We start from the raw sequence: 144,179 nt of genomic DNA on the forward strand, positions 1-144,179 counted from the left end.
TGGTTTACTTCAAATTAAAATAAGAACAATAGTAATTTTTAAAAATACTTTAAAAAATCTTCCTAAAGATTAGAGGACAAATACTGGTCACGTACCTAATGACCCCTCAGTTAACTTGTTTAGTCATTTCAGTTCTGTCTGACTCTTCCTGACCCATTTGAGGTTTTCTTGGGAAAGATACTGGAATAGTTTGCCATTTCTTTCTCCAGATCATTTAATTGATGAAGAACTGAGGCAAACAGAGTTAAGTGACTTCTTCAGGGTCGCACAGCTAGTGTCTGAGGCCACATTTGAACTCAGGAAGGTGAGTCTTCCTGACTTTAGGACCAGCACTCTATCCACTGCATCCATCACCTAACTGCCTCTCTGTTAACTCTGAGTGCCATCCTAAACATAAAGATCTCCTCAGGGCATACAACAGACTCTTACTGCCACATCTTCTAGTATGGGTCAGTAGGCCAACTGGGCCCTGCCAGCATCTGTGTAGGAATGTGTGGGCTGACCTGCCATAACTCCTCAGTAGTATCAGTTAGAAGTACACAGATTGACACAGTGAAAAAGAGAACCAGTCCCAGAATCAGGAAGACCTGCATTTAAACACCTGTCTCTGACCAAGATAACCTGAGTGTGTTTGGATTAGTCAAGTCATTCTCTCAACAGCCCAGGAAACTCCCTAAAACCATAAGTTATAGACAAGGTAGATCTGGTCAATGGGTAGGAAAAATTACCATGTGATAAAATCAGTTTGCTTGTTTGCCACTTATTCTGACAGTCAATTATACTTAAATATCTCCATACACTTTAGAACTACTACTTCTTCACTTGTTGGAGATGTAGAACAGAAATTCTAAACTTTTATCTGTCATGAACCTCTTCGAGAGTGTGGTAAAGTGGATGGACCTCTCCTCAGAATAATGTTTTGAATGCATAAAAGAAAATATGTAGATTATAAAGGAAATTAATTATATTAAAGTCTTTATTAAGGGGACAGGTAGGTGGCACAGTGGATAAAGCACCAACCAGCCCTGGATTCAGGAGGAACTGAGTTCAAATGTGGCCTTAGCCACTTGACGCTAGCTGTGTGACCCTGGGCAAGTCACTTAACCCTCATTGCCGAGAAAAAAAAAATTAAATTAAATTTTAAAAATTAAAAATAAAAATACCTGCATCTACTGTTAGTACAAAAAAAAAAGTCTGTATTAAAATATTTCACAGACCACAGGTTAAAGACTTTTGATGTAAAAGCAATTCTTAGATACTAGTTGAACAAAATGGCTTTTAGTGTCCCTTCCAGGAAACTAAATTTTGTGATATCTTGCGAAATGCCCTCACTATCTTCAGAGATGAATAGATGCTTCAGTTAACAGAAGAAAAATACTCTGAGACAAGTGATATGGTCAGTTTTCTGTCCTTTTTCCAGAGGGATATGGGCCAATAAGTGATACTTCCTCAAAAATTATTAAATAGAAATCTATTTTATAGTAGATATGGTTAATTTTGGGGGGGTCAGGGCATTGAGGGTTAAGTGACTTGCCCAGGGTCACACAGCTAGTAAGTGTCAAGTGTCTGAGGCCGGATTTGAACTCTGGTCCTCCTGAATCCAGGGCCGATGCTTTATCCACTGCGCCACCTAACTGCCCCCCAATATGGTTAATTTTGATGTGAGAAAATCATTTCAACTATATAATGGACAAGTTTTCTAATCTACAAAATGAGGCAGAGATGAGTTTGGATTAAATGGTCTCTTAGGTGTTCTATAGTTCTAACATTCTATAATTCTCTGAATGTAAAAAGGTCAAGATGGACCTTCAGATTTTTTCTTTCTTTGCCTTGAAATCTGACAGGAAACATATTGAAAAATCATTTTTAAAGTCCTATACAGAAGCAAAGTTGTCACTATAGTACAAAAGTTGCAGTGAGTGGGGACTTGGCATAGTATAGTTGGGAGAAATCCACAAATCTTCCTGAATTTGGAATGAGATCTGGGGTTTTGCCACTTACTACCTATGTACCCTTAGGTAAAGCATTTAACATTTTGGGGCCTCAGTTTCCTCATCTGTAATATGATATTAAATTTGATCAACGGCTCCCAAAGTATGGCCTAGGGAACTTTCAGGGGGCCCACAAGGCCAGATCTTTCTTCATAATACCCCTAAAATATTTTAATTCTTCATGAAGTATATTAATAGATGTGATTGATGCATATAAAAAGTCTTTGGATGCCACAATAGTTTTTTAGTGTATAAAGAAATCCTGAGAACAGAAAGTTTGAGAATCATCGGACCTTATTAAATTGACGTCCAGTTCTAAAATCCTGTGCCCTAGCTCCCTGAATAGGAAATTTAGGTATTAAATGTATCTTCAATTAAGATAATTACTACTCCCAACCAACCAAACATTGATGACTTTAAGCCCTTTGTTTTTTTGTTGTTAAATGTGATACTTTCTCACTCTGAAAAACCCAAGTATTGTCCTGTTTTAAGCAACAGCAGTAGCTTACTCACTTTTTTTAAAAACCAAGATATCTGTAATCCTTGAAGATATTGCCCCCTGCTGTAAAAAAAGCATAGTTGCAATAAGATTTACTTTTTCCTGCTAAAAAGATGAGAATAAAAATATATACAACCATTGAAGTGATCAAAGATTGGATTTTTTTTATTTTTAATGTTACAAACATAAATGCACCTCTAAGGTATCTATGATTTGGATGCTTCTGTAAATAATATCCTATGTAATTGATTGTAATATGTAATTAAGATGGGGGTCTTCTGAGGAAAAGGAAATTAGTCATACCAATAAGCATCATTATAAACTGTCAGAGAATAGTTACCATTTAGAAAAAAAGTGAGAAACATATTAAGGGTTTAGCAAATCCCAAATCTGCCAACAGCAATTAACACATTTCACAAGTTCTCTTGGATCCACAGTATACCTTGAAATATAGACACAGATGTTCTTAGAACTGACAACATATGCTATACATGAATATCTTAAATTCACACTGCAATACCTTAAAAAAAAAGCTCAAGGCCCATCTATAAAGAGTTGTAAAGTGGGTGATTCGGTACCACATACAACACTCCCCCATATCTACAGATCAAGGGCAGATCATTGACTAGAAGAACTTTGACCAGACTAGGGCTATGAAGTTGAGGAGTGCCAAACAGAAAACAATTAATGAGCAAGACAACAAAGCAAACAATATGTCCCCTTACATCACTGGGCAGGGGATAATACACAGAGGCTAGAAATAAATGACAGCTATAAATTTTTTTTGGAGATGCTTGTTTAATAAGCACTTTGTATCCTTCAACCCCTTCCCCACTATCAGAAAACATCATCATTGCACGCCACCAGAAAGCTGAATAAAAAGGGTCCGAGAAAGAATCCATACATGTTCTTTATTTAAAGTTGTTTCATTTCAGTATTAAAAGTGAAAGGTGGGGAAAAAAGAGATAAAGACTTGGCCTTCCGAGGTCAAACATGGCATTTCCTCTATTTTTAGATCTGAATAGGTGCTTAATACAATTTTTAAAAGATGAAAGCAAAGACTGAGAAAGAAAAAGGGGAAAGAGAAACAGAAATAACAATTTCTCAACTTATTCCAAGTTGTTTTTTCTTTTTTATTTTTCCAAATGCCCAAATTCCATTTTACAGTAGAAATGCAGACCACTTTGGAAGATAGCAATGGCTCAGAATTATCTAGTGCTTTCTCATTAAGACATCATCATCTTTTTACATTCTACTGAACAGAAAAGCATCGCTTCTACTGGGATAAATTTCTGACCAATCAGACATTTGCTGCAACAGGAACAGAGAAAGCACTCTTCAGTGGCATGCCAATTAAAATTGTTGTAAGTTACTCGCTGCACTTCTGGATCAATCGCATTATGACATCCTTGACAAATCTGTTGAACAGAAAGAAGGGAAAAAAGATTCAAACCAAATAATACCATAGTATCTTAACCAAATGTTTTTGACTCAAATTTTAGAAGAGATGCATTAAATATGTCTTCTTTAGATGCAGAAGGTAACCCAACTATAGGAGACCTAACTGTAAAGGCTTGAGCAGAAACAATGGCCTTGAAATCCCATGAGCTTTTGCAAAGTGAGGAGATATCCACCGATCAAGGAATGGCTGAACAAACTGTGGTATATGACTGTGATGGAATACTATTGTGCTCTAAGAAATGATGAAGGAGATGGTTTCAGAAAAAAATGTGGGAAGACTATTATGAGCTGATACAAAGTAAAGTGAGCAGAACTGGGAGAACACTGTACACAGTAATAGTAATATTGTAATGATGATCAACTGTGAAAGACTTGACTACTCTGATCAATATAGTGATCCACAAAAATCCCAAAGGACTCATAATGAAAACTGCTCTCCACTTGCAGGTAAAGAAATGATGAACTATAAGTATAGAATGAAGAATGTATTTTTGTCATTTTATTTTTCTTGCTTTTTTGCCCCACAACATGGCTAATGTGGAAATGTTTTGTATGTCTTTGTGTGCATAGTCAATCACATTTTTTGCCTTCTCAATGACTTATAGATAGGGAAGGAGCAGAAGAAAGGACTGTGAAATAAAAAGAAAAATAATTTTTAAAATAAGAAAAAAATGAGCTTTGACCATTGTGAAAAATATAAGAAAAAGCCTTTCTCCTTCTTCTAAGGAAAATATTCCCTAGGTGCCCTGAGTAGACCAGTCCTCTATTGACTGAATTATATTGGGTTTAGTTCTATTATATGCAATCAAGATGCATAGTAGTTCATTGTAAACCGAAGTACCTGTCTACAAAGGATTTTCATGGCTCATTAGAACTATAATTAGGTAGATCTTACCTGTTTTATACAGAATACTTATTAAAAGCTATAGTTCTTATAGACAATGTTGAATGGCGATGTTAAAGGTGATTAAAGATTTTGTTTAAAAGGACAGGCAATATTTGAGAATAGTTATCTTTGCAGAAGTTATATAACGATATATAAAACATAATAAATTACATACCTATTTGGAGATGAGTATTATTTTTAAAACTACTGATTTCATAGGGAAAATTTGGTGAGCTGCTTTTAAGTGAAAGGGGAGTCATTCAGAGCCAGGAAGATCTGACTTAAGATACTGAGAGGTAGAGAAGACAGGCTAAGGCTGGTGTATTGAGGAGTTTGAAGAACCTAACAGAGAAGGAAGGAAATAACAGGGGGCAAAAACAATTTGTCAGAATTGCTTTAAGAGACCAGCGGCAGGAGCTGCTGCAGACAAAAAGGTTTGACTGCTAGTTCCCGATTGGCTGAATAAAGACTGCAGGTGTAGCTAATGCCTTTTAGCATCACCTAGTGCTTAAAGAGAGGTGAAACCTCCTAAAAAGCTTGTGGTCCCTTTTCTGCTCGTGAGAAGAAAGACTAGTATTGTAGCTGCTTCACTAAAGATTCTGCAATATAAAAGAAAAACTGGATAGGCTGATTTTCCTTGCTCAGTGTCAACCAAAGCTCTTTGTTGTGAGCTGTGTTCAGATTGGACAACATAGTATCCTAGGGAGAGAATGACTGCCTGGGATAGTTGGTATAGCCCTTAGATTGCCAGCCTGATAGATTTTTTTCAATTTTCTTACTTAAATGGAACTAATATTTAAAGTAGGAGGTAATACTGTCTAAATATCATTTTAAGAGAGATTTTTCCATTGAAATACCTTGTAAATGCTGTGTTTCCAGTACAGAAGAGAATGTGCCCAAATGGAGAGCAGTGAGGAGCAAGAGACAAGAAGTTTACGGAGAAATGGAGTCATGTGATGGATGTGTTTCTGAATGGACCAATGACATCAAAGAATGCAGTCCAGATTTGTGAGTTATTCATATGGGTTTTCCTTCTTCCTGTGCTTTTCTGCCAGGTTCATGTAAGTGCATGCCTACTCTTCCCCCTCAGGTACTTGGTGCAGTAGTACAATGTGTGGGGTAGGGGTGAGATGGAGCCAAAGACGATGTATATGACCTCAGATACAAGAGAAGAGGTTAGGATGGAATAGAGTAATATCAACAAGATGCTGAACTCCTTGAAGAAGGAGGGAGCATGAGCTGGGGACTGGTTAACAACTATCACAGAGCTATGAATAGGATCCTCAAAGGAGGAGAGATTTGCTGAGGTGTGGTAGTTCTGTGTTTGCTCAACCTTTGTGAATCTTCCATAGGGCCCCACCTGACAGGCTTGGGGTATGAATGTGTGTGTTGTGTCTATATATCTTAATACAGCATAGATACCAATGGAACAAGTAGACTGGCCTTCAGTTATTCCTTGCTCTTGCTTATTGTTTGTTCTGGTCCTGCATCTTTCTGAGTCAAGCCTCTAAGATGCTTGTCCTCTACAATTTTCATAATCTGTTGCATCCTGCAAATGCCTTCCATATGCCTCTAAAGTCCCCCTTGGGTGACCTTCAACTTTAATTCTTCAGAGACTGGGTTTCATGTAAGTTGCAGCCACATGGCATCACTCATGTTAAAAGATAGGTCTTTGTTTTGGCTTGCCATCAAAGCACTAGATAGCATTTCCTCCTCCTATTCAATTCTGGGATCTCTTCATTGTCTATGTGCAACATCTGTCCAAGACACATATCCTTATAGAGTAGTTTAGTGGTCTATTTATGCATCACATCATCTGAACACTAGGCATTCTTTAGCGGGCAAGATTTTTCCTGGATGGATAGTTGGGCCAAACTTCTTTGAGCAATTAAGGATCGCATTTGGTTGGCACTTCAGTGTCCTGGGGCTTGATACAATTGGCATAATGTTATTCACAATCAGAAACATCTGGAAGACTTTGCCATATCTATGGAATCCTGCCTTTCTTCAGACTCTGTCCTGGACCTTTTCCACGACAGTAGCAAACACCTTTGGTGAGCAAATCTCCCTGTTTTATGTCTCTCTTGATATGAATTATCAGAAGGTTGTTAAACAGAGTTCTTTCTAATAGAACATCTACCAAGAATCCTTGTATGATTTTGATATATGCATGGGAGACATTTCATTGGAAGCCTGTTGCTCTACTGAATCATGAAGACTGATGATTAATGTGGTCTAATGTTTAATACAGCAAAAGGCTACTGGCTTCCTATAATATCTTTCATTTATGATGTCCCAGATGTAAGTGTAGAGTATTCTGAGGAAAATTTTGTAGAGATAAGAAAACAGGCTTAGGCGTTACCCATAGTCTGCTGCCTTAAAAAAAAATAGAGAGAGAGAGAGAGAGAGAGAGAGAGAGAGAGAGAGATGTGTGTATGTATGTATATATACATATATATATATATGTATGTATGTATGTATATGTATGTATATATATGTGTATATGTGTGTATATATGTATATATCTATATGTATATATATGTTCTGCGGAGTTTTTTGCCAAGTCTTTAGTGTCTTCATCACCAGGAAAATGTTAAAAAGATAAAAGCTTTTATCTCAAAGAGAAACTAGGGGCTGTTGAAAATGCTGTGTAGCCAGGATTGGTGGCACATACCTATAATCCCTGCTCCTGAGGGTGGCTTAGGCCAGTGGATTCAAGAGCTCCAATAGGCTAAAGCTCATTGTATATCTCCATTAAGTCTGACAAAAATATGGTGAACGTCTGGGCCTGGAGGACCACTAGACTTTCCTAAGATGGGGCAAACCAGTCCAGGTCTGAAAAAGTAAACTAGATTAATACTTTTGTGCCAACCAGTGTTGGGATCCAACTGTAAATGGTCACTTGCTTGCAGGCTGGGCAAGATAAGAAGGATGTAAAAAAAAAAAAAAAAAAAGGAAGGAAGAAAGAAAGAAAGGGGCAGCTAGGTGGTACAGTGGATAGAGTACCGGCCCTGGATTCAGGAAGACCTGAGTTCAAATCCAGCCTCAGACACTTGACACTTACTAGCTATGTGACGCTGGGCAAGTCACTTAACCCTCAATGCCCCCCCCCCACAAAAAAAAAGATAAGAAGGATGTAGTCTCCAAAAAAAATTGTGCAATTATGTAGGCCAGGCTTTTGCCCCTCAGTTATTTTGTACTGAGTTCACAGTCAATCTGTAAGGTCTGTCCTGTAACGATTGGAATAACGCCACCTGCTGGATACTTACTGTAGAGGAGTTCTGCCCATGAAGGGAAGGTCTTTGAGGGCAAGACCAGGAGTCAGGAAGTGACGCGGGCTAGTGGGAGGAGGAAGGAAGAGACTGGCGCTCGGTCTCGCTCTCTCTTTCCTCTGGACTCTGGTGGAGAGCGGAGCTAGAAATGTGCTCTCCCTTTAATAGATAGGAATCTAGGCCTTTTTCTCTCTCTTTACCAAATTCTTATTCTCCTTAATAAATGCTTAAAAGTCTAACTCTTGCTAAAGTTTATAATTTATTGGCGACCACTCATTAGATATTTTAGACAGACAAGCTAGAATTTTAACCCTTAACAGATGGCTGACCACGAAGAGGAAAGCTAACCCTCAGTCTTCTTCTGATCTGCTGGTTGGGTAAGAAATTTCCCCTCCCTCTCCCTTTAACTGCTAAGTACTGGTGTACTGGCTGTGTTTTTCCTTTGAATTTTTTCGAATGGACCTTTTAAACTCCCTAATTATCCTATTTTTGATTTTGGTCTGTTTAACCAGACAAATGGGAGATAAGATCATGTTAATGCTTTGTTTTTGTGGATTTTCTATTTTTCTTTTTATTTTTGTTAAAAGAGCCAGCAACTTACTCACACAAGGAAATATCTCTCCCTCTCCCAACCATGCTTTTTCAGAGAAACCTGAAGAGATTCCCGCAGCTTTTCCCAGTTCTAACACTAATTGTTGCTCTAATTTTGCATGCCTGGAGGCAATGACCCACCCTCTAGAAGCTTTTAATCCCCTAGCACCTGGAGGCAAGGTGGGGGAAGAGGAATCCAGGCCTGAGTTCAAAATCAAGTCTGATTCAAATTGCGCTGGTCCCTCCCCCCCTCTCCAGACTCCACCCTCTACTCCTCCCATGGCCAAGCCCATTGCTTCCCCGGCCTGGGAAGTCCAGAGATCTAATGCTCATGCGCAACTTTCTCTAACTACATTTGCAGCTTCAGGCTCAGCCCTTCCCCGGCCTGGCTGTGCTTCTGAGACAACCTTAGAAAACCCTTTAAATTCCAGATATGCTCGTTTTGTTCTTAATTTTGCTAACCTGCTTTTGTCTTTAATTAGTAATCTTATAAAGCATTTGTATGGTGAAAAGGCTGACAGACAATATAGAGGGGTTAAAGAAGAAAAACTTAAGCTGAATAAGAATGACAATCATCACCATAGTTCAAGACTCCGCTTCTTTTGCCATGGAAGGGTACATATTTTACAGAAATGTAGAAGTAAGCAGCAAGGTATTGATATGAGTATTGGGGATTTTAGATATCGGAATCAAAAGTGTTCTGAATTCACTCAGAGTAATAGTATCAGTTCAGAGGTTGCATAGGATTTCTATGCTATTACATATGCATTTTGAAATTAATGGTATAGGTTTATTTTCATAGAGATTTTAATGCTTTTGAGATTGTGTCTTATACTTAGTTTCTAAAACAAGGAGAATATTTGTAAAAGCTTTTTATAGTCATGTGATCAAGTTTATATTTTGTAATACTCTTATTAATATTAAGTTCATATTCATTTAGATTTCCTTAGTTTGAATTTCACTGTATTTTATTGTTCCATGTGTATTTTCTTCTATTCATTTGTCTATCTAATTTTGAAACATTGCAAGATGGGTTTGATTTTATTATACAATGTTAATTCTAGGAGTATTGTGCTCCCATATTCTGAGTTGTTTGTTTTTGTTATTTTTTTTTCTCAACTGATTATTTGATCAAACTCTTTAAAGCATTTCCCTGGCAAATTGTTTGCCATGGCAAGTGTAAATTGATTCTAGAAGTATTATTTTTGATAAGTATATTCCAAAAAAAAAAAAAGAGGGGAACATTTGTAAAAGTTTTCTTTTTTAAAAAAAAAAGTTTTCTTTGAGATTCTGTTGTGCTTTAACTTGTATTTAAGTATGTTCTGATTTTTCACAAAAGTAATTGTATACTAAGTAAAAAAAGGGTATTATTTGAAATTGTTGCATAATTATATATTATATTTTGAGTCAAGATGTATTCACATTTTTTGCAATCATTTATTATCCTCAATTTTTAAATCCATATGAGACTTGGATTATGGGAACTTATCATTTAAGACATTAATTGCCTTTATTCTGAGTTATCAGATGCCAGTTGGCCAAGATGCCATCCAATCACAAGAGGAATACATGCAAGAGCAGACACTGAACTGTCACATGAGGGGAGACATGCATGAAGTCAAGGTATGGCCGAGGGAACGGCTTTTGACAAATGTTGAGGTTGGATTCTCTTGGTTTAATATTTTATTTTATTTTTCCCCACAATATTGTACAGATGGCTGGAAGTATTGATCCCACCCATCTCACTTCTACACCTGGCTTCTATGCTCCCTCCTATATGCCTGATGCCATGGACCATCTCAATCCCATGCATCTGATTAAGTCTGACTCAGTTTCCTCCAATATGTTCGGTGGCATGGACATATATTCCATCCACCTATTTTAAGCCTGGCATACTGTATGGGCAGTACATATTGCTCAAGTGTGGGAATGCTCATATCCCATCATTTCTCTGTTCTTTTATGGTAACCCCCATAATTATCTCAGGTGTCATGATAAATACAGTGTTGAATTTGGCCTTGACACCTGTTACCAATTATATTAGATTTTTTAATTTCTCATAATGGCATGAGGATAATTAGGCAGATGATGCAAAAAGTGATGAAACAAAGATAAAAAATTATTTTTAATAATTAATATCGCAGCAATTGTCTTCTCAATTACCCTCCATAAGGGGGGACTATAGTAATATTATAATTTTAAAGAATGTTTCAATTTTTGTTTTATTATATGTTTCATGTGTAACAACTAAGATTCTGAATTCCCTTAGACATGTTTTTGAGAACTTTCATTGTTTGATTTGATTATTGACAAAGCTATTTTAAAGTTGTGTTAAGCTCAATTTTGTAGGAAATTTTCCTGGCTGATTACCAGCATCCACACATCAACCCCTGAAAAGACTTCCATTCCACGACTACACCTAGAGGACATCTGAGAAAAGACTTTCAGAGACTTTAAATGAACAGTTTTGATTTGTTCTTTTTGTTGGTTTTTTTCTCTTTCTGTTATAATATACACCATCTGTAACATGTATTCTCTGCAGAGGCCCTCCCTTTGTAAGACTAATGTCAAAGCGTCGGTTCATGAGGACAAAAAAAATCGCCCCTCTGGACAAAACTTTCCTCTCTTCCTTTTCTATATTGTTGTTCACATATTATTAGTTAGCAATAGTTATCATATTGTTTTTACTGTTCCGTCAATGAAACATTTTGTTTCTTGAGGAACAACAGCGGGGACTGTAACGATTGGAATAACGCCACCTGCTGGATACTTACTGTAGAGGAGTTCTGCCCATGAAGGGAAGGTCTTTGAGGGCAAGACCAGGAGTCAGGAAGTGACGCGGGCTAGTGGGAGGAGGAAGGAAGAGACTGGCGCTCGGTCTCGCTCTCTCTTTCCTCTGGACTCTGGTGGAGAGCGGAGCTAGAAATGTGCTCTCCCTTTAATAGATAGGAATCTAGGCCTTTTTCTCTCTCTTTACCAAATTCTTATTCTCCTTAATAAATGCTTAAAAGTCTAACTCTTGCTAAAGTTTATAATTTATTGGCGACCACTCATTAGATATTTTAGACAGACAAGCTAGAATTTTAACCCTTAACAGTCCAAGATCAATTTCGTTATGCAACTTATAAAAGATGGGATGTCCACCAAACCTCATTTCATAACCTTAGAGAAGTGTTCTTCATCAGGGCAGCTAGGTGGCACAGTGAATAAAGCACCAGCCCTGGATTCAGGAGAACCTGAATTCAAATCCGGCCTCAGACACTTGACACGTACTAGCTGTGTGACCCCTGGGCAAGTCACTTAACCCCCACTGCCTCACCAAAAATTTTATTTTTTCCTGTATAGATTGTCAGGCTGACTTCTTGTACGGCTATACTCACTGAAGAAGGCCCATGTTATTTGGGAGCTTGATACAACAACCATGTTGTCACTTGCAAACAGGAACACCTAGAGTATTTTGTCGTCTCTTAATGAATCCTTTCTCCATTTCTGGATTTATCTTTTACTTGATATTGATTAGAGAGTCACTTAGAAAAAAGGAATCCCATATAATCTTAATATGTTCATGAAAGGCATCTTATTAGGGAAGAGCTTTTAATGCTCTATTTTGCTCTGAGGCATATACTATTTTGTAATAAATTTAAAATAAGCATAGAAGGATTCTGTACTCTACTTTTTAATCAACTATGTGACTGTGAAGATAATTTCTATTAGGGACTATAATCTGTGAAAGCTTTCCCTAATCTCTTCCATTTTCAGGAGCTCTGTTGACATATGTATAGACTGTCTAGATCTGCCTTGCACATAATAGATGCTTAATAAATGTTTCCTGGATTGAATAAAAGATTTCATTTTTTAAATGGTCAAGCAGGCATGATTAGTACAAGTTTGGGGTAATAATTTAATCAGTAAGTTTTCTCTCATTCTTTTGGGTAAGCTTGAAAATCCAGTGCCTAAATTAAGAAATTAAGTTTATATGGGCTTTTTCTTATGCTTTCTTAAGCAAAGAAATTTTAAAAAACACGATTTTCCCTTTGTTCTACAACAGAAAGCAGTAAATTGCCAAAATATAGACCTCTCATGCATTTAAGGGCCTGAATGCCCTCATGTGATGAAAGGAATGTGGATCCTTTTTGTGTCACTTAAAAAGCAAACAAAAGCTGAGAGCAATAATGAGGACAAGGACTATGAGGACCGGCCTTTGGAAAACTCTTGACATCAAAAAAATAAATAAATAAAATGGTGAGTTAGCTAGGTGGCACAGTGAATAGAGCAGCAGCCTTGGATTCAGGAGGACCTGAGTTCAAATCCAGCCACAGACACTTGACACTTACTAGCTGTGTGACCCTGGGCAAGTCACTTAACCCTCATTGCCCCACCCAAAAAACCACCAAAAACCAAAAAAAACCACAAATTCCCTGTGGTGGTCCTAACAAAGAGGTGATAGGCTCATGGTGTTGAGATTGAGACATCTATGTATTATTTTTGCATAATTATTCATATTTATTACAAGAGTGGGGGTTTTCATCACGGGGAAAAGGTCAGAGAAAGGGAAAAGAAATGTTTGTTAATTGAAAAATAATACACTTAATTTAAAAAAGAAATGAACATCTCAGATGGTACAGATATAGTACGAGATAGGAGTCCATAAGCAAAAATTCATTTATAACAACAAAAAAGGTAATCAGACTCTTTGAGGTCAATAGAGTAGGTTCTGACTTATATGTATATGAATGAATTAGTTGTAAATGGGTTCCAAAGGTAGAATTCGAGTCTTTGCCTAAAGCCTTACTTAGACTCTAGTGTGGTAAGGGCACTGAGTAGAACTCTATATTGGTTCCAGTTCAACAAATCCCTTTCTGTTTTAAGTTCCTTAGTGGGGAATTGAAGGGAGGGGTATCTGTCCTTTGTTCTCAAAGAAGACCATGACATCAAGAAGTTCCTTGGAAACAACACTTAAGACCTGCTAGAGAAGCCATGTACTTCTTGTTCAGTAGAGCCTTTTGCTTTCCGTTCCTAAGTTTATAGATGTATGTAAATACTTTATTATGCTATAGGATAATAGGGGTAATTCTGTCTCCAAAAGATCTCTCACCACAGCATGGTTCTTCACGTAGCAAGGCTTGCATATGGGCTTGTTATTGACCATAACATAGATTTCCCCAGCAAGAACGGTGTCACAGTCAAAGCAGCAGAAATGTTTCAGATGCCAGCTTTGATTCTCTGCCTGGGTATATTCATTGCTGAATATCAACTAGAAAGATGACAAAAAAAGAAAGAAAAAGTCATTTTTTTCCTTCTAGTCCTGTTTAGCTCAAAAAACCCATTTGGAAAAATCATTTATAATTAGATTCACTGACCCAATAAAGCATTTAGATACAATAAATTTGAGAGGCAGTATCAGAGGGGTTAACCATGAAAGTCAGTTCAAGTGCTATCCCTGACCTGTTCTGTGTGACCACAGGTGAGTTGATTAAATTCTTGGAGATTACCAACTTTCCAAGATTATAAATTGCCAGTATGTGACAGGTACCATACCAGGAATTCCCCACAGGTCTGTGGTATCCCTTATGTTTCAAGCTTTGAAAAAGAAAATCTAAGGTCTGACCAGTCATCTCAGTACATAAGACAGACTTCTTAACATTTTCTACTAGTAAACATCCATCATGAGCTCTCCTACTGATGTGCCTGGGGCACTCAGAATGAATTAGAAGCCATTAAGTACCAATTCTTTGAGAAAGAAATAAAACACATTTCAACTTGAACACATTCTAATTGCCTTCTCTTTATGGTTATGTCACTGAGGACGACAACCTGGGACTAGAGTGGACATTGCCTGTGGGCACAGGCCATCCCAGGAATCTCTTACCTCATCACACCCAGCACACCGAGGTTTCTCACTGTCACAGTAATGCCTGCCACAATACAGCTTCCCATTCTTCCAAAAATAGATCATGTCCACCAGAAGCTCATTGCAGGTGCTACAAACGAAGCAGGCCGGGTGCCAAAATTTATCATATCCAGCTCTCTCAGCATAAACTGCGGGATCGCCTTCTTTCATGCTCTGCTTGCAGCAATAGCAGGACTGAAATGGATACCCCGTGGAAAAATTGAGTCACAATACTGACAATGCTAATGAATGCATCTGATTCACTAGAAATGCACATCATTCATTCATACATGCATCCAGGGCTGTTGTCACTTGATAAGATGAGGACAAAGAGTCATTTAATGCCCCTGATACTCCATGTCTTTCTCTTTTCATCTCTGTCCAAACAACTGGACCACTACTTCTTCTAACTAATATAATTACAAAAAAAAAAAAATACTGACCTACCAAAGCTAGTAGTATGGACCAGTGACTCATTCATGACAGACAAAAAAAAAGTACTTAATTAATTTATGAAACCAAGCAATCCCATCTCATTCACATTTCACATCACCTCTCTGCTGTGAAAACAACAACTTAGATTTATATTAGGGGTTCTTAACTTGGAAGTCTGTGAATTTCTTTATATGTGCTTTTATTTCTCCAGATACAAAGCCCTGTCTTTCCTTCTCTATGTCACTACAACTTTGTGAGGAAAGAAATCAGACGGCATTTCTGAAAGTACTCTGAAGCCTTTCAAAGAAAAGTTACATGAAATGAAGGGGTCATTGTTATGAAGTCAAAGAAATAACACTGTTTTCCTGTAGGATTTGACAATACTTTCAAAGTTCCCCACATTATTAGGAGTATGTTAAGAGGATTTCACCATAGACTATTTTTTATATTTTTTTAGGTCAATTCAACTAAACATTTACAATGATTCAGGAATTGTCCCCCACCCCCATCCTTTGTTTTTCCAGATTAAGGAAATGAATCATACTTAATAGTTGTTTTTAAAGAACTGAGTTATTATATAAAGTTGCAGGAAGGAATCCTAATTATTTGAGGATTATAGACTTACAAGCTAGAAAGGACTTTAGAGGCCATTAATTCCAAGACCCTTATTTTATAGATAAGGACACTGAGGCCTAGAGAGGTTAAGTGATTTGGGGGTGGGTGGGGTGAGTTCAAACTCCAATTTTCTTGACTCTAGGCCTAGAACTCTATCTACTCTACCAGAGGTGTCAAACATATGACTACATGCATCGCACTCTGCATGAAGAACCAGATTAAAATGTAATTGGGGGCATCTAGGTGGTGCAGTGGATAAAGCACCAGTCCTGGATTCAGGAGGACCTGAGTTCAGGTCCAGCCTCAGACACTTGACACTTACTAGTTGTGTGACTCTGGGTAAGTTGCTTAACCCTCAATGCCCAGCCAAAAAAAAAAAAAAGTAATTGGGAAATATTTAAAGAAATTTTTAAAAAGAGTAAAACATAGATGAGATCACATTTTAAAACAATGTCAATAAGCAACCTGCAGGGATCATTATGGACAGATAATTAATGGTCCCCATTTCCTTTGAGTTTGATACCACTGATTCATAATTTTAATGCACCTGCATTCACTTCTGCCAAAAAAAAAAGGGGGGGGGATTGGAGTTGGAGAGAACCGAAAGACATCAAATGGTCTATTAACAATTAAAAACAATTAGACAATTTTTTAAAACAGCCCAAGACCAACAGTTTCCAATCATTTCTTAAATAAATATTTTCTTGAGGGCAGCTAGGTGGTGCAGTGGATAAAGCACTGGCCCTGGATTCAGGAGAACCTGAGTTCAAATCTGGTCTCAGACACTAGGCATGTACTAGTTGTGTGACCCTGGGCAAGTCACTTAACCCTCATTGCCTGCCCCCCCCCCCCAAAAAAAATCTTCTTGGATGTAGCTGCAACTACCCCTATCTCATAGCCCATTTCAAAATTCTTTTATTAAGTTCTTATTCAGACATTTGTAGGCACAGACTGATAAAATAGATGCTTCTTAAAATAACAAAAAAACTGAAGCAATTAAGTGGTATCATGTCTTAGCTTTTTCTTCTCCAGACCAGCCAAATAAACTCAGCTCCTCTTAAAACTTAAGTCAGGACTTGAAATCCATTCTTTCTGATTTCAAGGCAAGTTTTATAAACACCAGACCATGCTGCCTCTAGTGGAGCGTGTGGCTATAGCTCATAAATATATAATTACTGTGTAGTTGATAGCAGCATAAACAGAAATGCTCAAATTTTTGTCTAACTTTCACAGTTAGGAAAGCAATTGAACCAATATACAAACTGGCATGTAGACATTTTGATAACAAAAGAATACCATTATGCTTCCTATTGTAATCTATTATAATAACATTATAAATGCTACATATTTTCTATATTTTTCTGTAACTGAATATTTCTATAATTAAAATTACATTTAGGAAAAAAAGCTAAGAGGCAAGATCCGCTGTTGTCCTTCCATTAATTTCTCAATTCTTTAGTGTAACTGTGGGATGCTCATAGATGAAAACCTAACCTTAATAATTTCAATGTCACTTCTCATTTAATTCAGTTCTCATTTAATTCAAATTCTGGTTCCTTTGGTTTCCTCTGCCCACTCTTCTCCTAGAGAAGTATGAGGAAGTAGAAAAATAGGGACACTAAGTAAAAACAAAGATGTGGCTCATGGCCTCAGAATAACAAGGACAAGTCTTATCGATCTCTTTGAAACTTACATAGTCCTCTTTTTGATCTGTTGATTTATCCTCCATTGCTCCCACCACAGCCGTAGTGCCTCTGTACCCACCATCGAGTATATTTCTGTCAAAAGCTTTTATCTCCATCTCACTGGGAAGTTTGACATCTCCAACACCCAGAGCTTCATTCTTGTATTTCTTCACAAACTGTTCCATCTGCTTCACCTCATTGGGAGTCAGCTCATGACACTTAGAAGGATCCTGGTCATGAGCAGGGAGCTGCTTAGCTAATTGCTTCTTCCGATACTGGGCCCCCTCAGAGCCAGCCACAGGTTGTTTGTCCCTGGGAAGCAGCTGCATGTATCGCCTAGCCTAGAGTTAAACACAAAGAACCAGGGCCATAAGAGAATTCAACACTTTAAAGCAAAACATCAGAGCCAAGTTTTCCATCTCACTTAGGCAAACTTTCATTTTTATCTAAAACAAAAGTAAGGGTTCCCAATATAAATAAATCATGGGACTTTTTTAAAGGGGAAATTTTGAGAATAGTATTAAGTATAACAGACTGAGCTCTATAAAGTTTTAAACTAAATAGATCCTCTTTTCAAGGTTCAGCCTATTTTCCCCCAACTTTCTGATCAGTTTTTAAATAATGAGTCCATATAACATTTTCCTTTACATTTTTATACAAATGCAGTTGTCATAAGGCAACACAAATATTAAAGAACTGTGAAGTATTCATGTTTTTTCTTGTGTTTTCTTTTCCACTGTCACACACAAAAAAATGACATTAATTCATGATGTCTTCACGATGTTGCCTCCACTGTGTTCTAAATTTCTGAGCAAAGAAACTCTCCTAAAAGACTTCTCAGATGTCCAATTTGGCTGTAGTTCTAAGAAAAGTGGAGCACTCTCTGAACAGTACACTCACTTTTTTGGCCTTATACAGTAACAGAAGGGCTCCAGTGAATTCTTCCCTTAGCATCACTGACATAAATTATATTCTTTACGATTACAGAAGTCATACTTTATGGCCTTTTAATAAATGGGAAAGTTTCAAGATTTGCAAGCTTGATAATAGAGTATGCACAAATGCACAAGGTATATACTCTTCTGTCCTTATTAACAAAGGTGTAGAATATACCCTAAAGGAATTAAAAACACTGACTCAGAAATCCTTGAAATAGTCCCTAACATGAAATTCACATATGGCATAGTTGTAACAGAAAGAATTATGAGTTCAAGCAGTGGAACTCTTTAAAAGAGTTTATTTTATAAGAATAACAGAACCGAGGACATTAAGCTACTAATAACATGAATGAAAATGTGAAAAGCACATTAGAACATGATTGCTATCAATTTCATTATAACTCTGTCAAAAAGGCCAAAAAAGAAAAACCCCCAACCCATAAAAACCCTGATTGGAACAAGGTCTCTTACACTCTCCATATATAGAGCTTTCATCTCTCTCTCTCTCTCTCTCTCTCTCTCTCTCTCTCTCTCTCTCTCTCTCTCTCTCTCTCTCTCTCTCATATTCTTTCTTGTACACACACATGTTCATACATATATACAAGCAATCACTCATTTTTTTACTTACCAGTGCTTGATTCTGGACAGGAGGAGCCCATTCATAGGTAACTGTATTGATGGCAATATTCTTCTTGGCAGGCACAGGATTGGTCAAGATCATCACATTGCGTTTATACATGGGAATCCCATCTGTTTTCAGCTTTGCAATTAAAGTAGTATATTTGGTATCTTCAAAAAGTTTTCCCACTTTCCGATCTTCCTCATTGCTCATGAAAACATCATGTTCCTCCTGACCACACTTGCAGTTGCGGCATATTTTCCTATAATTTTGGAGAAAAGTAGGCAATGTTAAGCATTCTATTTACATAGTGTGGGATAACCCTGTTTTTGTTTTTAAGAAAAATATATACACACTCACAATGGAGGCAAAAAACACACTGTATAATCCAATTAATAGCTTCATTATAAAATAGATTCTGGCTAACATGTCCTTTCCCCAGCTTCCTAAACCAAAAGTTATTCTAGTCCTTTCTCTATGGTCAGGTAAGCACTCTGTTGCCACCACGTGTCCTTTTTTCTGAGCTTATTTCCCTGACAGAGCTTTTAAAATATTAGCTGTGTCTCATTAAAAGAAGGAGGTCTTCCTGGTCCTGTAAGTAGGAGAGAAGTGAAAGTTCTCTTGGGTCCCCAGTGAAAACTAGTGACAGTAAAGAGGAAAAGGAACATATGCTTTGGAGATGGGCTCTGGAGTTTGGCAACATGAGTTATTCTGGGACTCCTAGAGACATTTCTTCATAGTCCCTCCTTTATAGTGAAAATACTAAGATTCTACATTTTTTTAATCACACATATCCAAAATAGAACTCATTATCTTTCCTCCTGAAACTGCTCCTCCTCTAAACTCCCCTATTTCTGCTGCAGGCACAACCAAGCAGGTTTGTGGCATGTTTGACCCATCCCGCTCCATACTACATATCAAATCAATCGCTCATTCTTGTTGATTCTACTTCTACACATCTCTTATGTTCATCATTCTCTTTCCACTCATGACCATTATCTTAGGTTCAGGTCCTCACTGTTTCCCATCTGGTTTATTACAATATTCTCCTAGTTAGTTTCCCTGCTTCCAATATCCCTCTTTTCTAATTCATCCTCCACAAAGCTGGCAAAATAATATTCCTAAGGGGCAGCTAGGTGGCGCAGTGGATAGAGCACTGGCCCTGGATTCAGAAGGACCTGAGTTCAAACCTGGCCTCAGACACTTAACACTTAACTAGCTGTGAGACCCTGGGCAAGCAGCAGAGTAAAGCTTGGAATGCAGGCACTCTGGCTCCAAATTTAGTATTTTTTCCAAATACACCCATATGTGTGTGAAAAGGGAAAGGGAAAAGGATTAGGGGAGAAGTAAGAGAGGAAAATGGATGGCCACTTCCTGAAGAGGTGAGGAAGGGAGCAAGAAGATCTATCTGGGAATGAGTCATCAACCTGAAAATATGGCAAAGTGGGCAGGTCTCTTGGCTAGGCATATATAATGTAAATCTGTTTGACTCATACAACACATGGTAGGTATTTGTACTGTTCACCTCATTGCAGAAGTGGTACAAAGAGGTTTATTAGTACCTTATCATCCCAGTCCCTTTTTTTTTTGGCAGGAGGAGAGACAAAGTATAAAGAGGAAAGTCATGGGAGTAGGAGTCATGGGGCCACAGAAGTAAAGTGGGAAGGTCCTGCAGAAGCCATCTAGTCTGGCCCCCTCATTTTCTGTCCCTTCTCTCCTCTGACGCTGCCACCTCCCTGGTGCAGGCTCTTATCACCTCATACCCAGACTGTCCTAACAACCTGCGGATGGGTCTGTCTGCATTAAGTCTCTCCCCACTCCAGTTCATCCTCCTTTCAGCCACCAAAGTGACCGACCTGAAGCTCAGGGCTGACTCTATCACCCTTACTCAAGAAACTCTAGTGGGTTCCCTATCACTTCGAGGAGGAAATACACAATCCTTTGTTCTGCATCCAAAGCCTCTTATAGCCTAGCCCTGAATGGGTAGGACCTATTCAGGCTTCTTACACCCCACTCCACCCACCAGGTACTCTTTGATCCAGGGGCACTGAATCATTGGCTGTCCCATCTCTCAGCTCCAGGGGTTTTCTCTGGCTGTCCCCATGCCTGGAATGCTCTTCCCCCTCATCTCTGTCTCCTGGATTCCTTTAAGTCCCAACTAAAATCTCTGCCTCTATAGGAATCCTTTGTCAACCCTTCTTAATTTGAGTGCGCTCCCTTGTTTAATTATTTTCTTTTTTTATCCTATATGTAGCTTGTTTTGTACATATTTATGACTTGTTTCCCTCTTTCAAGTGTTAACTCTTTGAGGACAGGAACTATCTTTTGCCTCTTTTTGTACACCCAGTGCTTAGCAGAATGTCTGACGTATTGTTGTTCAGTCATTTTCAGTCATGTCTGACTCTTTGTGACCCCATTTTCTTGTCAGAGATACTGGAGCAGTTTGCCATTTCCTTTTCCAGCTCATTTTACAGATGAGTAAACTGAGGCAAAAAAGGTTAAGCGACTTGTCCAGAGTCACACAGCTAGTAAATGTCTGAGGACAGATTTGAACTCAGGAAACTGAAGTCTTCCTGACTCCAGGCCCAGTGCTCTATGCTCTATGGCGCCACCTAGCTGTATACCCACGCCTATATATAGCAGGTGCTTATTAAACATTTACTGAATGACTAAGAAAGAAAATGACTCCCAGGTCATACAAGGAATAAGTGTCAGAGGTGGGATTTAAAACTACCCTCTGTGATGCTGCCTCCCTCTTATGTGAAACAGAGCCAGTCATATCACCTGTCTGGACCTCAGTTTCTTCATCTATTAAATTCAACTGTCCTCACTGGGTCCCTTCCAACTGTAAGTCTAAATGGAATACAGTATATTTGAAGAACAGTAACATGACAAGTCTGGAAAGATAGATTGGAGCCAGTCTTTAAAGCAGAGTTCTTAACCTTTTTTTGTGTGTCATGGACCCCTTTGGCAGTCTGCTCAAATTGCTGGAGGGACTCCTCAGAAAAAGAATTTAAGGAAATGTTAAATTTCATTGAAAGGTTAGTGAAAATAAAGATGTGTTTTTCCCACCCAAGTTCATGGATCCCCTGAAATCTGTCCAAGGCCTCCAGGTTAAGAACTCCTTCTTTAAAGGGCTTTAAAATGTCAAAAAGAAGAATCTACATTTTATCCTAGAAGCAGCTGGGAACCACCAAAGCTTTCTCAACAGAGTGATTTGATCAGACCTCACACCTGTAGGCATATCATTTTGGTAGCTAAAGACTTCAAATGTAGCTTAGGGTCACTGATACAGTTGTGCTTCAATTCACTTGCTAGAAATGCTGCTATTTTGCAATGTGTATGTAAAAATCACATTTTTGGAAAGCTACCCAAATTATTTTTTGTAGCTACAGAATAATGAACATCTGTGTGGCATGTTACAGGAAAAGAAAAAACAAACCGCTTTTGACATAATTTCATATGAATGATAGAAAACCTTATGAACTTAGCTGGGGCATGAATGATTAGTCCTGTTTTACATAAAGGAAAACCCCAGAGAGGTCCAATGCCTTACCTCCAGGTCTTGTGATTCTAGTCTTCTACTAGCTCTTCAGCCTTTCATTTTATAAGTTTGCATTTTTGCATATAGTTTTGACTTAAAGCAAGGCATGGTGTGCGTGCGCGCACACACACACACACACACACATATTTTGAAACAGTTATTTCAGAACTTCAGGGCCCCAGGGAGAGTACAAACTACTTTTATTATCCACACAAGGCTGGTTTGAAATCTGTAGTTTGCAATTAGCTTCCAAACAGTCAGCACATGCCAATTTGGCTTTCAAAGATTTCTTGCTCTTGGCTATTGTCTTACACTCCCATCTAGTGGAAAAAAGAAGCAAGTTATCTTTCTGAAGGTCCTATCCATTTCATCCTGTCCTTTGCGAATGCTCAGGGAGGGATTTCTGATACTGTTTAAATATGTTATTGTTGGGCCTAATTGAAGACTTTCTCTGAAGAGATGTGAAAAAATAAAAACAAAAATAAAAAACAAAGCTTTTAAAGTTAAAAAAATAAATATGTGATATTTTGCCAAAGAGACTCCTATCTAGGTAACAGGCCATGCCAACAAAAGTGCTGCCCAAAGGAGGTTCTACATTTAGGAATCATGATACAGGGTTGTAAGGTTGTGTCCAAATCCCTATAGATGCCATTAAAACAGAGAAATAACTTCATAATATCAGGTATGGCTATCATGGTAAAGAATGAAAAGTGGGGGCAGCTAGGTAGTGCAGTGGATAGAGACCGGCCCTGGAGTCAGGAGGACCTGAGTTTAAATCTGGTCTCAGACACTCGACACTTACTAGCTGTGTGACCCTGGGCAAGTCACTTAACCCCAATTGCCTCACCAAAAATAAAAAAAGAAGAAGAATGAAAAGTGGACTTTTGGAAATGATGCCAAGCGTGAAAATGGAAAGGCTTACTAACTGAAATAATCCATGTTTGTTTACAGAACACCCCAATATAAAAAGGTATCAGATGTCCTAATATATATATATATAGGCATGTATATATGTCTATGAGAGAGGAAGGGAAGGAAATTGGAAATAACTTAACAGATTTATTTTCTCTAAGATTCTACTCATTGGGGTGGACCCAGAAAGCTATTTGCAAGCTCTGCTAGGTCCTCTACAGCCAGAGAAACCTCAAGGCAGATCCCATACCTAGCTAGTTCGTCAATTTTGGACCCATGAGTCTAGTGTTTTTGTCATCTGAGAATCAGCCAAGAGAACCCAACATGGAGACTACTGTTGAAAAATGAAGCGGTCATTAAAATTTTTTTTAATTGTGAAATGTTATCCATTTCTCAGTGATATAGCAATATGTTACACTTTTCTGTCCATTGGTCAAGGTCAGCCTCAGAGAAGCACATAGAGATACTACTGTGTGCCTAGTCCTAGATCCTAAGGGCTAAGATTAATTACAATGAGTATCAAAGTGGAAAGGAAATCACAAAGATGCACCTAGTGCCAAATGGGATCCAGAAGGGGAGAAAGTAAGAAGACAAGTCACTTGGGGTCTAGGAGGTTTAGGGTCTGATTGTATGCACAGGCGTGTATTCGTTTTACCCCCTTTGTCTTTCTGTCTTGTCTACCTTTCTTTCTATGAACGTTAGCTGGCAGAACACCACTTCTTTACCAAGAGCCATCTCCTCCACTTCTGTCCTCAGTTAATAACATCTTGCACCCATTTGCCACATCTTTGGAAAAGGCTCTGTCATTTAAAATGTATCATCAAACAAATAGCAATTAATCTCTAGGTTCAGCCAATAGGCATGCTTTCCTTTCTTAAAGCCCAGTGAAAGAGAAAGCAGCACAGCTTTGGAGAAATGGGCACGATGAGAGATTGAGTCTGGCTTGGAATCGATCTTTTTAGATTGTGAATAAAGTAGAGAACAGCTCACACTGTCTGGCAGTAGGTAGAAAGTACACTACAAATAGAACCAAGCTCCTAAGACTGGACAGATGATTGGAATTAATCCTTTTTAGCACTGACCTTATACTTCAAGCAATAGAAGGGAAAAGTCTAGTTCTTAAACCAGAGATAACAGAGGCTTCTCTTTGAAATTTTGACCCTTTCGAATTCACACTGGAAGGCTTTCTGTTTGAGAAACAATGTTGTACAGTGGATAGGAAGCCGGCCTTGAAGTCACAAAGATGAGGTCAAGTCCTGCCTCTGACACTTGCTGTGTGACTCTGGCCAAGTCACTTAACTTCTCCTTGCTCTAGACCAATGGTATTAAACTCATGAAGAAAAGGATCCCTGCCAACAACATACTGACTTAGAAAACCACAAATAAAAATTATCTATGTTTTACTGTATTTTTACTTTATTTCATTAAACATTTCCCAATTACAATTTAATTTGGTTCAAGCATCATGGGAGTTTTGCAGCCAGGAGTAAGACACCTTTTCTCTAGTCTAGGACCACAGGGAATTTCTTCACCCAGGAATTCTCCCTTCACCAGTGGAATCATAGGTCTGGTCCCTATCTAGTTGTTACCTCTGTCCTTATACTTGACAATATTTTTGAGATCTTTAAAAAAGATTATAATTTGGAAGATAACCAGTGACTGAAAAAATCCCAACACTACTTGACCTGCACTGGCTACTCTCTCTCTTCCTTTCATTGTCTCTACCCATTCTATGCTTGAATATCTTGTTCCCTTAGTCCTCTTTTCGCTCACACTCTGCCAACCTCAACAGTCAATTGCTCCCTCCATCCATCTTCTCTTCTACTCATGTTGTTGTACTGACCTAGAAGTCTCCCAAGCACGCTCCCTGGGTCCACTACAAATTTTTGCTATTTAATCTCAATTAGGTCTTCTCTTTTATCAAGGCAATGTTTTTTATTCTTCCACAACTTTTGTTCCGTCATTTCACTCTCTTCTTTCTTAAACCTGCCTATAAGTCTCAACTGAGGATTTCACCTTATACTTAAAAAGACATTTCAGGCCATTCCCTGTGAGCTCTTTTTTCCTGACCTCTTCTCACTTTGACATCATCACTCAGTCTTCCCTCCATAAATCTAGACTCTGATGAAGAGATGGCTCTTTTCAACAAAGCCACGTACCTTAGATCCAATCCCTCTCATATTCTCTAGCAGATGAACTTGCTTCCCTCCTCTTTCCTTAATCTTCAGTATTTCCTCTAGCTATTACTAGTTTTTTCCTTGTTGCTTATGAACATGCCTGTCTCACCCATCCTTAAAAAAAAAAAACTCACTAGATTCTACTACCTCAGTTTCCTCATCTGTAAAATGAGCTGGAGAAGGAAATGGCAAACCACTTCAGTATCTTTGCTAAGAAAACTCCAAATGGGGTCACAAAGAATCAGACACAACTAAACAGCAACAACAAAGTAAGACTTTAAAGTTTGACTTTACAAATAAATCAATTAATTTGATCCTTACAACAATCTTGTGATATATGTGCTATTATTATCCCCATTTTACAGATGAGGAAACTGAGAGACAGAGAGGTTGAGTGATCATTCAGGGTCACAAAGCTAATGTCTGAGGTAACATCTGAACTCAAGTCTTCCTGATTCAAAGTTCAGTATTCAACCCGCTATATCGCCTAGTCATAATTCCTCCATTTCTCCTGTTTTACAGTTAGTATCTGCAACAGCTTTTCTAGACAAGTAAATGGAACTTGAGTTCAAAGAAAGGAGATCCTTGAAATGCTGCCAACATTAACAATGGTTTAAAGACCTGACCAGGACATGGTTACAAACTATAATTTTAAATAGTTAGGAAATGTCTTTGGTAACAAGTACATACATATTTGGATAGAAACCTTTGTCACAGCTACTGAATCTGACAGAAGCACATGCATTAATCCATTTTTGGATGAGCGGGTTTTTCTGTCTGCTTGAAACCAATCAAAACCAATTTGAATAGAAGCATAGTTCATATTCCAAACTTTTCTCCTAATAATTTAGAGCTATTTTTACTGTTCTATTAATAATCCCAAGAACTTCACATTAACTGGGTATTTGTAAGAATACATAATCTTAGATCTTTTTTTCTTGATGCTTATTTTGTAAGTGCTTGGCACTCAAATATATTTATTGGTTGGTTGATATCCAACATTGGTCCCCTACTTTCAGGAAGCTAGTTTTTAATTCTCCATATCAGTGGAGAGATAGGATACAGTGTTGGTAAAGAAAAAACAATGAAGTCTCTTCATGATAAGTGGTTATAATGGTGGCGAGACCAATGGTAAAATATATAATAAAACTAAGCACTTAACTCATTTGGTCCCTCAAACAGTCCTGAAGTTATTAGTATAAGCGATATTTTCATTCCCATTTTATAGATGAATAAGCTGAGGTTAAAGGAAAGACATTAAATGCACAGAGCTCCAGACACAATCACCCTGAAAAAGCTGAGGCTCAGATACTTAAATGACTCCCTTGTTATCAGAGCTTGTGAGTCTCAGAGTGATGCCACATCAGTCTCTGTTCTCTCCAGATCTGGGGCTTTTCCTGCCACAATGCATAGCTTCCTAATGGAAGGCCTGCTTTTTATTTCCCCAAAGTCTTCAAATCATTAGAAGGTAGGATGAAGACAGGGGAATAAGAGAACCAGTAGAGCAGCACATGAGGGGTGGCATACCACTTCCAGCTGTTGTCCCTTCTCCAGTGGTTATTCTGACAAACTTCATAGGTGAGACGGCATAACAGTAGCAACCAGTTTAGAAATTTACCTAGTAGGACTTGAAAATCTACCCACAGATCCCAACTCTGGGGCTGGGAACTCCTGAAAAGATCAAATGACAGGGAACCAAAGAAAGTTAATAATGACAGAAATCTAGTATAATGGAAAGAATGTTGGGAATCTGGAAACCTATAATCTAGTCCTGACTCCAGGACCTTGAGTAAATGACAATAAGGGACTTGGGGGCAGCTAGATGGCCCAGTGGATAAAGCACCTGCCCTGGATTCAGGAGGACCTGAGTTCAAATTCGGCCTCAGACACTTGACACTTACTAGTTGTGTGACTTAACCCTCATTGCCCCGCAAAAAAAAAAAAATGAATGAATGAACGGATGAATTAATAAATAGATGAATAAATAAATAAATGGATGGGTAGATAGATAGATAAAATGAGGGGCTTAAACAAGGTCATCTCTAAGTGATTCTATCTCTACAATTTTACGATCTGACAATTCACCTTTTAGTCTTTCCCTCTACTTATCATGCCCTTGATTTGAGAGGAAAGAAGAGAAACTTTCAATATCTGAGTACCATTCAAGTTTGTCATACCACATCCTTTGAATGTCCTTGTTGATGTAAAATTTTCCTTTGAAGGTGAATTTGACCCTCAGAAATAGCCAGATCATTTTAAATTAAATTTGACAAATGTAATGTGTAATATTTTTTTTTTTAATTAACTGAACTCGGGGGCAGCTAGGTGGCGCAGTGGATAGAGCACTGGCCCTGGAGTCAGGAGTACCTGAGTTCAAATCCGGCCTCAGACACTTAACACTTACTAGCTGTGTGACCCTGGACAAGTCACTTAACCCCAATTGCCTCACTAAAAAAAAAAAAAATTAATTGAACTTAAGATGAATAAAACCAAAACAAAGTAATGAGAACCTCATTATAATGTGATTAATAAACTGGCTAAAAGGGCAATGTGTCTAAAGGGGAAGCCTGTTTATTTAAAGGAATGGCACTAGTTTGGGAAATATGTGAGCAGCTTGCCAAAGTAACACTTGTAAAGTACATTTCAATCACTAGGATATAGAAGTTCTGGTAGACGTTGTTCAAATAATCACTTTCATTATCTTATTATAAATTCTGTAGTTTCCTGCCAGTGGGCAGCAGTAGGACTCGATTCCTTATCTATTAGAATGGCAACCCATCAGTGAGAGTAGGGTCAAAAAGCTCCACTCAGAATATTACATGATAGTTGTACTACATGTATTATTCACATACATGTGGAAAATAGTACTACTCTAAAGACATTTCCTGTTAGTTAATTACAATCAAAGGAGCTTGATATCCTTTGTACTTCCATGTATCATTAATGTGACCAAATAAGGATACTGCCTTCTGTATATCTCTATAATTTTTTTTAAAAGTTATTAACTACTTTTAAGTGTTAAGGGATAATAAATGAGTAAAAGGTGACATCTAAGGGCGGTGGCTCTGAGCCAAAAGAGCAAAAGCAAAAAACAAACAAACAACAAAAGAAACTGGGATATCCAGGTGAAAGGCAGAAAGGTAGTTAACAAATAAATTCTATAGAAAATGAGGGCTCACAGAGATGTACTTAGAGGTGGTTTAAGAGTTAGACAAAAGTTCAACCTGAGTGGAGAATTTAGGTATTGAGAGAAACAAGTCACCACCGCCACTCTCACCTTCATTTACAAAATGCTTTCCTTTGAGCCCTGTGAAACACCCCTGTGCTAAATATTACAAGTGTTATTATCCCCATTGTGCAGATGACGAAACTGAGGTTATGCGACTTGCCCAAGTCCCCAGCTAGTTAGTGTCAAAGGAAAATTCAAACCCAAGTCTTCCTGACTTCAACTCCTCCACTTTTAGCAGAAAGGTTTGCACCATCTTATACCATACACCATAATATCCTACAGAAAGATATTTAATCTAAAGGTAAAAAGTCATTATCATTCTTTTAAAAAGAGAAGAAAGGAAAGTGGTACTTGTACAATGAATGGTTGGGAAAGGATTCTCAACTAAGCAAGAACCAGAGCTGATGAAAAAAGACAAAATAAACAATATGGATTACTTAAAATTAAAGTTTCACACACAAAATCATTGCAGCTAGTATAAAAAGGGAAACAATTATATTATAATAGATCTAGAGCTAGTAGGGACCTCAGTGCCCATCTAGTCCAACTCCTAATTTTACAACTAAGAAAAAAAAAGTCCTTAAAAAGTTAAGTGACTTGTGAAGAATTTTAATTCCTATCCTCTTATTTTAGGAGCCTGTGCTCTTTTGTCCTGTCAATGCTGCCTTAGTCAACAGTGGGAGCAAAATCAGCTTTGCAACTAATATCGCTGAAAAAAGTCTCAAGTAGCTACAGAGAACTGACACAAATATATAGGACCATGAGCCATTGCACAGCATATAAATGGTCAAAGCACATGTGTATTTATCAGAAGAAATGCTAATGCTCAACACCTATTTGAAGAAAGGTTCTAAATTACTTATGAGGAAATGAAAATAACCCTGAGATTTTCACCTCATGCCCACTAAATTATCAAAGATGAGAAAAAACTGATAATACCCAATGTTGGAGGATTAGATGAAGATAGTCATATTAATATGTGCTTCATTTATATGGCACTGATAGAGTGTTTTAAAGTTTTATCAATCAATAAACATTTATTAAGCGCCTACTGTGTACAAGGCACTATGCTAAGTGCAAAAAGAGGTAAAAGTCAGACACTGCCTCAAGGAATTTATAATCTAACAGGATAAATAGTATGCAAACAAATATATGCAAAGCAAGATATATACCAGACAAAATAGGAAATAATTGAAAGAGTGTGGAAGGCACTAGAATTAAGAGGGATTAGGTAAGGCTTCCTATAGAAAATGGTATTTTAGTTGCAATGTAAAGGAAGCCAGAGAGGTCAGTAGTCAAAGCCGAGGAGGGAGAGCATTCCAGACCAGGGACAGCCAGAGAGAATGACCAGAGCAGAGAAGGAGTGGACTGTAGGAGCAACCAAGAGGAAAATGTCACTGGGTTAAAGGGTGTGGGTCGGGGAGTGAGGTGTTAGAAGATTGGAGAGGTAGGAGGGGCTAGGGAATAAAGGGCTTTGAATGTCAGCCAGAGTGTTCTGTATTCGATCCTGGAGACTATAGGAAGTCACTGGGGGGTTTACTGGGAAGGGGAATGATGGGATCAGACTTGCACTTTAGGAAAATCCTATTAGTGGATGGATAGAGGATGGACTGGGATGGGAAGAAACTTGACAGGCAGACCCACCACAGGCTATTGCAGTAACTAATGAGGGGCCTGCACTAGAGTGGTGGTAGTGTCAGAGGAGAGAAGGGAGTATATTCCAGAGGTATACAAAGGTATACAAAGCACCTTATAATTACTATCTCATTGATCCTCACAATAACCCTGGGAAGTAGGAGCTATTATTACCCCATTTTACAGATGAGGAAACTGAGGCAGAGGTTAAGTGGTGATAGCTAGTAAGTATCTGAGGCTAGATTTGAACTCAGGTCTTTTTTTACTCCAGGCCCAACACACTATCCACTGTGCCACCTATCCATTTCAATCTAAACAGTTGCTCTGGAAAAAAAACAAAAACATATACACATTTTAAGACTATATAGGGGCAGCTAGATGGCACAGTGGATAGAGCACTGGCCCTGGAGTCAAAAGGACCTGAGTTCAAATCTGGCCTCAGACACCAAACACTTACTGGCTGTGTGACCCTGGGCAAGTCACTTAACCCCAAATCCTCACCAAAAAAAAGAAAGAAGACTATATAGAGGGGGCAGCTAGGTGGCGCAGTGGATAAAGCATTGGCCCTGGATTCAGGAGGACCTGAGTTCAAATCTAGTCTCAGACATTTGACACTTACTAGCTGTGTGACCCTGGGCAAGTCACTTAACCCTCATTGCCCCGCAAAAAATTAAAAAAAAATTTTTTTTAAAGACTATATAGAAAAAAAATCACTAAACTCTTTTTATACCCTTTGGACTAGTGAGTTCAAATACTGCTAAACCCATTCAAGCTACTATTCCTTTGTGGTCAGGGAAAATTTAACTTGGACCAGGGATTAAAAGTAGCTTACAACTGAAATTAGACTTCCCATACACTCAAAGAGAGAAGGCCCTGGGCTGGGAACAGGCTGCGTTTAGGTGCCCATACAGAGATACTCAAAACTAAGGAATCTCTAAATAAGAAATCACTGAAGCAGCACAACGCTGAGCTCTGTGTTTCTCTTGGGTGCCTCAAACTGCCCAGTTGTCTGTAGCTCACACTTTTATACCCAGGAGAATTTGCTGCACTCTGGGGTGGGACGTGAGAGAAAGTGAGGTCTGAGAGGCTGTCACCACAAGAAAGAGCCCCAAGCTGCATCTCTAGTTGTGGGAGTAACGTCAAAAGGATAAGTAACACATTTTGTTATAGCTCAGACTATAAAGGCTAGAACGAAGAGACAAACTTGTTTCTGAGTCACATCAGAAGGAAGATAGATAGATTCTTGTCTCAGATGACCTTGGAAAAACCATGATGGATATGAGGGCTTGTCTAAGGCTCGTTGTCTTTTATGGTTATTAATAAATTCTGAGGTTACATCTGGGTGAAATCATTAGTCTTTGTATAGTGGAATGGAAATGAAAAATCCTTTTTACATATCAAAGATCTGCCATTGTTGAGCTCTGAAAAATCCTAACTGTGTCAGGGAAGATTTAGACTAAATTAGTAATTCCATTTGAGATTAGCCGGAGTTTGTGAAGCTGGAAGGTAAAAGGAAGAGGTGGTAGAATAAGCCAAAAAGATTTCCAGCTTCAGAATTTGAAATCGCTTATCAATTCCATGCAAAATTAATTCAGTTACCCTTCCTGTTAGGATTATCAATCATAGACATATTTCATATAAATACATATACACACATATTAGACATATGCATATATATGGCTTATAAAAATCCCAACTCTGTACGATCTAGACAACTAAGCAAGGTAGAACATACAAGTTCAGCTGAAAAAAAAATGTCTTAATAAAACGACAAAGGTCTCATGTATTAAATATATCCCATATGACAGAATTTCAATATCTAAAGCAAGTTCTGTGTCCAACGCCAAATCACCTACCTCTTCAGAGTGGCGAGATAGTTTAAAATTTCTCATTTTTACATGAAAAATTAGACTTGTAAGAACATGTAACGGGAAAAAAATACACAGATGCAGTATTAAATATCCAAAGCAGGAATCGCAACCTTTAAGGAGAAGCTGTCATTTTTTCATAGACCCTTCTCAGTTAGTCTGGTACAACTCTATAACCTACCAAAAAAGATAGGAAAACCAGGACTGTGAAATGACAAGTCCACTTTAGCCCAGTAGAGGGTAGTGTAGGCTCTCACAAAGACAAAATCAGCTCTCACAGAATGTCCCAGCAACCTTAAAGAACTGAAGTATTCCAACATCCAACTTGATATTTACAGATTTTACCTTTTGAAAGCATCCTAGAAACATAACCTCTTTGAGAAGGAAATATAAGAAGCACAGTTATAAAGTCCCTTTGAAGGTGTATTGGAAGTCCTTTGAAAGTTGTCTGCTTTAAACACAAACATTACGGTCAGTGGAGCTTAACATGTGTATTTCATAGCTAGCTACTAAAAATATTTGGAATGCTATGATACTTCTCAAATAATATTCATGCTATAAATGGAATATTCAAGCATTTTGACAATACTCCCTTTCCCTTTTCTATCTAGAATAAAGCGATTTCTTAGGAATAGTACTCTGAGGCAGTCATAACACCCACTAGTGCCATCCAAATCAGATTAAAATGTAACTGGGAAATATTTAACAAATAAACAAAAATACAAGAGAACACAGATAATATTACATTTTAAAACTAAGTCAACATGTGATCTGGAGGGATCCTTACTGGAGGGCTTGGTGGCCCCTGTTTCTATCCCTGAGCTCCTGCTAAGAGCCTTTAAATCTGAGTAGCATGGTGCTCAAATACGGTTGTGTTTTTCATAATAACCAATTGAGAATGTCAGATGACCATAGATGGCTGAGAAGAGCTCTCCAAGAAAAATCCACCCACAATTCTTTGATGGGTCTAACCATTATATAAAGGAATGTGATTCATAATAACATATTGCATAATAAAGTTTTCTTCCTTTTCAAAGGAACTGCTGTAATGCTTCCTATTTTTCCTTAGCAGTTAAATTTACTACTGAAAAACTTTCAGAAGTCTGAAACATCACACTAATCCCAACTATTATATAGCACGTTATTTGTCACCATTCATGAAATATGTGCAGTGTTAACCACAATTTTATTTTAAATGATGCCCAAGTATACCCCACTTAGCATCATTAATAGTACCTGTGAAAATACCTAGAGGCAAAACAAGAATAATTGTAATATTTTGTATTTTATTAAGAAGAGTGAGATTGTCATGAAGACATTCTCTTTTATTCTTGGACTCAAAGCCCCACTATGCCACACCCTCCCTCCCATTCTCTCCTCCTTTACAGTCTCTGAGGAAGAGATGATCCTTCTTTCTACTTGTTCCTTCCACAGTATCCTTTCCATCTCCTCCCAGAGCTTGCCACCTTGATTATTCTCTCTGGCTTGTTCGCTTTCACTCTGTCTTATCTACTAGGTCCCTTTTCCTATTGCCTACAAACAATCCCAGATCCTGAAATTCTTAAAAAAATAAAAGCCTTCCCCCTGACCTTGCCAAACTTTCATATTCTTACCCTATATCTCTTCTCTCTTTCATAATTCAAGTTTTGGGGTCCGTACTAGCAGATTCTACGTCCTCATTGCCCCTATCTCTTGCTTCTCAGTTTGTTCCAATTTGTCCTTCAGTCCCATCACTCACTCCAAAACTTCACTCTCCAAGATTATCAACTATTATATATTTTTGCTAAATCTGGTGGCCTTTTCTCAGTGTATATAGTTCCTGACTTCTCTTGCATGCTCCCCACAACACTCCCAGGTGAGGCCCAAGCCAGATTAAAATATAACTGGATGTTTATGTATTTAAAATTTATACATTTGTATATATTTAAACTAGAATGTATCTATTTACATATTTAAAATATGATTTTTATATCATCTATTTGTTTTCTATTTTGAATATATTTTCCATATTTATTTTTGTATTTAAATATAATTTATATATTTATGTTTAAAATATAATTTACCAATCTAAAATTTAATATGTATCTAAAATATAATTGGGAAACATTTAACAAAATATAATAAAATATAATAAAACTTTGTCTTAGACCACTCCCTTCGCTTCTGGGACATGGCTTTCTCTAACATCTCTCCAGTTATTTCCTCTCAGTTTCCTTTGCTGAATCATCAGATATCTTCCATTCCCTAACTGAAGGTTAACCTCTGAAGCTTAGATCTGGACTGTCTTCAGTTCCTTCTTTCAATGCCCTTTCATTTGGTGATCTTACTAGTTTATGTGTGTTTAATAAAAATCTCTATACAGAAGATTCTCTTATCTATTAAACCAGCCCAAACTTTTTCTTAAATACCACTTCCCCAACTTCCTGTTGGGCATCTTCAACTGGTGTGCCATGGGCATTTAAAAATCAAGACACAGTTTACCTCCACCCCCAATCTCCCACTCCCTTTAAACCTCCTCCTGTTTCTGGTGAAGAAATCACCATCCATCTAGTCACCAGGTTAGCAATCATAGAAACATACTTTACTCATTCTTCCCCCACCCTTCCCCTGTATCCAATCAGATGTTAAGTCTTACCACAGATATATCTGTCTCTTTCTCTCTAATCACATAGCCACGACTCCAGCTCAGTCCTTCCTCTCCTAGACTAAAGTTATAAACTCTAAATTGTTCTCTCTGATTCCAGGCTCACCCCTCTATAATCCATTCTTTTACAAAGATAACAAAATAATCTTTCTGAAGCATCATAGGTTTAATTATGTCACTCCCTTGCTCAAAAATCTTCAGTGACTCCCTCTTCTTTCTAGGACAAAGTGTGTACGTGCGCATGCATGCATGTGCACGCGTGAGCACACACACACACACACACGAAATTTAAAGCTCCTCATGATTTGGTTTCTACCTGCTTTATTTTACATTACTCTCCTTTTATACACACACACTTACATTACTCTCCTTTTACACACACACACTACTTACTCTCTGTCCTACCCCTCACCCCCTAACTGCCTATACACAAGCTATTCTCCATACCTGGAATACACCTCTTCTCTTCTCGTCCCTTTTCCCTAGAATCCTTAGTTGCTTTCAAACCTCAGCTCAAATGTTAACTCCTATGAAATAAAAGTCTTTCCTGATTGTTCTAGATGTTTATACTCTCTTATCTGTCCAATTACCCAAGTTAACTTCATCTGAGTCAACTACTCCCTCAACTCTTCCCTTCTCATCATGTCACATACCCAATTAGCCACCAAATCATGTTGATTCTACATCTTTCCATCTGTTCATCCAGAAAGCCACCATTCTAATGTAAGCCATTTCCACCTGCATAAGAATAACCACAACAGCCTCCTAAGTGGTATCCCTGTGTCCACTCTCTTCTTTCTACACAGCTGCCAAATTATTTTTCTAAAATCACAAGTCTTGCCCATGCCACTGCCCTGCTCTAGAACCTTCAGTTGCTCTCTATTGCTTCCAACAAACAACATTTCCAGATTCCTTTCCAGAAAGGCTGTCCATCACGTCCAGAATGATCTCCCTCTATACTGCTGCTCTTTGTCCCTCTAACCTCCCTGCCAGGCTCAGCTTTGGTGCAAGCTTCTACATGAGACCTTTCCATATCACACCAAGTTCTACTGCTCTTTCTTCTCTTCCTTTCCATCAAAATGATTTTTATTTTCTTTGTATATCTTTACTGTGTATGTTTCACTACCCTCCCCACTTCAGTAAAATGTAAGCCTTTTGAAGGCAGAGGAAGGTTTTCATTTTTGTCTGTGTCCTGAGTGTCTACCATAGTAACTGGAACATCACTAGCACTCATTCACGGCAATAATCATTAATCAATTCACCTTTATAGAAGGCATAGCAGCCTTAGAGTTAGATAACACTTATCACCCCCATTTTACAGATGAGAAAGCTAAAGGTCATATATGTAAAGTGGTATGCTTAGAGTTACTGTCAGAAGGGAAACTTGAAACTCAGCTCTCCTGACACTTGGGCCATCATTTTTTCAATTACATACCACAGGAATGATGTGATTGCTTAGAGTTGTGATATTATTCCCAATCAATTGGCCAGCATCTCATAGCATCAAGTCAAATAAGGTCACAATTGAATTTCTCCCAAATTTTTAATATTTTTATGTTTCTTATAACACATTGATGACATTATTGCAGAAAATATGTTAGGGCACTGTTGTGTGGAATATGCCTAGAATATTGAAATAAAAGTCTAATCCCAATAGATTAATAAAACAGACTCATTTGCTACTTCAAAAATATCAGATCCCACTTTCTAGACCTAAAGGCAATTTAAAAGGAAAATGAACAAATCGAGCCCTTTAAAACATGGTTTTGTGGTCCAATTAGCTCATTACATCATAATAACAGGGGAAAGGAGAGCTTTATATTTTATTCACATCTCAGAATAAAGAATGATAGCTCTGCATTAGCAATCATGCCAGACAACTTAGCACTCTTTTCACTGCACAAAAAGGCTAAGGAATTATTGCCACAGAGAGGAACTTTCCAATGTAGTGCTTAGTGTTTTAAAACCATTACCTCCAGAAGTGTAGCTCAAATCCTTCACATTTATCCTTGCATTTTAAGCAGGGAGCACCAAATCCTTGCTCATGACCTAACCCCATCTGTTCAAGAGAAAACAAGACAAAATATCATTAATGCAAGAGTTTAAAATTAAGTGTTTTTTTTTTAAATTCAACTACCACTAATTTTCCATTTATTGCTTTTAGAAAGTATTTTTAAAAGGGGGGGAGGAGAATACCCTACCATTTAAACACTAACAACACCTTTGTAGGTGATCTTATCTAAGGTCCAGTAGAAAGAAAAAAGAAGGGGCAGCTAGGTGGCGCAGTGGATAGAGCACCGGCCCTGGAGTCAGGAGTACCTGAGTTCAAATCCGGCCTCAGACACTTAACGCTTACTAGCTGTGTGACCCTGGGCAAGTCACTTAACCCCAGTTGCCTCACTAAAAAAAAGAAAAGAAAAGAAAAGAAAATGATAAATTTGAGTAATACTCATGATGTTTATTTTAGAACTAACTGCACATTTTTAAAAAGCCACTAATTAGCAGAATCAGAATATTCTACAAACCTTAAAGTGCTAATATAAATGGCTGCCCTAGTGATAGATAGATGATAGATAGATAGATGATCAATAGATGATAGATAGATAGATAAAATAATTATTAATAACAAATTTCTTGGGGACCCAGTGTTAGCCTTTTCTCTCCCCTGCCCCACCCCCACTGCAGAGGTCAGTTTTTAGGAGGAAGTTCTAATCCTGTGGAGATAGACTCTTTGTGACTAGCTCATGAACTGATAGGATTAAGCAGGACCTATCTGGACTCTGACTTTGCCCCTCAGGGGGTCTCACCATACGGCTCATTTTAATGTAGACCACCCTCAAGTCATGCCAACCAATGGAACTGAATGATGCTAGCCAATGAGCTTTGATCAGTATATAAGGAGCCACCTCTACCAAACAAAGGATAAAAAGACTGGACCACAAGGGGATTGCTCTCTTTCTTCCTTGGATTCTCTTTTATTCTCCACGAGCCCTCTCCTTGACCTCTTGGGTATGTAATTGTTTAGGCCTGTAAGCCTGTGGCTAGTAGGGAAGTCAGGGAAACATGTGGTCAATACTTTATTAATATTTGATATTAATTGATAATAAATGCTTACTGCCCAGACTTGTATAATAATCATTAATAAATAAATCAGTAATTTTTTTAAAACCCAGCCTAGCCCCCAATAATCTAGATAAAACAACAGATATATACATATACATATATACATACACACAACACATACACAAGTTAACACTATACAGAAAGAACAGATAGAAAATGCTACAAGAAAGAAGAACACATGCTAAAATATTTGTAACAACATTTTTGTGATGCAAACAACTAGAAACAAAGCAAGTGCTCTGTTTGGGGAATGGTGGAACTTATATACTAATATAAGCTCATGTATCCATCAAGAGCAGTGGTTCCTATTCAGTGCCTGTTGGTTCAAAGGTATAAGGCTAAAAATTCTTTAATGGATCCTGATGCAGTAAAATTTTATAATTGTAATTAATGTAAATTTTAATTTGGAGCTGGGGAGTTATCATTTAGTGTAAGCAAGTTATTATAAATTAATGAATAAATCTAAAAATAATTTATGAGTAATATGTTAAATTACCCTGGGGATTCACAACACATTGTTGTTATTATTGCTGTTATTGTTATTGTTGTTGTTGTTGTTTAATTCCTGAGGTTCAGAAGATTATATGAAAGTGATGTTAACATTATTGGGCATTAAGAGATTACAGATACAAGCAATTCAGAGTTATCTAGATTCACACAAACTAAAAGAGTAATCAGAACCAGAAGAAAAATACATAAAATGATAACAGTAACACAAATGAAAAGAATACCAAGAGTAGGTGAAACTGGGTGATTATAATAACCAGTCTTGAACATGAAAAAAAGATAATGCAACAATCTCCCTCCTCTTGTCAGAGACAGGAGACTGTAAAGGCAAAAAGTTGAATAAAAAGATGGAGTCTTTGTAGCCTTTGTTTTTGCACAGCTGTTCAGGGTTTTTGATTTTTTTTTTTTAATTACAACAGATGATTTAAATCAGGGATGAGGATGAGGTGGGGCTTTGCAGAAATGACTGACATAAAAATAAAGCTAATTTTTTTAAAGCAAGAAAATATTATAAAGTCACCTAAGCAGTTAGTGGTCAGCTTGATCACTATCTGTCTTCTACCATGTGAAATAAGCAGTTACTTAAGTTCTGCTCTGGAAATGGGAAGTTCAAGCAGAGGCTGGTTGCAGATAAAGAATTTAAGAAACAAACCTGGGCTGTTTGGTGTGTGTTTGGTTTTTTAAGTGTACCCAAACTAAAATGTTTTAGAAGAAACAAGAAATGTGTAATTTGGGGGGAAAAGGAGACTTGGGAAAGCCCATTTTGATATGTCATTTCAAGAGTGAAATGAGAGAGAAATGTGGGCAGATAGGTGGTGCAGTGGATAAAGCACCAGCCATGGATTCAGGAGGACCTAAGTTCAAATGCGGCCTCAGCCACTTGACATTTACTAGTTGTATGACCCTGGGCAAGTCACTTAACCCTCATTGCCCCACCAAAAAACCCAATCCAAACCAAAACAAACAAACAAAAAAACCCCACCAACCTGACTCTCTGGGTAAAATGAGAGAGAATTAGGGGAGAGGGGCCCTGAAAAAGCATTTTAATTCAACTAAATCATAGTCCTTTTTATGGCAGAGGTATAAAACAGTATCCTGCACCAGATTAAAATGTAACTGGGAAAAAGTTAACAAAATAAATAAAAATACAATAAAACATAATATGTGTTGTTGATATGAGGTCTTCCAAGTTAATATGAGGACACCCAGGGATTCTTATGTACAGTTTAGCAACTCCTGTTTGTATATGAGCTGGATACTGCTGCTTTAGAGCTCCCAGAAACCTATGTAGTAAAAGGAGGGAGACAAGTGTGTGTCACACAGTAGATGTTAGAAATTTGTTTTACTTAACTAGAGATATGAGGAAGAAAGGAGATAAACCCACTATGAATACCAGGACAATGGCAGTTCAACAGCCACGGCATCCTTCAGGATTCTAAATCTCTCAGCAATTTCTGACATCTTAGTGACAGTGCCTGAAACAGCTCTTTAAACCCAAAAAAACATTGGCCTTTTCACCTGGGACCTGTGTTCCTACACTGTGATTCCTATCACTGAGTACTCAAAACCATGGGGTAACAATCACTGAAAGATCAGTCTTTGAAGAAAGGCAAGCGTTAGGGTAATATTTAAATAAAGTTCTTGCTTTTTCTCAAACAAAAGACACCATATTCATTTAAGCAAACCCCTACTTCTCCTGCTTGACATGTGTAGGTGGGTTTTGCTTTATACTATATATTTGACAATAAAACTAAACTAACCTGATCATAAATTAATGTTTTTTTGTTTTTCATGATTCAAAAAACAATTTAGCATTTCTTAGTGACTCTGGAATGTAACAATGAGCATCTTCCATGATCATTATACAGAATACAAGGAAAAAAATTTCTGAATGTTTGGGCTTTCCAGTTGACAAGAATGTGGGTAAAAGGATACACAGTTCTTACTTTATGTAAGCAGACCTTTCACAGACCTTACATAATGCAAATTTGTCTGGGACATGAGAAAGGGAGGGGGCAGGAAGGGGCAACATCCCAGTGGAGGGAAGGGGCTAGAATTTAGTTCAAGGACACATGGGGGCTGGAGAAGAATGGCTGAAGAAGAATCAAGAGCAAGAGAAGGAAAATGCTGGGGCCAGCCACCTGGGGGCCTGGGTGGACAGAGTAAGGCAAAGGTCTCCTCTATTGGCATGGCAGGTATCAAGCCAAGCTTCTGATCATGCTACAGTGGCATTCTCTCCACCTCTAAGTTCTTCTGCTTTCACTTGGAGGCTTTGGGGGGAGGGGTTGGTGGGGATTTTTTGGGTTTTTTTGGTGGGGGAGTAGGATATCTCAGAGCTGGCACCTGAGTACCAGTACTGGTATTTTTTGGAATACGAGTTTCTTTCAGTATTCTTTACCTTGCATAAAGTTAATTTATGTAAAGCCAGAATTGTCTGTAATATACTGTATTACGATTTCCATTATAGTACAAATAGCCAATCTGTGAAGGCTATATTCTTCATTCCTGTTCTCTCTTTTCTTTAAAAAAAAAAAAAAAAAAAAAAAAGGGCAGCTAGCTGGGGCCAGAGTCAAGATGACCTGAGTTCAAATTTGACCTCAAATACCTACTAGCTCCATGACCCTGGGCATGTTACCTAACCTCTGTTTGCCTCAGTTTTCTCATCTGTAAAATGGAGATAATAATAGCACCTACCTCCCAGGATTGTAAGGTTCCAATGAGATAAGAATTGTCAAGTGCTCAGCATAATGCCTGGCACATGTTAAGTGCTATATCAATTTTAGCTATTATTATTTTAGATTATTTGGGCTTTTTTCACATTGGCTTTAATAGCATCTTCTTATCAGGGGTTAAACTCAGTTCCTGAGAGAGGATAAGGGATACTTTAATAACATAGCTTGACTAAATTGCTCTGCCTTGTTAACATCTGGAAAGAAGTTTTCTGTCCCCGAATTATGAATGGCCTTTTGCAAATTAAAGCCATTTTAGTCTGACCCTCAAATCTGATTGCCTAGACTTAAACCAGACAACCAAATCCCCTTTGAAACAGAATAATGCATCTCACACCTCTCCTTCCCTTTCTCCTTCTGGATCTGACTCGGTCAATTCTCCCACTGGTACGAGAACCTTTCCTCTTGAAAAAGGACAATATCACTGATTTCTTAGATGAGGCATTAATATCTACTGTGTATGACATTTCATTGTAAATTTATTTTTAAGTCATCCTGGAAGAATATCAAATGTCCTTTTTTTTCTCTTCACTTTCTTTCTCATCAACTTTTTACCCTTCTAAAAGTAGACCAAGAGGCATCTAGGTGGTGCAGTGGATAAAGCACCAGCCCTGGATTCAGGAGGACCTGAGTTCAAATCCAGCCTGAGACACTTGACACTTACTAGCTGTGTGACCTTGGGCAAGTCACTTAACCCCCATTGCTCCACAAAAAAGAACAAAAAATTAAATTAAAATTAAAAGTAGAGCAAGAGAGTCATTAGAAGCTTCGTTGTCTTGCAGTCCGTATCTGATTAAGCTACTTGACTCAGCAGGAGAGCATTTACAATTTCAAATATGAATCAAAAATGAAATTGTCTTACTCTCTCCTAAACAGAAGCCTTAGTTCATTCTTTCCTCAAGGGTAGAAACAGGGACTGAACCTGTGATTTCATGGGTAGAGACCATCTCTGCTTAGTCTAAGAGAGTTGCCAATAACACAGAAGCTAAGTTACTTAGGGTTAATACACCAGTGTATGTCAGGAGTGGCACTTGAACCCAGATCTTCCTGGCTGTCTATTGTACCACAATGACTCTCCAACAAGTAAAGAAAAATATTGTGGTACTATCTCTTCGGTTCCAACTTTCTATCCTCTTTTATGATTTCACTGGTATCCTGCATCCGATCTTATGTTCAGGCCAATGTTCCCTTTAAGTTATATACAAGCATAGCCTCAAATGACCTTAAATATCTCCAGGTACACCTTTTATTGATTATAAAATAGTCAAGATATTTTCTTGTAATTAGATTTTATGAAAAGATAGTGTATATATAGTAGAACAGTGGGCATGTCAGGTAGGAAAAAATTGTTTTCAAATGCCCCTTGCTTTCTATTTTGGTCCTTTCTCAGTTAGCAAGACTCTTTCCAGCCCAGATAAAATTAAAATAGTGATATATAGTGTAAAGAAAATGGGAGGGGACAGCTAGGTTGCACAGTAGATAAAGCACCAGCCCTGGATTCAGGAGGACCTCAGTTCAAATTTGGCCTCAGACATTTGACACTTACTAGCTGTGTGACCCTGGGCAAGCTCACTTAACCCTCACTGCCCTAACCACAAAAAAAAAAAGGAAAAGGAAAAAGAAAAGAAAAGAAGAGGAGAGAGAGGAGAGGAGAGGAGAGGAGAGGAGAGGAGAGGAGAGGAGAGGAGAGGAGAGGAGAGGAGAGGAGAGGAGAGGAGAGGAGAGGAGAGGAGAGGAGAGGAGAGGAGAGGAGAGGAGAGGAGAGGAGAGGAGAGGAGAGGAGAGGAGAGGAGAGGAGAGGAGAGGAGAGGAGAGGAGAGGAGAGGAGAGGAGAGGAGAGGAGAGGAGAAGAGAAGAGAAGAGAAGAGAAGAGAAGAGAAGAGAAGAGAAGAGAATGTCTTCATTTTTTTTTTTAACCAAGATTTGAGTGACCTACATCATGCATTCCCAGACTTTGTTTTAATATAACACACCTCCAATCATGTCAACCAATTAAATTTGATTGCTGTGATGGACCTCCTACAGTTAGAAAGGCATATAAATGGTGACCCCACTGCCATTAGAGGGCTTTGGTTTGAAAGAGATGGTTATAGACCTTCCTGTTATTAATAACCTTCTGGCCTATTAATAAAAATTATTTAATTACCCAGAAACTATGTCTCATAATTTTAATCATCACACTTCTCCTTCAAGAAATCTTGAAGTTCGGAGCAGCTAGGTGGTGCAGTAGATAAAGCACCAGCCCTGGATTCAGGAGGACCTCAGTTCAAATCTGGCCTCAGACACTTGACACTTCCTAGCTGTGTGACCCTGGGCAAGTCACTTTACCCTCATTGCCCAGCAAGAAAAAAAGAAGAAAAAAAGAAATCTTGAGGTTCTTCCCTGTTGTTTTCCCTCATTTTCTAGTCCCCCACATCAATTCCTTGGTATTTATTTGGTATGTATTTTATATTTCCTTATTTATTGTATGTGTTACCCTCAGTAAAATGTAAACAATACAAAGGCAGGCGGATGCACAGCAAGTGACTTTAAAATTCTTATGGAATTTAATGGAAATATCCTTGTTTACCCCCTTCTCTAGCCTGAACAATCTTTACCTATATTCAAATATTAGGACACAAATGCCCGTGAGCACTAAGGGATAAATCAATTGCCACCTATTTTATTAAGGGCCGTACTGTGAGACATCACAGCAATGAGGCTAAAAAAGCAAAAAATACACCCAGCACACCATCAGCTAAGACAGACTCATCTAGCAGCTGAGCCATATATGGAAGGTAACTTGGTAGGGCTAATACTATGTAGAAACTAAATTCTGAGAAACTAAAATTCTACATAAAAACTAATGTCTGAGACTACTCTCCCCAGCCTCACCCCAGGTTTCAGCTGGAAATGTCTGCACTTCAGTTTTTGCTGTATCAGTAAAGTAAATATCTCCTTATAAAAGTTAAACAAAAGGCCAAAGAAAAAAAAAGAAAAAGAACCGTAGTGTTAATTAGTGGTGACAAACTGTGAACAAAACACACTGCAATGAGGGATCAAGCTGAAAGCGTCACAGAAGAGACCCTCCCGCCCAACTCCATAGACCTTCTGAGAAAGAGAAAAAGAGACATGGTGACCAGGATCGTTCTGGGAGATGAAGGCCAGAGCTTTGTTCCAAGATGAAACCTGAACCTACAGGAGCTGATGAGAACACCGAGCAAAATCGTTCAGAGGAAGAGGAGGAGACCAAGGCAGAGGCTTATGAGATAGCCATGACTGCTGAGTGTTACCTGGATGAAGCTTCAACTCCGGTAATTTCATACCTTTCAGCCCACCCCTAATAATTACTATGGCACTTTAACTTTTTACCTCCTAGACACAGTTTAGCCCCTTCAGTTCTCCATGGCAACAGAAAACAAAAGCATTTAGCCAGGATTTACTCCTTGTGATAAAAACAAAGTTCACCTTTTTCTAGCAGTAAAGTTAATCTGAGTGGGCAGAAAGGAGAGTGACCACCTAGCAGATTTAGGAAAGGCAAAGATGATGACACATGATGAACTTTCACTGTTCCCTCCTCTTCCCCGAAATGAGACAAAACTTCTTAGCACTTTCCTGATACAAAACTGCGGTTCTATACTTCCCAACCAAAGGACTTACTGTGCCTTTCTCATACAGACAGAACAGACCCATCTCCTGCTCCCCCAACTGCTGTGCTAGGGAGTAGGGGTAACCAGAATGAAACAAGAGGGAAGAGTCAACTGGGAAGCTGCTCAACAAATCATGACATATGAATGGAGGCCAATGTGCTGTAATAAATGACAAAGGAGATGATTTCAGAGAAACCTGGAAGACTTGTCTGAACTGAGACAGAGTGAAGTGAGCAGAATCAGGACAATTTATACAGTATCTACAACACTGCAAAAAATAATAACTTTGAAAAACTTAAGAACTGTAATCAATTCATTGAGTATCAGTGATTTCAGACATATGTTAAAGAATGTTACCCACCTCCTGCCAGCAAACGGATGGAGTCAGTGCAGAAGATGACATTTTTAGTATATGACTATATGGGAATTTGATTTGATTGACTGTGTATGATTTTGCTATAGCTTTCTTACAAGGGCTTTTCTTTTTCTTGGAAGTGAAAAAAAAATAAATGTTAAAAACTGAATTTTAAAAAAAAGAAAAGAGTTGCAGGGATGGATAAGAACAGTCTGCTTTCCTGCTTATTAAAGGGCTGAGGAAACAGGAGTAATTTATATTAACCCAGCTGCTCAGATATACAGGGCATCTGAGAAGCACAAGGCTTACTACTTATAGGCCAAACCTGCCCCAGCTTCTGAGAATGCTCAGTTTCACTTGCAAGTTACTAAGGAATTACAGCGACACTATTTCTCCCAGTTTTCCTAACAACTAGTGATGTGGGGAGGACTTACATGATGTATGACCACTTAGCCCAGGGATCATGGGAAAGTGCCAGTGTTGATTATCCAACGAGGTATTAGACTTTTGATCTCATTGGTACAGGGAATTCTAAATTGATGAAACTCCTTCTAACTTTGTAGGTCATCACCTTCTGTGCAATGTATAGTATTAGATAATTGCCTAAAACAATGAAAGGTTAAACCATTCTTCCAGGGTCATGTTGCCAATATGTGTCAGAAGCACAACTTGGACTCAGGTCTTCCTAGTTCTGAAACCAGTTCACTATGCCCCTTCCTTTCTTATTAAGTACTAGTAAAATTTAAATTTTTTACTTTTTAAATAAAAATAAAATAGAAATTATACTACTTTCTTCCCACACTCAACATGGAGCATCTTCTGTGTCCTGCTTTGGCCACCACTGCCCTAGACCATAAATAACTCCAATAAGAAAACATGGGGGTGGTATGATAGTGATGAGAACAAACCTCTCTCCTTCAAGGAAGCATGGTTTGGGGAAAACAATGAAAACAAATATTGACCTGAAAATTTTGATTTGGCACAAAAAGTATAATTCCCATTCCATTTTTCTATACTTGCTCTATTAGAAATTTAGTAAGGAAGGGGAATCAGATCTGCCTTCAGGCTCCTTTCAACATGAGTTTGCAAAAGTTTGAAAGAAAGACCCTTTTCTCCTGCTTACACCTGCACTTCCAGTTTAGTGGGGGAAGAAATGTGATATAAGCAAGAGAACATTGCTGACACTGACAGTGACAAGAAGTGGTAGCATCAGTGTATGGGTAAAAAACTGTAAGTGCAAGTTGCTTTTACACTCTGCTCTTCTCTCCCTTAGGAAGCCAGTGCTGTTTAGTTCCCCCTAACCTATCTGATGAAAAGCTGAGGCTATATCAGTTTTTTACACATTGATGAATGAATAAAACCTACAACAATGGACTTGATAGGAATAGATTCTAAAAGCCCTTAAGAACTACTTTGGACAGAAGAACACACACCTAGAAATCACTAGTTTCTCCAAGTCACAATTCCACAGTCCAGTTAGCCTGAGCAAACTATATTTTTCCAGCTCATTTCCTCCACCTGTCCATTCTCTATTCATCCATTCCATGTTCCCGGATGTCTCAACATCCAGAGTGCTTTCTCCACATACTTCCTAACCCTTCCTCCATGCTACCATCCATGACCAAAGTCCTACCTCCTAGGTCAAATTATCTCACTTCTGTCATGTGATGTCAGGTCAATTCAACAAACATCAATGGCATACTCTATGTAAGGCACTGGAATATGAAGATAACAATTAAATATTTCCTACCCTCAGTCTACTGGTGAGAATACAGCATGTACACAAGGTACATGCAAAGTAATTTGGGTAACTGACTTCACTTAGGAGGTAGTATTTAAGGTGAGAGTTAAAGGAAACTAGGAATTTTATGAGATAAATGTAAGAAAAAAGAAAATTCTGGACATGTGGAGGAAGGAGAAAGAGACAAAGGCACAGAGATGGGGGATTAAACATGTCTGGAGAAAAGTAGGCCAGTTTTATTAAAAGATAGAGTGCACAAGAGGGACTAATGTGAAATAAGTGTGGGAAAAGAGGCTGAAGATAAATTGTGAAAGACTTTAAAGGCCTACCCCACCCCAAAATAATTTTTCTTTCACTCTGGAGGCAATGAAGTTCAATGAATAGGGGCATGACACGGTTGGGTTTGTGCTTTAGGAATATCAATATGACAGCTGTGTGCAAGATAGTTTGTAGAAGGAAGAAACTGACAGCTTTCAGGAAGTACAATTGGGAGGGTATTGGACCAGCCCGTGTGCAAAGTGCCAAGAGCCTGAACTATTACAGTGGCCATGTGAGCAGAAAGAAGAATCTATATTGTGGAAATAAACTCTATGAGACTTGGCAAATGATTGGGTCCAGTGGGGGAAGCCATGTCAGGGAAAATGAAGAATTGAAGATGATTTCAAGGTTACTTACTGGGGTGACTGAAAGAATAGTGGTACGCTTAACAAAACATATCAAAGGGGGAGTTTGTTAGTTTCTTTTTTAAAACTGTTGAGTTTGAAATGCCTATTCAACATCCAAGTGGAAATGTCTAGCAAGTTTGAAAGTGGAGTTCAAGAGAGACAGCAATGTAGGAGTCTTGTGAAATGATAATTGAACCAATGAGAGCCTTTGAGATTCCCAACAAAACAGAAGGAAGAAAAGGGCCCCAGGAGAGAGTACCCAAGTTCCCTAAAACTTCATGTCCCAAAGTTCTTTTCCCACCAATACCCTGGAGAGCCAGGATCTTTTAGGACAGTGACAGGAACCAAGGACCAGTTAAAAAGTTCTATTCACGCATTCCTAGGGTAGTAGGGGAAAGAGAAAGGCATAGAATAAAATGGAAAAAAATAGGAGGAACCTCAAAGAATCTCAGGTTCTGTAATACAGGTGTTTCGGTGTTAGATCAAGATCTGCATTATAATGAACTTGAGTGCCAGTGTGTTTATGATTATGTGATTGCAAGTATATATTACATTTAACTTGTTATATTTGCTTTTTTTTTTTTTGGAGGGGGAGTAGTGTTAAAGGGGACTTAACTTGTGATTTTTTTCATTGCTACCAAGAATTCCCAGGGAGAAAACCCCAGACCTCAATGCTAATCACCACCCACTCTGCAATTTATAGTTTTAGAGGCTTGCCTTGGGGCACTTTAAGGTTAAGGAACTTATCCAGTGTTCCACAAGTAGTATGGGTCAGAGGCAGGTCTTGAGTCCCAGTCTTCCTGGGTAGCAGTTCTCTGTCCTTTTTTAACAGGGTTTCTTAATCTTTTTCCACTTGCAACCCCTTTTCGCCCAAGAAATTTTTACCTATATGACCTTGGTTATAAAACAGGTATAGACAAGCTTTTACTGCTGCCAAATTTTTTGTAATCCCCAGGGACCCCATACGGGGTCGCAAGGCACAGTTTAAGAAGCTTTGCTCTATGGCATGCTTCCTCGATTTGCTTACAACACTAAATACTGTTCACATTCTCAGACTGTATGGTTTTTTGCTCATGTAAGAAGATCTAATCACAGCTAAGAAAAAAATTTTAATCTCTTTCAGGCTCAAACATAATCATTGATCTAGTCAGCTTTCTAAAACTTTCAGAATGTTACTTGGAAGTTATGAAAATGGGGGGAAAGGTATGAAAAGATGGTATTCTATTCATTTAAAAGTATGTAAGGGGGCCAGCTAGATGGTGCAGTGGATAAAGCATCAGGAGGACCTGAGTTCAAATCTGACCTCAGACACTTGATACTTACTAGCTATGTGACCCCAGGCAAGTCACTTAACCCCAACTGCCTCACCAAAAAAAAAAAAAAAGGACTGAAATAGGAAAAGATAATGATGAGTCATAATTTCAAAACCCAAAGGAATGTTCAGGAATCACAGATTATTCTATATGACCATAAAAGCCCATCTAACACCAATATGTTAGTGGTAATAATTTATGGCATAAAATCATGAACAACTTTAATCTGAAAAGGCTCACACTACACCTTTTAAAATCTGTAGCTTCTTCCAAATCTCATTTCAAATGTCACCAGGTTGTATATGAGGCCTTTCCCCACCTTCCAACCCAGCTGTGCTTGTTTCCCTTACAAAATGTACTTGTATGTGTATATATACTGACTTCCCTTAGGGGCAACTATATGTCATTGTGAATAGAGTGCTGGGTCTGGAGTCAGGAAGACTCATCTCCCTTCGTTCAAATCTATCCTCAGACACTTACTAGCTGTGTAATTCTGGGCAAGCCATTTAACCCTGTTTGCCTCAGCTTCCTCGCCTGTAAAATGAGCTGGAGAAAGAAACAGTGAACCACTACAGTTTGCCAAGAAAACTCCAAACAGGGTCATGAAGAGTTGGACACAACTGAAATAAGTGAACAACAACAACAACAACAAAACTGACATCCCCTACAGAATGTAAACTTCTTTAGGACAGAGACACTTATGTTTTTGTTTTCCCAACACCTAACACAGTGCCTGGCACACTGAAAGACCTTAACAAATGTTCTTTGTTTATATTGAACTGTAGGTGGTTAAAAGATGCATGGTAGACATATCTAGGTTCTAAGTTAGCATCAATACTGAATACTATAAAAGACATTATGGACATGAATGACCAAAAAAATGGTAAGATCATCTAGTAAGAGTGAAGGACAACAGATAGGTAGCCCCAGCATTGCACAAGTCACCACAAAATATTAAAAGAAGCAGAGGAAGATAACCAGCCCATTTGTGGGTCCTTTTGAAGAACCTATGAGAGACCCAGATAAGAATCAAGCTGTATGAGAGGTCATCATTGGATTGGAATCTGCAGAATCACAGATACACTGAAGTTTTGGAGTAGAGGCTTCTCTGCTTACAAGTCTAAGACACAAGCAGGTCCCTTTTAAAGGTTTTAAAGTAATAATGAATTTAGCTGGAGGGAAACCAAATCCTACACAAAGAAGTAGCTTTTAGAAATACACTGAGCTATTGTCATACCAAAGCTTGTAGTTCTACCGCCAGCATCCTAATATTACATTTTAAAAACATTTTCATACTTAAGAGGACAAAAGAGCAATGGAATAAATTTCTTTAGACATAAAATTTCCAAGTAACCAGATAGACTGGCAACATTTCATATGACCCAAGCAAGGGGGGTTGGGGAAAGTTCTCATCAGTGACTTTAAAGAACAAAAAGAGGGCTAGGAAACATCTGGCATTTCAAATATGCCCTGGGCTGATTTATAGACAATTTGGGTCTGGAAGATATTATAAAGAATTTAGGGTGAGATCATAATCTGTTTCATGCTGCTTTCATAACAATCTCCCTCCAGAGTAAAGGATCATACATGATTACCAAACAAGTGAGTATTACTAAGACTGCTTTAATCATTTTGGAATGAAGTTGACCTTCAAAGGTGAACTATCTGTATTATAAAATATTTTCAGGATTCTATTTTAGTTAGTTTTATGAAGTCATAAGTACTGAATGCAATCTGGGTGATTCTGTAGAACACTATATAGCTGTGCCTTCCTCTTTCCATCATTCTTCCTTCCTTCCTTTTCTCTCTGTCTCTATCTCGGTCTCTCCCTTTCTCTAGATCCCCTAATCTTGTTCCAGCTGGAAATGCAAAGGCTACTAAATGGGTACAATCTGACTGCTGATTGTCATGGGAGCTTTGACCTACTCCATTTCTGAACTGGACCAGTTCAACCCTCTGCTGAACTCAGTGCAGACACCAATACACACATATAGCCATAATGCACTGCAGCTCTGAACCTCCAAGATCAAGAGATCTACTTACTAGTTTCGGCTTCCTGGATAGCTGAGATTACAAAAGTTTGTGCCACCATGCCTAATTTGCATTTCTGTTTTAATCATAATCTATAACCACATAGTTGGACCCCCTCAAAAAATAACGCATCTAATCTATGAAGTGGGGAAAAGGAAATATGGGCAGCAGGGGAAAAAAAAACAGAAACATTGTATTTGGAATCATCCACCCTGTCTTCAAATATTGACTTGCTACTTTTTTCTGTATAGCCCTATGTCACTCACTTCATTTCACATCTAAGATCTTGACTTCTTCATCTGTAAAACAAAGGGTTAGACCTACATCTTCCATCTCTAAAACCTATAAAGTTTATCTTCCCCCTTATCATATTTTGACTAAAGCCTGACAAGACGTTCAAGTGATTTAGGGTACCCCTTAAATACATGCAATAAAAAATGCTACCCCAAACAAAAAACTACTGCCTGGTTTTTAAGCAACAACTTTATTCTAAGTAGCTTCAATATACTATTAGGTTCAACAATCTTTGTTAAGTAGAGGTGGTTTTACCAAGAAGCAGCAGTGTTAGAATAAGAATTGTTGAACAAAAGAATCTTCCATTCTCTTCCAATATTCGTTGTAAAACTAAAAACTGGGCAGCTAGGTGGTGCAGTGGATAAAGCACTGGCCCTGGATTCAGGAGGACCTGAGTTCAAATATAGACTCAGACACTTGACACTTACTAGCTGTGTGACCCTGGACAAATCACTTAACCCTCATTGCCCTACAAACAAAACAAAACAAAACAAAAACCCTGAAAACTATAGTACTTTGTATTCTTTGTATTTGACCCTCAGCTATGTAGCCAAGACAGTGGAAGTGTACTTTGAACATCAATTTCATCTCAAGGTAACTGAAGCAGTTTTGGCTAAGACTCACATGGTAGTAATAACAAATGGTTCTTTGCTTCAGAAAGTTCTTTCATCATAAAGTAACATGAAACAGGTAATCCTTTTAGTCTACATATTATATAAAAATCTTCCAGAAATCTTTAATCAAATCCTTGAGTGAGTCCTCTTGGGACCATTGTTGTTATTCATTCATTTCAGTCATGTCCAACTCTCTTTGGTGACCCCATTTGGGTTTTTCTTGGCAAAAATACTGGAGTGGTTTGCCATTTCCTTCTCCAGCTCATTTTACAGATAAGGAAACTGAGGCAAACAGAGTTAAGTGACTTGCCCAGTCACACAGCTAGTGTCTGAGGCCACATCTATGCTATATCCACTGCACCACCTAGCTGTCTCTTGGGACCATTATGCCCTGAAAAATATTCTACCTCTACCCCAAGCCAGATTTCCAAATATGCAGCTGCCCTTCTTAGTTAGAGCGGGCCCAGATTCAGACCAGTCTTTAGGTTGCAGATGTAATTCACCAAGATATGTATTTCACAAACTATGAAATGGAACACAACAAGCCTTAAAATATATTGATGAATTCTACGTATTTTTGAGAACTGTGAAATACCATAGCAAAAGAGATGAGTTAGGAAAATTCTGGACCAAGAGAAAATTAAGTTTATTTTCATACTCCCAGACAGCTGGACATAAGAATTTGAGAAACATAATTTCATATTTGATATTTTAGAGAAAAATGTCACTGGTATACAAATGCTCATAGGACCAATTTCATACTGATACTTTAACACTTTTAACATATCTAATAATATCACAAATGTGGTGTACTCCCTATACTGGTACAGAAAGCAATCCATGCACACTTTCTCACAATATGACATGATGAAAAAAAGCACTGAATTTTCCTCACTAAACTTGGGGTTATGGAACCTGAATTCAAATCCCAGCTTTTGTTGCGTGTGTGACACTGGTCAACTCCAATCTCCTCTCTGGGCCTGTTTCCTTACCTATAAAATGAAGGGGTATAATATGATGCTCCTTGATGGCTTCTCATTCTAGATCTTTGACTTATAATTTCTTGTCGTGAGGTTGAGAGTGGGACCAAATTGTTAAGAGCCTTAGAGGTTCCCTGGTACAATAAAGGAACTGTCCATCTGTTATCTCTAGCCCTTGATATATGAGTAGCTCACCTCTAATACCCCCTTCTCCAGTCCTTTATCTCTTATGTCTTTTATGTCAGTTTTCTATAAGAGTAGTGATGGAAACATATGTAATTATTAAAAACCATATTGGTTTAATAACAACTTTGAAAAAAGAACTTGGAGTAACTAAGTCATTTTAATTATTATAAATGCCCAAATTAACTACAAAGGACACATGAAGATGCTATCTGCATGCAGAGCAAGAAATGATAGATACAAGTATAGAATGATTTTACATACACATATACACACACACATACACTCACATATACACATACATATTAGTGTCTAGTGGTAACCATCTCTAAGGAGCAAAGAAAAAAGGGGAAAAAGAGTTGCATGATAACTATTATATATTTAAAAGGAATAGTAAGTTGTACATAATAGATTTGTAGTTTTGTGTACAATCATCTTTTTAAAAATAGTCTACAATGTTATGGAAATTCTTGTTTTATTTCTTAAATTCAGAATAAAATAAATATTTTTTTAAAACAGTGATAATGGGTTAGTTTGCTGTAGGCTATTTAGACCCATCCATTGTACTTTGGGTAAGCTAGCAATTCTGATTCTTGTGAAGAAAGCAGGCTTAAGAAGATGAATTTTCCTTTTGCTGAAAATCTTGAGGTTGATTTGAAAGCACAAGCAATTTCCCAAGCAATCCTGTCCACTTTCTTCCTCATATGAAAAACCAGAGGTTCTTAAAACATATCAGGAAACAGGGACCCAAGTATCACCAAAGTGAAACTGTCAAAATGCAGGAGAGATGGAAAGTCAAAGAAATAAAATACCACATCATCTTAGTTATTAAAAGGCCCTGAGCTAGATTTATGCTGCCTTTCTAAGAAGAAATTATTAGTTTAGGCCTTGGAAGGATATTGTGAAATATTAATTATTAAGAGCATTTTCTCATCAATAATTGACTTGATAGGTCTTTGTGGCAAAATGTCATTTTAAAATATTTTGCAATCCTATCCCTTCCATTATTTTTTAACTTTAGAGGCCATTGATCTATGATTGGATGAGTGATTTTTATCATCTGGAAACCCTTATGAAAGACTAGCTTTAAATTAGGAAGACAGATGTTCATCCCAAGCCAGTAGTTCCTTTCTATATGAATTAGATATTTATTGTATGAAGCTGCTCTGTCTGAAGACCAGCTGCACTAACACTTGTGACTGCAAGGTCACTGAGTCACACTGAAAGAACCCTCAAAAATGAGACTGGATTTATTAGTAACTCTGTAAGGTCATAATGAAAGGGTTCGTTTTGTGCTTTTTTTTTTTTTTTTGGTCATACCATTGAAATAAAACAGAAACACCAAGTCTTCCCGTTAAAGAGATCATTCAAAACAAAGAAATGAAGAGCCAATGGTCAAATTCCTTTCCATATTCAGAGGATACCATCCTGTGAGGTAGATGGATTCTGGGGTAAGGCTTGAAATGCTCACTTTAAATCACTTACAAATTTATCTTGGCAAACTCTCGTATTTGACTCTTGTATCAAACTCTGACTCTTGTATTTGGGTTTTGATTCCACAGAAGACTTGATTTATGATAACACAGTGGTGAGTTTAAAATGGCAATGACCTAATGCCTCGCCTGACTTTTAAAATCTTTAAGATCTCTAAACCAAAAGTTTGAAAGGCTTAATATAGTAGAATCTTATTTTGTCCTAACCTTCACTCTTACCTCCTTGAGTTTCCTAGTCCTTCTTTACACAGAAAGGCCCATCATTCCTGCCTTTGCTACTTATTATTTGACCATACACACCCTAAAAAACTAAATGTATTTTTTTGTCTCTGCCTTACTCGGTCCGACCAAGACTCTTTTGTAATGTTGTATTTTTTTTCAATTAACAAATGGGAAATGATTGAACAAAATGTAGTATGTGCATGTGATAGAATACTATTGTCTTTAAGAAATTGTGAGAGGGAGGCTGCTAGGTGGCACAGTGGATAGAGCACCGGCCCTGGATTCAGGAGGACCTGAGTTCAGATCTGACCTCAGACACTTGATACTTACTAGCTGTGTAACCCTGGGCAAGTCACTTAACCCTCACTGCCCCACCAAAAAAATTAAATTAAATTAAATTAAATTAAAATAAAGAAGGAAACATTTTTTTTTTTAGTGAGGCAATTGGGGTTAAGTGACTTGCCCAGGGTCACACAGCTAGTAATTGTTAAGTTTCTGAGGCCGGATTTGAACTCAGGTACTCCTGACTCCAGGGCCGGTGCTCTATCCACTGCGCCACCTAGCTGCCCCAGGAAACATATTTTTAAGAGGTTACTATGAGCCATGTAGTTTGCAAACCTTAAATCACAAAATAAAAGTTATCTTAACATTATTATTTAGAGGAAGGAACTGTTTTTTTTATTTGTATTCCCAACGTCTGATGTTTTCCACATAATAAGCTTTTAATAAATGCTTGTTGAATTGAACCATTACCTTTGTGACCTGTGACAAATCATTTTATTGTTCTGGTCTCCATTTCATCATTTGTAAATGGAGGGGGTTGGATGGGATGATTTCTCAGGATCCTTTCAGGTCTAAATCTACAATTCTATGATTTGAATTAGAACTTTTCCAGAAGGTATGAGCTCCAAATCAAATTCACTTCCCCCCCTTCATTTTAAGGCCTTTGTGCTTGGCAGGCATCTGCCATGCCCTGCCTCCCCCCTCTCCCCACACACACACACACACACACACACACACACACACGTCCATATGCAGCCACATTACACAGTTCTTTGACAGGGAATTTCCAGAAAAAAAGTTATTCTGTTTGTGAGAAAAGTTTTCAGACTAAAATATATGGATTTAACCCCATATTCCATTTCCTCATAAAGAATATGGAATAACATAAAAATAGGCAACAGTTTCAACAATGTTTCCTCAGTTATTTATTATAAATCTGGTGATGGCACTGGTCAGAAAGAAACAATATTTTTGGTGTTCTCAGGAAGCAAATTAATTGGTATGCAAATTAGTTGGCAATTTCTAGTTTACATTCCCATTTCCCTTTTTAGTCTAAAAAGAATAATGACCACTCAAAACCAACAATAAAACCACAATTTTAACTAAGGAAGAAGGCCTTTGGTATTTTTCAAAGTCCAAGTTAATTTTAGTCTAGGAAGTGATTAAGAAGAAGATATATTCAGTTTTCACAGAACTTTCCAGGTTACCCACAAACTGTCAGAATATCTTGCCCCTAAACCAATTTTGATCATATTCTGTAAGAGGAAGCTACTTAAAGACAATGCTGGCTAAAGTGCAATAAATAAAATATGTCGACTGTGGCTTCTCAGAAAAAGACGGACTCCAAAGGAAAATTCAGGTACTTAAAAGGTCACAATTAGCAAGCTGTAATTTCTTCCATAATACTCCCTCAATTTGGCTTGGCCAAAGTTTGGCTCCCCTCAAAGGAGCTTGATATAGAGTTACTCACATCTAGTTCTGAAGGACTTTCAGTCTGTGTCCTGCTTCTTCTAGTTCCTGGAAAGAGAATTAAATCACAGGCCGGACATGGTTCATTTGTATGTGTCCCATGACTAAGGGGCCCAGCTTCCAGGAATGGCCCTATTGAAGTCAAAAAAATTTATTCAGTACCTTTTATGTGCATGGCAGAGGAAAAGGCTTAGATAATACACAGTTCCTGTCCTCCAGAACTTAAAAAGCTCTAGTAGAGGGACAGATACAAGCTAATAAGAATAATAACTAGCATTTATAAGAGTGTTTTAAAGTTTGCAAAGCACCAAGGCCTAGCACGGTGCCTGGCACATAGTAAGTGTTGATTGTTTGGATCCTCACAATAACTTTGAGAGGTAGGCACAGTAACTATGCTTACTTGACAGATAAGGACACTGAGGTAGAGAAGTAAAGTGTCTTGCCCTGGGTCACATAGATACTATGTCTGAGGGAGGATTTTGACTAAAACAATTTGCTTCCTCTGCTGTGGTAGAATATGAACAACTAAATAATACATGACAAGTGGGCAGCTAGGTGGCACAGTGGACAGAGCACCGGCCCTGGAGTCAGGAGGACCTGAGTTCAAATCTAACCTCAGATAATTGACACTTACTAGCTGTGTGACCCTGGGCAAGTCACTTAACCCCAAATGCCTCGAAAGAAAGGAAGGAAGGAAGGAAGGAAGGAAGGAAGGAAGGAAGGAAGGAAGGAAGGAAGGAAGGAAGGAAGGAAGGAAGGAAGGAAATAATACATGACAAGTATATAAAAGAGATTCAAACAAAATACCATGTAAGTTGGTGGTAGGCAATTGATGGAGATTGGGGGGGGGGGGCGGTTAACCTTCACAGAACAGGAAGCAACGGAAACAAGGGCGTGAAAGCATGAGACATGTTTGGACAATACTCGGGCTAAACTATAGTGTACATGCTCAAATACCCAACAGACCTGGGATCCCAATTGAAAGACTCCCTCCAAAGATACCTGAGCACCCTATGTGACTCAGTACAAGGGTTCTTAACTTTTTGGTGTATCCCAGAGGCAGGTAAGTTAAATAAAGGAAAGAAAGTGTTTGGCCCTGAGTAAGCAGGATTGATGGAAAAGCAGGATACCTACTAGCTTTGCGGCCCTTGGCAAGTCACTAAGCTTCTGTGACTCAGTTTCTTCAACTGTAAAATGGGGACAATAGTAGCACCTACCACTCAAGGTTCAGATGAGATAATATTGGGGCAGCTAGGTGGCACAGTGGATAGAGCACCGGCCCTGGAGTCAGGAGGATCTGAGTTCAAATCCGGCCTCAGACACTTAACACTTTAAGCTGTGTGACCCTAGGCAAGTCACTTAAGCCCAACTGCCTCACAAAAAAATATATATATATATATATATGAGATAATATTTGTAAAGAGCTTCTCACAGGGCCTGGCACATGGTGGTTTCTTAATAAAGGCCTATTTGTTTCCTTCCTTCCCAACTTCCTTTACCCCTTAGGCAACCTGGACCTCGACCCCTTCTTGTTGTTTGGTTGTTTTCAGTCCTCTCTGACTCTTCATGCACCCATTTGGGGTTTTCTTGGCAAAGATGCTGACATGGTTTGCCATTTTCTTCTCCAGCTCATTTTACAGATGAGGAAACTGAGGCAAACAGGGTTAATGACTTGCCCAGGGTCAAGACACAACTAATTAGTATCTGAAGCCACATTTGAACTCAGATCTTCCTGACTCCAGGTCTAGCACTCTACTTACTGCACCACCTAGCTGCCTGGTCCCCTTTTTAGAATATATGTTTTTTAATAAACATTTTTATTTAAAGTTTTGAGTTCTGAATTCTATCCTTCTCTGAGGTGGTAAGCAATCAGATATAGATTACACATTGCAATTATGTAAAACATTTCCATATTAGTTAGAATATTTTAAGATATATAAATTACAAAGAAAACAATTTAAAGTTAATTTTTTTTTAATTTCACAGACTCCAGATCAAGAACCCTTGCCCTAGTTCAGTCTTTCATTAAGTTCAGCCCAGGGGGTCCACCCAACATGCTTTCATGCCTTCCCTGTTTTCTCCTGACAAAGAGAAGATACCAGAGGAGCATTCCAGCCATACACCTGTTCCCCTATATATACCACTTAGGATAAGCCCTCTCTGCTTCATAACATACATTTTTCTCACTTCTACTTCTGTTCTTTCAAGTTCTTCACTGGTTATATTTTAGCCTCCTAACAGGCAATGGGTTTCTCTCCACTGGCCTCTGTGTAATACTCCTATTCCAGTTCTTACATGACTACAGTATTTCCATCTCTCGCCACACAGCAACTCTAGCAGATTCTTGGTATTAGAAGGATGGATCTCTGTTTCCAGGAGAAGTCTGGGGTCATTCTATTTCCCCTGGGATTTCCAAGAGGCAATCCAACCTGTCTCTTCCCTCTGTTCTACTTTTTATCCATTCGTCCTGTGTCCTAGATGTACATTTTGATGGCCAAGCCCTGTATAGTGTCCATACAAATGCACTTTGTAACCTGGGCAGCAGCCATTTTTCACAGTGTACAAAGAGAGGAATAATATGTGATGAAGAGACGCCAGATTATGGAGGACTTTCGATGAAAGGCTGAGCTCATTCTAAAGGCTGTAAGGAGCCATCAAAGATCTCTGAGTAGTGGATGAACATAACAAATCTGTGTCTAATAACAATCACAACTAGCATTCACAGGACTTAAAGGTTTGCAAAGTGCTCTACATTTTGAGAGATTCATAAAGTAATAAATATTTATAAAGCTCAGTACAATGCCTGACATATGGCAGGCATTTAATAAATACTTATTAACTGATCCTCACAACCCAGTGAGGGAGGTACTATTATTGTACCAATTTTACAAATGAGGAACCTGAGGCTGAGAAAGGGTAACTTGTCAGAAGTCACAAAGTTATTAAGAGGCAGAATTAGAATTCAGGTCTTCTTCACTCCAGGTATAGCACTCTATCCACTCTACCCATTAAGCTGCATCAGGAAGATTATTCAGGCAGAGGATGAATTGGAGTGAGAAGAAAGTAGAGGAAGAACCATTAGGAAAGTGTTGAGATATAGGCAAAAAAGGTAATTATAGCAATAATGAAGACAGAAAGGCTCAGACAGATGGGAAAGAAAATGTGGAGGAAGAATCAAAAGAACTTGACAAATAATTAGAAGTCATGGAGGACCCTCAAAAATAACCACAGGGTGGGGGCAGCTAGGCGGCACAGTGGATAAAGCACTAGCCTTGGATTCAGGAGGATCTGAGTTCAAATCCGGCCTCAGACACTTGACACTTAACTAGCTGTGTGACCCTGGGCAAGTCACTTAACCCTCATTGCCCCACAAAAACAAAACTAACCACAGGGTTTTCAAAATATGATACTTAGAGGAACAGATTGATGGAAAAGTTAATAATGATAATAATAATCCATTTGAATATATTGAGTTTGCCATCCAGGTAGAACATTTCCCCAAGTGAAATAAAGTAAGTTACATAAATCTGGAACTAATAAGAGAAATCCCTATTATGGATAAAGATGTAGGAGTCATCTGTGCAGAAGTTTTAGTCAAAGCCACAGGGATGACGGGGGAGAGAATGCAAACAGAGAAGAGGGTTAAAGACTGAATTTTGGAAAACATTCACCTTAAGTGGTCAGAAACAGGAAGCCACAAAGGAGACTGAGAAGGCCCTGTTAAAAGTAATAAGAGATCTGGACACATTTCTAGCCAAGAAGGCAAACAAAGAGGTGACGGTAGTCTCTAGCAGGTAGGGGTGACCAACAGCAGTGTCATATGTAAGAGAGAAGTGAAGGAGGATAAAAACTAAGAAAAGGAGATTGTTTTGGGTTACAAGGTCACTGGTAATCTCAGAGAAAGTAATTTTAGTAGGGTGATGGGAGCTAAAAGGAGTATGGATAGGGAGGAAGTAGAAGTATCACATGTGGAAAGTTGTTTTTTTAAAGTACCTTGGCTAAACAGGGGGAAGAAAAGAGATTAGTGAGGTAGAAGAGGGGCAAAGGGGGAGCATTTATTAAACACTCTGTCCCAGGCACTGGGATAAGTACTGGGGACACATGCAAATCAATTCCTGCCCTCTAACAGCTTACATTCTAACTGGAGAGAACAACCCATAAGGTAGTGCTGAAAAGGTGAGGGGGCATAGTGGAGGGATGGCTAGGAAGTGATGCAGAGGCCAAATAAATTAAAAGCTCACCTATCAGAGTGGGCAGCAGATAGCACAGTGGATAGAGCCTGGTGTCAGAAATATCCAAGTTCAAATCCTGCCTCAAACCTTACTAGTTGTGTGACCCTGGGGAAGTCACTTAACCTTGCCTGCCTCAGTTTCCTCACCTGTAAAATGAGCTGGAGAAGGAAATGGCAAACTACTCCAGTATCTCTTCCAAGAAAACCCCAAAATGGGGTCATGAAGAGTCAGACATGACTGACTGCAATCAAACACCTATCAGTCAGAGAATCCAGAGATCAGAGTATAAAGAGAAGGGGGAACCTAGGATGCTATGAACATATCACGATGAGGTGATGGCCTTAAAGGGTTGGGATCCAAAGCACAGGGAAAGAGATTGTCTGTCTGTAGCTCTGGCTAGGAATACTTCTTCCTACAGCCAGGAGAAGTATTTTCAGGGCAGTGGGAAATTTAAGTGTGGTGAATTACAATAATGTATAAGGAGCCTGAAAAAAAGAAAACATAGTTTGTAATAGTGGCATTAGACACCAGCTCAGTTCTTATGTAAAATACATAGCTGAGATGTGATTTCTAGGGTCCCCAAAAGTTTTGCCTACCCCCTGCCAGATTATAAAATTGGCAAAAGTTCCAAGATACCTCAGACAAAATTTGAGACATGAATGTTTGAGAAAGCCGTGGTCATAACACAATACATTAATAACTTAGTTTGTCTAAAGGAAATCCAAGGGACATAGCTTCTCTCCTACACACTTTTTTAATGGGCCTTCGATTTCATGGATAAAGTGATTGCCTATGTGACAAATGAATATTTAAATCTTTCTTGTATTTAATAACTAATTATTGATTCAGGACCAAAGTTTTTTCCCTTTTCTACTTCCTCATCCAGAACTAACCAGTGTGGGTAATCTCTCTTAAAGATTTACCCAGGCCAAGATCTAATCAGACAGTAAAATAATTTCCAAGTTTGGACTATTGGGTATATTCCTGCTCATTGTGTTTTCTCAGATGTGTCTGAGGAAGTGTTGATTCTCCCTTTTGTCAAGAAAGGTGATATGGAAATTGTTTTGTCTTTCACCAAGATTTAGGTCATCCAAGTCACATATCTAAAGACCCTCATTTTGATATAGGCCACCTCCCATTGTGTTAACCAATCAGTTGATTGGTACCCCTCAGGAACACCTCCTCTTCGAAGGGCTGTGAGTCTACCATCATGCGAGGTCTTTGGTCTAAGAGAAACAGCCAAATGATCATCCTTTTATTAATAAATCTGCTGGACTTATTAATAAAACTATGTCTCTTAGAATTTTTTAATCATTATACTTATTGAGGAACTCATGCTACAAATGCAGATTGACACTTCTTGAGGGCTTCCTGGGGCACTTGGGAGTTAAGGGACCTTCTCAGAGTAAAACAGCAAGTATTAGTCAGAGGGAGGATTTGAACCTAGGTCCTTTTAACTCAGAAGCCAGATCTTTAGTCCCTATACTCTGACAATTCTCATCACACACCTATCATGTATTATAGCTAATTTTCTGTGTGTCTTGTCTCCCTACTAAGCTACAAATTCCATGGTGAGAGGAGAAGGTGAGGCAGAGGAAGAGGCAAGAAATTATATTTTAATTTTAGTTTCTATCTTCCACAATTCCTAGAACAGTACTCTGCACACAACAGGTACTTCATTAATGCTTACTGATGTGAATTCTTTAAAATGTCTAGTTCACAATTTGGCCTAGCATCGGTAGATCAGTTATGTGACATTTTTAAAAAAGCAACAACAGGAAGGACACAAGAATCTAAAAAGCTTGGAAACCACTTGTTTTAGCAAAAGGAAGATGAAGAAACTTATTGTCAGCTACCTTATCTTTTTCTCCAACCTGTTACACCTGGTAAATTTCAAAAGAAGAGAAAGTAATGAGAAGTTCAATGTTGTGTGTATCTTATAAATATAACGAAGGGAATTTTGACTCATCATCCTTTGTCTTTTGGGGGGTAGAATTATATACAACTAAAGAAACAATTCTCAAGTGGCATTTTATGTTTGCATGGTGGCTGAGGAGAAAAAAAAAAATCTCTGAAAAATTTCTGAGACTACTTATTTATCCCCAAGATCCAGTTTTGTTCTCTTTCACTTGTAATAGTCAATGTGGCAAGGCTTGGACTGGCTGCCTTGGGAGAGGACCTAAGTCTCTAAAGACCCTGGGGAGTTTTATTTCCTACCAGTTCTGGAAGAATCGAAGCTGTAGAAGGATCAAAACTGGGGGGTGGCGTGTAAGCACGTTTGTTCTATCATGGAAGTATTTAAGTCTCTGCAGAGAGGGAAATGTACTAAGGGGGCAGTGACTGAAGGAAGAACAGCAAAAAAGATGATTTCCAAGAGACTGACTTTAAGATTTTTAGCTGCATGAAGCTGACTCACCATTTCTCTTAAGAGAGACTATCAGGGGGGCAGCTGGGTGGCGAAGTGGATAAAGCACTGGCCCTGGATTCAGAAGGACCTGAGTTCAAATCCGACCTCAGACACTTGACACTTACTAGCTATGTGACCCTGGGCAAGTCACTTAACCCCCAAAAAAGAGAGACTATCAGAGAATTACTGAATTATGACTTCTCAGGAAACTGCTGCAACAATGGTGGATTTACTCATTCTCTCTTTCTCTCATATTCTGTCACATGAAATGGGTAGCATTTTGTTGTTGTTCAGTCACGTCCAACTTTCCACAGTGATCCCATTTGGAGTTTTCTTGGCAAAGATACTGGAATGGTTTGCCATTCCTTTCCCAGATCATTTAACAGATGAAGAAACTGAGGTAAACAGGGTTAAGTGACTTGCCCAAGGTCATACTGCTAGTAAGTGTCTGAAGCCAAATTTGAACTCACAAAGCTGAGTCTTCCTCACTCCAGACCTGGCACTCTATTCACTGTATCACCTAGTTGCACCCAGTGAGTAACATAGTTCATTACTGTTTCTCTGCTATTCTAAATTTTTCTTATAAGTTATTTGTATTTAAAGCCATGCATATCTAGATAATGCTAATTTTAATTATGTCTTGGAGGGGAATTTTTGGTATAGAGAGGGTAATGGGGGTGGGTGGGTGGGAAGAGGGGAGGCCTGCTGATAATTGGAAAAATGATTACACCAAATTCCACTGGGAGACCATCCTCCTAGACTGTCAGTCATAGCATTGGGCTCATAGCATTTTATGAGCTTTATTTACAAATCATATTTTTAAGCTTTCTAGTCTTACAAAGAAAGGAAGCCACATTAAACTGATTTCATTATCTCCAAGAACAGGCTGCTTTGCACCTGGGGCCTTTGAGTTTTCCCCCCCAAACTCCTTGTCCCCACCTTAAGTAAGTGAGAGAAGAGGCCTGGCAGTTTTAGGCATCAAGAGGTCACATCCTGAGCTGCCTCCAACACCTGCCCCTTCCCTAATTCAATATTCTTTTCTGTTCTTTGTATCCTGCCCCAGACAGTTACAGGCTGTGTGGGCCCAGGCCTAGACACACTTAAATCCTCTTAGTCTCTCTTTGTGAATATGTAAAATAAAGAGAATGACAACCTGCACGGGGTAGTTGTGACAATCAAAGGAAATAGTATATATCTAGTACTTAGTGAACTTTCAAGCACTACATAAAGGACATGTGAATTTTGATCTTGTGTGTTAATGTTCGTAATAAAAAACAAAATCATTATAAATGTTACTTTTCGCGTGGCTTTCCCAGTTGCCTGTAGAGAATTGTAATCCTAGAGGCTGGTGTTGCAAGTGATTGACAAGATCCAATCCAGCACTTTCCCTGTGTCTCTGAGAGATCTTCATAGACTAGTTCTATTTTGTGCCTTCGTTCAGAGGGGGAGACAACATGTAGACAGGGTTACCAGAGTGACTGATTAAAAAGCCACGAGTATGGGTCCGATTCCAAAGGAATTCTACCAATCCCTGTTCTTTAGCTATATTTGCTTTCTCTAGGTTTGGAGAAGTGAATGTTGATGCGCACACACATGCACACGCATAGACAAACACATACACCTCCACCCTTTTCTTTACACATTAGTCAATAAAATCTGTGGTTCTGGAAGCTCAAGATGGGTGTGACTATGGCTCTATTCCAAAATACTCTGAATTTTGACCCCCAGGTGATTAGCACACAATTAAAAAACAGGGGCCTGATTTTGAACTAATTTATTCCCCACTCCATAGTGCTAAGCTTAGCTGTGCTTTGCCCACACAGAGTGGATGTTCTACAAATTGGTTCTCTGATCATCCATTGCCCTGTTAAATGATCCAAGGTTTACTTAAAACTCTCTTATAATCTCTTTTTTCTTCCTTATCTTCCCAGTATAAATTTCTTCAATAAATGGACTCAATATGAACTGTCTTTGATCAATTAAGGGAAATAGGCCAAACATATAAAAAGAAAAGGCAATTTCTAGGAAAAGCACCTATGTTATCCCTATTCCATCAGGAATCCACCCCTCCTCCGCCCCTCAACCTTGTTCCTGAACTCAGTATTCAGTTCTGTACTTTGTAAATGCTACTATTGAAAACTGGCATTCCAGAAAACTTTAAGGGAAAATAAAAGTCAGTATTGAGTGCCTTCATTCAGATGGCAATTGAAAACTAATGAAAGCCTTATCAAACTGAAGTACTCAGGGTAAGGACAAGGAAAGTATTGTATTTGGCCAACACAGGAACTGGAAACACAAGGCTCAGAGTTCCCTCTGTTCCTATTACCTTACATACTAAACTAAATCACAGATAACATGTGGCAGCAGTGTATACTGATGACTTAATATATAATATAAACATTTCATCAATGGCAACAGCTGTTGTTCATATGAAAAAGGTTCTCAGAAAACACTAGGGGGAAGAAAGGTTATTGTTACTGATTTGACTCCTCCCGACATAATCATTTCGCATTATTCAGTAGTTTAGGAGAGAAATTTCTAAGGCCAAAAACCAAACAAACAAGGATTATTTAGGGTTGGAAGGGACTATGGAAGGAAAGAAGTCCATCTCCTTCATTTTACTGATGACAAAACCGAGGCTGATCCAGGTTAATGACTTGTCCTGGGTCACAAAGTAAATCTAAGGCAAGATTTGAACTCAAGTCTTCTTAATACTAAGCCCAGCACCTCTATTTACTGTGCCACCTAACTGCTTCAAGGCATTTCTAACAATTGGCTTTTTATTCAGAAATATTTCTATCCTCTTCTCATTTTAAAAATAAAGATATGCATTTTAACATCTTTTTTTTTTAAATGACACTTTTCTGGGAATATTAAAAGAGTACCTTAACAGACCTGGGAGAAACTATAATTAGTGAAACATTGGTGTTCACATCTTTGTTGAAAAACATTATTATTGGGATCAGGAAACTAATACTTAGTTTTGTTCTGCAGATACATTGTTAGTAAACCATCCCATTGTTATGGGAGGATTATGGGCCCTGGTTACCCCAAAAGTTGTCTGGGGAGGCCAAGGAACTTTTTCCTTGAAACATCAGTTTTCCCTTGAAATCAAGAGCTCAATCAAGGACACACACACCCAAAAGAGATAAGCAGCACCAGATCAAACTGAGCATGCTCCAGGACTACCACAACCCAGTATTCCAGTCCTCCTGAGCACCTGGACGAGGTAATTCTGTTGGGAGTGACTACAGCAGGAGAAGACCCCCTGGAACTGCCCACCAGCAGACTGCTCAGACCCACCAGGAAGGGGTTAATGCCCATCACCAGATTGCTCACAACCGATCATCACCTACCTCAGCCTACCACCAGAATACCCCCAGCCTATCACCCAATAAGGGACATTCTTACCCACGCCATCTGAACCCTATAAAAGGGCACTCCCCAAGCTAGTCGGGGAGGAAAGCGTTTTGTTTCTCCAAAACATTCCTCCCGGCCAGTTTCTCTTGTACCCCAATAAACCTGTTCTTTTATTCCTAAATAGGACTTGCACGAGAGTGTAATTCTTTACAGAGGAAAACTAAGGACCCATGTGTTTTCTCCCCATATCATTTTGGCACCCAACGTGGGGCACCAAAAAATGTTATGGGGAAACCAGGGTAAGGGGTTTGGGCTAGGGGTTAGGGGTACGGGTTCTTAGGAATCCCTCTTTAAAGAATTACACCCTCTTGTACACAAAAGCAGTTAGAATAAGATAGTAGTTTATTTCAGGGCTGAGGAAGGGAAGGAAAGGCAAGGGCAGACAAGGGAAAGCAAACCACGAAAGAAATCCTTGGACTTCTCAGATACCAATCTCCTCAAGCAGGAGACAGGCAGGTACTTTTATAGAGGACTGATGGGGGTGACCATCTAACTGTGGAATGTTCCCTTAGTGAGGGAGGACCATCCCCCAAGGGTGGTGGCTGGGGAAATTGGGTGAGGGGTGGCTACAGATCTCTCAAGCCATCTCTCTCTTCAGGACACAAAGGAAGCAGCCACACCCAAATTTATCTCTCCAGGGTTGAGGGAGACTAGAATGAAGGGTGGAGGTCCCCAAGCTAGCTCAGTCCAATCTGGTTCCACTTATCTCTTTAGGTGTGTCTGTCCTTTGGTTTAGTTTCTCAAGGAGAAGTTTCTTTGATGTGCCCCAGAAAACTTCTGGGGTGCTATGGGCCCATAACACCATCTCATGTCATATGATTCTTATCCACATGCTCCCCAAAATCCTTCTCAGAAAGATCTATCCAACATGCAAGGGCTTTCCTTTGGGTCTTCATTGTAGGTCTCAAGGAAGCATATGGGATATCTACCTGCTCCCCCTTACTCTTTCTACATTGGCAGCCCACTTTTTTTTTCTGATCATACACTTGGTGGCTTATTCTTTCTGCTAGTTACATCTTGTGCACAAGTCATCATTGGCAAAATACTGCAATCTACCGATGCCCAACATGCTTCTCTTACGATGCCTCTTGGAAACACACAGAATGTTTTAAATACACATTGATGAAATAACTATAGCACCATAAGGTTTGTCCTTAATCCAGAAAGTCTAATTTTTTTCTCCTCATGCCTCTTCCCTCCCTAGTCCACTCTCTTAACAGACGTCCAAGTGATTTTCCTGAAACTTAAGTCTGGAAATGTCTCACACACACACACAACCTAATAAACTCCAGTGGCTCCCTATTACTTTCAGGATCTGACATAAAGTCCTATTTGACCTTTAAAGTTCTTCACAACCTGGACCCTTCCAACCTTTTTACACTTCCTAGAAACTTTTTAGACTTTATTCCCCTCTCCACACCATATTACCTGGCCCCACTTGCCTATTCATTGTTCCTCACACACGACACTCCTTTCCTTTACACTGGCTGTCTATTCCAAATGCCTCTCACTTCCTTCAAGATTCAGCTCGAATCCCACTTTTAGCAGCAGCCCTTTCCTAGCACGTCCCAACTGGTGAAGCCTTCTCCTCTCAGATTACTTTGTAGCTATTCTGTATTTATCTTGTATGTTCCTAGTCATTTCCATGTTTCTTTCCACCAACATTAGAATGTGAGATCCTCAAAGACAGACAGGTAACTGTTTTTGCCTTGTTTTGCAACCCCACAGCTTAAAACACATGAAAGAGGACGGGGATTTGTTCAGCCTGGTCCCAGAGGAAAAAACCAGGAGCAGTGTGGGCGGAAGCTGTAGAGAAGCAAATCTGAGTTTGATGAGACAGAAAAAAATTTCCCCACTTTTAGATCTCTCTAAAAGTGAAAGGGGTATGTCTTGGGAGGCAAAAATTTCGCCCCCTTGCTGATGGACATCAAGAAAAAGTTAGATGACTGGTTAGGTATGCTGTAGAAAGAACTGCTGTTCAAGTACCGGTTAGATTAAATAGTCACTGAGTTCCCTTCCAAGGCTGAGAGTCTATGATTACCCAACCCACTCATTTATCAGATGAGGAAACCAATAACCACAGGGGTTAAACTACTTGCCCAAGGTCACATAGGTAAGGATTTGAACGTAGGGCTTCAGATTCCAAGTTTAATTTCATTTGGCCCATCATATAAGTACCATGTATGCCTAAAATGGAGGGGAAAAGTGATATTACTCCATGAAAATCTGTCTTTATCTTCCTCTCTCTTTGAATAAAAATAGTGAAGCCTACGTTGCCTTTGAAGATTTCAAATCACCTTATATACATTATTGCACATAAGCTTCATAAGAGTCCTGTGAAATAAGGGCTTATTATTATCCTCATATTGAACAGGTAAAGAGACAGAGGCTAGCTAAGTGCTATTTAAGTGTCTTGAAGCACAATTCAAACCCAGGTCTTGCTGACTCCAAATTCGGTGTTCTATCCATCAAATCACAGTATGTCCTCATTTTCTTCTGAGATGACCTAATTTTATTCCTAATCCCCTACAAAACCTAGTATATAGCTTCACATAGGATGAACATTCAAATACTCTTTGAATGAAAGAATGAGTAAACAATGTCTTTTGTCATATTTATGGAATACTTTTATGTTGTCTAATACTCATTTAAAAAATAAAAGGTTTGGATCATTTTATATTAATATTATTAACAATGGCTCACATACATACACATTTAAGGTTTACTGAAGCACTTTACATGTTATTTTATTCAACCTTCAAAACAATCCTGTGAAGAAGATGCTATTAGGATCCCTCAACGAAACTGAGGCTAACTTGCTGAGGACCATATTGCTAGTAAATGTCTGAGGAAGGATTTGAACTTGCTTCTTCCAGATTACAAGTTTAGCATTCCATTCACTAGCCACCCTAAAACAAACAAATTAAGTGCTTTCAATCCCCTGTCCTCTGGCTCAAGTAGGTAATACAGTCATTGCTGACTAAAGATGCCCATGCTGACATATTGAATCGACATTGCTTCATCTTACAAACATCCTATGAAGTAGTCAGGGCAGGGCCTTTTAATATAGGCACTGACTCACTAAGGCATACCATTAACAGAGTTTAAGCTAGGCTTTCTGCATGGGCAGCCCTGGCTGAGCTCATTGTTTTGACAAACAAAAAAAATTAAGTTTGCTCTTTTGAAAAATCCTTTTTGGTCAGTTTTCCACTGTGGTCAGAATTCCATGGTATAAGATCACATAAGTATGTGTTACAGATAAGCACACATACTCCCTTTCAGTATTCTGGAAACAAATATATTCATAGAGGTGCAATCTGGGTAGGTCATAGCCTCTTAGGGTTGTAATATCATCATCATTTGTAAAAAAAAATAGATTGAAGATTTTTAACTTTTATGTGTGCCATGTACCCTTTTGGCAACCTGGCAAAGTCTATGAACCCCTTCTCCGAATAATGTTCTTAAATATATAAAACAAAAAACATAGGATTACCAAGGAAACCAATTATATTGAAATTAAGGTGTAATTTTTATTACATGATGGTCACATACTATGACCTCTGTATTATCATTACATGTAGATATGGCTTATGTGAAAATATAAGTGGAAACTTCTCTGAAGTCTAGTGCTTCTATTCTTAAAAGAAATCAGAAATATTTTAGTATGACTAGCTAAAAACCCTGAACTCTTACCATCTAATTTCTACCTCCTGTTTTTGAATAAGAAACAATAAAATTTTGTTCTTTAAAGGAAAATATTCTGAATTTTTAAAAAAATTCCTTTATTTAATTATTCCTCTATTTCTCTCCACCTCCTCATAAGTTAAGAGTATACCTACTCTTCAGAAATTACATAACTCTCCATCTAAGTCATTACCTTCTTGAACCAAAAATGACCCAAGTAATAATGTGCTTTGAAGATTATCGGGCAGATATTTTTTTAAATCATATTTTCAGTTACCATGGCAGTCGAAACCAAACAAAAACATTATGGTTGCAAACAGGAAATGTAACCCCAGAGTGACTGTTGACTCCTTTGTAAGGTATTATTCATTTTCAGATAAACTGAATCCTGCTCCAGGGATATACAATTTATAGGTGAGAGGTTATACTGTAGACAGCACAGTGTCAGTAGGTGCTTGGCTGATGAGACTTTTTGTGCATTTACATGTTCTTTGAACTTTTTACAGTCTTGCTGAAGCCTCATTTATTTTCGACTTCATTTTAGTTAGCAAAAAATACAATCTCTTGATGACCAAGATATCCTAAATAAAAGCTCGTGTCCTGCCTACACCAAGAGCCAAAGGCATGAATCACCAACTGAACTGCTAGCGATCAGGGTTAAGTCAAATGAAGAATGGTTTGCAGTATAATACTGGGAACTATTGGCTCAGTGAAAAGAGTTAATTGATGACTCAAATGCCCAACTAAATTTCAATCAATGAGACATTCTTCTAAATTTGTGAATGCCTAGGGGTAGAGGTTTTGCTGAGATAACTTCTGAAGCTCCTTTATAACTCTGAAATTCTGTGAGTAAAACACTCAACTCTTTTATTGCTGGTTTGAAAATAAGTTACCTAATGATTTGATTAATATAGAAGTAAAATATCTCCTCCATAATCTTTATAACACTTAAGTTTATAAAGATGTCAATGCTGAAAGTTTGAGAAAAAATTATGAGTAAATTGGATGTGTTATATCTATAACCCTCCTAAACATTAGAGAAACCTTTCAAAGCTAGTCATGAAAAGCAGTGTAAACAGAGAAGTAGAGTGGGGGGAAAAACACTGGATTTGGACACAGAAGATTTGGATTCAAATCTCTGCTCTGCCATTTAATACCTATGTGACCCTGGACAAGTCACCTAACCTCTATGAGCTTCCAGATGTAATATGTAAAATGAGGGGGCTAGATCAAACAACCTCCAAGATAACTTTCTCCTCTATTCTAATCTTTCTACTTTCTTTATACTCTCAATCTTCTCTCACACTATGAAAATGGTATAAATATTCAGTTGTTTGTTGGGGGTGGGGTTCCCTCATTGTCCTTTGCAGGTTGTTGATTCAGTTTTGCTTATGAATTTTTTTTAAAAGAATAAAAAAGAAGCAAGGGAAAAAGTATTTAATAAGAGCACATGTGCCACATGCTGTGCTAAGTCTCTTACAAATATTATCTCATTTGATCCTCACAACAGCCCTGTGTGGTAAGTACTGTTATTTACAGTTGAGGAAACTGACAACAACAAAGGTTAAGTGACTTGTCCAGAATCACACAGCCACTGCTTATCTGAGACTGGATTTGAGTACAGGCCTTCTTGACTCCTGATTCTATGCAGAAATATACTTCAGTTGTGAAAATAACATATAAAAGTCAGAACATACGCATTATATGAAATCTGTTTAATTTTTTTAAAAACTAGACTTCTCAGATTTCTGTTGATTCAGAATCTCAAGCACTTAATTTTGAGTCCAGAGACCCAGATCTCATGTCATTTCTCCTTTTAGGCAAAGCTGAAACAAAGAATATGGTTATCTCTGTGGCAAAGTTTAAAAATGGAATTCCCTAGGTTTACTCTATCCATGGGAGGTTTTGAATCTTTCATTGTAAACAAATGAAATTGGATTTATCAAAAAATAAACATGATGGAGAATAGAATATTCTGCCCTTCAAAATATGTTTATTTTCCTAAAGTCTTGACAAAATGTGCTCCTCGTTCTAAAGGTGGCTGCTTTTCTTGCCTACTTCTGATGTTTACTCTGTTTCTGGCTGTGTTAGAAAAGAAACATGGGCATTTTCAACTTGGCATCATTTAACTAGTTCTCATTGAGAACCTAGGCAAAAGCGTGGACTGTGTGTTAATGTTGCATTTTAGTCTCAAGTTTTACATAGTTGAGCACCCTGCACCCTTAAATTACTTTACAGAAAGGGGAAAAAAGGAAATAATTAATTTAATGAAACTATATTTAAATCCAGGATAAGGGCATGGTATAAACAGAATACTGAACTTGGAGTCAGGAAAACCTGGCTTACAATTCCATTTCTTACATGGACAATTTATTTAATTTTACATGCTTCAACCACCAATCTAAGTCTACTGAATCATAAACATATGTATCTACATTGGAGTGACTTCCCATACTGGGAGTTACCTTCCATTCAAAATTTCACAGACTTCATGTATTCCTTCCTATATAAGGGCATGGTGTACCAAGTACTGAAATCCAGTAATCCTTTTTTTAAAAAAGAAATTTTCAAAGTTTCTGTCTTCATGTCCTCATTTCATAGTGAGAACACTAAGATGTTTGAGTCTTGAAGGATAGATGCCAGGAAAGCCAGTAGGTAGGGGTAAAGAGGAACATCATAAACTAAAAGACAATGGGAAGAAAAAACAAACCTGGTCCCCAAGGATGCTTCTGGGCTTAGGTAGCCCATATTTGAAGGGAAAAGAGCACTCAATAGGAGATGGAAGGGTGAGGAGGCATGCTCAACTCCTTGGCTGTAAGTATCATTGGCAAAGTCAAGACCAAAGGGGAATGATGGAACCCCTGGGATTTGTGCCCTAGCAATTATACCTCCTAAAACAAAGGCAGGTGAATACGAGTTTCAGTTGTATCCCTGTTCCTCAATTACTTCATAGGATTTTAGAGTTTAGAAAGGAACTTAGAAATAACCTAGACATATCTCTTCCCCCCATCATGGAACACAGGAGGCAGCTTTAGGTCATTATAACATAAGTGACTTGCCCAAATTGACAATGAAGAATAAAGATTATAAGGTGTTCAGAGACAGCATGGTACAATAAAATGCTGCACTTGGAGTAAGAGTTCAAATACAGACTATGCCACCTGTGTCACCTTGGGCAATCGCTATGAAATACTCACAAGATGCCAAGAAGGAGAAATCCCAGATGAACTTTAAACTGTAAAATATAAACTTGCTTACAATATTTTCAAAATAAGATAATGTTTTTCTCTATCAAACCATTTTTAAGAAAAAAAGGAAATGAAAGTAAAGAAAGAAGCTAGGGGCAGCTAGGTGGCGCAGTGGATAGAGCACCGGCCCTGGAGTCAGGAGTACCTGAGTTCAAATCCGGCCTCAGACACTTAACACTTACTAGCTGTGTGACCTTGGGCAAGTCACTTAACCCCAATTGCCTCACTAAAAAACAAACAAACAAATAAAAGAAAGAAGCTAAAAGGGGTGCAATTGAAAGGTACAAGATAGGAGAGAAAAAGGGGGCAGCTAGGTGGTGCAGTGGATAAAGCACAGGCCCTGAATTCAGGAGGACCTGAGTTCAAATGCAGCCTCAGACACTTGACACTTACTAGCTGTGTGACCCTGGGCAAGTCACTTAACCCTCATTGCACTGCCAAAAAAAAAAGATAGGAGAGAAAAACAACCTATAGTCATTCCAACTAGTATGAAGGAATGGACATTCCCTTCTCATCTTCTAGTATATTAAAAAAAAAAAATGGGGGCAGCTAGGTGGCACAGTGGATAGAGCACCAGCCCTGGAGTCAGGAGGACCCGAGTTCAAATCCAGCCTGAGACACTTGACACTTACTAGCTGTGTGACCCTGGACAAATCACTTAACCCCAATTGCCTCACCAAAAACAAAAACAAAAAAATGGTTCACGTGGAATAATAGTCTATATGGAAAAGCAGAAAGCAGTTGGCCGTGGGCCACAATTTTCTAATCACCACAAAATGAGGCTTTGGTTTTGATTTGTCAGGTGCTATTGTTTTGGGTTTTTTTTTTTCCAATTAGATGTGGGCTCTGCTTACACAAAGCAATGAGGATGAAAAAACTTTTCATAAAGAGGCTGAAATGCATCCTAAGACTGGCAAGTCTTGTAAGCTAAACCCTACCATAGTAGGAACACGGTAAAAAAAAATCTCTATAGAACAGATATTTCAGCAACTCTAATTTTTAAACATGATACATGACGTAACAAAACTCTAGGAGAACCAAAGAATCTGTCTGGAGTTTGTGGTAATGGTTTTAGGCTTCTGACTAATCCAAGGAAGAGAGAACTGTTTTAATGCTCAGTTTCTAACTGTAACATCGGATACTACCCTATCCACTGCTACAGCACACCGTGTAGGTGATGTACAAAATACAAAACCCAGCTAAACACTTTTCATTTGAAGAAAAAAGTTAATAGAAAAAATAAGGTAGATTCTCCCATAATTTGATCAAAATTCTTTATGGAATCACTGATGCTGGCCCTCTTATTTAGGTCTAGAAAAGACAGAAGTGTCTTAAAATGGAACATCAAGTTTAGTTTATAAAGATGCAGCCTCACTGTTCTGATAATTTGTGCCAATTTTGATGCTGGTTTTACTCAAGACAATAAAACTGCTTAGTTTCTCATGCATTTAAGTCAAGAAGTAAGAATACTGGGAAATTGATGGACTGGGGGGAAGGGGGGAGGATAAACGGAAGACATTAACTGAAAAGTCACAGATAAGTTTGGCCAGAAATTCTGCTGAAAGCAAACTTCCCCCCCCAGGAATGCAGGTTCAATGTTTTTAGTTTAAAGTTGAGTTTACTGAGGCCCTTCCCCTAAGCCATGGGTCTTCAACCTGTGAGTTACTTTTCATTTCCTTAAAAACTTTTAGGAGAAGTAAGTATAGGGTTTATGTTTCCAAATGGGAGTGCAGGACCGTGTGGAGTTGGCTTTTCTCCCAGATGGAAGTCCAGAAAACTAAAAAGGTGCAGGGGGTGGAGAGAGTTTAGGTATGGGTAAGATACAAACAAGTAGCTTAGTTTATCACTTAAGATTTTGGATCTGTGAGGAAAACTTAGTTTGGCAACTAACTTCAATATCAGGCTATTTCAATAACTCTGTTCCTGAAGTTAAATACTTTTCAATAAAAAATACAGAGTATAAAAAGTTAAGTTTTGAGTGTTGGGTGCTGTAAAGGATAAAAACAGACCACACCATAATGACACTATATGTCAAAGTCCATATTGGGAATATTTGTAAAAAAACAGCAATGCTACACAACTGTTTATAAAGAATTGGTCAATTTCTTCCTTGCTGGTTCAGTTATTTACTTACACACTGGATATTTACCCTCCAAACAACCGGATCTTCTTTAAAATGTTTTCAAAAAGTGTTTTGGATGTTTGCATTTAAAAAAATACAAACAATTTCAATCAATATATCTGGCCAACAGTAAGACCACAGAAATGCCTTTAGTAAACTTCAAAAAACAAGCTTTTGTCTCTGAAAAACAACCTCTCAGGATATCCTTGTCACTAGAAAGCAATTTTCAATGACACAGAAAACTTTCCAGCAGGAACAGAAATTTGTCAATAGGAAGATTAAAAGAAGAGATTGAACGACTATTTTAAAACAAATAGAAAAAGAAGTCATGCTGGAAGGTATCCGTATAGTCAGCCCTTCATATGTCTTCCTGTTTCTCATGTTCCCATTTATGTGGTGGCTTGGTCATAGAATGTCCAAGTTTATGCTGTGTTTTGTTGTTCTTCTCTTTGGTTTCCTTAAGCCAAAAACAAAACAAAAAAGCCTTCTGAAATCCTGCTTGCAAAAGAAATTTGATTTTTAAAAATATAGACAGCAATACTGCTTGCTATGGATAGGTCACTGAGATATATATGCTAACTATTAAAGTCTCTAAAATTTCCATTTTCTCCTCTGGTCAGAAATCCCCCTACTTTTACATTTATAATGCACAAAGACTGTTAAGATTCCCAAAGATGTTATCTTCCACCTAGTGCAATGAGAGCTTAACCTGGAACTGCCACTTTTTGTGACTCACCAGCTCCCCCCCTCCTCCCCCCCCCCCCCCCCCCCCCCCCCCGCCCCTCTTCCTCTCAGGTGACTGTTATTGGCAGGAGTGTCTGGAAAGACTATAGCTCGTCTATCACTGACAGCCAGCCTCAATCAAAGCAGGGGGAAAAGTTGCTAGCCCTTTCCTATTCTCTTACCAATCTCTGTTTGTGGTATACTGTCATCAAGTGAAGGGGGAGTGGAAAGGGAAGCATGGTTTCTTTTGGAGATAACACATGGATATCAAACCCCATTAAACAGAGGATGCCCAGCCATCGTCACGTTTCAAAAAATTAACCAGGAACCCGGAAGAAACAGGTTTCATGAAAATCAGCGCCCTGGTCCCGCAATCCTGCGTGCGGCCTGAACAAGAATGAAAAATGAGCCTTTTCCGCAGGCTTGTTGGAGTCAGACCAGTGCCCTGAAAACCACGAAAGCCCAAGACACATTTCCTGAGACAGGAAAAGAATGTGCCCCGGTCTCAGGGCGTCTCCTCTTAACCCCCCTTTCCAATCAGCTTCCCCGGTAAGGCTGAGGTTGCTGATGTCAACTTGCAAGCAACCGGAACGTGGTTAGGCAGAACCAAGAAGTTTCTTTCTTGTTCTCCCTTTCTTTTTCTCCCTCTCTCCCTCCCAGTCTCGCCTTTTGTTTCAAGGAAGTTAGGGAGAGGTCAGCCACTCCCTCCGTCCCCAGCAGGCGGGGTACCTGAAGCCCGGGTCGGGCGGGATACCTGGGTCCTGTTAAGCTTCAAGCTTCCAGGGCGCATTTTCACTGCAGTTTTATCCCCAGGCAAGGGGCTGGCCAAAAGCCCGGGGTTGGGGGACACCCGGGGGTGAGATGCTGCAGGAGTGCTGCCCAGCTCAGGTGACTGTATTTCCTGCCACCCTTACCTTTTTCATTTTGTTCTCCAGATCCATGATTCTCTTGCCCAGGGCTTCCTCCCTCCCGCCCAGAGAATGAAGCGATGGGACCTTAGCGGCGACCCAGGCTGGCTCGGCTTGGCTGGTTGCTACTGGGAGGCGCCCAGAAGATCTGCCCGGTGTGAGCTGCAGCTCTCTTGCAAGCCCAAACCCAGAGGCGAGCTTAGCCTGCAAGCAGTGAAACTTCCGCTGTCCTGAAGGGGCTCGGACTGCGGAGTGGAAAAAAGGAAACAAAGGCGCGGGACAGCCAATGGCAGCCCAGCGGGTTGCGAGGGCGCGCCAATCACATTGCGCTTCAAATACCTTCCTAGGCTAAGGCCAGTTGTGGCTGGGAAGGTGTGGGGCGGATCAGTTCTATGCCTGCCTCTGGGAGGCAAGCAGGACTGTTGTCTTTGCCCGCAGATGATTAGGGGCTACCTGGGAGGCCCCTGCGGGCTGTTTCAGAACCCCAATTTAGCAGTTCTCCTGGGAGTTGAAATGAAGCCCCAGAGGCTTGCTAAAGGAGGGGAGGGGCCCTTTGACAGATTGCTCTGTTGGTGGCCTTAGGCCCTAATTTTTGCTAGGACATGCGCTGTTTCCAGGCCATTAGTTTAATAAGAGATGCTTTCTTAGAAAACAAAGAGAAAGACAAAGGGGATGAGGAGTAGATTTATTAACCCCAGGAGAAGAAGCCCCCTGAAAGATGCTGTTCCGTAACACCCATCCTGGGAAGGGAGAGTATGATGCCCTCTTGCGAATCTGCTCCTGCGTGTCCCATAACTCAGAAAGCAAAAAGGAGAATGTTCTGTTTTGATTTCTCAAAACAAAAGATTGTTAAAGATTGTTACCTTGTTACAGGGCTGTCGGAGAGAGTGGTCCAAAATGAACCTCTCTGTAGAGAAAGTATCCCTGCCTTGGAAGGTAATGTTTGTACCAAGTCCCTGATGTTCTAGTGTGAGAATGCTCACTTTGTACTAGCCCGGGTCAGTGTGTGACTAGTATCTTACCAATTCTGCAACAGCTATGTCATATTCCAGTGTTGTAAAAAAACAAAACAACCACAACAACAAAACCAGCAAAGCAACATCAACTAGACCAAAACAATCATAAAAGCAAAATTCTGATGAGCACTTCAAAAAAAAAAAAAGTAGAGGGCAGCTGGTTGGAACAGTGGCTAGAGCACTGGCCCTGGATTCAGGAGGACCTGAGTTCAAATTCGGCCTCAGACACTTGACACTTACTAGCTGTGTGCCCTTGGGCAAGTCACTTAACCCTCATTGCCCTGCCCCCCACCCCCAAAAAGCACCATTAACGCATCGTGATTGAAAGAGAAAGAAATTCTGGGTACTAGAAAAGTGAAATCAAGAAGTATCCTGTAATCCAATAAATGCAAATAGATTAGCTTCTCCCCTCACCCTACACTTAATTATGTAAATATTTGAGAAGTATAATGGTGTAATGGATAGAGATCTGTTCTTGGAGTTAGAAAGACCTGTAATCAAGTCTATTCTTTGACATCCTTATTTGGTTGTGAGTATTAACCTCAGGAATTCTCCAAAGCTCTCTTTTGGGCTCTCTTCTTTTTTCCAAGGGTAGGGAGGTTCTACACCAAAGGTTCTTAAACTGGGGTTTGCAAACTGATTGTAAGTGTGTGTGTGTGTCCGTGCAAGTGAGCATGGGTGCATGTATCCATATGAACACATATATACACATACACACTCACATATATATATATATACTTATTATATATAGATAACTGTTTCAATATAACCAGTTTCCTTTGTAATCCTATGCAGTTTGTTCATTTGAAAACATTATTCTGAGGTATTCATAAGGTTCCTCATATTGCCAAAGGGGTCCAATGACAAAGGGGCCTGAGCTACATACACCCCTTAACAGGAATGATGTTTCTAAGACAGTGTTCTGGTTTTTCAAAACCGTCTCTATGATAATTCCAAGCACTTTAGCCTTGCATTCAAGGGCCTTCTAAATAAGGACCACTCACTTCATCGATCGCAATGAGGAATTCAAAAGTGAACTAGGAAACTTGATCATTTTTGCCAACCTATTTCAATTCTTTTGGATCCTGGCAAATTCCCCTCCGAATATTGTGGGGATGACCTAAAGCTCTGCACTCAGGAGTGGGAAAGGAAAGCCGTGTACAAGATTTAAGTGTTCAAAGGAGATTCATTATATTATGTACAGATGTCTGAAGATAGGACTGGGATGCTACGGACCTCCAGCTCTGTGTCCATGTTGGGGTGATAGTTGTCAGTTCCCCAAACTGGAGTACTATGGCAACTCTAAAGATGGCTTCCCAGGTTTGGCTTTTTAGTAGGAAAAGTCCCCTCTGTGTCATGATGAGTATAAGGATGCTCCCTACCCTTGGAGAGTTCTAGGATAGCAATTTTGGGGAAGCAAGATGTTATGTACTACATCTGTTTTCAGACTTACACTTCAGGATCTTTGAAAACAGTAGCTAGCTGAGGGGAATGTTTGAAACTAGAATGTTTTCTGAGTTATCAGGTGTTAGCTAATAAGGGGTATGTGGAGGTATTTATTAAATGGATGAAGTTATCAGGGCGTTGCTGATAAGGAGGATATGGACGACAAGTATGATGGAGCTCATAAGTATACTTTATGAGCTTATCCTCAGGAAAAAAGTGGTGAAAGCTCATATAGTTTTGGAATGAAATCAAGCTCCAATTAACCCTTATTCCATACATGACAATTATTTGGCAATTTCCAGGAAAATGTCCTCTGGTTGTTTTTTCAGAGTAAGCATAAGTATTGCCTATGTTCCAGACACTGTGCTAAGCACTAAAAAGATACAAAGAAAGGCCAATTAGGGAATGGAGGAGGGTGACAAAGTGTAAACAACTAGGTAGATACAAGATATAGTCACATTAGATGGAAGGCACCTTAAGAAGTTATGGTACTGGGGCAGCTAGGTGGCACAGTGGATAGAGTACTGGGCTGGGAGTCAGGAGGACCTGAGTTCAAATCTGGCCTCAGACACTTAACACTTACTAGCTGTGTGACTCTGGGCAAATCACTTAACCCCAATTACCTCACAAAAAAAAAAAGTTACAGTACTAGTACCTGGTGCTGGGAGGGGGTGAGGGGAAGGGACTAGAAAATTCCTCCTGGAGTAGGTGAGTCTTTTTTTTTTTTAATTTTTAGGTTTTTTATTTTAATTTTTTTTTACAGGGCAATGAGGTTAAGTGACTTGGCCAGGGTCACACAGCAAGTGTCAAGTGTCTGAGTCTGCATTTGAACTCAGGGCCTCCAGAATCCAGGGCTGGTGCTTTATCCACTGTGCCACCTAGCTGCCCCCAACCCCGATAGGTGAGTCTTAAAGGGATCAAGGAAAGATAAGAGATGGGAATGAGGGGGTAGAGCATTCTAGGCCTAGGGGATAGCTAGTAGAAAAGAGTGGAGATGAGAGATAGATTGTTGTTCCAAACATGGAAAATTGTAAATAGACCAGTGTTGCCAGAGCATATGAAAAGGTGGGAAGGAGCAAAATTATGAAGAGCTTTAAATGTCAAAAGGGGTTTATATTTGATCCTGATGGCATCCATTAGGGAGCTGCTATAGCTCATTGTTGGGGTGAGGGGAGGGGTGTGTGTGTATGTGTGAGAGAGAGATGGGGAGGGGGGAAAGGGGGTCAGACCCATACTTTAGAAAAATCATCTTGGCAGCTGGGTAGAAGATGAATTGGAAGGGGAAAGACTGAACAACGTTAGAGACACCATTTAGAACGCTATTGCAATAGTCCAGGTGAGAGAGCTGATAAGGGCCCGAATGAACAGTGTAGCCTCATCCTCTTCCACATCTAATAAAACACTCTTCTCCATCTCCTCTTTCTGAACATTCTTTCACTTGGCAATCTCCTCCTAAATTGATAACTCCAAATTCTTATTTCAACGCCTTATTTCTCCTACTCAAATTTTCACATGCTAGGCGTCACTGATGAGTTTGAGGCCTGTTGGTGAACCTCAGCCTGGTTTAGCACATCTGCTGAGAGGGTTTGCCGGGGTGTGGTTGCTGTGCATGCTGTAGCTTCTTGGAGCCACAGGTGGGAGTTGAATGCCAGGTGGATACCAAAAGTGGCAAGGCAGTTTTGAAAAGGGATCCAGGGGGGACAGCTAGGTGGCGCAGTGGATAGAGCACCAGCCCTGGAGTCAGGAGGACCTGAGTTGAAATCTGACCTCAGACACTTGACACTTACTAGCTGTGTGACCTTGGGCAAGTCACTTGACCCCAATTGCCTTACCTCCCCCCCAAAAAAAAGAAGAAAGAAAAAGAAAAGGAATCCGCAAGCCCTAACACCAAAGGGCTAATCTTCCTTGAACAATCAATACACCCCATATACACATGCATATATAAATGTGTATATATATGTATATGTATATATATATATATATTTATATACATGTATAAATATATATACACGTGTGTCTACATATTTTGGTATTATCTTTGATTCTTTCCTCTACCCTACCTCCCATTACTGAGTCTTGTCAATTCTAATTCCATAATATATTTCAAATTGTTCCGTTCTCTCTGATCCCACTACCACCAACCACACTGACCTTCTTTCCATCTGGATTATTGAAACAGCCTCCTCCCTAGTGTTCCTACTTCCATTGCCTCCCTGACACCACTGTTACAATCTTCTCATCTCATCCCTGACATCACTGTTAACACTAACTTTTTTTTATACATGAATCCAGTCACTCCTCTGATCAAAATCTCTAAATGATTGCCTACTGAAAGGAGTTCAAACTCCTAACCTGCCATTCGAGACCCTCCAGACTTTGAAACTTCCCAAGGCCTATTGCATACTGATTCTATATTCTTAATCTCTAGCCAGACTGAACCACATATTATTCCAGACATGCCTTCTCCTTTCCCACTTCCATGCCTTTATTCATAATATTTGTCTGGAATGCTTCCCCACCCCCCATTTTTAATGCTTGTTTAGCACTTGCCAATTCCTTACATTTCAAGTCAAATGCTACTGTCTTCAGGAAACCTCTGGGGCTCTTCCCCACTAGAAGCAGCCTTTCCCCTCTCACAGAACAGTTCCATCTCTCTTAGGCACTTTCCATCAGAGACAGCATGGCATAGTGGGTGGGGCATTGGGTATATGGTGAACATTATAAGATAACTCTGGTAAACCTATGATCCAGGTACCAACTTTTACTATCGTTATCTCTGTATGTGTTCTAGTCCCCTACTAGACTATAGGGTCCATGGGGATACGGAATGTACCTTACTCAACCTTTTATCTTTCCCAATCCCTAGCACTGTACTCTACATGCTGTAAGCACTTAATAAATGTTTGTAGAATTGAATTCAATTGTTGAATTATGTCTAATCACAACCTGGTTGCAGATTTCCCTCTCACTAAGCTATATCAATCAAGCAAGCATGTATTAAGTGCCAACTGTGTACCAGGCAATGTACTTGTACTAGAAATACAAAGACAAACATGAAATAATGCCAGTCTTTGGTCAAACTGGTTATTTCTCTGAGTGTGTCTTTCCATTCTCCTTTCTTCTTCAATGATTTCAATATATAGTTCAGTCTTTTTCTCCTCTGTAACTCATTCCCTCATGATTGGTCACTTCAACATACATATCGCCTCTCCCTCAAATACCCTAATCACTCAGTTGCTCAATCTACTCACTTCCCATGACCAGTTGCTACTGTTGTTTTTCCTTTGTTCCCCAAGAGGACCATGACATTGGGCAATGTCATGACTTCCACTGAATCATATTGAAGTGAGGGAGGAGTAGAGTAGTACCAGATTAAGTGGAGCCTTGAATGTCACTTCTCAATGGGCCATTGGGTAATAGGTTCCCAATAGAGATTTTCTTGTTCTAGAGGAGTCATATCATGGTCCAATCTGGAATTATGAAAGACCTACTGGAAGGAAAAGTGTGGGGTCAAGAATACCTCTAAGGCATCTCAATAATCCAGAAATTTTGATAAATGATGAGAGCCTATATAAGGATTTTGACAACAGAAATAAAGAGTCATGGAGTAATGCAAGAAATGTAAGATGTGGAATTTACAGAAGCTGTTAACTAATTAGATATGAGATATGAGGAAGAAGAAAGTAAAAAAGATAACCCCAGTGGTACAAATAATGGAGACAGGGTAGTAACCCAGAAATAGTGAAGTTAGAAAGAAAAGTAGGATTAGGAGAAGCAAGAACATTTTGTTTTTAATGTATTAATTAAACTTAAATTTAATGATAATTTTAATTTAATTAATGTAGAATTTGAGGTGCCAGTGGGATGATCAGTTTGACACGTCCTGTAGGCCTGGGTATGGAGGTCTGGAGTTGGGTTCAAATTGAGGATAGAGATTTGGGAATCATTTGCAGGCAGCTGGGTGGTGCAGTAGATAGAGTACCAGGCCTGGAATCTAGAAGACCTGTGTTCAAAGTTGGTTTCAGACACTTACCAGTGGTGTGACCCTGGACAAATAACTAAATCTCTGTTCGCGTACAAATAAATGAACGTAGGAAGACTATGTCCTGCCCTTGGTGACCACTATTTGGGAGTCTTAAGACTTCAATGATTACAATGGTTACATCCAAACATTGTTTTATCCCTTTCTGTCACCTGAGGAATAGGCGACAATACTGCAAGTAACAGTATGTTTGTTGATTGTTATACATATCAGCAAAGTCCTCATTGCTAGTTTGACCCCAGGAAGCTGGTAGAAAGATGTTATGTGTATTAACACTTCTTGGGGGACCTCTCTGTAATATTACTGCATGAGCTAATTGCTCATTAGAAACTTAGAGGTGAAGGTATGATTGTGCTTCAAGGATAGTTGCATAGCAAAACAAGTTACCCAGAATGATTAAGAAATTAATGCAAATTTGCAGAAATGCATTACTGCGTAAATGGTACAAACTGTACATTTACAATTTTTTTTAAAGTTCCAGATGATTTTCTACCTGCATACAGACACACACACACACACACACACACACAGAGATATTCTATACTTAACATGTAGTAATGTAGAATCAACATATGTATATATTATATATAAATTATATATGTGTATATATAGTTTCCTGGAAATTACATTTATATTGTTACAATATAAATACATTCTAGTTTTCAATTTTTTCCCATACATATTGGCAGTACCCACTAGATCACATGCCATCTTCTGAGATTGTGAAATTGCCTGATTTATAACCATGCAGCGTAATTACTGTTTATGCTTAAGAGATGGATTTTAGAACACTGGGTAATTTGTGGTCATTGAAAACACTGCAATGGGGCATCTAGGTGGTGCAGTGGATAGAGCACCAGTCCTGGATTCAGGAGGACCTAAGTTCAAATTTGACCTCAGACACTTGACACTTACTAGCTGTGTGACCCTGGGCAAGTCGTTTAACCCCAATTTCCCCACCAAAAAAAAAAAATCCAAAAAAGAAAGAAAGAAAGAAAACATTGCAAAATGTGATATAGTTAATTTTTTCCCTTTATATAATGCTGGGTTCCAATTAATTGTACTTCTCTAGCACCTGCTTAAGTTATACATGATTCTCTCTCTCTCTCTCTCTCTCTCTCTCTCTCTCTCTCTCTCTCTCTCTCTCTCTCTCTCACACACACACACACACACACACACACACACACACACACACACACGCAGAGTCCTCTTTTGTTGATCCAGATTTGTTATTTCAATGGTAAAAGGAAATTCCAATGAAAAATTTCCTCTGCCAATGAAAACCAGCCCCTGCAGAGTTAAGTGGCTTTTCCATTAGGATCATGTAGATAGTATGTCTTAGAGGTTAGAAGCATGAATCAAGGTCTTCTTAACTCCAAGATCAGCTCTTTATCCACTGTTATGTTACATATAGTACATGTATGTTTGTGTATATATACACATATGTGTATTTACATAAAATATATAAGAACATTCTAACCACTAAAAGAATTGGTTATGTATTCTCCTTCATATCAGAGCTAATAGTCATTTTCATCCACTTCTGTTTTCCACCGTGGATAGTTAAACCAACTTCCTTTGCTTTCTTTTCTTTTCTTTTTTTTTGTGGGGCAATGGGGGTTAAATGACTTGCCCGAGGTCACACAGCTAATGAGTATCAAGTGTCTGAGGTCAAATTTGAACTCAGGTCCTTCTGAATCCAGGGCCAGTGCTTTATCCACTGCACCACCTAGCTGCCCCCAAACCAACTTCCTTTGAATAATTATGGATTTTGCTAGAGACTTTTTAATGTTCCAGAACTCAGCATAATTAACACAATGTCATATGCAAATAGGAACATGTGAAGAACATATCCCTCAACATGAAAAACTTATTTTGCTTCAATTCAGTGCAAGATATCCTCCTAAATACTAATGAGCATGCTTTATATGGAAGTCCCAAATGTTAATACCTAGTCACTGAACTAAGTGATTTCTGTTGTTGAATTGTCACAAGATTTTGTCATATCAACATACATATGGGAGACAAAGAAAAATCTATGCAGTCAACTGGCTTGTTAAAATTAGCAAACAACATGGGGAGCAACATCTTATAGTCTATAAACTCGGTCATTTGTGGACTAAAAAGGTGGTCAGCTTCACAAAATTGTTTTCAAAGGCTTGCTTGTTTCAACTCATATTTTCTTGGAAGATACCTTCCATATATGTATAGACCATTAAAAAAGATTTTACAAAAATGAGAAAGTATATGGACTAGTAGTTCAATCAATGGGTTGGAGTCAGAGAATTTGGGTTCGAATCACAGCTCCACTATCCTGATCTCAGTTTTCCTATCTATAAAATAAGGAGAATGGAACCAGATAATCCTGAAGGTCTTCTAGCTCTAAATACTAAAAGCCTGAAATAAAACATATTGCTAGTGATGATTAATAAATTGAAAGTGACATAAAAGCCATCATCAAGGATATGTATGATCAAGAGAAGACCTAGACCTGACATTTAATAATTACAGATAACATTTATATACCACTTGCTATGTACCAAGCACCGTGCTAAACACATTACAATTATTATCTCATTTGATCCTCACAACAACCTTAGGAGGTAGGCACTTTTATTATTCCCATTTTTCAGATGAAGAAACCGAGGCAGATAGAGGTTAAATGACTGGCTTAGGAGCATACTGCTAGTAAGTGTTTAAGGTCAGATTTGAACTCAGGTCTTCATGACTCTAGGTCTAGTTTTCTATCCACTGTACCATCTAGCTGCCTCTACAGTTATAAAGTTATGAAATTTCTTCCCCCCACTTCCAATTTCATCAGACCAAACATGCCAAATTCTTTCAATTGATGCTCATATAACAAGATTATGTGATTCAAGAGCTTTCATCATCCTGGTCGTCCTCTTCTGTGTACTTTCCAGTTGATCAGTTTCTTTCTTAAAGTGTGACACTTAAAATTAAACATAGTTTGCAGATATATTCTAACCAAGACAGAGTATAGAGATGCATAGCTACTATCACCTCCTATTCCTAGAAGTTATGTCTTTCCTAATGGAGCCAAAAGATTGCATTACCTTTTTTGACTGCTATATCACACTGCTAATTCATATTGAGTTTGTAGTCCACTAATACCCTCAGATTTTTTTCAGTCATACTTCTATTTCACCATGCCTCCCCATCTATTTATAAAGTTGACTTTTTAAAACCCAAGTATAAAGCTTTATATTTATCTCTATTAGATTTCCTCTTATAGAGGAGCCATCCAAATGCTCAAGACTTTCAGCATCTTTTTGTATCCTGTGTCATCTAATGTGTTAGCTATCCCATATTAGCTTTGTGTTATCTGTAACTATGTCTGTAACTATGATTAGCTCATCATATAGGCCTTTATTCAAGCTGCTGACAAAATGTTAAGCATCACAGGGCCAAACTCAGATCTCAGGCATCTTCTAATTTAACATGCAATCATTGACTCTTTGGGTCTAACCATTAAATTATTTATGAAGTTATCATATCACACTATCCTCTTGCCCACATCTTTCCAGCAAGAATTATATGACTTTGGGGGCAGCAAGGTGACACAGTGGATAAGGCCCTGGATTCAGGAGGACCTGAGTTCAAATCCAGCCTCAGACACTTGACACTTACTAGCTGTGTGACCCTGAGCAAATCACTTAACCCACATTGCCCCACCACCACACACACACAAATAAAGGCTGGAGGAGACATGGGCATGTTTATATGAAGTAGGGAAACATCCAGTTTATAGATGGAGATTAGAGATTAGTGAGAGAATAAAGATGATAGAGGTTAGAATTTGCCAGAGAAGATGAGAAGGGATAAGATCAAGGCTATATAAAGAGGGTTTGCCTTGGCAAGGAGAAGAGTCACTTCTTTATCTGAGACTGGAAAAAAGGGAGAAACAATGAAGGGAGAAATCTGAATTCTGTCAGGTGAGGAGGGGAAAAGGAGAGTGTCTTGGGAAATGGTGTTGTTGTTTTTATTGTTGTTGTTGAAGTGTAAATTTTTGGCTGCAAATTGTGGTGGAAGGGGGAAGGGTACCATGGGAGGATTGAGGAAAGGAAGTTTTGGAATCATTTCTGTGGAGAGTGTGAGAGAGAACTAATTAGGGGGAAATAGAATTTATGACTTAATGTACTTGAGCCTTAGTTAAGTTGGCATGACATAAATTTGTAGTGTGCTGAGTCAGCATAATTTCATCATTTTTTTTTTTCTTCCATCTTCATTAAGCAGCAAGTACATAGGAGCTAAGGAGTAAGATCATGGAAGTAATCCAGGTTTGGGGTTTTAAAAAGTGTGAATGATGATAGGAAAAGGGACATAGGGATTTGAGAGTAGAGTATGTATGTATGGTAGGGATAGGGAAGGGAAGGAATATGTAGTCAGTATAAGGATGATGATTTAGAAAGGAACAAGAATAAAACAAACAAAAAAAAAAACAAAAAAACAGGGGCAGCTGGGTGGCTCAGTGGATAGAGCACTGGTCCTGGATTCAGGAGTACCTGAGTTCAAATCCCGCCTCAGACACTTAACACTTACTAGCTGTGTGACCCCAGGCAAGTCACTTAACCCCAATTGCCTCACTAAAAAACAAAACAACACAAAACAAAAAAAAACAAAGAAAGGAACAAGAAATTGCTAGGGGAGTTCTAAGATAATCACCACCAGGATCTATATTGGGTGATCAATTTAGATTGTGTGAAGTTTAAAGGAAGAGAATTTGCTTAGTGAAGGGGACAGAGGAAGCACCTGCTTATTGCAATGGGGAGCAAAGAGTATTCTGACTTGCACCAGGACTACTGAGTCAGAGGAATATGAGAGAAAGTGTAGCCAGTCCTAGCAAGGATGAAAAGGGAAGAGGGGTCATCAAGAGGCACCTATAGCTCAGTGAGAGCAAGAACAATGTAAGGAATGAAAAAGGAAGTGGTTTAAGATGAAATGAAGTTTGTTAATTATGGAGCAAGCATTCAAAATGGGAAATAGGTAGATCTTTGGAAGTGGGACATTGTGGGAATAGATTTGAGGCCAGTTTAGGAAAGGAAGCAGGTTATACATCAGCAGCTAGGTCTTCAAAATCACTAGGGTGGAGTAAATATGTGAGGATAGGACTATGTTAGTAACCAGGAAGTGAGTTCAGGCTGAGTATCAGTGGTTAGAAAGCAGTCCACTAAGAGCAATCCACATGATTAGATTGATTATAATTTTTGGTCGGTAAAAAGGTATGTTCAGTAAAAAAAACAACATTTCTGTTTTTAAAATTTCTTTGTAGGGGGTAACTAGGTGGTACAGTGGATAAAACACTGGCCCTGGATTCAGGAGGACCTGAGTTCAAATCTGACCTCAGACACTTGACACTTACTAGCTGTGTGACTATGGGCAAGTCACTTAACCCTTATTGGCTGCCCCGCCCCCAACAAAAACAAAAACAAAACCAAACAATCCTGAGGAAGTATAATTGCATGGCTTTAAAAAAAACAAAAACAAAACAAAATTTCTTTGTGAATTTATTTTGCTCAAATCCATGTTTAATTTTTGAAAGCTGCTATAAAAGCTGAAAATATGTATATTCTTATGATTCTCATTCAGTAATTATGGTAAATATATTATATCTATTTTTTCTAAAATTTTACTTGAAGCAAATTTTTTCTTAGTTTTTGTCTTACATTCATTTAGGTCTGGGGGCAGCTAGGTGGCGCAGTGGATAAAGCACCAGCCCTGGATTCAGGAGTACCTGAGTTCAAATCCGACCTCAGACACTTGACACTTACTAGCTGTGTGACCCTGGGCAAGTCACTTAACCTCCATTGCCCTGCAAAACAAAACAAAACAAAACAAAAAATAAAACATTTAGGTCTGAAAGGGACATGCTGGAGTCCCAAATAACTATTGTTTATCTATTTGTCTTCTTCATTCAATTAGTTTCCTTTGAGTACTCAGATGCTATGCTGTTCAGTGGGCAAGTAATTTCATCTCTTAGTGGCCCAGACAACTCTTTCTTCTCTTTCCTCTTGCTCTTTAGCTCAAGACCTTCCTCTGCTCTTTCTCCCACAAAACCTTCTTCTATGGAAAGAGAAAGTAGAATGGTAGCTGTAATTAAAATTCTACCATCTGTCACCATAGAAACTGATTCTTCAAGAGAAAAGTAATGTGAATGACTATGATCTGGAATTGTGATTTTCACGGGTGTAAGGAGTTCCTGATGAGGAAACTACTATCAAGGCAGAGTGGCAATTTTAATGCAGTTAGAACTGCCTGGGGACCCTGTGGGGCCAAATGCTTGGCTCAAGATGACATAGAGAGTATGGATCAGAGATGGGGCTTGAAGCCATGTTATCCTGATCCTGAGGTTACTCCTCAGGGATTCTAGGTTTTCCTATCCTGGGGTTTAAGCACCCTCAGGTATTATGGGGAAACTTGTCAAGGGGGTAGGGGAATATATAACTCTGTTGTTCAATTGAAGTTAATGTTTTTTATATCCTTTTTGTATATACATGCTAAATTCAAGATTTTATCTCTTTTTAATCTAAAGAGAACATGGGAGAAAGTTTTTCTTATGGGAATATGCATGGAAAACTCTAGAATTTATTTCCTTTCATATTGAATAAGGGATATAAGAATGTTTACTAAAAGGCAAAGGGGCCAAAAAAGTTTGGGAGCTCATGATCTATTCACTATACCATTGGTTCTCAAACTTTTTGGTCTCAGAACATTTTGAACTGTTAAAAATTATTGAAGACCCCAAAGAGGTTTGTTTATTTGGGTTATATCTATTAATATATACCATATTACAAGTGAAAGCTGATAATTTTTTAAAAATCTATTAATCCATTTCAAAATAACAATAATAAATCCATTATGTGTTAATTAAAAATAACCGTGTTTTCCAGAACAACAACAAAAAAATACAAGATTGGCATTGTTTTACAAACTTTTTTATAAATCACTTTAAAATCTGACATAATGGAATTAAGACAAGATGAATTCTTGTCTTTTTCTGCATTCATTCTGTTGTGATATGTTGTTTTGGTTGAAGTATATGAAAAAAAATCTGACCTCCCACAGATATGTAGTTAGAAAAGGCGAGCATATTGTAATAAGCAAATAACATCTTAGTATTATCATAAAAATAAGTTTAACCTCAAGAACTCTTTGAAAGGGTCTCTTGAACCCCCAGGAGTCCATATACCACACTTTGAGAACCACTGCATTATACTATGCTGCCTCTCACTATTCAGTAAATAATTGTATGGCTGTGTATGTGTATATATATATAATCTTGTTATAGAATGCGCTATTTTAGATTGTCTCTGCACATCACCTAAAGGTAAGAATGCTACCAATGAGTTCAGAAATATCCTGCCTAAACAGGTAAATCCACCTGATTATTTAAATTTTGGAAAGATCATAACAGGATTCAATTATATCATTCTAAAGCCAATAAATTGATTAGCCAATATAGATTTTTTTTCCTTAAATACTATGATCCAAAGGAATGAATCTGCTTTAGCCTGAATTAATAATAAAGATAACCTCCAAACCCTGCCAGAACAACTGTTTTTCAATCAGATGGGGGTTTTTTTGGTTTGGTTTGGTTTGGTTTTTCTGGAGAAGAAGCAACATTAATATCCCATTAAACTAATCAGTCTTGAACATATTCATGTTTATTTATTTATTTATTTATTTATTTATTTATTTATTTATTTATTTATTTATTTATTTTTGTGAGGCAATTGGGGTTAAGTGACTTGCCCAGGGTCACACAGCTAGTAAGTGTTAAGTGTCTGAGGCCAGATTTGAACTCAGGTACTCCTGACTCCAGGACTGGTGCTCCATCCACTGCGCCACCTAGTTGTCCCCATGTTTATTTTTTGTTTGTTTGTTTTGTTTTTTGTTTTTTGTTATGTTTTTTCGTGAGGCAATTGGGGTTAAGGAACTTGCCCAGGGTAAGTGTTAAGTGTCTGAGGCTGGATTTGAACTCAGTCAGGTACTCCTGACGCCAGGGCCCGTGCTCTATCCACTGCGCCACCTAGCTGCCCCTCCCATGTTTATTTTTACACACACAATTATCAGACAATTACTTTCATGAAACAATAAGGCATTCTTTTTGTATGACTAAGAAAGGAATATGCTCTTGCTTCTATTTTGCTATAGGTTTTTGTTTGGTTTTGTATTTTATTGCTTTAGTTTATTTTATGATTATATATATATATGGACCAATTCCAGGGAGGAAATATCCTCTATGACTACAGATTGGTACATCTAAAACTTTGTTTTAGAGAGTTTTGAGGCAATAACAAGAGGTTAAGGAACTTATAGAGAGTTACACAGCCTTTATGTGTGGGGCTTGAATGCATGTCTCCTTGACTCTGAGGCCCTGACTCTGTATTAGCTAAAGATATTAAACCTACTAATGGTCCCTTTTAACTTGCCAGATAAATGAAAAATGATGATGTTTGGAAAGGAATTTAGAATTGATGAAATGATAATTCCTGGGACTACATGCTATCCAACCAAGGCTACTTGCCATCTCCTTTCTTTATATGGGCCCTCTGCTTCCTGGGATGCACTTGATCCCTCTTCACCAGCCCCTCATAGAATCACTCTCTTCCTTCAAAACTGAACTCAAAAAGCATGTCCTTATGGAAACATATCCTGGATCTCTCACTCTATCTCTATCCTCTTTCCTCTCCATCCCACCCACCCACATCCACCTGCAATTAGTGCCCTAGTACTAATAGGCAGCAGGTGGCACAGTGGGTAGAGTGCTGGGCCTAGAGTCAGAAAGACCTGAATTCAGATCCAACCTCAGACACTTCCTAGCTGCATAACCCTGAGCAAACTTCTGTTTGCCAGTTTTGTCATCTGTAAAATGGGGGTAATACCAACACTATCCCGCAGGGTTGTTGTGAGGATCAAATGAGATATTTGTAAAGTGCTTTGCATAGTACCTGTTATATTGTAAGTGCTTAATAAATGTTTTCTCTAGTAACACCGTATGGACTATAAGGAAAGCTGAGTGCCACAGAACTCACACTTTTGAATTGTGGGGCTGGAGAAGACTTCTGAGAGTCCCTTGGACAGCAAGGATGTCAAATCAGTCAATACTTAAGGAAATTAATTCAGGCTCTTCAATGAAAGGTCAAATACTGAGGCTGAAGCTTAGTTACTTTGGCCACATAATGAAGAGATGGAACTCCTTAGAAAAGACCCTGGTGTTAGAAAAGATGGAAGGTAAAAGAAGGGAACAGCAGAAGATGAGATGGATAGATAATATCGTGGAAACAATGAGCATGAACTTGGACAAACTTCAAGAGACAGTGAAAAAAAAAAGTGAATAAAAAGGCCTGGTGCGCCATGGTCCATGTGGTCACAAAGAGTCAGACAGAACCAAATGATGAAACAATGATAAATGCTTGTTCTCTCCCTCCTCCTAGAAATGGCTCTTTATATATTTTATATTTTTTGCCTTTGTACCCCCAGTGCATACTGTACAGCACATAGAAAGAACATCATAATGTGTTAAATGAATGAGTGAGCTGATAATTCTTTTTAAAATGTGTAAAGTGCTCTATAAGACATTATGTCATTTGGGGCTTTAGAATAGCCCTATGAAGTAGATATTACATGCAGATCACTGTTTACTCCAAATAGAACATTTCAATATTTCAAGGATCTCTAATTCCATTCATGTCAGTTCTCCTACCAATGCAGATAGCAGCCCCTCTATAACTTAGAAGACTATATAATGGGAAACTCTGACCAAACAAAATGGTTATCTGGTGACTAAACCCTCTGTTTACGTGGTGGTGCTCCACACTTAGCTAGTCTGGTCCTCAGAAAATTGGTACCTGTGGACCTGTCCTTAAAGTCTTTGCAGATTAGTAGAACCTTCCTAGAATTTGTATTTCTGGTTCTAGTTTTTGAGAATACAAAGTCACCCCTCCACATTAATATTAAGGATGTATGTGTATATATAGATATATATGTAGATGTACACATGTGTTATATGTGTACCTGTACATGTACACATATGTGTGTATATCTATATGTGCATGTGTGTATGTATATGTATATGTGGGCAAACCTGTGATTTCATCAATGTGTGGAATTCCTGGGGTAGAACAACCACTACCCTCACCACTACAGCCACCATTACCAATACAGTCTAGCAGTTTTATAACTTACTATCTTAGAGAGTGGTCTGGGGGTACTGAGAAATTATGTGACTTGCCCAAGATCACCCAGCAAAATGTGTATCAGTAACAGGACATCAATGTAAGGAATCCTGATTTCAAGGCTACTTATCTATCCATTCTTCCAGGCCACTTCTTGTGAACAATAATTTTTTATTTATACAGATGCAGCTAACCACTGAAAAAGCAAACTGGAAAAAATAGTATAAAAATGAAAGTTTTGTATAATATTTTTCCTGGTACTTGTTGTTTCATTCATTTTAGGAAAGGAATGATTTGCTTAAAAACCATGCTCTTTGGAAAACAGAGACCTAACTCATGGAGCATTTTAAAAACAAATGTTTCTGCAAGAATGCACTGAGCTCAGAGCTGTATTTGGAATTTGTTTCTATGGTAGCAAGCTTATTTAGAGGGATGACATAGTTTCAAAGTAAAAAGAAATCACTCTTGGGAGCAAGCCATAAGGATTCTCCCATTTTTATCCAGCAAGAGAAGTAATCACTAAAACATTTTCCAGATAATATATAATGAGTAAAGTTTATATTAAAATGAAATTTTCTTATAACATAACTTTGGGGGGACATGAAGAGATAGGTACTTGCCATATATTTTTCTAGTCATATGCTCATAACATTCTTTTGGATAGTCAAAATACAACTTTTGTGCATAAAAGGAGAAGTTAGTATGGTGTGACAGGAACATTGTAAATCAAACTGTAGATTTAAATTTATAGCAGCCTTGGCTCAATTCCTACATATGTACAATCATGAAGTTTGGATAAGCACCTTAAGGAGATGGTAGCATCTTGTCCTCACCACCTGTAACAAACATCTCATGTGTTTGATGTTTAATAACTTCTACATTAAAAACAGGCATAATGCACCCATGTCATTTTTTAGAACTGATTTTCTCTTGCTATGACTTTCCCAAGAGCTCGGTATGTCATGTCTAGTCACAGTGTTGTGCTTTTGAGATGGTTTCTTAAGTACAACATAAACATTGGCCTCTGGTCTGCCTCAGTGAGAGTAAAAAAACACTAATTTATTCTTCAAGAGTTAATTCAGTCTTAAAAAGGGGATGACACTGCTCTTTCAGGATCTATTTAAGTGTATCAGTTGATGTCAGAGATGGCTGAGCAGAGAAATCAGTTAAAGTTCTGAAAGGGATGAAGAATGTGTTCACTTGCTGCATTCCAGGCTTTTAATCCCCTTCATAACAATCTGAGTCACATCTACAGCGATACTGGTGGGTCTGCTCCACACAGTGTTGCTTTCTAGCATAAGAGGATGGAGTAACTTTCAGAATCTTTTCATTTAAACAAATAGACTGGCCAAAATAATGATGTGAAAAAGATTCCAAATAAGGCCAGAACTGTATCTGGTTCTGTGAAAAGTGAATTGTGTAATGATATTTTCCATCATATTTCATCTAGATGTTGATAGGTCATAGAAGTGAGATTTTTTTCATATACACATGAAAATCCCAAGAATCTTTCTTAAAAAAACCAAACAGACTAACTTCTTTCACACATTTTTACCAATATTCCTATTCTCTTCCAACTCACAGGTTAATTTTAGTGGCCAGGGTACATGTATGTAGTCAACTTGGAATTATTTAATTAATTTCCTACTTGGGGATTATCTAAAATAAACAGGAGTTTTCTAGCATACCACTGCTGCCCAACTTACTTCTAGGCTATCTTCCATCACATTTAGTTCTACCCAACTGAGTAAATATCTAGTGAGTTTCTACTATGTTATTTATAGCACATTTGCAAAACATTTCAAGGTTTACAAAGTACTTTCCTCACAACATTCTTGATATCTAGGTAATATGTCTAATTGTCACATGAGAAAACTGAGCCTCAGAAGTTCAGCAACTTACCTAGGTCAATCTGTGAACCAAAGACTTTGGACTCCAAGTGATAAAATCACAGATCTGGGCCTAAATGGGACTTTAGACATTATCTAGTTAAAGAATCATCAAATTTCAGAGTAGGAAGAGACCTGAGCAGGTATATGGTCCAACCCATCTATTTCCCCACTGTATCATTAGTGGCAAGTGGTGGCACAGCCTCTGCTTAGAGGCCTTCAAGCATGTAGAAGCCATTACCTCTTGAGGCACAACATTCCAGTTAAGGAGAACTCTAACTATTGCTAGAAAGTTTTTCATGAAATCAAGCCTACATTGGTCTCTGTAACTTAAACCCATTACCCCTAGTTCTGCCCTCTGGGGCCAAATGGATTACTCAATCCCTCTTCTATAAGACAGTATCCCTTGAATCTTCTCTTTTCCAAGTTAAACATGCCTGGTTTCTTCAACCAAACTTCAGATGATAAGAACTCAAGGGTGGTCATCCACCTTGCTGTCCACCTCTGAAAACTTTCCAGTTCATCAATGTCCTTCTTAAACTGTGATATCCAGAAATGAACATGTTTCTCTGTGGAGAAGCTCTGTGGAGGGGAGGGTAAGGTGGGACTATTACCTGTCTATTCCTCAAAGCTACGCCACTCTTAAAGGCAGCCTAAGATTACATGACTTCTTTATTGCCCTATCACACTACTGTCTCCTAGATCTATTTTTCAAACAATTTTTATCTATAGCCATGCTTCCCCTACCTTGTCCTTGCAAAGTTGATTTTTTTGGTACGAAGTGAGAGACTTTAAATTTATTCTGATTGAATTTTATTTCATAAAATTCAGCCCAACTCTCTAGACTGCCATGATCTTGTTGGATCCTGATGGTCAGCCAATGTTTTTGCTTTCCTTTCTAGCTTTCTTTTAATTTTTTTTGCTACCACAGCTAATACTGCTATAAATATTTTGAGGTGTTTCAGGCCTTTCATGTTCTTATTGTGAACTTTGAGGTATATACCTAGGAGTAGGAAACAGGGTCAAAGAGTCCAAAGTGATGTTCTCACAATCCAGTGAGGTAGTCAGTGTATCTGTTTTTGGCCCCATTTTATAGATTTAGACACTGAAGTGCCAAGGACAGAATTGACACCTTCAGGATCTTTCAACTAAGTAGTATTTGAGCTAGGAGTCAGATCCAGATTACCTGATGTCATCCTCAGCAATCTTTTTCTATGTTCTATTGCTTTCCCAGGAGAGAATTGGAGATCCAGGATCAGAAATATCAAAACTGATGATAAAGATTTTGGAGCCATAGCTGAAGCTGACAGCTAAGGCGATCAATTAAAATAATAGCAACAGGTTATATTTAAATACCTTTTCAAAGTTTGCAAAGAGTTTCAGCTTCTTATTTGATCCTTACAACAGTCCTATGAGGTGCATCCTACTATTAACCCCATTTTGCAGGTGATGATTCAGTTAATATGAAATGCTACAGAGAGAGGTCAAGAGAAATAGAGACTGACCAAGCATATGAACCAACCAAAAGAAGAATTGCTAATCATTAACAATCATATGAAAGATTACTCCAAGTCACTAGTAATATGTAAGAATCAAAGCAACACTGACGTTTTACCTCACACCCAGCAAATTGGCAAAGGATGGGAAAAGAGGAGAATTACCCAGGTTGGATGGGCTATAGAAGTACAGGCTCACTAATGTTCTGTTGGAGAAGTTAAGAAGTAGTCCAAACATTCTGAAAAGCAATTTGGAATTAAATTAAGGAAAAGGCTTCAATATGGAGGTCTTTTTCCTATATACTCCAAGAAAGACAAGCAACACTTTGTAATAGGAAAGTGGAGAATGTCCAAATTATGATTCACATGAATATTATAGAATATTATTTTGCCATAAGAAATTAATATTAGAGGTCCAGAGATATATAGTAAGACTTATAATAGATACAAAGTGAAGTAAGCAGAAACCAGGAAAGCAATATTACACGGTAATGATGATAAGAATATAAATAAAAGGAACAATAACAAAAATATCTCCCACTATACTTTGCATCTGCTGCTTTGCCTGGTTTCACCTCCATGGAACAAGATGACCCTCCCAGGATAAGTTCATCACTTCCAATCTCATCACCATGATGCTAACTCCAGCCTTACTCCTTTTACTGAAGGGGTGAGAAGATTGCATATGATATCAGATGATGTTGTTTTGATTCAGTTTTATAGAACTGTATTTTCTCTCTTTCTTATTTACAAGGCCTGGAGTCAGAAAGACTCACCTTCATGAGCTGTGTGACCCTGGGCAAGTCACTTAACCCTGCTTGCTTCAGTATCCTCATCTGTAAAATGAGCTGGAGAAGGAAATGGCAAAGCACTGCAGTATTTTTTTTTCAAGAAAACCCCAAAAGGTTCACAAAGAGTTGGACATGACTGAGCAATAACAACAAAAAAAACCCGGTATCCATTATTTTTTGAAAGAAAACTAAGGACTGAGCATAGGCTATTGTTTTTTAAAAGAAAGAAGTTATTGTTGACTTCTGGAATGACAATTTCAATAGATTGGTTGAAATTGGAGCCAGATTTCAGAAGGAAAAAGGTGGCAGGGAGATAGAGGTAGTAAGCATAGATCTGGTTTCTGGCAGCCTGGCAGTGAAAGAGAGATGAAAAACAGAATATTCTGAGGGGTTAGATAGTGGGGGTCAAGTAAAAATAAGAGACTCGAGTAGCTTTGAAAGCAAATTGGGGGGGGGTGCAGCTAGGTGGCACAGTGGATAAAGCACCGGCCCTGGATTCAGGAGGACCTGAATTCAAATCCGGCCTCAGACAGTTGACACTTACTAGCTGTGTGACCCTGGACAAGTCACTTAACCCTCATTGCCCCACTGGAAAGAAAGAAAGAAAGAAAGAAAGAAAGAAAGAAAGAAAGAAAGAAAGAAAGAAAGAAAGAAAGAAAGAAAGAAAGAAAGAAAGGAAGGAAGGAAGGAAGGAAGGAAGGAAGGAAGGAAGGAAGGAAGGAAGGAAGGAAGGAAGGAAGGAAGGAAGGAAGGAAGGAAGGAAGGAAGGAAGGAAGGGAAAGAAAGATAGAAAGAAAACGGGAAGTGAGACCAAAGGAAGTAGATAAAGATGCTGGAGATAAAAAGAATGAACATGGCAGGAAGGCTCCTTATGAGAGAAGAAACATGCTACCTAGGAAAATGGAATCTGTTGAGGAATATAACTACTTTTAAAGGTGCATCAAACAAATTAGTGTATTAAATATGCTGGAGAAAAATCATATTGTGTATTTCAGAGTCAAATAAAAATAATGTGAGCCTTATGAATGTGACCTTTCTACTCCATTATTGAAGATAATAATAATAATAACTCACATTTATAATAGTGCTTAAAGGTTTGCAAACATTTTACAAACATTACCTCATAACAACTTTGGGGTAGGTTCTATTATTATCTTCATTTTACAGATGAGGAAACTTGGCAGGCAAAAGTTCAGTAACTTGCCCTGGGTCACACCAATAGTAAGTATTCAAGGTTGACTGTGATCTCAGATATTCCTGACTCCAAGTCCAGTGTTCTATCCACAGCCAGATAATCAAGAGTTGATGCATAGCAACACAAATATTACAGGTTACTGTTCAGATTTATGATGAAGAATAATACAAGCTCTCTCCCAATATATGTATTGTGGTAGTTATACCATATAGTTGAAATGTTTATTATAGAAAGAATATAAAGCAAATCTTTACCTTTTTTTAAGCCATCCTATGTATGAAAATTTAAGGTGACCCTTCTTTCTAATATGTCTAAAAATGAAAATTGAAGGGAAATTGCAACCATTTTCTATTATTATCTTATATATGTATTATTATATGTCTCTCATTATTATCAGAGTTATTCATACCTCCAAACCAGTTTTAGCCTGAAATGTTCAGATGCTTAAGCTAAACTAATTCTAGGAAACAAAGGCAGTGCAGTATCAAGTAGAGGGAATAAAGGTGTCTGAAGTCTGATCAGCCATTAGAAGAAAGAAATGAGAAAATGAAAAAGAGAGAGTGTCTAAAGTTTGTCCCTAAGACCTAAACTGGCATTAGCTGACTGCAGCATATCTTTGCATTAGGGTTTTAACAGGAATCTGCTTGTGATGGTTTATAGCATCCTCCCTGTATCAGAGACCCTGGCTGAGTACTTAATCTCTGTTTGCCTCAGTTTCCTCAGCTATAAAACGGGAATAATAATATAATTTTGGCAGCTAGGTGGTGCAGTGGATAGACCATTTATCCTGGAGTCAGGAGGACCTGAGTTCAAATCCTGGCCTCAGACACTTGATACTACTAGCTGGATTACCCTGGGCAAAGTCACTTAACCCCGACTGCCTCAAACATCCAGAGTCATCTCCTGTCATCCTGATGTATATCCTGCCACTGGACCCAAATGGCTCTGGTGGAGAGAGTAAAGCTAATGACTTTGCACAGCCCTCCCTCACTTAAATCCAATTCACTGTGAGTAATGACATCACCTCCTAATGACATGGTCCTCTTTGAGAACTAAGGACAAATTGGAGCAGCTAGGTGGTGCAGTGGATAAAGCACTAGCCCTGGATTCAGGAGGACCTGAGTTCAAATCCATACTCAGACACTTGATACTTACTAGCTGTGGGACCCTGGGCAAGTCACTTAACCCTCATTGCCCTGCCCACCCCCCCCAAAAAAATGCTATGGGAAAGAACTAAAGACAAACAAACAAAACCCTTTATCAGAAATGAAGAGCTGGAAGGAATTTCAGAGGCCATCTCTACTCCAATTCCCTCATTTTTTAGATGAAGAAGTTGAGGTATAGAGAATGTAAGTACCTTGATTATAATTGCACAGGTGGGAAGCATCAGAGGCAATATTTGAACCCAGATCTTTTGGCTTCACGGCTTGTGTTAGTTTTCATACTGCCTCTCTCAAAGATCATGAGCAAGCAGAGAAAAAATAGGAAAGCCCCAAATAAAGACTGGAAATTTTTCTACATATATTCTCATTAAGAAGTCCCTGACAAAGTGAATGGCAATCACTAGCATATGCCCTTTGGGCATAGTTCCAAATTGCTCTCCAGAATGATTGAGTCGGTTCACAACTACACCAACAGTGTTTTAGTGTCCTAGTTTTCTCATATCCCCTCTAACATCCAACATTTTCATTTTTTGTTATATTTGCTGGTCTGATAGGTGTGAGGTAGTACTTTAAAGATGTTTTAATTTGCTTTTCTTTGATCGATGGCGATTTAGAACCTTTTTTCATTAGACTATAGATAGCTTTGATTTCTTTATCTGAAAACTGCCTGTTGATATCCTTGGACCACTTATCAATTGGAGAATGACTTATATTTTTATAAATTTGATTCAGTTGTCTATATATTTGAGAAATGAAGTTTTTATTAGTGATACTTGTTGCAAAAATTCTTTCCCAGTTGGTTACATTCTACTCTACAAGGAAGCCCTTTTCCATTTGGATTCTATTCTCGTTATTGATCTTGACAGTAGCAAATAATTTTCCTACATCTCTGATTTAAATCTCATTTGATATGCATTATCAGAGAATCATCAAAAAAAATTCTCTGTTGTTATCTCTTTCAGTGAATCATTAATGATTCTTCAAAAATCTTTAATGAAGCAGTTTGTTGGCAAAGTAGAGTACTGGACCTTGATTAAGGTAGACCTGATTTCAAATCAGGCATCAAGTACTCACTAGTTGTATGATGCTGGGCATATCACCTAAACTCTGCTTGCCTCAGCTTCCTCAATTATAAAATGGGGAGTGGTTGTTAGATTCAAATGAGATATTTGTAAAGTGCTTATTAGCATAGTGCCTGGCACATTGTATACACTCACTAAATGCCTATCCTCTTTCCTTTCCCCTTATTCTAACATATAGATGGGAGATAACTTTGTTGGAGAGAGACTTTAAGATGGCATTTTGTTTTTGTTTTTTTCCTTAATAGTATTTTTTTCCAGTTACATGTAAAGATAGTTTTCGGGGGCAGCTAGGTGGCGCAGTGGATAAGGCACCAGCCTTGGATTCAGGAGGACCTGCGTTCAAACCCAGCCTCAGATACTTATAAGCTGTGTGACCCTGGGCAAGTCACTTAACCCCCATTGCCCTGGAAAAAAAAAAGGAAAAAAGAAAAAGGCAAAAGATAGTTTTCAACATTCTTTTTTTTTTTTGCAGCAATGAGGGTTAAGTGACTTGCCCAAGGTCACACAGCTAGTAAGTGTCAAGTGTCTAAGACTGAATTTGAACTGAGATCCTCCTGAATCCAGGGCCAGTGTTTTATCCACTGTACCACCTAGCTGCCCCACAATATTCTTTTTTTTTTTTTTGCGGGGCAATGGGGGTAAAGTGACTTGCCCAAGGTCACACAGCTAGTAAGTGTCAAGTGTCTGAGACAGGATTTGAACTCAGGTCCTCCTGAATCCAGGGCCGGTGCTCTATCCACTGCGCCACCTAGCTGCCCCCGACAATATTCATTTTTATAATATTTTGCGTTCAAAATTTTTCTCCCTCCTTCCCTTGCCTCCCCAAGACAGGAAGCAATCTGATATAGGTTATATATGTACAATCACATTAAGCTTATTTCCTCATTAGTCACATGAAAGAATACAAACAAAAGGGAAAAACCTGAAGAAAGAAAGTAAAAATAGTATGGTTCCATCTGCATTCATATTCCACAGTTCTTTTTCTGGATGTGGAGAACATTTCCCATCATGAGTCCTTTGTAAATGTCTTGGATCATTGTATAGCTGAGAAAAGCAGTCTATCACAGCTGATCTTCATACAATATTGCTGTTACTGTGTGCATTGTTCTCCTGGTTCTGTTCACTTCACTCATCATTAAACTACTTAAGTCTTTCTAGGTTTTTCTGAAATTGATGGCATTTTCTTTCAAGAAAAAAAAAAACACCCTTTTTTTTTACTGTCAACAACCAAATAAGCATGGTGGAATTTACATATTTTTATAACTCTCAGGCACTTGTATAACTGTATGGTTTATATCTGCAAAAGCCTAAATTCATTCCTTCATCAGCATTGTTGTTGATGCATGTGCAGATGTTTTTTCATAGAAACATTTTTTGTAGAGATAGAAAATGAGAATAATAATAGCTAGGATTTATGTAGTGCCTTAAGGTATGCAAAGCACTTTACATATGTTAACTCAGTTGGTCCTTACAACAACCCTGTAAGGTAGGCATTTGTTTTATCCTCCTTTGACCAATGAAGAAACTAAAACTGTGAATGTTTAAGTGATTTGCCTAGTGTTGGTACTTATTCATTTCTCTTCAATCATCATTTTTGGTAATAAGGTATGACTTTTAAAATATAATATATTTATATTATGCTTGTTCTGTTACTGTCAACATTTCAAAGTTAAGCTTGTCATAATTATAATTTTCTCCTTATTATGAAGTACAAAATTAATGACACTTAATGTTAGAGAAGGAATAATGAAATTCCACTATCTAAAGTATGAATATATACATACTTATAAGCATTTAGTTTCTAGTCAATCCAATTGCATATTTATATTCAGTTTTACATTAAAATATGTGATCACATTATTTAACTTTTAAATAGTGTTTTATCCACAGTTCAAAGTCAGAAAGGAAACTCAAATGATTATCCTAACCAGCCCTGTACCTTAAATCAAGATTGCACATAAAATTATTTTGTCATATATGTAAACATCCAGAAATCCAGGAAATATATGATCTGAAAAGGATGTGGTCTGGTCACTTTCAAGAATGAGGAAAAACAGATGGACAAACTTGAGTCCTGAATTGATTTTTCTAAACCCAACTGGCTCATAATTTCTTACAGCGCAGTGGTATTCCATCAAAATCATATATTTAGTCATTCCTCATTTGACGGGTGTTCCCTCATTTTCAAATTCTTTGCTAGAACAAAAAGAAGTGTTAGAAATATTTTAGAACACAGAGGTTCTTTTCCTTTTTCTCTGATAACTTTGAGAAACAGTAGTGGTATTGCTAATAGTAGTTTTGCTGGGTCAGGGTATACAGGTTTCAAAACTCTTTGGGCATAATTCCAAATTGCTCTCTAGAATGGTTGGGTCAATTCACAATTCCACCAATAGTGTATTAGTGTTCCAAATTTTGCACATCACCTCCAGCATTTGTCATTTTCCATTTTCATCATTTTGACTAGTATGATAGGTATGAAGTAGTACCTCAGAATTGTTTTAATATGCACTTCTCTAATCAACAGTGATTTAGAGCATTTTTCATATGACTACATATAGTTTTGATTTCTTCTCCCAGAAATTGCCTGTTCATATCTTTTGAGCATTTATCAATTGGGGAATGACTCATTCTTATAACTGACTCAGTTTTCTATAGATTTGGGATATAAGGCCTTCATCTGAGAAAGCATATAAATATTTCCCCCCCCCCAATTTTCTGCTTTCCTTCTAATTGGTTTTATTTGTACAAAAACTTTTGAAATTTAATGTAATCAAAATTATTTAATTTATATTCCACAATGCTTTATATCTCTTGTTTATTCATAAATTCTTCTCTTATCTATTGTTAAGGCCTAAAATTCTAGCTAGTCTGTCTAAAATATCCAATGAGTGGTCGCCAATAAATTATAAGCTTTAGCAAGAGTTAGACTTTTAAGCATTTATTAAGGAGAATAAGAATTTGGTAAAGAGAGAGAGAAAGGCCTAGATTCCTATCTATTAAAGGGAGAGCACATTTCTAGCTCCGCTCTCCACCAGAGTCCAAAGGAAAGAGTCTGAGACCGAGCGCCAGTCTCTTCCTTCTTCCTCCCACTAGCTCGCATCACTTCCTGACGCCAAAGAAAAGACTCCTGGTCTTGCCCTCAAAGACCTTCGCTTCATGGGTGGAACTCTTCTACAGTAAGTCTCCAGCAGGTGGCGTCATTCCAATCGTTACACTATAAATCTGATAGGTAATATGTTCCATGCTCATCTAATTTACTTCTGATATCTGTCTTTATGTTTAGACCACATATCCATTTTGGCCTTATCTTGGTAAATGGTATAAGATATTGTTCTATGCCTAGTTTCTGCCAGACTTTCTGTGGGAGCTTATCTCCACTCCCACCCTGGCATGACAACCATTAATCTTAAAAAGACGAAAGTCATATGTCAAAGTGCTATGTGGCCTCCACTGATACACATCAGTAACTACCAGTTGGAAATCATAAGCCAATTCTTGTATCTTGGCTCTATTGTCAGTGACAATTTGTCACTTGATTCTGAGATGAATCAGAGGATTGGACTGGGAAAGCTACTTCAAACATGTCTAAGCTTGCCAAGCGTGTCTGGGCAAACAGTAAACTGACAAGACGAACCAAATTTGCCGTCTATAGAGCATGTGTCCTGAGTACCTTACTGTATGGCAGCGAAACATGGACTACATACACTAGACAAGAGAAGAAGCTTAACAGCTTCCACATGCGCTGCCTTCTGTGCATCCTTGGCATATCTTGGTCAGATAGGATCACCAACACAGAAGTGCTCCAACATGCGCAACTTCCAAGCATCTACATGCTACAGCAGCGCTGGTTCAGTCATGTGCACCGCATGCAAGATGGGCGCATTCCTAAAGACCTACTCTATGGTGAGTTAGCCTCAGGCCAAAGACCTGCTGGACGCCCCCAACTTCGCTACAGAGATGTATGCAAGCGAGATTGAGGGCTCTGGGAATAGACACCGGCAGCTGGGAGGAGATGGTCAAGGACTGCGCCCAAAGGAGTTCAGTACTCAGGAGCTGCTTGAGCACAGCTGAGGTGGGCCTACAAGCTCTGGAGGAAGAAAAACGAATGAGATGCAGGAACTGATGGGCAACAGAGAGCGCAGTTTTCTGATGTCCTTGTTGCGGCAGGAGCTGCGGCTCCTGTATCAGACTGCACAGCCACACTGAGGCCTGTGGCTCTTCAAGGTGCTGATCCATGGTCATCCTTGACTGGCAGAAGCCTACTACTGCCTACTTGCATTACTCATTTCTTTTCCCATTTTTTCTTCTACCTCTCTTATTTGATTTTTACAATCCTTTTTTAACTCTTCCAAGAATTCTTTTTGGACTTGTGACTTTTTTTTATAAGTAGCTATTTTAACTACATTGTCTTCTCAGTTTGAATGCTAATCTTCTCTATCACCATAGTAATTATCTATAGTCAGATTATTTTTCCGTTTGTTTATTCATTTTAATGGCCTATTTCTTGGCTGTTAACTTTGTTAGGGTCAGGTTCTGCTCACAGAGTGTGGGGGATAGTGTCTCAGGCTTCAGGTTGTCATGCCATTGTCCTCAGAGTTCTGTCTGGGGTCTTTGACTCCTTGGTTCTTCTGATGTACTATCTGCTGTACTACAAGTCCAGGTGTGGTCACTGTTCCTCTGGCTCATGCCTTGGTGTATGAGTGATCTCAGGTACTCCTCTCTAACCCTAAACCACCTGCCACAGCAAACAGTTTCATCTCCTGCAGTCAGGAAATTGGTATCTACCACATGTGTCAATTCATCCCTCTGCCCTGGTACAGAAATCAGGGACTAGACTCTCTTATGAGTATTGACAACCAGTCCTCTCAGTTCCAGAACTGTCCCCATTTGCAACCACAGCCTGAGACTGCTTCTGGTCAATGTATATGTGCCCTGTGTCCAGTGCCAGTAGAAGGACTCCCACAGTTTTTCCCTGATCAGACCCCCAATCCCCACCATCCATCAAATAAAAAATGCTGAATCTTCATCTGTGGCCTCCACAGCTGCCTTTGAGGCTTACATTTGTTGATGTGGTGGTATCTGTACTTCTCTCTGACTAGACCACCCCAGGAGGTCAGATCTTTCCTAAGTTGTCTTAGGCTAGACAGTTGTTTTACCCTGATTTTTTTTTTTGTTTCTGCCACTCTAAAATCAATTTTGGGTGTTATTTTAAGTTATTTGGAGGGGAATTTAGGAGAGCCAGGTAATTTCCTCTTATTCCACCACATTCCCACAATCTCTCCTTCAGTGATTCTTTACAAAGGCTTTGCTTTCCTCTCCTATCTTCACACATCTTGAACACTAATCCCTCAATGTCCTCAAGGTCGTGTGCTTGCAGCATGGAGGACCTTTGTATAATTTCATCTAGTCCAGCAATTCTTTCTCTTTGAATTCTTTGGTATCATTTCTGCCTCCCATGTAGCACTTCAAGAAGTGTGATGTTAGTGTTCAAATGCAGAGACTCCACATTTATTGAAAGAGAAAATTACTTGTTAGAAAATTATTAACTTGTATTTGTATTTGGAGGAAAAATAAAATATTATATAAATAGTCAAAAAAGAGAAAATTTCTTAACTGATAGTTTCTATTTGTCATTAATTTGTTATTCTTCCTCTTTTATTCTTCCGTGGTTTCAATATGATCTGTCCAATCCTATTATTTTTCCCTAAATGAATTCATGATGCCAAACAATGCTCATCATAATCTCTACCATCCTCCTCCAAAAAATTTTACACACAAATTTGCATTTGGAACTCCTGTTACATTTGGGTGCCATATCTCTCCACTTGTCAAGATGATTTCGTGTTTGCTGATTAAGGTGATTTCTTGATTTGTTTTTTTGTTTGTTTGTTTCTTCACTGTTCTCTTAAATATCTTCATGTATTGGTAATTGTGTCACATCTGATGATGAAAGTCCCACCTCACACTTTTGTGGTGACGGATTATAGGTACAGAATGAAATATACATTTTCAGACATGACCAACATGTAAGTGTGTTTTTGTTCACTCTACTTCTTTGTTATCAGGGAGAGGTGTTTTATTTGCAGGGGGTGGGGTAATAGAGGGAGAGTTTGACTGAGGACTAGAAGGTGGTAGCAATAAAAAGAAGAAATGAAAGAAAAAAGTATCAAAGAAACATTGTAAAACACACAGAAGAGAGTAGAAAGAAATTCAGAAGGGGACACAGTCAAGCAGGACAGTGTTGGTACTACCACATTAAATTTAATATATAATCTCCACACACACGAAAAGCTGTATATATATTAGAGAGTCATAGTTTTATAGGCAATCTCCTTTTCTGTTCTTCTTTTATATGGGAATATTCATGTTCATGTGTATAACATTTGTGATAAAAAAAGGAAAACTAAAAATAGATGGTGTTTATGTTGATATCTGTTCTCTTTCCTATTTTTCAGCCTTTTCAGCATCAAGAGCTTATGTAAATGGATCCAGTTGACATTGCCTTGATGGCTTGCCATATCCACTTATTTTCATTCTTTCTTCACATTTGGTATTGATTTTGATCTTTATTCTAAAAAGTTGATGGTCTGATAGTACACAGACCACTGATTCAGAAATTACACCTGTGAGGAGATGGTGCGTAGGGTGCCAAGAAGGAATATAAGAGCTCAGAAGATCACAAGCCAGACAGTACACATGCAAGCATGCGGCTCCCCATCCTTCTGTTTCATGCATAAGCACTAGCATATGGTAGGAAGTAAATTTTGTTCAAGGGGACAGAGCTCTGGGTCTCTGCCCTTATATTTGATTATTGTTGCTGGCAGATTCAGAAGGACAGAGTAAAGGGGGGAATTTAGGAGGAGTCACTAGTAAGTGGGCCACGCTATGATCCCCTTCTCACCTTATTGATCACAAAGGCATCATAATGAGGAAAGTTTGCACCCAAGGATCAGATGAAATTTGTAAAACTGATCATTATCAGGACAGCTCTGCATTCCTTGCCTAACTGAAGCTGACTAGCCAGGACTGGGTACCTAGGAACCTCCCAGTACCAAGGCAACTTAATCAATGGTCAAACATGGTGTCCCTTCTGTCAGCAGGGCCTACCAAGAGGCTAATCTTCACAATGCTCAAGACAATAATATATTTCCCATTAGAACTGTGAGATTTAAAATTGGATATTAGATCATAAATCTCCCCTACTTAACCTTTCCCTTAATTTATCTCCCAAACTAGTAAATGGAAGCAGCTTTTGGTTTTCTAGATAGACCCTTTTATTTATAGTTATGATAGTCACAAGGTGATGTTGATTAGAAGGATAGGAAAGTAGAAACACAATACAAATCGTCTTAAGTCTAAGCTTAGTCTATATTCCTTATAAAAACTCACCAAACCGAAAAAGGCCACCTTTGGAGAGAGAGTCTGTGCCGCGCCATCAGGAGTCCTGCCAAGCAGGCAAAAAGGCCTCCTCTCGTTCTCTCCACCCCGGAAGTCAAAAAACCCGGCAGGCAGTCTGACATGCGCAGCAGGCGGACTGTTCATCTCCTCCCCAAAAGGGTGGTCCTTGAAAAACTGGCGTCTTTCAGTTATCCTAACCGACTGTTAAAAACTTTCATATTTTACCACATTTCCCCCCTTTGCTTCCTCAAGAAACGGAATGTTTCCTTGATGGAACAGTAAAAAGAATATAATAACTTTTGCTGACTAATAATATGCGAACAATAATACAGAAAAGGAAGAGAGGAAAGTTTTGTCCAGAGGGGCGATTTTTTTTTTTCTTTCCTCATGAACCGACGCTTTGACATTAGTCTTGCAAAGGGAGAGCCTCTGCAGAGAGTACATGTTACAGATAGTATATAACAGAAAGGAGATAGTAAAAGCTAATAAAGCAAAACAGTTCATATAAAGTCTCTGAGTTCTCTTGTCTTCTTGAAGTGGTAAGATGTCATCAGGAGGAAACTGGATTCTGGTCTGGAAAACTGGATTCTGGACTCTGGTCTGGATTCTGGATTCTGGTCTGGATTCTGGACTCTGGACTCTGGTCTGGAAAGCTGGATTATCTTCTTTAACTGTTTGAATTGCTGTATTTTTAAAACCTTAGCATAGCATTGTCAATGATCAAATTAATAAATTCCATTACATTCCCTCCTTTATATGGTTAGACTTGTAATAGAGGGTTGAGGTAGTTATGCAATGTGTAACACTTTTTACCACCATGTGTCTGTATCAAAGCCAAATTTAGTATGTGTTCATGACACCTGAAAATGTTATGGAAAGGTTATCATACCATATCTCATGGTTCTGAGACAGCCAGTGATTGTGCTAGGCCACAGGTGAATTCAACTGAGTGAGATAAAAAGATAAATAAGTTCAGTTAAATTAGGTTAAATTAGGAGGGAGAGAGGATGAATACTGGACTGTGCCTAGTAATTGTGCTCTACATAGTCACCATCATAAGCAAACCATGGACTTACGTATACCTGTCTCTCCTTTTGTTGCACATATATTCTCTCCAGGGCCTGCATCAGAGTTCACAGCAAGTTAGTCTCTGAAATGATAAGTTTCCATATTTCTGAAATCTCATTAATTTCACTAAAGACAGTATGATGGTAAAAATTGCGTGCTATGCTGCATAACTGAGAATATATTAGTGATATATACAATAATTCCAAACCATACCCAGAGTATAATGACATATAAATAATAAACAAATGTAAATAGCTGATTACATTAGACATTATTACATAATCTTCTTTTAGACATTATCACATAATCTTCTTTTAGCAAGTAAACCATATCATCTTATACATGAATTCTCTAGTATAACAGTAGCAGATACTTAAAGTGGTGATTAATTTATCAAAAAGAAGTAAGACTTCAATTAGCAAGATTCAATATTTAATGTTTTCAGTGAGGTATCAAGCAATTTCTGGTACTTTTTAGTTAAACAGAACAACATACAAGAGAAAGGAGAAAAATAAACAAATAAAACAAAACTCATTAGAACTCATGGTTCTCTCAAAAAGAAAGAGTAAATAAAAAAAAAAAAGAAGAATTCTGGTAGCTTCTGAGGCCCGATAGCCTCACCCACAGCATATACTTAAAATGTCTTTGAATAATCACTTAGTTTACAAAATTTAGTTTTAAAGAAAAGCAAAAGAAACAAAAGTAAAAAAAAAACCAAAGCAAAACCAAAAATAAAAAATAAAAAGCAAAAGATTCGCTAAGCACCCTTTTGTGCTCTTAAAGAACTTAAAGGTGCGGTCAATTCCAGGTCTTTTCAGTGCCTTTCAAAAGTCAAAACAAAAACAAAAAAACCAAAAATTAATAAAAAAAAATAGTTGAGGTGGGCCAGAAAACTAGGCCATGTACTTCAGTGCTTTTGCCTGTAGAAGGAAATGCTTGTTAAATTATAAGGTATTTAAGCTGCTAGAGTTTGGGGTATGCCACATTGTTTTAACTGGTTCCCCAATTCTCTGCATGCCAAAGTGGCAGGGGTTTCTGAATTGTGTGGATCTTTCTAATGCTGTCATAATGTTCTTTATGGTAGAAAATGTGGAGTTCTCTAGCATCAGTTTTGTCTGTGCCACTGATTTTCAATAAAGGCTGATTTAATTGATGAACCACAACATTCAGCTGATGCTGCTTAGCAAATGCTACAATTGTATCATTTCCTCCCCACTTTCCAAATTTCTTTAATTCATCAACATATTCTTCAAAAGGGGAGTCATTTACTCTAAAAGACTCAAACTCTTGTCTATGGTTAATCATATAAGAAGCAGCTTCTTGTCTGTGTCTGAGATGATTTCTACAGTGACCTTCTAGCTGGTCTGCTAAAGCCCTAAAAAGGCAATTTCCGTCTCCTGATACTTTACGAAGACTGAGTCCCAAAGCATTTAACTGATCAGTGGGATTATTAAATGGGAACTGCCTGTTTCCTCTGAACTCTCTTTGCTCTTTAACAGTTGCTATCGTTAGGGTTTTTACCTCTTTAGCGTCTACCTCAGGTCTATCTGAAATCTCTTCACCTATGAATGGTGCAGGCTTTATATGAGAGCAATGAATCCATGAGTCTTTTTCACCAATTTTAATGGCAGTAGGAGTTGTCAATAATACCTGAAAAGGTCCTTCCCAGGCAGGTTGAGTTCCACTGGTTCTCTGAAAATTCTTTACATATATTTTATCTCCTGGCTTGAAGTTATGCAATGAAAAGTCTAATGGTCCTGCCTGGACCACAGCTCCTGCCTCATGGAGTTCACGTAGCCTGGTCTGTAATTCCTGTATATAGGAGGCAACAGAAGTATCACCTCCCACCAGTGATGTATAAACTGGGGAAAAAGTTTTAGCTTGGATAGGAGGGTGACCAAAAAGCATTTCATAAGGAGATATATGAAGTTCTCCTCTTGGTCTACTTCGTAGATAGAATAATGCCAATGGTAGAACATCAGGCCATTTCAAATGGGTTTCAGTACATAATTTGCCAATCATACTCTTAAGCTCTTTATTCATACGTTCGACTTGGCCTGAACTTTGTGGATGGTAGGGCGTGTGGAATTTTGGAGTCACTCCCAAGAAAGAGTAGATTTGGGATAAAATCGAATCAGTGAAATGTGTGCCTTTGTCAGAATCGATGCGGGCTGGTGGGCCAAAACGAGGTACTATCTCTTTAAGAAGAATTTTGGCAACAAAGGCAGCTGTGGCTGGGAAAGGCCTCCACCCACCAAGTGAGCTGATCAACTATAACAAGGCAAAATTTATAATGTCCTGCTTTTGGCATAGTAATATAATCAATTTGTAAGTGCTCAAAAGGTGTATATGCTAGAGGACGCCCTCCATGAGCTTTGGCCTTAAAAGCATACTGATTATAAGACTGACATGTGGAGCAGCCCGAGCAGATTCAAGATGCTGTATTAGTCACACTTGGTGCTATCCAGGTTCTCTTAATAGAGTCTACAATGCCTTGTGTACCAAAATGGCCTTTTCTGTGAACAGAGAGGCATACCTGGTGGTAGAATTTCCGGGGAAGAAATGGCTTACCTTCCGGAGACACCCAGATGCCATTGATCTGTTTCGCCTTAAATTTCTTTTTCCACTTTTCTACTTCAGAATCGTCATAGGTTAGGTTGGAAGGAATATCCTCAGAAGGTGAAAGGTTAAATACATGTTCAGGAGCTTCTAATGCAGCAAGCTTGGCTGCAGAATCGGCTCGTGCATTTCCCTTTGAAACAGGGTCACTATTCCCTGTGTGGGCAGGGCAATGTACAACGGCTAGGGAAGAAGGCAGTTTTAGGGCATCTAAGAGGTCCTTGATAAGGTCCCCATTGGCAATAGCCTTGCCTGAGGATGTTAGGAAGCCTCGTTGACGCCAAATCATACCAATAAAGTGGCATATGCCAAAGCCATATTTCGAGTCAGTAAAAATGGTGGCACTCTTATCTTTAGCTATATTACAGGCCTGTGTAAGAGCCACAAGTTCAGCAGCCTGTGCACTAAAATGGCAAGGCAGAGAAGCTGCCCAGAGGGTGTCATAATCAGAAACTACAGCAGCTCCAGTAAAACGGGTTCCCTCTCTCATAAATGAGGAACCATCTGTATAGAGGACAAGATCAGGATTTTCTAAAGGTGTATCAAAAAGATCATCACGGGGTTTTTCAGCCATATCAACTAAAGAAGCACAGTCATGCAACGGTTCCCCCGAGAATGGTAAATTAGGGAGTAGTGTTGCTGGATTAAGAACTGTACAGCGTTTTAAAGTGATATTCTCATTACCTAACAGGGTTATTTCATACTTAGCCAGCCTTTGATCTGAAAAGGCTTGTGTCCTGTGACGTAGTAAGAGAGCCTCCACTTCGTGAGGGCATTGCACAGTTAGAGGGTTACCTAGGACCAAATCAGAGGCTTTTTCTACCAAAAGCGCTGTGGCCGCCACTGCTCTAAGGCAAGGTGGCGCTCCAGCCGCTACAGGGTCCAGCTGAATTGAATAGTAGGCTATAGGACGTTGGTTAGGCCCCAGTGACTGAGTCAGGACTCCAGAAGCCACCCCCCTTTGTTCATGCACAAAGAGAGTGAAAGGCTTACTATAATCTGGTAGTCCTAGGGCAGGTGCTGATAACAAGGCCCGTTTTAATTCTTTTATGGCTGAGAGATGCTGGGGATCCAACTGTAAAATGTCTGGAACAGAACTTTTTGTAAGAGCTATGAGGGGTTTAGTAATTTCACCAAAAGAGGGTATCCATTGTCTACAGTACCCAGCTGCTCCCAGAATGGCTCTCAACTGCCTCTTAGTAGTGGGGGCAGAGAGTAGTTCAATGGCCTGGACTCGCTTAGAAGAGACAGAGCGAGTTCCAGCAGCCAAAATAAATCCTAAATATTCTACCTGGGGCAAACACCATTGTACCTTTGTCTTGGAAACCTTGTGTCCTCTCTTGTGCAGCTCCAGCAGTAAGTGACGGCTATCTTCCTGACAAATTTCAGCATTAGGAGAGGCCAAAAGTAAGTCATCAACATATTGTACTAGTGTGGAGGCTTTAAAGGTAATAGAGGCCAGATCCTGCTGTAAAATTTGGGAAAATAATGTGGGACTGACTACAAATCCCTGTGGGAGTCTAGTCCAGGTCCACTGTCTATTTTTCCAGGTAAAAGCAAATAAATATTGGAAGTCCTCATGTACTGGTATGGAGAAAAAGGCAGAGCAAAGGTCTACCACTGTGAAACATGTAGATTCATAGGGAATTGATGAAATTATCATAGCCGGATTTGCGACTATAGAATGTCTAGGAATAACATAATTATTAATCGCTCTAAGATCTTGCACAAAGCGATAAACAGGTTTACCATCTGGCCCAGGCTTGGGTTTTTTAACTGGCAAAATGGGAGTATTGCATGGAGAGTGATGACATGGAATAATAATACCCTGGCTTTTCAAAGCCTCAATTATAGGGGTGATCCCTTCTATTGCTTCCCTAGACAATGGATACTGTGGAATGGAGGGGGGTGGCCCCCCCTTAACTTTAAAGGTAACAAAGAACTTTGGAGACTTAAGGAGCCCCACCTCATTAGGGGATGAGGCCCATAAAGACTCAGGAATGTCAGAGGGGATTTTGGATACCTCCCCTGCTGTTCCTTGAGCTTCTGTAAGTAAAATTGGTAATAAATGAACAGTATCCTCTGGCAATTGTAGGGAGACAGCCCCATCTGGAGCACAAGATATGGTTGCTCTAAGCTTACAAAGGAGATCACGACCTAATAAATTTACAGGGGCATCAGGCATGAGTAAAAATGAATGTTCTACTGTTAAGGGCCCCATAGATACCATGCGAGGATTCAATTTTGCCACTCTCTGGCTCTTTCCTGAGACTCCCACTACATTCAAAAATCCTACAGGTCTACACCCAGCATCTGGTTTGCTTACTAATACTGATTTAGAGGCTCCTGTGTCTAGCAGACAATCATAATAAGTCTCCCCCACTTTTAGGGTGACATGTGGTTCTTTACTCTGGGGAGGTGAATGGACTGGTACAAGGGCATTCAAAAAATCTGGATCTGGGAATATATGGCTTTCATTATCTATGTTCCATTCCTCCCCAAGACCCCGTCAATCCTGTGCCCTCCTCTGAGAGGGACCTTGGTCACCATTATTCTGGTACTGCCTTTCTGTATTCCTCCGAAAAGATCTATTCCTATTTTGATTTCGCCTGTAATTAGAATTAGAATTTCTTCTCCAAGTCCTACATTCTCTCAATTCATGCCCCTCCTTATGACAGTAACAACACACCTTAGTGTCCTTGTTCCGGTGTTCACATGGCTGACAGGAACAACACACCTTAGTGTCCTTGTTCCGGTGTTCACATGGCTGACAGGAACAACACACCTTAGTGCCCTTGTTCTGGTGTTCACATGGCTGACTAGGAATCACCGGTGCCAGAATGCTCTGTTTGGGGTGATCTAGACCTGTCTCACGTGAGTCAAAGACATAATTTGCAAGTTCCTTAAGTCTATCAGCTGTTAAGCTCCTCCAATCTGGACATTGGGTCAGAAAATATTTGCGTACTTCTGGCAGTGAATTACAAATAAACATGTTGAGAATAATATAAGAATCTTTTGAATCAATTGGATCTAATCTGGTGTATTGCCTGGCGGTCTCACAAAGCCTATCGTAAAATCTGCTTGGTCTTTCATTAGCCTCCTGAAATGTGCTCATAAATTTCGTCCAGTTTTCGGGTTTTCTAGAGCATAATTCCATTCCCTTCAGAAGTGTTTCCCTAGCATCCTTTAATCTTTGGAAATCCCTGTCATTATTATAATTCCACTCTGGATCCTTTAGAGGCCATTCCTCATTGGCCTTACCCTTCACAACAAGGGCATTTCCTGCCGAGATAATATCTGTCATCTCAGTTGGGGACAGTAAAGTTTCCATAAGGCAAGTAACATCAGCCCAAGTGGGTTGATATATATTAAATATAGTCCTTAACTGTGAAACTACACCATTTGGATGTTTCTCAAAACTAGGGAAGATTGTTTTCCATGAGCTCAAGTCAGTTGCTGTAAAGGGGTGATATTTTCTAACCTGAACTGATACTCCCTTTTTATTAAATTCTATATCTTCCTGCAAGGGAAGTAGTTTCAGCTGATTTGATTCTAAAGACTGGCCAATATCCGTTTCTGTAACTGGGTTACCTCCAGTAGGGGGAGCTATCTTAGCGTCTCCCTCGCCACGTGGTGAGACTGGGTTACCTTCAGCAGAGGGAGCCATCTTAGTGTCTCCCTCGCCACGTGGTTTACCTTTAATCTCTTTCCACATTACAACCATGGTAATGCCCATAATGAGAGTTATAGTCATGTGAACTATCGTGAGTATGGTATTACAATTTATTTCAACTGCAGGCATAAAATTCCTACTAATATTAAACACATTTTCAGTGGAGACAGTTACACTCATACCATTATACCAAAAAGATTTTGCTGTGTGAGTGAGGAGGAGACCTATAACACAATGAAGGAATACCGAGTAAACTAGATGTCTAAGTTTGGACAGTATGGTACCCCAACATGCTCCAATGCAAAAAAACGAAAAAACCAAAGGGAAAATGACATATTCGATCATATTTTAAACTGGGCTGGCTTTTTCCTTTAAAACAAGGCTTTTAGAGGCTTAAAGTCTTTAAGGGAGATTAGACAAAGGGAAAGTCCGTGGGGGGGGGGGGTATTTGGAAAATCCGCCGAATTAGCCGGCTTATGGCCAAACTAGGGAGGGTGGGAGGGTCCTTAAGGTCCCTTCGGGGTCGCCAAACTGTGAGATTTAAAATTGGATATTAGATCATAAATCTCCCCTACTTAACCTTTCCCTTAATTTATCTCCCAAACTAGTAAATGGAAGCAGCTTTTGGTTTTCTAGATAGACCCTTTTATTTATAGTTATGATAGTCACAAGGTGATGTTGATTAGAAGGATAGGAAAGTAGAAACACAATACAAATCGTCTTAAGTCTAAGCTTAGTCTATATTCCTTATAAAAACTCACCAAACCGAAAAAGGCCACCTTTGGAGAGAGAGTCTGTGCTGCGCCGTCAGGAGTCCCGCCAAGCAGGCAAAAAGGCCTCCTCTCGTTCTCTCCACCCCGGAAGTCAAAAAACCCGGCAGGCCGTCTGACATGCGCAGCAGGCGGACTGTTCATCTCCTCCCCAAAAGGGTGGTCCTTGAAAAACTGGCGTCTTTCATTTATCCTAACCGACTGTTAAAAACTTTCATATTTTACCACAGAACTGAATTAGTTTCTTTTATGTGGGGTATACTATTAGATATTTGCCACACCCAGCATCTCCTGTAAAAGATATTCATGTTATATAGATGTAAAGTTTTTATGTAGCCTATAAGCTTTTGGCCTCTTTTCTGGGTCATATTTTCCAATATACTTTTTACCATCATGCCCTATGCCCACCTCTGCATTTAAGTCACTAAGCATTAAAGTATATGTTGATTTAATTTTGAAGGTTTTATAAAGTACTTTATGGAATTTCCATCATCTCATCTGCTACATAAGTAGCAGATAAATTCATGGTAGTCCTTTTAAAAGTGCTTATTGTGAGCATTTCAATGGGATGTCCAAACATCCCATGAAATGATGTCTTTTTTTGCATTGGATGGTACAGATAAAGTCAACTTCTTTATTTACCTCTCAAGGGAGAACCATTCAGCCACTCTTTCACTTTAGTTTCAACTTCCTTTTATCTTTTGGTATCATTAATGGAAAGAATGTCAAGATGCATATAATTCAGCTTCTCCACTAATATATTCATGAGTTGATAACCAGATGAGAATATCACTTTAAGCATGCCAAATGTTTAGCTAATGTTTATTAGTGGTCTTGATTCCAAAGGTTTGTCATGCCGGGGTGGGAGTGGGGATAAGCTCCCGCTCTCTATAAAATGCTCCAATGGCGTGCGTCTCAAATAGCCTCTGACAACCGAAGCCCAACTCCTGGCCTTCTCGTGGCAGAACTGTTTCCACTAACAGGAGAAAGGGGCTAAGGCGAGTCACTGGCACCTTAAAACCAGTCGCTTCGGGCAGGTGGGGCTCGTCAGCCTTGGCAGGCAACTTGCCTAGGGGAAGGAAACCCTGATTTTAAACCTCTGCTGCCTTGCAGCTATACCCATATATGGGAAAGGCTTTGGGAGTTAACCCCGAGGGAAAATCAGGAGTCGGAGTCCCTTAGGCATTTGGATGTTGGACATCACATCCCTCTGGCAACTCCTGCAGCGGCACTGGTGCCAAACTGTACTGGCTCTGCCTCTTCTTTGGATCCACCAATGTCGTGGAGAGGGAAAACCTGCTGCATGGGCAACAGTTTGTTTTCCATATTGATCTGCCCAGGCCAGTGCCCTGGAGAGGACATTCCAGCTACTCCTCATGGGGTAGATACAACACGGGATGTGGTAGTTACTGGTTATAAGTCACTCAGGAGCTGCGGCTCCCGGCTCCTGTATCAGACTGCACAGCCACACTGTGGCCTGTGGCTCTTCAAGGCGCTGATCCATGGTTGTCCACGACTGTGGAGGCCTAGTACTACTAGTAGTGGTCTAAAGACCATGTGATATTTAGTTCCCTCTGCTCCATGCTCCGTGGTGTTCCATGGTGAACAAATTTAGCATCAAGTGGCTAGCCTACAATTTGTGGGCCTCTTTGCACTTAAACAGACTGATACTCTACAAACATGCATAGCCTTTTCTTGAAACCATACTTGATAATCTTCCAGAGTTTATGGTTTGCTTACGTCTTTGAGAGCCCAGAGTCACCACCATGAAGAGTCATAGTAGATCATTAAGGAAGATAAAATTTAATGGCAATAAATGTAACTTCCTACAGTCTGGTTTTTGTTTTTTTAAATCACTGATTGGGATGTGAAATACTTGCCTAGGCAACCATTCACTAAAAAAAAACAACAACAATAATTTAGTGGATGAACTTAATGAGCTGTGACATGTTTGCCAGTAGAGGTGTGGTGTTTAGAACAAGAGAGTTTTGATAAGTCTTGCTATATTTTGCCCTGAATTATTGTGTTTTGTTTTGGAAATCACATTTTCAATATGAAGCCATGAAGCTCCCTTTTATACCACCTGCTGAAAAAAACCACAACCCATATGAAGTTCTATGTGTTACTTTTAAAATTGCCCAGTTTTCTATGTTTCCTTCAGAACTGCTTTCTGTTCTCTTCTGTGCATTAAAAAAATATGACAATGACTCTCTCTCTGTCTCTTTGTCTCTTTCTGTTTCTGTCTGTCTCTGTCTGTCTGTCTTTCTCTCTCTGTCTCTGTCCCTCTCTCTGTATCTCTGTCTCTCTCTGTCTCTGTCTCTCTCTTTCTGTCTCTCTCTTTCTCTGTCTCTCTCTGTCTCTCTCTCTCTGTCTCTCTCAACATCACTGTTGCTAACTACCAGAGCTTTATTAGAGCTATCCTGAACTAGCCTATAAGAGCCAATTCTTAAATTTTGAATGTGAACATTTACACCAGTTTGATTTGTTTTGCTGATTGTCTAGACTTAATAAAATGATAGAGGAAATATTAACAATCCAGATTAAAACTAAAAGTGTACCTTGTATACATTTTGGGGGGGGAGCTAGTTGTTAAGGCAGCATTTACCAGCATATCACTGTAATCACCCCAATTCCTTCCTTCCTTCCTTCCTTCCACCATTAAAAACCTAAGGGAAGAAAAAAAACTTGTAAGAATAGCTATAGTAGTATATAACCCTTATCAAGTGGCTTGCTGGCCTCAGGAGGGGGGAGGGATGGGGGGGGGAGAAAAATTTGGAACTCAAAAAAATATCTTTACATGAAATTGAGAAAAATAAAAAATAAAAATAAAAAATATTTTTAAAAAGATTAAATATAGTAAGACAAAATGAATCCACACAATCACTTAGAGACTATGTTTGTGCGCTTTCTTTCTCTCACCTCTCTGGAAGTAACTAACCTGCTTTATCAAGTATTCTCTAGAGATATGGTTGGTCATTGCTTTGATCAGAGTTCTTAAATCTTTCAGGGTTGTCTTCAAAATGTTGCTGTTCTGGGGGCAGCTGGGTGACACAGTGGATAAAGCACTGGCCCTGGATTAAGGAGGATCTGAGTTCAAATCCAGCTTCAGACACTCGACACTTACTAGCTGTGTGACCCTGGGCAAGTCACTTAACCCTTGTTGCCCCCAAACCAAAATGTTGCTGTTCTTTTCAGTTGTTTCCCTGGCCCCATTCCCTTTGCTCTTTCAAACATGGTAATCCTGGGGGCAGCTAGGTGGTGTAGTGGATAAAGCACTGACCCTGGATTCAGGAGGACCTGAGTTCAAATCTGGCTTCAAACCTTTGACACAACTAGCTGTATGGCCCTGAGCAAGTCACTTAACCCTCATTACCCTGCCAAAAAAAAATCCTACTCAAATATGGTAATCCTATTTTAGGGAGGATTTAGATAACCTGGCAAATACTCAGTGTCTGGAGATGAGGATGGTGAGAGAACTAGAGACAAAATTCAGTGGGAGAATCAGCTGAAGGAACAGGGGAAATCTTGAGAATGGAAATCTTAGTGAATACTTAGGGGAGAAATACTTGTTTTCAAGTATTTGAAGAGCTCTCATGATTGAAAAAGAAACAGTCTTTTTCTACTTCTTCCTAAAGGACAGAACTAGGCAGATTTCTAAATTAATGTAAGTCAAATGATTTCCTAACCATTAGAGCTATCCAAAAGTAGACTAGCTTGCTTTTGGAGGTAATGGGTTCTCCTTTGCTTGATATCTTTATTAAGAAAGTGGAAAGACCACTGGGGGAGTAAGGATATTATGGAAATTCCTCTTGTAGCATCCATTGGACTAGATGATCTCAGAGGTCCTTTTCCACCCTTGAGATTCTCAACTCTGTGAATTACCTGGGAAAAATTGCTTAAAATGTTCATTTCTCTATTCATGCCTGAAAATAGCTTGAAGCAAAGTTCTAAGCAATGCAGCCGGTGAATAAGCCAACCAACCCTTGTATAAAGAAGCAACATCACTTCCAGCAAACCCCAATGTAATGGCCTTTGGTTAACGGGGCCAATTAGCCACTACATCATTTAACCTTTCTTGAGAATACAAACTGTCAGAGAAGACCAAAAGGCCAGTAGCGAGTAATGAGGTCAGAGTTTAGGATAGGCTTGCCAAGAAAAACACTAATGGGAAATCCATTTCCCTTGTATTCATTATCCAAAGGAGGGTAACTTAACATAGGAACGGAAGAAGCCCACATGGTGTTAGGCAGCACTTACATATAATAACCCTTTAATTTAACAATAACCCTTAAAAAATTAAAAATTAAAATAAAATAAAAACAACGATAACCCTTTAATTTAATGTTAGTTTTAAAAGTTCCTCTCTTGGCCACCTAAGAGGATTAATGTTCTTTTAATTTAAATTGCTAATATTCCTCTGAGATGGGAATTCCTGGGATGCCAGTTAGCAAAAGGGATCACAGAAAAGGACAGAAGTTGAAATATATGTTACTGGGACCTCATAAAGCCTCAGGCACAATAACTCCAGGTTTTATATCCTGTGACTGACTTCAATATGGAAACTATTATCTCACTCAGCTAGGGACTGAAGATACAAAGATGAAAACAACAATAATAAATCCCTACCTTTAAGGAGCTAAATTCTCCTGAGAGAGGCACCATGCACAGAGTTAAGTAAATACTAGATAATTTGAGGAGAAAGTGAGCACTACAGCCTGGGAGGCCCAGAAAGTCGTCATTCAGGAGGCAGCCCTTGATTTAAACCAATGAACTTTAGGGATTCTCAGAGCCAGAGCTGAGAGGAGAATGCATTTCAGGAATGGAGCACAGATCCACAATGGCTCCATATTGATTGAACATTCATCTTGGCCTTAAGCTACATTTCCAAAAGGCATTACTTTGTGGAATCAAAACCCTTAGGGGTAGAAAAGATGCCACATTTGTCATTGTCATTTCTCTCCACTGGAGTACAACCGTAGTGATTTGTCTATTCTGGTTACACTGTTAAAATCAGCACCCACTTTTATTTCTCTAACTCTACATCATCATTCTGTTCTACTCCCTTATGTTATTTTTAATGATTGCACTTTCTTTGAAATAGTTAATGTTTATGCTTTCAAAAAATATGTACTCATACGTGCTATGTGCAGTTAATTTGTATGTATTTTATCTTTTCTCCTAAATCAGTTTTTAAGTTTCTCCATTTAAAATTTTAAAATTTATTTTATTTTTCTTTTAATGGACAATTGCCACCCAGCCTAGAATCTTTCTGGTAGTGAGTTGATCCTATAGAGAGGAATTAGCATTTCTTTTAATAGATGCAATGAATTTGAGGAATGAGGGAATTATTGTCATTCATAATTACATCAATGGTAATGAGGTGCAATTTTTACTTAGCAAGGGTTTTATTTTCATACAAGATGAAATAAATTGAGGTCATGTGATTTACTCAGGGACACACAATTAGTTTGATCAGAGAACCTGAAAATTCTAGAACTGTCAGAAAACCTTAGGGATGGTATTGCTAATAAATATTCTATCTATATATCTATCAGTCTGCCTGTCTGTCTGTCTATCTATCTTATCCATCATCTCTTTATCCAGCCATCTCAACCCCCTCATTATATAAATGAAACATGGAGAGAGAGAGGCTAACTTAACGAAGGTTAAACAATTGTGAGAGAGCCAACTCTCCTGACTCCATGTTCACTGCCCTTTCTACTATAGAGTACCTTTGTCCAGTGTGTAGATTACTTCTGGTAGTAAATTAGGCATTTTTTTAAACACCACATTTACTCTTCAAAGGCATTCAGCAATCTCCTAAATGAAGTCAGAATTTAGGACCTGAAAATTCCTGTTCAGTCCTTACAAGTGTATAAATATACTCCAGTGAGTCTCTATTGCTACTAGGAAAAACTACCCACTTTTGTTTGACATTTAAAGTCCTTTATAATCTGGCTTCAGCCTACCTTTCCCAACTTTTCATGTGTAACTCCTTTTTCAATATAGCTATACTTTACAGACAAACCAAAATGGCCTACTTAGTGTACTTTACAGGTAACATTCCATCTTTCCTCTCTTTGTACCTTTGCATCGGAGTTCCTTGTGCTTGGAATGCAGTTTCTTTTCATCTCTGTTTTTTTTTTAATATTACTAAACTTCCTTTAAAACATGGCTTAAGCACCATCACTTATATGAAACTTTTCATGATTCTTTAGGGACTAATGACTCCCCTCCTCAGCTCTCCACCAAATTATCTTATATTTATCTTAGATATGTAGCACTCCCTCTGAGTTACTTCCCCAATTTGTGTTTACTTCTATGAGTTGATTCCCAAGAAGAAAGCTGCTACTCCTAGATACTAGAAGAAGATAATAACCGGGTCAAAGTTCCAACATCCAAAGCTTCCAAGAAAAATATGAACTGGTCTCAGGCCATGGAAGCTCTCAAAAGGGACTTTGAAGAGAAAGTAGGAGAAATAGAAAGAAGATGTAGAGAAAAGGAGGAAAGAATAGAAAGGGAAATGAGAGTGATGCAGGAGAGTCATGAGAAAAAAGTCAACAGTTTGAAAAGCCAAATGGAAAATGAGATTAAAAAACTGTCTGATGGGGGGCAGCTAGGTGGCGCAGTGGATAGAGCACCGGCCCTGGATTCAGGAGGACCTGAGTTCAAATCCAGCCTCAGACAGTTAACACTTACTAGCTGTGTGACCCTGGGCAAGTCACTTAACCCCAATTGCCTCAGCAAAAAAAATTTTTTTTAAATTAAAATTTAAAAATTAAAATAAAAAAAACCTGTCTGATGAAAATAACTGCCTAAGAATTAGGATTGAAGAAATGGAAGCTAGTGACCTTGAGAGAAACCAAGACACAGTAAAGCAAATTCAATTGAATGAAAAAATAGAAGGCAATGTGAAATATCTCCTTGGAAAAACAGCTGACCTAGAAAATAAATCTAGGAGAGATAATTTGAAAATCATTGGACTACCTAATTTGTGGACTTGCCCTTTTAAAACTGTAGTTCATGAGCCACCAGCAGACAGCTTCCCTGTAACAATCAGGCCATAGACACAATTCAAAACAACAGCATTTACTAAACTTGCATAGTCAATACAGGGCCATCAGGGCCAACTGTCTTTGTCATGAGCATGAGCATGAGCATTGTTCTAGTTCCATCAATGAGAAACTTTTTCTTACTTCATGAAGGGGTAACTAGGTGTATCCAAATCTTTACAAGTACCTTCAATTTTATCTGTCCCTTTCTATGATTACAGGAAATGGAGAAAGGCGTAAGCTCAGGGAATCACTTTCTCAGAAACCAACCACCTCTGACACCCCCTAGATCAAGTAAGCAAGCAAGAAAGCAAGCAAGCAAAATTCGTGTGGTACAATTCTTAAACATTCTAGAAATAAACATTCTTCTTTAAAGATGCAGGACTCCCACAGCTGGTGGGCTCGGGGATTTTACTCCTAAATTCATGATTGCCCAGTTCTACAAACAGATCTCATTTTGTTTGTTTTTTTATTTTAGTGAGGCAATTGGGGTTAAGTGACTTGCCCAGGGTCACACAGCTAGTAAGTGTTAAGTGTCTGAGGCCGGATTTGAACTCAGATCCTCTTGAATCTGTTGCTGGTGCTTTATGCACTGTGCCATCTAGCTGCCCCAGCCTAGCAAATTCTGATGGGTTCTTGAAACACACAGAAGGGACTGTGTCTGTGATTTCATTAATGAAGGGAACTTCTGTCAAGGAAACTTCCTTGATGATGAAAGTTGACACCTTCTTGGTAGCATATGGTCTTAGAGAATTGCATAGAACCTGAGTCTTTGATACTACTAGAAACCAAGTTGTCCTAGGTTTGAGGCTATCTCTATCCTCCAGTCTAGAAAGACTATGCTGCCTCTCTTTGCAACACATAGGGCACCCCAAATTTCCCCAAAGAACCCCTAAAACATAGGGCCATACTCACCATTCACTAAGACAGGCACAAAAGCAGTTTAACTTCAATAGAAGTCAAGTAAAGGTAGAAAGGCTCCAAAGAGATATAAGGTCTCCCCAAAAGGATTAAGTACTTTGAGTTACTACAACTGCTCCTGACTCATATAATATACATGTGTATACTTACATATGTGATTTCTCTTTATATGTGTTAAACTGAAAAATAAATGACCAAAGAGCCACAGAGGTAAAAAGCTTTCTTTATTCTGCTGGAGGAAGGAAACTAGACATGCATATAAGAGTATCTTCTAGAATTCCTATAGAATTTTAATTTCACCACTGGTATCCTGGGCTCTCGAGCTTTCATTTTATCTTGACCACCATACCACCTTCTAGCCTTTTTTGAAATGATGCCCCTATGTGTATCCTCCCCCACAACTACAGCTCCCTGTTATGTACTCTCTTCCCCCATTAGAACATAAATTCCTTGAAGCCAGGGACTATATTGCTTGTTTGTATTTCTATGCCAAACATTTATTACAGTACCTCGACACATGGTAAGCACTTAATAAACAATTTTTCATTCATTCATTCATTCATTCATTCATTCATTCATTCATTCATTCAGCTATGATCAGAGTCAGCTCTAGGCAAAATTGTGGAAGAAAGAGAAATTTGTCTTAACTATTTTTTTAGCCTGATCCTTTGCACTGTTATCCATTCCCTTTCATCATGTTGTTCCTGGGCTTTAACCTTTGTCATGGGCTTCTATTTCAACTGGTTTTCAACAGACTGTCAGGGAATCATTACAAAGGGCTTAATGTGTTATCCTATATCAGGAAAGAGCTTTCAAGATCCAGTAGATAGTAGAAATTGAAAAATGTGATTATGAGCAATTATTAATGTTTTTTTTCAAGATTTGTGGAGGAAAAAAATCTGTGGAGAACAGAAAAGTTAATACAGGATTGGAGAAAGGCAAATTTGTCCCAATTTTTTTTAAAGGCTGTAATACAGTATGACCACTATAGGTCAATGAGCTCAATCCTCATTCCTAGTGAATTTCTAGAACTTATTATTATATAAATGGTTAGTAGACATTTAGAAAAAGAACTGGTGATCTCAAAAAGTCAGCATGGACTTCATCAACAACAGGTCATGCCACAGTAACCCTATGCTTTTTTTGACTTGTTCACTAGATTGGAAGATCAAGAGAACATCATAGAAAATATATTGATGGGTGCTAGACCATAGTAGAATTAGAAAGATTAAACCATGGTTGATCCTATCCAAAGATCTTGTGTTTTAATGTTACTTTGTAAGGAAGGCTCTAGTATAGTGTTTTAAGAATCTGTGGTGGTCTTGTTTGTTTTTTGTCAAGTCTCAGATAAAAGGACAGATGAGATGCTCATCAAATTTGCAGATAACTCAAAACTGGGAAAGATAACAAATGACAGAATTTTAAAAATCAGCAGGCTAGAACACTTTCAAATTTAATAAGATAAAATCTAATTGGGATAAACTATAATACTCATTCAGAGAATGAATTTCACAAGTGCAAGATGGAGGAAGTATGGCTAGACAGCTATTTATCTGAAAACTATGTGGATATTTTAATTAACTGTAAGAAAAATATGAGTCAACACTATGACATGCCCATCAAAAAAGCCAATGTTACATTAAGAACAGCACAGTACCTAGGGCTAGGAAGCTGACAATAAAAGTATACTCCACACTGGTAACATCCTATCTACAGTATTGTGTTCAATTCTGCATTCCCTTTTTTAGGAATTATATTGATAATCTGGGAACCATCAAAAATAGGAAGGTAAAGACCCTCAAGATCATATGAAATGAAACTAAGTTTAAAGATCTGGAGAATTTAGGCCCCCAAAAGAGAAGATTTTCTATGCAAATCAAACTGCCAAGGGATTACTTTATTTCCTATAATTTTTAATTTAGTAATTTAATATATGTATGTATATACCCACACATATAAATTATGCTTGGATAACCTGATAGCTCTATCTGACTGACAAATGATGGTACTTAAATAATTCAGAGCACAATCCATCCATCCTTGTCTATCTTGTAGGACTCTAGTCCATGACTCTCTGTAAATTCTCCACATGGGGTGCACCCAACATGCAGTAGACTTTCTCTTGTTCTATTGACATTGAATGGCTATCAATGGAACAAGCAGATTATCCATCCATCATCCCCTCGCCTCACTACATGACTGACTCAATTTATTTTCTTATCACACACCTCTTTGAAGATATCCTTTATCCCATGGCTTTTTCTGTACAATTCTTGACTAGTTGTGCATTGTATCCTGTTCAACCCCATCATCTGCTTTACCAATACCTTTTGAGAGACCTTCCACATACATTCTTTGGAGACTGTAGTACTCCCTAATTTGTGGTCATACAGCATCATAAAAAACATTGTGGTTACAAAAATGGGATTTTTTTTTAAATCAGGGAGATGCTTGAGATTATTAAAAACACTGTCCAGGGTGGGCAGCTAGATGGCACAGTGGATAGAGCACCAGCCCTGGAGTCAGGAGGACCTGAGTTCAGATCCAGCCTCAGACACTTAACACTTACTAGCTGTGTGACCCTAGGCAAGTCACTTAACCCCAGTTGCCTCACCAAAACAAAACAAAACAAAACAAACAAAAAAACCCACTGTCCAGGGCAGCTAGGTGGCACAGTGGATAGAGCATCAGCCCTGGAGTCAGGAGGACCTGAGTTCAAATCTGGCCTCAGACACTTAACACTTACTAACTCTGTGACCCTGGGCAAGTCACTTAACCCCAATTGCCTTACCAAAAAAACCCCACAAACTCCCCATCACCACTGTCCAATTCCCCCAAGGCAATCTAGCTTGCTCTCCTCCTTATCAACTTGAGTCTGAGCTCACTGTCCATCTCCTGCAACTAAGATATATGTGTATATATGTTTATGCACATATGTATGTATGTATAGGTATGCATATACATATATAGATAAATCAGGGCACTGTATATATGTGAGCTATTATAACTGAATTTGTTAAAATGGTTTTAAAATATAATTTAAAATCTGTTTAAGATAAGGAATAAATTTGAAGTAAATATATAGATTATCTTTTAACAACCTCAGAAACTATCCATATCACTTTCCCTTTAATCTTTAAAATCAAGACAAAACAAAACAAAACAAAACAAAGGATAGCTGGGTGGCATAGTGGATAGTACTGGTCCTGGAGTCAGAAAGATTCATCTCCCTGAGTTCAAATCTGGCTTCAGACCCTTACTAGCTGTGTGAGCCTAAGCAAGTCACTTAAACGTGTTTACCTCATTTTCCTCATCTACAAAATGAGCTGAAGAAGAATGTGGCAAACATCTCTAGTATCTTTGCCAAGAAAACCCCAAATAGGGTCATTAAGAGTTGGACACAACTGAAATGACTGAACAACAAAAAACCAAAATCTGATGTACTATTTCTTTTTATAACTCAGTTTCATATTTTGTTCTTCTTGTTACTTCATACTGTAAGGGGCTAAAATTTTAGCTAAACTATCTAAAACCTAATGGCGAGGTCAGGAATCAAAAAGAGACAGCACCCCTCTGCCAGCGTCCGCTTCCTACTTCGTGTCCTCCTCCCAGAAATGGGAGGCTCCTCAAGTTGATTGGCTGGTAGCCATGTGTAATGATTGGAATGATGCCACCTACTGGAGACTTGCTGTGGGAAAGCTCCACCATGAGGAAAATGCCTCAGAGGCATTGTGGCTTTTCCTTGGCGTCAGGAAATGACGTTTGCTCATGGGTGCTGTCTATCAAGGCTACCAGCCAATCAACTTGAGGAGCCTCCTATGGTCTGAGAGGAGACAGGAAGGAGGAAAGGGAGCCTGCGTGGAGAGCTCGGGGGCTTTTTGGGTTCCTGACTTGATGGTGGTGGCAGCAGAGGACTTCACAGGAAATTTGAGGAAAGATAGGAATGCCAAGCTGTTGGAATTCTGTTCTCAATCTTTTTCTTTCTATTTTCCAATAAACCCTTAAAAAACCTAAACTCGTTTTATCAGTGATTTTAGTCAGTTTCCCCCAAAAACTGGGGGAACAGATTAGAATCCACATTTAGAATCTTAAATTACACACTTGATAGACAGTACCGACGAGCAAACATCACTTCCTGAGGCTAAGGACCTTGACCACAAGGCTTGCCCTCAGAGGCCTTCTCCTCATGGCAGAGCTTTGCTACAGTAAATCTCCAGCAGGTGGCATCATTCCAATCACTACAATACCAGCTAAATTAAGTAATTAGTTCCCTGCCAATGGAGATGTTCAAGCACAGGTTGGCTGGCTACTTTTCAAGGACGTTGTAGGGGCTGAGTAATTTAACATATAGAGTTTCCTAATCTTGTGTATTAGTATAGTGAAACTATTGAAATTTTCCCTGAAGTTGTGAGTTTGGTGTGTATACATGCACATGCAAAGGGAACCACAAATCAGTTCCTAGCTAGCATGGAATAGTTGGTAGTGAAAAATGACAGTAAGACAATAACATTTGGGGACAGGTAGGTGGCACAATGGATAAAGCACCAGGCCTTGATTCAGGAGTACCTGAGTTCAAATCTGGCCTCAGACACTTGACACATACTAGCTGTGTGACCCTGGACAAGTCACTTAACCCCCATTGCCCTGCAAAAAACCAAAACCAAAAAAAAAAACCCAATAACATTCTTAAGAAGGGAAATGCTTTGAAGTATAGTATTATTTTTAAATAATACAAATAAATTACAAGTAAAATTTATAAAAATAAATATAATAAATATAAAGTAAAGCACTGGCACTGCTTATTTCATGGGGTTGTTGGGAGACAAGCACTTTATACATTGTGACAAAGACAGGGTGCGCTATTACCAAGCTGCCATTTGTTCAGTGAATATTTAATTTGAGAATGATTTTAAGGCACCATATTTGTAAACTCTAGAATTGTCTTTGGGAAATTATACAGCGATTGGGGGGGGGGCAATGAGGGTTAAGTGACTTGCCCAGGGTCACACAGCTAGTACACGCCAAGTGTCTCAAGTCCTCCTGAATACAGTGCCGGTGCTTTATCCACTGTGCCACCTAGCTGCCCCCAGTGATTTTTAACAAACTCAAGAGTCTCCCAGAAACAACAGGCCATCTCTCTAAACATTTAAAATCCATCTGATGATGGTGTCTGGTCATGAGTCAGGGTCTAGCAGAGTCTCCAAAGAATTCAAGTTGAGATTGTATAATGTGCTTTACTCTCTGGCTTACCCCAAACATCCATTGGCTCCAAAGAGAACATTACCCTTGCACCAGTTCTTTGGCACCAGAAAGCACTTAGTACAATACTGTGCCTAGCAGGCACTTGCTAAATTGACTATTGAACTGAAAGTGATGAAAAAACTTTTATAAAGTAAAATAATAGCATTGTCATCAGCCCTTGAAGTCAGTCTATCGATGCTGTAGATTTCTGTGTTTCGATTCTCTGAGAAGTCATGATTCCACAGTCTGTATTTTTTTTTCCTTTAGGAGTATAACCTTGCCAACCAAACCTGCAGAGGTGGAAAAATGAACTATGGAAGGGGTTTGCTGCCACCTAATGGAAAAAAAGAATATCTTCATTATCTGATCATCTGAAATTAGTGTTTGCTTTTGCCACATGATTCCTTTTCTTGTGCCTCTTGGAATAGCTATGGCAAATTCACTTGGCTTATTAGTAGTTTTGTTTGTCCTTTGCTATCACTTAGCATATAGTATGGTGGATAGGGTATTGACCCCGAAGTCAGGAAGACTTGGTTCCAAATGCTTCATTGTGATTCTCACTAATTGTAGGAATCTGGAGAAGTCACTTAACCTCTCTGAGGATCAGTTTCCCCATCATCTTGAAACCAAGGTTGATAATAGTTTCCGTCTCACAAGGTTGTAAGAATCAAATGAGATAATGTATATAAATCACTTTGTAAAACTTTAAGTTCTACTAACTAATTATGAGGTGCTATTACTAGACACTTAATGTTTTTATTATAGAATTTTAAAGCAATATCTGAAAATAGAAATAATGCTTAGTAGTTTAAAATTTAATTATCATTAAATTAAAAACACAGATAAAGTATTAATTTGAGAGAGAGAGCAAGTTTCATGGAAGTCAATGAAAAAATTGTTTTCCATTTTAAAAATTCCATAGAATTTCTAAGCTAGGTGATCTCTAAGGTGCTTTCTAGCCATAAGCCCTATAATGAAGGAAGAGGATGGAAATTGGGGCTGATTCGCAAGGTTCTTATTACTTAAGATAACTTGTACAACTTTTTTCTAATTATATATGTTTATTTTACTTAAACTTAGGTCCTCCAAGGGGGCAGCTAGATGGAGGGGTCCCCCTCCAAGGGGTCTCGGTGGATAGAATGCTGGGTCTGGAGTCAGGAAGACTCATCTTCCTGAGTTCATGTCTGGCCTCAGACACTTTGTGACCCTGGGCAAGTCACTTAACCCTGTTTGCTTCACTTTCTTCATCTATAAAATAAGCTGGAGAAGGAAATGGCACACCATTCTAGTTTCTTTGCCAAGAAAACCCCAAATGGGGTCACAAGAAATCAGACATGACTGAAAAAATGCCTGAACAACAAGTTCTTTCCATCACACCTCAGCTTTTTGAAAATGCTAATTTTTTTCCACATCCTACCCTTCTTAGGTTGCTTTATTTTTTGATGAAGTAAGTGTGAAAAGTAGGGCCAGAACATGGCATAATGTATTTTAGGTTTGATTGTAAAACACTGGAGAACTTGTTAAGAGAATTTCAGCCAACACTGTGGTTGGGGCCAACTATAACTAATATAATGTAATAACGCTTGCACTGCTTAATTCACAGGATTGTTGGGAGACACATACACTGAGACATGCTAGGACAGTGTGAGCTACCATTTGTTCAATGAATTTTAATTTCATAATAACTTTAAAACACCACATTTATAACATATTTCAGCGATCTCAGAAACCATCCTCCTCACCTTGCCTCTTAGTGTCTTTAAAATCAAGAAATGAAGGGGCAGCTAAGCGGTGCAATGGATAAAGTACCAGCCCTGGATTCAGGAAGACCTGAGTTCAGATCTGGTCTCAGACAAATCTGGTCTCAGACACTTAACACTTACTAGCTGTGTGACCCTGGACAAGTCACTTAACCCTCATTGCCCTGCTCCCCCTATCCCCCCCCCACCAAAATTCAAGAAGTGAATCAAAATTATCCTGTAACCAGGTAGCTTGAAGAAGAAGAAGAAGAAGAAGGAGGAGGAGGAGGAGGAGGAGGAGGAGGAGGAGGAGAATCTGATTTGGTGTTTTGGATGTCCTTATTACTACTGAGTAATGGTGAAACTAAGTAACGAGTTTCCTGTCACTGAAGATGACCAAGCAGAAGCTTCTTGAATTCAAATCTATTCCTCATCTCTTCCTTGATACCTTCCCTGATATACCATCTCCCCAAAAGTGATTTATATACATTATCTCATTTGGTTCTCTTATAGCATTTCCACAATTCACTAATGCATTTATCATGCATGTAGCTGTGTCTTAATTCCCCTACCAGACTACTAGCCTTTTTGCTGGGCCAGCACTTACCAAATAACATATCCCTACCTAGCATAGTGCCCTGTTCTTGATAAATGCTTGTTGAATGAATGAGATACCCCATGATACTTTGAAGTTATCTAAGTACTTACCTTCTCTTTTCTTCAACACACCAAATTATAAATGCCTAAAGGTAAGGCAGTTAGGTGGCACAGTGGATAGAGTGCCAGGTCTGGAGTCAAAAAGACTCATCTTCCTGAGTTCAAATCCACCTTCACATACTTACTAGCTGTGTGTGACCCTGGGCAAGTTTCTTAAACCTGTTTGCCTCAGTTTCCTCATCTGTAAAAGGAGCTACAAAAGGAAATGGCAAGAAAACCCCAAATGGAGTCACAAAAGAGTCAGACGTGATAGAAACAACTGAACAACAACAGGGAATAGGACTTGTAATATATTCCTAAAGCACTGTATAAAGCATTGAACATTAATACTAATACTAATACAACTACTACTACTACTAATAATAACTGAGGGGGGAAGTTGTCCTGTGATTTCATCAGCATAGGTAAAGTTGTCTGGGGTCCATGGGAAGTTAAGATATTTGTCTGGTATAGAAAATGAATGCAGGTCTTCTTGACACCAAAGAAGGCTTTCTTTGCTCCTCTATACTGTATTCCACATATTAGGTACTTAATGAATTGTTGTTGAATTGAAATACTGAACTGTATTGAATGTGGTAAGAGCAATATGAAACAGTATAGTCTTCATTCATCTGTAAATGTTACCTATAGCTTACATATATTGAAAATTATGGGCGGTGGTAGTTACATTCTAGCACCAGGCAAAATTTTGATAGAGGAACTAATGAATGCCCTTTCCAGTCAAAACCTCCTGGGAAAGAATTTAAATGACTGGAGTTGGTTACATTTTAAGAAGTGTTGATTCACAATGATAAAAATCAGCTGGTGTATCTACTCAAGCATGGCCTTTAACTGTCTTGTTCCCCCACAGCATCCCAAGGCAGTTATGTGATACAGGAGAAAAGACCTGAGTTAAAATCCATGCCTCAGTCAATTACTAGCTCTGTGACCCTGGGAAAGTCACTTAACTTCTGTCTGTCTCTGTTTTCTCAACTGTAAAATGGGATAATAAGAGCACATAGTTCACAGAGTTGTTGTGAGGACCAAATGAGGTAATATTTGTAATGCACTTAGCATAGTACCTTGCACATAGTATATTTTTAGTAAATACTTGTTCCCTTCTCCTCCATTTCAATAATAATTAGCTAATTAGATTAAAATAGTGAAACAGCTTCTGTTAGAACTTTTCAATTCATAGATTCACAGAATATTAGGACTAGAAGAGACCTGAGAGGTCATATAATCTTTCTCCAATTGTTTCTGGTCTAGACCTGAGATTTCATGAGTGTAAAGTCTCATGAGTGACATTTCACTTCAAATGTAGAAGAGTTGTCTGGGCACTAAGCAGTTCATTAACTTGCCCAGGGTATATGCCAGGGGCAGGGCTTGCAATTACTGTCTTCCTGAGTCCAAGGCCAGCCCTCTGTCTTCTGTGCCACACCCACCACCTCTTCCTCCCTGGTTGGATTTGATGATCTCTTAGGTTCCCTCTGTCTCTAAAGCTGTGATTGCATCATGCTTCTATCTGCATTGATAATATAAACATTATTTCCTTTTTAAATGTTTTTTTAATTCATACCTGTCACTAACTCTGGCTTAACCTTAGTTGCTTTGAATGAGTGAGGTTTTATCCCATTGAATGTCTGAGCTATTAGTCCATTGCTTCTTTGTTAGCATTTATTAGCAAAGCTGACATCTTGAGGGGCAGCTAGGTGCTGTAGTGGATAAAGCACCAGCCCTGGATTCAGGAAGACCTGAGTTCAAATCTGGCCTCAGACACTTGACACTTACTAGCTGTGTCACTTTAGACAAGTCACTTAACCCTCACTGCCCAGCCCCCCACCCCCCCCAAAAAAATAGGAGTTAATTTTTGAGGCAGCTAGGTGCCACAGTGGATAAAGCACTGGCCCTGGATTCAGGAGGACCTGCCTGAACTCAAAACTGGCCTTAGACACTTGACACTTACTAGCTGTGTGACCCTGAGCAAGTCACTTAACCCTCATTGCCCTGCAAAAACAAACAAACAAACAAACAAAAAGCTAACATCTTGGGGTTTGGCAAACCCAAGCCCAGTGAAAAAAAAATCACCTTGCATTAGGATCATTTATAGACAAGTCCTATTGTTCTATCTGATTCAAACCCTGGTAGAGGGTAAAAGTATTTTTCTGGGCTCCATTCTCAGGCTGAAACTTGAAGGTATTGCTCTATATGCTAGGATGGTCAGGGCTACCCATTCATTTTCTGGATCCCATAGCCCTGCATATTTTGAAATTATCTGCTTGTGTATTGTGATATGGTCACTTGTTTTATTTGATTTAGGTTGGTAAATACATTATAAGGCATCTGGTTAATAGGGAGCTCAGGTTTTGTCCCTGATTAACTTACAGGTATATGGAGAATGGTCATTTCCATAGCAGGATGACATCTTGGCTGGCAGGTCACTTCAAAGTTCAGGCCTATACATGTTGCTATTCTGTGCTCTACCTAGGATGTGATCTGTATCCCCAGGAGAAGTGTGGAGTCCTGAAGAGTGATGACTCCTGAGAGCAATATCATCCAAGACCAACAGTCTATGGGACCTCTGGCTGCCGTTCCTCTTTTACTTGAACTTTGACAACTATGATCAATATCTTTATGTTGGGTAATATGTTTTGTGGATCTCCTTTCTTTGTTAGGCAGAACCTGCAGGTCTCAGAGCACTCTGGCTGTCTTGCAGTCAGGGAAAAAATTGTTACAGCATTTATATTGCCACAAGATTTCCTTAAAACACCAGTGTTCGGTGTGTTGGATTATCAAGACATCCAGGAGAGTGCTCCAGCCACTAAACTGATCTTGGATCACCATGACTTTAAGTCTATTAAGCCTAGTCATCTTGGGTGTGGCTTTGTGCTACATTGACAAGTAAAAAGTCCTTTGATTTGACCCTCCCCAGACTCCATCCTCTCCCAAATAATTGATCTATATCTTTCCTTTCTTTTGAAAGGGTCCAACCCAACCCCCTAAGCGAAATTAGCCCCACCTCATCCTAGGAATTTTAGACCTAATGTAGTTTAACCCAAGGCTTCTTAAACTTCCCACTTAAGCCCTTTTTGCCCCAGAAATTTTTATGAAACCCTGGGTATATAGGTATATATACTGTTACTAGATTTTTTTGTGACCATGGGGTCGAGACCCACAGTTTAAGAAGCTTTGGTGTAACCTAATTTTACAGATGGGGAAACTAAGACATATGGTGAAGGAATATGGCTGAACCCACTAGTTATCTAGAACTAGGACTACGATCCCAGGCTCTTGACTTCCTTGGTAGTGCTTTAACTACCACATTGCCATGAATTCAGGACAGAAATCAGATTATACGAGGTTGGGTTTATGGACTGTCTAGATGACATTCTGAGGACAAAATAGTGATATTTTCTTGCCCATGTGAAAAGGCAAACCAGTGCTCACTAGGTCTTTGTAGACCTATTTAGTTTGTCTCTAGCTTTTCATCTCTGCAAATTATTTCTGGGGTCATTCTGGCCTCTGTGCTTCCCTCCTCTTTCCCTTCATTCCCTCCACCATGAGTCATGATGCTTATTCCATCCTCCCATCAGCACCCCATTTGACCCCCTCCTCCTTCTTCCTCATATAAGAATCCCACTCAGGGCTTGTCCTGAATGTTGGTACTATGGTGTAGCAAGAAGTATTTCAGGATCTGGATTCATGAAGAGATAAGTGTGGGGCAGCTAGGTAGCACAGTGGATAGAGCATTGGCCCTGGAGTCAGGAGGACCCGAGTTCAAATCTGGCCTCAGACACTTGACACTTACTAGCTCTGTGTCCTTGGGCAAGTCACTTAACCCCAATTGCCTCACTAAAAAGAAAAAAAAGAGGTGCAAATTCCCCTTTCAACACTAAGTAGCTATATGAACGTGGTGAAATGATTTAGCCTTTCTTCAACTCAGTTTGATCATGTGTAAAGATGAAAATAATAATCTACCTAGCATTATTGTAGCATAGAGATAGATATCTTGGCATAATAAATATTGTTGGTCTTAGAGTCAGGAGGATCTATGTTTGATACACATCTCATCCACATAACTATATGTGTAATCCTGGGTAAATCATTTTTCCCCCATTATTTTTCTTTTTATTCTGAACTTAACACGAGCCAGATAAAAACAAGCATTTCCATAAACAATTTGGAATATGAGGAGAAGATAGTGCACAAAGTCACAAATCTCGGTTATGTCCAACTTGCTCTTATTTTTAAGTATATAACAAATTCAACACATAGCTTTCAAAACTGCCCTTGGCTATGATTTGTTTCTTCTGGCCTTCCTTCTATTATCTTCTCACTTGGGTGGTGAGGGGGTAGAATCCTACTCCCAGAAACGACCTGAATTCAAATATGACTGTGGACACTTTCTAGCTGTGTGATCCTAGTCAAGTCACTTAACCACTGTTTGCCTCAGTTTTATAAACTGTAAAATGGGGCTAACAACAACACCTATCTCACAGGATTATCGTGAGGATTAAATGAGATAATATGTGTAAAGTACTTAGCATAATATTGGCCTGGCACATAGTAGGTACTACATAAATGCTTATTCTCTTCTCCTTCCCCTTTCCCTAATCCTTCTCTCTCCATGCTACATCCTGCATTGGGGGAGAGGAAGGAGAAACACACTAAAAAAAAATGCTTGTAATAAATATGCATAATCAGGCAAAACAAATCCCCACAGGGGCTATGTCCCAGAATGTATGTCTCATTCTGCATCTTGGGTCAATCACCTGTCTGTCATGAGGTTGGTAGCATGCTTCCTCCTGGTGAGTCTGTAACCTCTCAGTGACTCAGGCGCGTTTAGGACCATAATGTACAGAACAGATGTTTGTCTGCATTGGTAGAGGGAATTTCCTCTGAGAATTCCTTGTATCTATGAGAATGTAGGTCTGGTCTCATGCTTACTTCATGGTAGTATGAGGTTCAAATGAATGCAAAACACTATGCAGGCCCTAAAGTGTCATATGTATCAATGATCATTAGCATTTGCACCATTTATTATGAATTCCCTGCTGTAGCATCTAGGTAATATCTCTTTTCTTCTCCCTCCTCCTGTCTGTATACCACACAAATGCTTTGTAAAGGATTTTCCTGTTTCTCAATCATCTCTCCAAGAAGTGACACTGAATGCCCTTTACCCAAAGCTGGACTATGTGAGGCATAGTATGGCAGAGCGGACAGAGTGCTGAACTTGGAGTCAAGAAGGCCTGGGTTCAAATTCTACTTCAGACACTTGTTGGCAAGTCCCTTTACCCTTCTGTTCTTGTGTCCTCTTCTCTAGAATGAGAAGCTTGAGTTCAATAACCTTTAAGATCTGTCACAGCTCTAAATCGATGCTCCTTTGTCATGGTGAATTTAAAAATTAACAGTGGTGGAAGGGTCAACAACTACATGGTAACCCTCTTCTGTCCCTTCATTCTACAGTTACATGGGGACAGCTTGGCAGAGTGGATTGAGGGTTGGCCTTGCCTTAGAGTCAGGCATTCATTCATTCATTCATCCATCCATTCACTCACTCACGTTCAGCCTCTTCACACAGACTGTGTGATCAGAAGCAAATTACTTCACCTGTTGATGCACAAGCTCCTTTCTAAAATCAAAGAATTCTTGTTAAATTTGGATCTAACACTACCAGCTTTCTGGGGCATGGACCCTCTCATTTTTACCTCACCATTCTCCAGTGCCCCTAGTCCAATATCAATGGGAGGCACCTAGCAGTAGAAAGAATGTTCACTTCTTCCAAGGCTACAGAGAGCCTTAGTGCCCAGTCTTCCTTTGTTTTCCCTCCTCTTAATAAATTGCCCGACATTGTTTTAGAAGAATAATTGTAAGAAACTGTCCTGGGGAAGGGGGGTAATGGGATTCTGGGACAATTAACTTGGATGGCACATCTCTGAACCTGCTTTGGTTGCCATTGGGAATTGGAGGATTCCTTTTAAAGGTGGTGATGGTGGTTGTTCTGAAAGTCATTACAGTCATGTCCCACTCTTCTTGACACCATCTGGGATTTTCTTGGCAGATACTGGAGTCCCATTTCCTCCTTCTGTTCATTTTACAGATGAGGAAACTGAAGCAAACAAGGTTAAGTGACTTGTCCAGGGTCATATGCCTAGTAAGGGTCTGAGGTTAGATTAGAACTGAGGAACTTGAGGCTTTCTGACTTCAGGCCTGGCATTCATTAAGCCACCTAACTGCTCCCTTTTAGAGGCACCACCTTTTTTTTTATGGGGCAATGAGGGTTAAGTGACTTGCCCAGGGTCACACAGCTAGTAAGTGCCAAGTGTCTGAAGTTGGATTTGAACTCAGGTCCTCCTGAATCCAGAGCTGGTACTTTATCCACTGTGCCACCTAGCTGCCCCCTGGCATCAACTTTTAATAAGAAACTTATTGGGTTTGTGACATATGAAGATTGTTATTCTAAGAAGAAAACATTTAGACTCAGCTTCTCAACCATTGTCAGGATGATTTGCTTAAATGAATTAGACCCATGGAATATTTTTGTTAAACTGATTCTGCCACAGTGAGGGTAAAGTCAGCCTTTTGCTATAATTAATTTTACTGAATGTCAGGGGTAGAAAATATCATATAAAACATGTAGTTTACATATCAGGAAAGAGAGAGCCTGAGATATTAATAATAATAATAATGCCATAAAGGGGCACTTAGTTATCACAGTGAACAGAGTGCTGGACCTGGAGACAGGAAGACCTGAGTTCAAATGAAGTCTAGACATAGAGACTTAGGTACTTACCAGCTGTGTGACCCTGGGCAAGTCACTTAACTCTGTTTGCCTCGGTTTCCTCATCTGTAAAATAAGCTAGAGAAGGAAATGGCAAACCACTGCAGTATTTTATGCCCCAAAAAAGCCCCAAATGGGGTAAAGAAGAGTTGGACATGACCGCAATGACTGAACAACAACAGCTAAACTGAAGAAAGTAATGGAGAAAGAATTAATAATTCAGGTAAAACTTAAAAGTGGGTCCCCATGTACATTTTTTCCCCAGAGAGCCACTTGTTAAATATTTACCAGCACACCACTACCTGTCCTCCTCTAGCAGTCTATTGAAACCAATGAAACCTTTCACAAAATAGTGTTTTTAAATGCATAAGTTTACAAAGCAAATGGAAGATTAGTGAAAATAAAGATGTGATTTTTTTTTCCCACCCAAGTGATACAACTGCCTGAAATCTATCCCTGGTTGAGAAACCCTATTCTAGAGTTATAAGAGACTTACAAGGCCATCTAGTTCAAGCTCCTTATTAGGAAACTAAAGCCTAGTGAGTGACCTAACACAGGTATTGAGTGTCAGAGGCAGGATCTGAACCCAGCTCCACTGCCCTCAGAGCCAATGTTTTTTCCATTTTTCCACATTATATTGTTCAACAAGGTTTGCTTCCAGAAATCATCTCTGATGTGGTTCTTTTGTTTATCTTCACTTTATTATTCCTCCATTATTACACAGAAATGTCTACTGCTTTGAAGTATTTTGAAAGACAGAATATCGTAATATGTGATCCAGGGGGCATCTAGGTGGTGCAGTATATAAAGCTCCGGCCCTGGATTCAGGAGGACCTAAGTTCAAATCTGGCCTCAGACATTTGACACTTACTAGCTGTGTGACCCTGAGCAAGTCATGTAATCCTCATTGCCCCACAAAAGAAAAGAAAAGAAAGAAAGAGAAAGGAAGGAAGGAAGGAAGGAAGGAAGGAAGGAAGGAAGGAAGGAAGGAAGGAAGGAAGGAAGGAAGGAAGGAAGGAAGGAAGGAAGGAAGGAAGGAAGGAAGAAAAGAAAAGAAAAGAAAAGAAAAGAAAAGAAAAGAAAAGAAAAGAAAAGAAAAGAAAAGAAAAGAAAAGAAAAGAAAAGAAAAAGAAAGGTGATCCAAATTTAGAGGGAAGTGTTACATCAGATCTATGGATAGGGGGAAAATTCATGACTAGGCAAGAGAGAGAGCAGGTAATCGATAATTTTGATTACATAAAATTGAAAAATTTTGCACAAACAAAACCAATACATCCAAAATTAGAAACAAAACAAGAAAGTGGAGGAGAGACATTTCAGAAAGTTTCTCTGATAAAGGTCTTATTTCTCAAATATATAGAAAATGGAGACAAATTTATTTTTAAAAAATAGGAACCATTCCCCAATTGATAAATGGTCAAAAGATATGTTTTCAGAGGAAGAAATCAGAGCTATCAATAATCATATGAAATCACTTCTAATAATAAACATTTTCGTTTAAAATTTTGAGTTCCATATTTTATCCCTCCTTCCCTCCTTCCCATTCCCTTCCCTGAGGTGGTAAGCAATGATATATAAGCTATACATGTGCAATTATATAAAACATTACCTTATTAGTCATTTTGTATAAGAAAACTTGAATAAAAGAAAAAAATGAAAGAAAGTGAAAATAGCATGCTTCAGTCTGTTCTATCCATATCAGTTCTTTCTTTGAAGGTAAATAGTATGCTTCATCAATAGTCCTTTGGGATTGGCTTGGATCATTGTATTGTTGAGAATAGTTAAGTCATTCACAGTTCTTCATCAAACAATAATGCTGTCACTGCATAGCATTCTCCTGGTTCTGCTCACTTCACTATACATCAGTTCATAGAAGTCTTTCCAGGCCTTTCTGAAATCATCCTGCTTGTCATTTCTTATAGCACAATAATATTCCTTCACCATCATATACCACAGCTTGTTTAGCCATTCCCCAATTGATGGACATTCCCTTGATTTCCAATTCTTAGCCACCATAAAAAGAGCTGCTATAAATATTTTTGTACAAATAGGTCTTTTTCTCTTTTTTGGGATGTCTTTGGGATATAAACTTAGCAGTGGTAATTGCTGGATCAAAGGGTAGACACAATTCTGTAGCCCTTTGGGCATAGTTCCAAATTGCCCTCCAGAATGATTGGAGCAGTTCACAACTGCACCAACAGAAGATTAGCATCCCAGTTTTCCCACATCCCCTCCAACATCCAATATTTTCTATTTTTGTTATATTTGACACTCTGATAGGTGTGAGGTGATACCTCAGTATTGTTTTCATTTGCATTTCTCTGTTCAATAGTTATCACTTTGTGAAATCACTACTAATTAGAGAAATCCAAATGAAAATAAACTAAAACTCTTTGATGCCACCTCAAACCTACCTACCAGATTGGCTAAAATGACAGGAAAAGAAAATGAGAAATCTTAAGAAGGGATATAGAAACATAGACACACTAATACACTGTTAGTGGAACTGAGAACTACTCCAAGCCATTCTGGAGAACAATATGGGACTGTGCCTAAAGGGATATAAAACTGCATACCTCTTTACCCAGCAATATCAATGCTAGCTCTATACCCCTCAAAGATATCAAAGAAAAAAGCAAAGGACTTACAGGTACAGAATTATTTATAGAAGCTATTTTGTAGTGGCAAAGGATTGGAAACTGAGGGGATGCCCATCAATTGGGGAATGACTGAATAAGGTATAGTATATGAGTGTGATGGAATATTATTGTATTGTGGTAAATGATGAAGGTGAAGGTTTCAGAAAAACCTTGGAAAACTTATGTGAATTGATGCAAAGTGAAGTGTGCAAAATGAAGAGAACAATCTACACATTAGCAGTAATATTATAAGGAAAATCAACTGTGAAAGACTTAGTAAGTGCTCAGTACAATCATCTACCACAACTTCAAAGGATTCATGGTATAAAATACTATCTACCTCCAGATTGAAAACTGATGGACTCAAAGTACAAATTGAAGCATATTTTTCCTTTCATTATTTTTCTTTAAAAGTATGGCTAATGGGGCAGTTAGCTAGGTGGCGCAGTGGATAGAGCACGGGCCCTGGATTCAGGAGTACCTAAGTTCAAATTTGGCCACAGACACTTGACACTTACTAGCTGTGTGACCCTGGGCAAGTCACTTAACCCCAATTTCCTCACACACACACAAAAAGTATGGCTAATGTAGAAATACCTTTTGCATGACTGTATATTTATAATGTGTATTTTGTTACTTGACTTCTCAGTGGGTAGGGGAGTGGTGGAGGGAAGGAGATAATGTGGAACTAAAAATAAAAATTAAGGCTAAACAAATTGTGCTACTGAAGGTAATAAAATATTACTGCACAGGAAGTAAAAATGAAGGTACCTAGGTGGCACAGTGGATAGAGCATTGGATCAGTAGTCAGGGAGTTCTGAGTTCAAATATGATGTCAGATACTTACTAACTTTATGATCCTGGGCAAGTCACTTAACCCTCTTTGCCTCAGTTTCTTCATCTGTACAAGGAGCTAGAGAATGGCCAACTACTCCAGTATCTTTGCCAAGAAAAAAACTAAATGGGGTCACAAAGAGTCAGAAACTACTGAAAAAAATGAACAACAGAGTGAAAATGAATATGAAGGCCTTGACACTTACTAGCTGTGTGACCCTAGGCAAGTCACTTAACCCTCATTGCCCCACCAAAAAAAAAAGAGAAAAATGAATATGAAGAATTCAGAAAAGCATGGAAATGCTTTATAAGAACTGAAACAAAGTGAAGTAAACAGAAGGAGGAAAATTATATGCACGATCACTGCAACAATTTAAAAGGAAAGAACTACAATATGAAACTGAACTTTGTGTGACTATAATGACTAAGTCTGACCTTGGAGAACAGTTGAGAAAATGCACCTCCCTCCCTTCTTTACAACAGTAGAAAACTATGAGCATAGAATACTGCATATACTACCAAACATGGTTGGGAAGGTTTTGCTGAATTCCTCCCTCCACTCCACAAATATCTTTTAAGATCTTTGTTACAAGGGATGTCATGTGAGTGAGGAGGGGACGAGATTTATTTAGAATTAAAGGGAATAGAGAGGCCAAAGATAGTGAAAATTAGAAAAAATTTTTTTAATGTTTTGCTACCTCCCCTCTAAAAAATAGTGGTCATGTGGTTTTACAAGTTGTCTTCTGTTCCAACAGTCTTCCTCCCTAAAACTGTATTTCTTTTTTCTTCTGAATCACTGACTTAATGGTAACTTGCTTTACTGGCATTCCTTTATGGGCTGACAGAAGCATCAGCTGTGGGGTTCATGTGAATTCCACTGAAATTTAATACCCCTTACCTCCTAATTTGCCACTCCCTTGTGACTGTACCATGTACTTGATACAGTACTGTAAACAGGGGCCCCGAAAATTTAGCACTTGATGGTGCAGTCATATGATAGTGAGTCAGCTGTTAGGCTCCAACACCTATCTTGACACCACCCCAGGGACTTTCTAACAAGAACCAATTTTGTTATGAGCATATTTTTACCCTAGGGGAATAAAGAGGAACCATGATAGCAGAATATAGAAGTGTACAGTACCACTTGCCTGCATCTAGATTGAAAT

General features: G+C 38.8%; 1 protein-coding gene across 2 annotated transcripts; it reads right to left on the bottom strand.

Moving 5' to 3' along the window:
* Positions 1 to 2,690: 2,690 nt before the first annotated feature.
* TES (testin LIM domain protein) lies at positions 2,691 to 77,501 on the bottom strand. Of its 2 annotated transcripts, none has more exons than XM_043967088.1 (7): positions 77,273 to 77,501; positions 36,865 to 36,950; positions 18,892 to 19,144; positions 17,334 to 17,666; positions 14,570 to 14,785; positions 13,796 to 13,954; positions 2,691 to 3,908 (listed from the first exon to the last, which is right to left on the bottom strand). In XM_043967088.1, exons 1-7 carry the CDS (start codon positions 77,297 to 77,299, stop codon positions 3,717 to 3,719), a joined length of 1,266 nt encoding a protein of 421 aa, XP_043823023.1. In that variant the 5' UTR covers positions 77,300 to 77,501; the 3' UTR covers positions 2,691 to 3,716. The 2 variants fall into 2 exon arrangements, with proteins under 2 accessions (XP_043823023.1, XP_043823024.1); XM_043967089.1 differs by lacking the exon at positions 77,273 to 77,501 and adding an exon at positions 56,524 to 56,641.
* Between the last annotated feature and the right edge of the window lie 66,678 nt (positions 77,502 to 144,179).

This window comes from Dromiciops gliroides, chromosome 5 (assembly GCF_019393635.1).
Source record: "Dromiciops gliroides isolate mDroGli1 chromosome 5, mDroGli1.pri, whole genome shotgun sequence".
Lineage (NCBI taxonomy): Eukaryota > Metazoa > Chordata > Mammalia > Microbiotheria > Microbiotheriidae > Dromiciops > Dromiciops gliroides.

Bases quoted from the DNA above. Each gene is read 5' to 3' on its own strand.
- TES (XM_043967088.1), bottom strand. From the start codon at position 77,299: ATGGATCTGGAGAACAAAATGAAAAAG. The intron at 13,955-14,569 runs GTAAGAGATTCC...TCATCTTTCTAG, and splicing joins GGTGTGCTGGGTGTGATGAG to TTGATATTCAGCAATGAATA. The intron at 3,909-13,795 runs GTGAGAGATCTT...TCTGTTCAACAG, and splicing joins ACGTGAAGAACCATGCTGTG to ATTTGTCAAGGATGTCATAA.